The sequence below is a fragment of the Dermacentor albipictus genome, chromosome 9 (genome assembly GCF_038994185.2).
Source record: "Dermacentor albipictus isolate Rhodes 1998 colony chromosome 9, USDA_Dalb.pri_finalv2, whole genome shotgun sequence".
In the NCBI taxonomy this organism is placed as follows: Eukaryota; Metazoa; Arthropoda; class Arachnida; order Ixodida; family Ixodidae; genus Dermacentor; species Dermacentor albipictus.
In genome coordinates, this window is record NC_091829.1 from 94,946,001 (window position 1) to 95,070,707 (window position 124,707).

Consider the following 124,707-nt stretch of genomic DNA (forward strand, 5'->3'; position numbering starts at 1 on the left):
TTGAGACGTTAGAGGTACTAACTCAAAATTATGCTTTCAAAAGTTGCAACGATCAACTTTCGCAGTCAAATGGACCAAATTTCATTCACACCAGACCGGAGGTCGTCTTAGGAGAGCATTTCTGCACATCACAAGTATTTGAATAGGGAAATCTAAGCTGGCCCCATGCTAAACTTTTCTTTTAAGCAAAACTTCTGATAAGAGAGATTTTTCACGGTTCTGAAGAGCTTGGCTTAACAGAAGTTCACGGTACTTTGTTATAATCAATTTTCAGCACGCACTCGCTCTTCCAAATGCAGCAATGCATTGGTACATTCTGCACATGCACAAATTCCATTTATGCACAGGGGCATAATACAATTCATTTGTACATATCGTCTACATTTAAGAAGGCAGTGAAAAGTAACTTCTGTGGTTCTGTGGTACGGTATAATAGGGGGGGAGGGAGTCTCTGGATTAATTCTGACCGTCAGGGGGTGGCCTGCTGCTGTTTCCGGTGCTCTTTCTCTCCCCCTACTTTCATTCCCTACCCCCTGTGCAGCGCGGTTGAGGTGTCCTGTGCTGAGAGACAGTTACTGCGCTGCACTTTACCCCAACCTTTCCTTCCCATCAAGAATCTCCTTCTCTCTCAGGGGGTCTTAAAGGGGTATACACAAAAGCAAAATGACTTAGCCTGTGTTGGTTAACCAATTAGTAAACCAAAAAGATCACTCTCACCACGAGAAGAGGCCTCGTAAGCTAGAAAAAGTGCACGACAAAAGTGGAAGCACCATCGTGATGTTCCCGCAACAGCTTGCCATGATGTCATGGATTTTGATGGCGTCTGCTGGGCGTAGTTCATTCTTTATCGGTAAAAATTAGCCACATTGTTCGCCAAAGGGCGAGGACTGAACATGGCAAGTTTCGCGAACACTTTTTGAGCCGACGCCAGCCCAAATGAGAAAAAAAAATATTTTAGCCCAACAGGGTCCACTGACATGTACCAGTGCTGGGGAATTTTTGAAGAATTTTAAAAAAATTGGAGGATGCTTAAGCTTCGCCTTCAAGAGTGGAACGCGATAGCGTTATCGCACCCCGTTCGCACCACCTACTCAAACGCGCTATGCCAGCCAAACGTCGCGATCGGCGCAGATAGCCGAGCCCCGACGCGCCATGAAGGCGGACGTGATCATGGGGCGTGTGGCGCGCCAGGTGTCGGGGCAGCGCCGTACATAGTAAAACCCCTGTAACTTCGTAAAGTAGTGCCACTCTCCTCCTCCGCCTTCACTCCTCCTCGTTTTTCCTTTCTTTCACACTCCCTCCTCGACCATGGCGCCGCCTACGATGCTCGAGCGCAGCAGACGACCTTTCGCAGAGTGAATGCACGCATAGCAAGGCAGTGCTCTTTAGGCGTTCACGTTGGCTTTCCAGCTCCGCGTAACTTCGTGTACAGCATAAAATTTCTAGTCGGATGCTTATACAAATTCGGTAATGGCAGCCTTTGTTTCATTTTTTGATAACTATTTATTAAAAAAGTATCTGAAGGAGTGTTAACGCTGTGCGTTGACGACTGCGAATGTATCGCGCGCCCTACAATTAGGTACGCAACATGTGTCAAGGGCGTGTCGCAAGATCTTGTTGCGAATGGTTGTAAATAACATGTTTACCATCGAATGACAACCTCTTGGCTTCCAGCAAGCCCTCAGCCTAAAGAATCCGCGCCGCCCTTACCATGTGAATTCGCGGCGCGTATCAGCTATGACGTACAAAGGCTGACGGAGATCACTGCTCTGGAGGTTCGAAAGTGTATTACAAGCTACAGTGCCGCCAACGTGCGTGCTTGCCAATCTAAGCGCGCGCAAAGCCTCAGAGGTGGGTGCTGGTGCTATTATGTTTCTCGTGTCTCAACGCCGACAGAAATACCGCAGCCGATCATCGAGTCGGGACTGTGCGTATACAAGAAAATAAAGTGAGTTTGTAGCATTCGTGCGCGAAGCGGGAGCGCGATAACAATGCTTGACTCAATCTCAAACAAGACCACTGTGGCCTTCAGTAATTTTTTCAGGTTAATGACTTATCACGAATAACACTTCATCGTGCGTTGGTTCGTCCGTTTACTAAGTGACGTACTTGTCGCGAACCGAGTTGCACTGAGGTGCATGCATTGACGATGGTTGCACTCCCTTCGAAGTAACATTTGCGAGACATGACTTTATTAGTGAAGTCATGATCGCGCAAAGAATCCCCCCGCCATGACGCGGCCGAAATTGCGGCAAGTGAAATGATGTTTTATCTATAGGTTCGGCATTCGAGTTGCAAGTTAACAGTTTATTTTCACATAGATGCTTTACAGATTTGCCTTTGCAGTCACAAGTCAGTGTGCACCATTTATTGTCTCATTGCGTAAATAAACCCACCAGCCTAAGAGTCCTGCAGCAAGCGCGTCTAAATTAGGCATAGTGACTGTACAAACTAACAGTGGCATAGACGAGCAAGCGAAAGACTATATGAGCGCGCGAACTAAACGAGCGAGCAAACGACTAAGCACGAACGACGACTAAACCAGCCAGGGAGCGGGCGGGCGACCGCACGTTTTCTTTACGAGTGCTCCACCGCCGCATTTTAAGATGCGCACACTTTAAAGCTCACGCGAATTAGCACATACGTCTCAATTACCTATGATGCTGTCGCTCGACGACGAACGCACCGCGTAACACGGTTTCGGGAGAGCACGCACGCTTTTCATCGGTGCCTCTGTATCGCAAATCCATCGGGCGACCGCCAACGAGGAACACGAACAAATGTGGCAAACAAAGCTAGTCTATCTAAAGAAGGCTAGTGAGCAACCACAAAAGGTAGAGAGCTGCTCTCCTGAGGCGCTTTTATGATCGAGACAGAAATTTTATCAAAAGGACTGCGCTGAATCTTAAAATTTTCGTAATCACGTTATCGCACGCAAAATCGTGTGCCCGTGAACTCAAGCCGGTTGGCGTTCAAAACGAATAAGCGCACCAAATATGACTAACACGATCACGTAGTGCGCATATAAGCACAGCAGACGTTGCGTCAAAATCATGTCAAAGCGTGCGTACAAATGACAACATGCACAGTGAACTGTGCAATATACTACTACGTTATTGCCCGCAGCACAATACGCAAGCCTGGCAGTTGATGCTCGCCTCGATGTCAGTGAGGGAAACTTGAAGATATTATGGATGTCGCGAAGTCACGTTACAGTAGGCAAGCCAGTGAAGCTGATTACAATGGGGTTAACTGTTTATTAAGATAGAATATGCAAGCGATAGAAAGGAAAGTATTTACACGGACATCACTACGAGTAACCTGTTAGAATTTTGGTCTTCTTTTTCAGCCGAATCTATACCGAATCCCCACCAACGGCCCCGCACGCACCTAAAAGCATTCCTAGCAACCCCCTCGCCCCATCGTTCGTCCAATCACACTGCGGTGCGCGCAGTGTGCACACAACGGGGCTCCAAGGTGACACTATCGGGAGTTCCAATACGTCCAGGTCGTTGCCACAAATCCCTTGCAGTGCAACGAGTCCCCTTTTGTCTCACAACCTCGCAAAAAAAAAAAACACACTTCCCGAAGAAAGCACTTCCGCGTTCTGTTCGGGCATCTGGACAGCTTGCGAATGTCTCGGCACAGTGCGGTTAAGCGACGAGGGGCTGACTTCAAGGCCAGGGCATTGCTTCCGCGAACCGGGTAGCGGAAGCCCGACACACAGTCACCCCTCCTACGCGCTCTTCGTAGCCCGAGGGTCCCCCACCCACGATGCTATAAGTCGCCGCCGTCTTGGTGTCGAACCACTCTTCTCCTTTGACCACCCCGCGCGACAATTGCATGCAGCTGTCCGCACAAACGACGCCGACTTCACTCCTCCCCACCAAGAATGTTACGGGGATACTTGGTGTCAGCGTGACATTTTTCACACACACACCCGCACACACCACGCAGCACATCACGAACGGTCCTTGCAATTCACAAAGGAAGGGCACAAATCTGCTGTCAGGTCCACCATGCATCCGCGGTAGAAACAACAAAAATAGCCTCTGTCGCCGTGAGGTCTGTCGACAGCAGCACCCGCGAACACTAGAATCGGGCACGTGCGTCCTAACCCGCATGCACTCACACACAAGCCTATACACACAAGCAATTAGCAAAGCCACCGTAGCTGCGCACTTCCCGTATCAGGCTTTTACTCCCCCTCCCCGTCATCTAATCGCGACAGCGCATCTGCACATCGATTTGCCGTTCCGTTTATGTGAACTATCTCTAATTCATACTTCTGAAGCGCCAGTGACCAGCGCATCAGCCTTGGGCTGGTGGATGCGGAGCCGGCCAGAAACGTTAGCGGATTATGGTCGGTGGCCACCTTTATTTTTGCTCCAAATAGCCAGGTGTCCAGCCTCCCCAGCGCCCACACGACCGCAAACGCCTCTCTCTCTATGGCTGACCACTTTGCCTGTGATGCTGCCAGCTTTTTACTCAAGAATGCGACTGGCTTTTGTTCTCCCTCCACAAGCTGCGATAGGCAAGCCCCTACCGCTATCTCGGAGGCATCGGTTGTCCACAGAAACTCATTATCATGATCAGGCGCCACTAACTGCGGCAGTGATGCTAATACGTTCTTTACAGCGCAAAATGCATTTTCTGCCTCCTCATTCCACGGGATCACCTTAGGTATCCTACGGCCTGTCAAGTCAGTTAGCGGCCGTACCACCTTAGAATATTCGGGAATATATTCACGGTAATAGTTAAAAAGACCCAGGACACTCCTAAGATCCCTCTTGGTTTTCGGGGCCTGCAGTTTGAAGATGGCACTCACCCTATCTGGATCGGGGGAATGCGTCCCGGATCCGACGACATGACCAAGATATTTCACCTTTGTCTGTGCGAACTTGCACTTAGCAGGATTCGCCGTCAGACCCACCTGCTTGAGAGTGGCCAACACCTTTCCCAGGTGCTGCATGTGGTCTGCCCAGGTTGTAGAAAATACAGCCACGTCATCAATATATGCCATGGCATATTCTGAATGCTCACGTAAGACATCATTCATAATTCTCTGAAAAGTTGCGGCCGAGTTTCTCAGCCCGTACGGCATGACTCTCCAAGCATACAACCCTTTAGGTGTAGCGAAAGCGGTGAGTCGCTGTGACTCCTCTTCTAGAGCTATCTGCCAATACCCCCTAGTCATATCTAGCACCGATATGTAGCTGGCACGCGCTACCTCGTACAACAACTCAGTCATATTCGACATAGGAAAGCTGTCAGGCTCTGTCACTGCATTTAATTTTCTGTAGTCAACACACATCCTTAATGAGCCGTCTTTCTTGGCTACACACACTACTGGATGTACAAAGGAGCTGTCTACCGGATACACGAAGCCCCAGTCTTGCAGTTCCGCAACCTGTCGCTCAATCTCCTTGCGGAATGCCACTGGCACCCTGTACAGGTGTGCTTTCTCCCGTGTTGCATTTGGAAGCAGTGCAATTTTATGTGAACCTACCAAGCATTTACCGGGTCGTTGAGAGAATACCTCCTGAGCTTCTCCTAAAACTCTACGTAGCTCGTCACACTGTCGCGCCGTTAACGTCTCGTTCGCCACTTGGAACTGTACGTTTTCTTCCTTCACTCTAGGACAGGGGGCATGCATCACTGCACCGAACTCTTCGTCCGATTCAAACACTACGCCTACATTATAGGATCTCGCCATGTATGGCCGCAGGCGATTCGCATGCACCCACTTCGTTCCCTCCTCAAACTGCACAACATTACTGTTGTCCCGCTTCTTCTCCTTTATTACCGCTGGCCCTTTCCATTTTGGCTGCAGCTTGCCTATCTGACTACCATCCAGCACTAGAACCTTATCACCTATGACAAATTGCTTTTCCCTCGCCCTCAAATTGTACTTCTCCGCGTACCGTCTTTGAATCGGCTCAGAATGTTCATTAACCTTAGCCGATGCTTCTGCCATCTTAGTCCTGAGATCCCTCAAGTACTGCGCTGCTGGCTTGTTCAACCCCGTAGGTAGTGTCCACTCCCCAGTCCATGTTTGCCGAAGGATGTCAAGCGGCCCACGCGGTGCTCGGCCAAACATCAATTCGAATGGCGAAATTCCTGTTATATCATGAGGCACGCCCATAACACGCACGGAACGTAGCGGTCCCAGTCCCCTTTGTGATCATGGACGACGTGCCGGAGCATTGCCTTAAAGGTGCCATTCCACCTTTCAACAATTCCGTTGCTTTGCGGGTGCTCTGGAGTGGAAAACCGCATCTTAACCCCTAACCGCTCCATGAGTTCCTGTGTTAACCTTGACACAAAGTTGGTGCCTTGATCACAGCAAATCAGTTCAGGCGTCCCGTATCGCGAGAACACTTCTATCAACGCCTGACACGTCGCTTTCGCAGTGAGGCTCCTTAAGGGAATCACTTCCGCCCACCTTGTGCATAAGTCCACCACACTCAAGGCATAGCGGTGCCCGCGTATCGACGCCGGGTCAAGTGGCCCTATACAGTCAATGTATACAACCTCAAAGGGTCGCTCAGGCCTCGTCAATGGGGTGATGGGCACGTTGTCTTTAAATGACGGTCGTGCAAATGTCTGGCAAGTATGACAAGTTCGACAGTGGCGCTTTACATCCGCAACTATAGTAGGCCAAAAGAATGCGCTCCTAAGCCTTTGCTTCGTCTTTTTCTCAGAGAAGTGGCCGCCACTGGGTCTATCATGCGCAAGCTCTAAAACTTCTTTCCTTTTTGACTCGGGCAACACTAATTGCCTGTGCAGTTGGCCGTTAATCCTCTCGTCATGAAAAAGCATACCATCCTGTACTTTCATTCCATGCGTACCGTCAATTCTGCTTGCTTCCATGCTTCACCCAGCGTGTTGTCCTTTTTCTGCTCAACCCTGAAGCGGGCAGCAGGAGATGCATCATCCGAACCCATAGCTTCGTTTCCAGCCAGGCCGACGGACGCAACCATAACATCCTCCTCCGCCTCTTCGTCGTCATCGAGCTCTGGACCCCATTCCGGCCAGTCTGCGACTGCATTTTCTGTGGTGATAAACGCTTGCTCGAGAGTGGCTCTATCCTGTGCTTCTTCCTCCAGCTCCATTTTCGCACTTTCCAGAAGTTCGTGTGCTTCTGGCGTTAACAATGGACCTATGCCTTTTGACAACACATCAGTGACTGCACACAGAATGAGCACCTGTTGGTGTCTGCATCCATCCTCTCCGGCTAGGGATAGTGGTAGATAAAGCAGGTCCGCGTCAACAACCTGACCAAATGCGCCCTTTAACTTAATTTTACCTGAACTCTTGCCCTTACAAGCCTCGGGTACCGTCTCTGTCCTCAACACAGTTATCTCTGCACCTGAATCGAGACAAGCCCTGAGGGAATTTCCCCCAACTTCCAAATCGACCCAGTTCAACACCTCCGACGCGGCTTGCTGGTTTACCTTATCACACTGCTCCACCTGCGGCCGAAAACTGTCAGATAGAATTATCTCCGCCCTCGCTACGATTTTGCTGTTCTCTTCCTCGGGCTGCACCTTCTCGAAACCGTGCCGCGGGTCTGGACAATTGCTGGCATAGTGTCCAAATTTCTTACATTGGAAGCATCGGATAGCTTCCGTTCGAGTTTTCTTGCCTGCATTCCCTGTTTGGCCACTCGTCTTCCCCACGCGTCTGTCTCCTTCACAGAGTGGCTTATCCGAATGCTCTCGGGTCCAGCCCACGCGTCTGCTTTCCTCATATGTCTCGGCTAGCTCGGCAATTTCGCTAGCAGCAAGCCAGTGCGTGACTTCATTCTGCATCACATATGTCCTTACTTCCCTGATAATATTTGTTTAAACCTATCGGCGATAACCAAATCTTTTAAATCCTTCAAGGTTGTGACATCCCTACTCTTTAGGTAGTATGAGAACAAAGTTTCTAACCTGGTCGCCACCTGATGCCATGAATCATCCTGTTCTTTCTTTACAGAAAGGAATAAGCGCCGATACTCATTAGGAGTCATTTTAAGTTCCTTTAGAATTTTTTCTTTGAGTTCAGGGTATGGCATTACGCTACCGTCCGACTCGCTTGCTACAAATGCTCTCATCTTCTCATTCAGGAACGGCAGCAATATCACTCCACGAATATCCTCGGGGATTTGCCATGTTTCGGAGAGAGTGTCCACGCTTTTAAACCATGCGGGCACTGTGGGATCCGCCTCTGGCATTGGAGCAAGAACTGCCTTCAATTCTTTTGCATACTCCCCCAGCTTGATACTCGACAACTGCCTCTGCCCGCGCTGTGCATCCACCAGCTGCTGTAGCTGCATTTGAGCGAGTTTAATTTTTTCCATCTCTAGCATTAGTCTGAGCTTCTCAAGCTCAAACACTTCTTTTGTGAGCAATTGCTCACCTGCTCGAATGGGTACATTTTCCCCTTCTTGACCAGACCCTGCATCAGCCATGTCGCTCTCCGCCATCGTGAGATGTCCTAGAATCTTCCCTTTAACTCGAGAATATCACTAAAGCGCAAGCCCGAAATGGTGGACCAAGAGGCGACAGACAAGTGCCCTACCTTGACCACTCCTGTCTCCGCCACCTGGACTGCCTCTCCGGAGTGTTGTTGGCCGTTCTGGGTGCTCCTGACAGCTCTCTGTCGCAGCAACCGCTGATAGTTGTCCGATGCGAAACAATTCAGCAAACTTCCCGTTCCTTTTCCAGGCTGCTCACTGCTCTCGAACTCCACGTCGCCACCGTCGCTATGCCGCCCTCGACATCACCTGCGCTCCTGCGGTCCTCCCCGTCAGCCTTGCCGACTCGAACTCCGCGGCGCTGAGTCGCTGTGCCACCTATGACGTCACCGGTGCTCCTGCGGTTCACCCCGTCAGTTGCTGACTCGAACTCCGCGGCGCTGCGTCGCTGCGTCGCTGTGGAACTCTTGACGTCTTCTGCGCTCCTGCGGTTCACCCTGTCAGTCTTTCTGACTCGAACTCCGCTGCGCTACGTCGCTAGTCCACCTGTGGCATCTCCGGCATTACTGTGGTGAGCGTCTCCGAGATTCCTGCAGCTCCGCTCAGCAACAATGAGCCTGCTGCAGACTGTCCAGCTTGCGGCTTTGCTCATAGCTTCCTGCGCCGTCCTTCCGACGCTGATGTCGTGTCCTTTCTTGGGGCTTCCAAATACTCCCCCGCCTGCTTGCTCTCCGCCCAAGCAACCAACACGTCACTTGCCTTCAGTAGAAAGACGTCGCGATCCTGTCGGCTGCGCCAGTTGATGTTCGCCTCGATGTCAGTGAGGGAAACTTGAAGATATTATGGATGTCGCGAAGTCACGTTACAGTAGGCAAGCCAGTGAAGCTGATTGCAATGGGGTTAACTGTTTATTAAGATAGGATATGCAAGCGATAGAAAGGAAAGTATTTACACGGACATCACTACGAGTAACATGTTAGAATTTTGGTCTTCTTTTTCAGCCGAATCTCCACCGAATCCCCACCAACGGCCCCGCACGCACCTAAAAGCATTCCCAGCAACCCCCTCGCCCCATCGTTCGTCCAATCACACTGCGGTGCGCGCAGTGTGCACACAACGGGGCTCCAAGGTGACACTATCGGGAGTTCCAATACGTCCAGGTCGTTGCCACAAATCCCTTGCAGTGCAACGAGTCCCCTTTTGTCTCACAACCTCGAAAAAAAAACACACTTCCCGAAGAAAGCACTTCCGCGTTCTGTTCGGGCATCTGGACAGCTTGCGAATGTCTCGGCACAGTGCGGTTAAGCGACGAGGGGCTGACTTCAAGGCCAGGGCATTGCTTCCGCGAACCGGGTAGCGGAAGCCCGACACACAGTCACCCCTCCTACGCGCTCTTCGTAGCCCGAGGGTCCCCCACCCACGATGCTATAAGTCGCCGCCGTCTTGGTGTCGAACCACTCTTCTCCTTTGACCACCCCGCGCGACAATTGCATGCAGCTGTCCGCACAAACGACGCCGACTTCGCCCGCAGCACAATACGCAAGCCTGGCACATACAATACTCTGAGAGAGCCACAACGTACATCACGTAGTCGCGCGGAGGAAGTTGGTCGGAAGTTCTCTCTCCCGATTCGGTGAAGCCATGTCTTTCTTCTTAACCCGTTACGCTTACCGGACGGTATCGCGAACATATTCTTGCCTTTGCTAAAACTATATTGGCATCCAAACGCGCAGCAGGTCATGGTAACAGAAAATGACGTGAAGTGACGACGCACTTGCCACAAAACATCCGTCAAGGCGTTCACAAGATCAAAACAACGCAGAATAGGTACGGAAGGAATGGCGCCAACAAGCGCCGCTTCTCGAGCAAAGATGGCACTGAAGCGCGACTGTAAACAAACGAAGCCGGCGCAAGGGGCCACGTGATGCCATTAGGCCAATAGCGACGCGGCGTCGGCTTCGGGCAGAGCGCTCGAGGAGGGGGTGGCATTCTTCAAAGCGTGGCAGTACTTTACGAAGTTTAAGGGGCTTTAGTACATAGCGAGGAGGGGGCCTTCTGTGTTTGCTGCAAGATGGCTCTGCGTATGCGCATATCGAAGAAGAAATGTAGCGGAAACGAAGATCGCTACTCGTGAAACTGCGACTTCTGTAATTTACATGGTCATAATTACCGATATACACCGCAGTATAACTTCCGACGGCACGTTTCGAAGGCAAGACCGCGTTCACTACAGGCGATTTTGTCCCGTTGACTCGTGGCTGAGGGGCAGCGTCTCCGTCTCGCACTCCGGAGACCCAGCCCGTTTTGCAAGACGTTTTTCATTTATGAAGTGCCTTCTGGGATTTATCGCTCACGGCCAACACGGCTGACGCCGACGACACTGGCTTTTCTGCGACACGATCTCCTTAACGCTGTCGCGTAAAAAAATTGCGGGGCTTTCCTTTTACTTGTACTGATCTACTTATTATCGCAAAAGTAAGAGAAATTGAGTTTTCGACGAATACCTTATCTTATCTTAGGTTTGGGTGGATGCGTCATTTTCCCTTTATGAATACTTTATCAGTATAAACAAACTTGGCATTTTTATTTGGCGTCCCGTTAATATGCCCCAAATGCATAGTACACGAGCATTTTGGCATTTTGCATGCGTCCGAAAGTGTATTGCACAGCGAGGATCGAACTCACGACCTCTAGTTGAGCGTTGAAATGCCGCAGCCACTGCACTACCGTGGTGGATTAAATGTGCAATGATGCAGCTGCTAGCGCAAGCATGAAGTCATATTTACTATGTCAAAAAAAGGGGTGACATGTGCCAACTCCTCCCTCCCACCCACCGAGAGTAGTGGATAAGCCCTCAGACAGTACCACTTCTGCGGGCGCGCCCAATTGTCGCACAACTGAAGTGGTTTCTGCAGATGTGCCTGGTCGTTGCAGAAAAGGTCACCTTGCTTCCACACACACGTGCAGAAGACGGACAGCAGACGGGCGATTGAAGTGCAGCATTTTGTCCTCGCGCACCAAGCTTTCATTGAAGTCAAACAGCGCAGTAACCACTTGGGCAAAGAACAATGGGCATCAAACGGTGTGTCTTTGTCGCTCCTACTACTACTACTGCTGAGGGAACGGGTCGACCAGTTGTGTTACTCTCGGGTAACGCAACCCTGGCGCCCCCGGCGGCAGCTCCTCCAGCTGGTCCTGTGCCCAGAGCAATAGGCGCAGCACTACGGACAGCTGTGGCCGCGTTGCGTTCTGGTCCTCCAGCAGGCCAGCGTTCACTTCACTGGCCACCTTCTGCCGCTGCGACGGGTGTAGCAGTTCCCAAAGGGGCTCGACTGTGGCTCCTCAAACGCCAGCAGTGCCAGAGTCCGCTCCAGTTCAGACAGCACCTGTGCAAAGAGCTAACGGTATGGTCATGCTACAATGAAATGCGAACACGAGAAAGTGAACTGCATCGCAAAATTTCCTTTCTTTATATCTGCGGTTGTGTTCGACAGAAGGAGTGATTAATTCACAGATTATTAACTTTAGGTCCAGGTTGCATTTACAACACAACTACACCCCCATCACATCTCGCTTTAAAGTAGTTGGGTGTAAGTGGTGACCTTTATTGGTGTAATTAAATCAATGGTTGAAACAGATTGCCAAATTCATGTCTTAGCCCATTCTCAACATACACCACACAGTTTGCAGGCTGTGTGGTGTATGTGTGGTGTTAAGAATGGCGAGCTGCGAAACAAGATTGCCACACAGTTACGACAGGGCGACACGACGCGCACCTCTCCCTCTCCGTCGCTGCAGCTGGGAGGCGTTCGAAGAAGCGGCCTTTGCGCTGGAATCCGCCGCCTTCCTCCAGCCCCTTCGACATTGTGACGGAACTAGTTTGGTGCGTGAACAATGATTCCGGAGTTCCCCAACGCGGAGCTGATTTGACACGCATGGAAAAGCTGCCGCGGGAACGACGTATTTTTCTGCTTCTCACGCTTCGGGGTGGCACGGAACAACGAGCGACCCTCGATCGGCACCGATAGTTCCCGGAACGGCACCCCGCCAACGCCGTCGTCGGGCATCAGAGCGCGGTTGCCTTTGTGTACGTAAACTGATCTGCAGAGCAGCGGCGAGTTGGTGATGAGTAAACGAACAGTCGCCGCGTCGTATGACCGGCGGGTCGAGTGTATAAAAACTGTGGTTGTGCGAATGCTGAGGACACTTCTCTTGAGCAGTCATGTTACTGATACACTTCTCTTGAGCAGTCATGTTAGACTGGGTCACTTCTCTCATGCAGTCATGTTGGACTGATACTCTTTTTCTCAAGCAGTCATGTTAGACTGAGTTAATTTCTGTAAATAAACCCCTTTTCCTCCTTCTCGATGAGAAGCAGTTCTTCACTTCATCAACGATCTCCGCGTAAATAAGTTGGACGACGGCATGGGCCAGCTACCTCCGAATTCATGCCGTACTCCAATCTTGGCAAAGGACCACGGACGATGGGATTGAGCCCCCAATCCTGACAACTGGCTGACAGCGGTGAGATGGACTTTGCGACATGGTGCTGTATCTGCGGTGAGTGCTTGGTTTTTGCTTGGACTCTCTGGGCTTCATTTTGTGGTTGTTCTGTTTAGAACAGTAGGGAAGCTAGATTGTTGTGTGTTAGCTAGGTTGTGTTTTCCTAGCTAGATTTAGAGAGCAGAATCAAGGCAGTAAAGCAGCAGTCATGGAGTTAAGGACACTGCTGAGAGACGAGTTGTTGATTTTTGGTGAGGAACTGGGCCTAGATGTACGCAAGGAAATGCTCAAATTGGAATTATTGGAGCTAATTTCTAATCAGGCCAGTGAGCAAGATATTGAAATGGGATTGGAACTTCTCAAAAAGAGAAAGAAACGGGAAAGAGAAAGAGAAGAACGGGACAGAGAAAAACGAGAGAGAGAGGAACGCGATAAAGATCGCGAGTTAAGAAAAATGCAACTTGAACTTGAAAACAGATGTTTGGAGTTGTCTCAAGGAAGTGAAGGCGCTCTGGGTCGATCAAGTGAGGCAGAATCGTACCGCATGGACAGGCTATTAAAGCCATTTGAGGTCGGGACCGACATAGGCTTGTTCCTAAGCAATTTTGAAAGGACTTGCGAGAAGATGAACTTCGGCCCGAGTACATGGCCACAGCGGTTGCTGTCTATGTTGCCGTGTGAGGCGGCGGAAGTAATCGCCAGACTGAGTATGCAGGATGCATATGATTGTGCAAAAGTTAAGGCTAGTCTCCTGAATAAATACCGCCTTTCAGCCGAAGCTTTTCGGCAAAGGTTTAGGAGCACAGGCAAGAAAGATAGCGAGGGCTATCCGGAGTTTGCATATAGCTTAAAGGCCAACCAGGTCGAGTGGCTTAAAAGCGCGGAAGCGTACGACAGCAGAGACATGATCATTGAATGCATGTGTCTAGAGCAGTTTTACAAAACCATCCCCCAAGCTGTGAAACTGTGGGTGCAAGACAGAGGTAATGTAAACACTGTGGAAAGGGCGGCTGAATTAGCCGAAGAGTACGCAACCCGTAGAAAGTTGAACGCTGAGGAGGGAAACTGGGACGGTCGAAATGGACCGCGGAAACCATTTCCGTTCAAAAAGGGTGCGCAAACTAGACGATCCGAGCCTGTAGACATGGCGGAAAAGCCCGCAGAAAAGAGCGAGGAGAAACTTAACGGAGAAACCGCACAAAAAGAACAGAAAAGAAAATTCGAATCTGTTAGACCAATTCGCTGTTACAAATGCCACAAACTGGGACATATAGCTGTAAACTGCGAGAAGTCTAGCGTAGTTTTTTCCTACGTGGAAGAAAAAGATGAGAATATGGAACTTTTAAGTCCATATCTCCACGACCTGCAAGTTAATGGAAAGCCATGCCGAGTGCTAAGAGACAGTGCCGCCACGCTGGACATTGTCCATCCGTCTTACGTGATGGTACATGACTTCACCGGAGAAGTAGCATGGATAAAACAGGTTGTAGAAGAACACAGCGTGTGTCTGCCCATGGCCAAAGTCAAAATCAGTGGACCATTCGGGGAGCTAGAGACTGAGGCTGCAGTTTCCAAATTTTTGTCACTGCGGTATCCCTACATATTTTCGAATCGTTCGAATCAGTTACTGCGTGACAGAGGGCTCAAACTGGGAGAGGGCATAGTACAGGCATTGACCAGAGGCCAAGCTCGTAAGATCGCGGCGCTTTCGGCTGAAAATGCTCAAGCTCCTCCAGCTGAAGCAGAAAAGGGGATAGCTTCAATACCCGAATCCGAGCTAGGCCCGAGGGACAAAAGAACAGTTGAGGAGAGCCTGCCAGTTGACCAGCTCAATGAGAGCGTAGCACTAGAGTGTCAGAGTTCTAGCCTGAAGGAAGAGCAAGCAGACGCGCTCACAAGCGAGACAGGGTCGTTATTATCACCGGCCTCAAAGAACTTTGATCAACTCTTACGCGTGGATAGAGAGTCACTGGCAGCTGAGCAAAAGAATGAGAGCTTAGCTAAATTACGTGACACAGCTAAAGAAGGCATTGCTAGGCGCAACGTAACGATACATGAGAGAGGAGGATTGTTGTATCGGCATTACAGAGATCGAAAGGGTAGGATTTTAGATCAGTTAGTCATACCTACTAAGTATAGGGAGGACCTTTTGAGTCTTTGTCATGGAAATGGGTGGTCCGGCCACCTAGGCATAAACAAATCAAAGGAAAGATTGCTTATGGAATACTACTGGCCTAGCTGTTTCAAAGATGTAGAAAACTTTGTAAGATCATGCGACGCCTGCCAGCGTTCTGGTAAACCAGGAGAGACTTGGAAAGCTCCACTGAAGGTAGTGCCCTTAATAACAGAGCCTTTCAGACGACTTGTAATAGACACGGTAGGGCCTCTTCCAAAAACAAAATCAGGCTACAGGTACTTGTTTACCATGCTGTGTCCGGCCACCAAGTTTCTAGAAGCAATCCCTTTGAAAGAGCTCAGCTCCACCGAAGTAGTAGACGCGCTTTTGACAGTGTTTCCACGAGTTGGGTTTCCAGCCGAAATTCAGGCAGATCAAGGGTCAGTATTCACGAGCGCACTGACTTCCACATTCTTGCAAAAGTGCGGGGTAAAGTTAATACACAGTTCTGTCTATCACCCTCAGTCAAACAGTGTAGAGAGGTGGCATTCGGTGCTTAAGCGAGTTTTGCGTGCGCTCTGTTACGAGCACAAGGAGGACTGGGAGAACTGTCTGCCGGCAACTTTGTTTGCTTTGCGAACGGTTCCACATGAGGCGACAGGGTTCTCACCAGCAGAACTAGTGTATGGGAGGACACTCCGGTCTCCACTGAGAATGTTAAGAGAGATGTGGGAGGAAAGAGGGGAGAGTCCAACCGTGGTTGAATACGTGCTAAATTTACTGGAGCGGCTAAACGCAACCCAAGAACTAGTCGGAAAGAACGTGGCACTAGCTCAAAAGAACGCCAAATTCTATTACGACAAGAATGCGAGGCTTCGTACGTTTAACGCCGGCGACCAGGTAATGATCCTCAAACCTTCAAGAAAGAACAAGCTTGAAGTTCAATGGGACGGGCCCGTTAAAGTGTTGCACAAACTTTCAGATACTAACTATGCTTTGAGAATGCCTGGTCGCAGGAAGGAAGTGAAGATATATCACTGTAATTTGATGAAGCCGTATGTAGAGCGGAGCGGAGTCGTTAACTATACCGTCAAAGAGCGGGATGGCACTAGTACCAAGTTTGACGAATATAGGGCGACCTCCAACTCTGAAATCGGCCTAGAAGAAGTAGTAGAGCACTCGGTAAGCTCGCACGCTCTAAAACCCGAGCAGCTAGATGAGCTAAAAGGGGTGTTAGGGGAATATCTCGACAGATTCAGCGATCGGCCGGGTAGAACCGAACTGATAACGCATGAAATTGAGCTGACCTCTACCGAACCAGTAAGATCAAAACCTTACAGGGTGTCTCCAAGACAGAGAGAGATTATGGAGGCAGAGATACAGCGCATGCTAGAGTTGGGAGTTATTGAGCCCGCTGAGAGTGACTACACGTCACCGCTAATACTCGTAGAAACCCCTAACAAGGACCCTCGTCCGTGTGTTGACTACAGGAAGTTAAATGCGATCACTAGGGATCAGCTGTACCCGATACCCAACATTGAGGAACGAATTGAAAGAGTTAGCGCTGCTAAATACATTTCAACTATAGATCTCGTGCGGGGGTACTGGCAAGTTCCCCTTTCAGAAAGTGCCAGCCGCTATGCCGCATTCATCTCGCCTGTAGGCACTTTTCGCCCTCTCGCACTCAGCTTCGGGCTGAAGAACGCGCCGTTTAGCTTCTCTAAGTTAATGGATATTGTCCTAAAAGAATTGCAGGAGTTCGCCTTACCTTATCTTGATGATGTGGCCATTTTTTCGGACAGCTGGGAACAACACGTATCGCACCTCAAACAGGTGTTCTCACGGTTGAGGGAAGCCGGCTTAACGATGAAAGCGGAAAAGTGTAGGTTTGGTTGTTCGCAGGTTACTTATCTGGGCCATGTTGTCGGTCAGGGCATGAGACGGCCGGCTGAGCTGAAAATAGCGACGATTGGAGATTTTTCTCAGCCGCGCACGAAAACGGACCTTCGTTCAATTTTGGGACTTGTGGGGTACTATCAACGGTACATTCCGAATTACTCGCAGTTGGCAAGTCCATTAACAGACGCCCTCCGAAAGGGAGCACCGAGTAACGTACATTGGGATAAGGACAAGGAGAACGCTTTCCAAAGTTTGAAAACGCTATTGGTTTCTCGCCCTGTGCTTCGCGCGCCAGACTACACAAAGGAATTCATAGTTCAATGCGACGCAAGCGACAGAGGTATGGGCGTGGTACTTAGTCAGGTCGGCGACGATAACGAGGAGCATCCTATCCTCTACGCCAGCCGTAAACTAAATGTAAGAGAGGAAGCCTACAGCGCTTCAGAGAAGGAATGCGCTTGTTTGGTTTGGGCCGCCCAGAAGTTGTCGTGTTACTTGTACGGAGCGAAGTTCATCTTCGAGACCGACCACTGTCCTCTGGCGTGGCTCAATCAAATGTCACACAAAAACGGCCGCTTGCTCCGATGGAGCCTCACTCTCCAAGAGTACAACTTCTCCGTTAGATATAAGAAGGGAAAGTTGCATAGCAATGCGGATGGTTTGAGCAGGCTAATTTGAATTCTGCGTTTGAGGGTCCCGCCTAAATTTTAAGGTTACTAGTGTTAGCTTTTCTTTAGGCGAAGAAAATCCCCTCTCATTTGGCAGAATTCCCTCCAATAATTGCTGAATTTGTCAGCAGGAATTTGCTTCAGAAATTGGCATAGTGAAATGTAGCATTTTTTTTTTGTTTCTGCACTTATGTTGTTGTTTTTTTTAAGCCTAGCGAGTCTAAAGTGAGAGCCAATGCACGTCATCTCGGCGCAGAGCCGTGTTGTGGGGTTCATTTTGCAGTTGCCTGTCCTTGTTGGATGTTTTGGGGCGGTGACATCAATGCACAAGTGGTCGCTGCGAGCCAAGACATCAATCCCCCCCTGACCAGCAGCCGTTCTCTTCCTGCCTAGCGGTTGTCAGCGCTAGACAGTCGAGACTTTCCGGGCCATGGAGGCGCTGTTAAGAATGGCGAGCTGCGAAACAAGATTGCCACACAGTTACGACAGGGCGACACGACGCGCACCTCTCCCTTTCCGTCGCTGCAGCTGGGAGGCGTTCGAAGAAGCGGCCTTTGCGCTGGAATCCGCCGCCTTCCTCCAGCCCCTTCGACATTGTGACGGAACTAGTTCGGTGCGTGAACAATGATTCCGGAGTTCCCCAACGCGGAGCTGATTTGACACGCATGGACAAGCTGCCGCGGGAACGACGTATTTTTCTGCTTCTCACGCTTCGGCGTGGCACGGAACAACGAGCGACCCTCGATCGGCACCGATAGTTCCCGGAACGGCACCCCGCCAACGCCGTCGTCGGGCATCAGCGCGCGGTTGCCTTTGTGTACGTAAACTGATCTGCAGAGCAGCGGCGAGTTGGTGATGAGTAAACGAACAGTCGCCGCGTCGTATGACCGGTGGGTCGAGTGTATAAAAACTGTGGTTGTGCGAATGCTAAGGACACTTCTCTTGAGCAGTCACGTTACTGATACACTTCTCTTGAGCAGTCATGTTAGACTGAGTCACTTCTCTCATGCAGTCATGTTGGACTGATACTCTTTTTCTCAAGCAGTCATGTTAGACTGAGTTAATTTCTGTAAATAAACTCCTTTTCCTCGTTCTCGATGAGAAGCAGTTCTTCACTTCATCAACGATCTCAGCGTAAATAAGTTGGACGACGGCATGGGCGAGCTACCTCCGAATTCATGCCGTACTCCAATCTTGGCAAAGGACCACGGATGATGGGATTGAGCCCCCAATCCTGACAGTGGTAAACAGCCACAGAGCAAGTTAAGGAACGCAACAATAGTGATCAAAGAATATTACGGGTAAGGTTAAGGTTAAGAGACAGGACAAGAGGGGTGTGAATCAGAGAGCAAACAGCATAGCCGATATTCCAGTCGAGATTAGCCTTAAGAAATGGAGATGAACAGGCCATGTAATCCGTGGAGTATATAACCGGTGGACTATTCGAGTTACAGAATGGATGCCAAGGGAATAGAAGCCCAGTCGCAGGCTGCAGAAAACTAGTTGGAGTCATTGGGTCATGAAGTGCTGGGAGCCCAAGTCAAACGAACATGTCTGCCTCGCCTGCTGGGGATGTTTGATTGTTGCGGGATATGCTCCAACAGACGCTCAAAAAAAGACCTGCCGTTGCATTCTCATGGCATTCACTTCTTAGCAATCGAACCTGATGACTTAATATATGACCTTCACTTCTTCCTTGGACTCCACAGCGCATTGCGTTTAGAAACTCCGATATTGATGCGCGACCAGTCCATATTTTACGGAGACTGTGACTGAGTTGCGCGCAGTTTACAAGAACTTCCAGAGTGATGAAGACATTTTAGCTCTTATGGACCGATTCGTTGGACTAAAAAAAATTCCAAATTGCATTTCATAGACAAACCTCACGAATAATTAAGTTGCCTTCACCACATTACATTTGCACCACTACTTGATTTCCAATCGCATTTTCATAGATATCATCCCCAAAAGAAGCGTTCCCAAAGGAAGCGTTCGAACTGGTATCTTATTGCGTTCGCATCCTTAGGGTACTTCAAACACTTTCTGGGGGCTATCTATAAATTGTCAATAAGACAGTTCCATGAAAAATTTCCAATCCATCTTTCTGTTGCTAACATGTGGTACACCAGCATTCTTCAAAGCTTCAAAGAAGCTTGTTAAAACATGCGGAAAGTGTCCTGTGACTAGTTGCATGGCACTTTTCTTTTTTTTTTCAGTCTTCAACGCTTGGAAAATCTTTTATGTAGTACGTATTTAGCACAAAAAGATGCATCGTAAATTTTTCGCGATGAACCATTTTGCTCTGATTATAAAATTTGATTAGTACATAAATAACTAATGGAGTAATTAGGCAAAATTTGAAAAATTGTGACTTTCTCCAAGCAACAGTAAGCAACATAGCCTTGGTTCTCTCCAGCTACATGACACTTCCATATCTTTACATTATTGCACAAGTTACATGGGACACCCTGTGCATGTACTTTTCAATGGCCGAAGCAGTACACTTACGAATGAGGAAATAGGCAGCATTAGCATGCGATTGCAATACCATGATCTTCGAGCGCTGAAGAAATGGCAGCCATCTGTATTGTAGAACACGAAGACTGGATCAACGTGGCTGAAAGATTTTGACATCTGTGTAGTAAAACAAAAAGCGCGAAATTACCACGCATATCAAACGCTGGCACTGCAGTTGCCTATGCAGTAGAAGAACAACTGTAGCCCTGCCGAGGTCATCGAAATCCCTTTGAAAACCAGATTATTGTCATTAGTGAGTTCAGCTCGGCCGAAGCCGAAATTAACCAGGATTGCATTGATGAGCTGATCTCATCTGAAACACCTAATATGTTAAGAATAAGCTTTGGCTTGGGAGCTCCAATCTAAGTACATGGTAATGGAGAAATATTTTTTTCTCAACAGCCACTGCAATGATTTTGATTATGTTTGCTCCAATAAAAAGAAGAACCTAAAATCTAGTGGAAAGTGGGATTTTCTACTTATGCCATTCTATTTTTCCTCAAAAAGTCCAAAACTTGAAGAAAGACAAATACGAAGTTTTAAACTCTACCTCAGCAATAAAAAAGAATATTACATTTCTGTGAAGTGTGCCCACAAATACATTCAAGGGAACAACATTGATTTATGATACACCGGTCTGACATATGCCAGTAATTTATGAAAAAGACCTCTGCAACACTCTTGAACACATCATAAGAATTGCACACAAGCTTTGAACTATGCATCGTATTTGTTCGCGTGATGTGCTGTAACAGATCCAGTTTACAAAACTGCGACCTGCGTTTTGTTGCCGAAGTATAGATTTGTAAACATTGTGCACCCGCATCTTTATTTTTTAACCTTTTTGGCAGTTTTTGTGCAGCGTTAGAGGCACTAAGCCAAAATTATGTTTCAAAAGTTGCAACAATTTACATTCTCTCTCAAATGCAACAAATTTCATTCACACCAGACCAGAGGTCGTCTTAGGAGTTAAAGAAAGTTAAATTATGGGGCTTTACGTGCCAAAACCACTTTCTGATTATGAGGCACGCCGTAGTGGAGGGCTCCAGAAATTTCGACCACCTGGGGTTTTTTAACGTGCACCTAAATCTAAGTACACGGGTGTTTTCGCATTTCACCGCCATCGAAATGCGGCCGCCGTGGCCGGGATTCCATCCCACGACCTCGTGCTCAGCAGCCCGACACCATAGCCACTGAGCAACCACGGCGGGTTCGTCTTAGGAGAACATTTCTGCGCATAAGAAGTATTTGAACACGGAAATAGGAGCTGGCCTAGTGCTAAACTTTTCTTTAAGCAAAACATCTGATAAGACTTGATAAGGCTTGGCTTATCTTGACAGAATTTCACGGTATGTTGTTATAACCAATGTTCAGCACGCACTCACCCTTCCTAATGCAGCAATGCAATGGTACATTCTACACATGCACAAATTCCATTTATGCCCAAGGGCACAATACAATTCATTTGTACATATTGCTACGGAATAGTATTACCGATGACGAAGAGGCGAGCAGTAAGAAGACGACGACGACGATTAGAGGCTTGCGCGGGCTGTTGCCTCTTGGCCAAGTGCGGCGTATTACGTTGTGAATATACTTGAATATAGCTTTTCATCTGCTTCTTACGTAACAATATTGTCTACATTTAAGAAGGCAGTTAAACGTAACCTGTGTGGTTCTGTGGTGTGGTGTAATAGGGGGTGTCTGGAATCATTCTGACCGCAAGGGGGTCTTTAAAGCGTACACTAAACCGAAAAATTATTTTGCTGTGTTGGTAAACCAATTAGTAAACCAAAAAGATCACTCTCACCGCGAGAAGAGGCCTGGTAAGCTAGAAAAAGTGCAAGACAAAAGTGGAGGCACCGCCGTGATGTTCCCGCACCAGCTCGCCATGATGTCAAGGATTTTGATGGCGTCTGCTAGGGCGTAGTTCATTCTTTATCGCTAAATATCAACCACATTGTTCTCCAAAGGGGCCGAGGACTGAACGTGACAAGTTTCGCGAACACTTACTGAGCCGACGCCAGCCCAATGGGAACAAGATATTTTGAAACCATGGTCTCACACTGACATGTACCATTGCTGCGAGAATTTCCGAAGAAATAAAAGAAAAAGTGGGAGGCGTTCTTTTTACTTGTACTAATTTACTTATTATCACACAATTAACAGAAATTGAGTTTTAGTTGACTAGTTTATCTTAGCTTACGTTTGGGTGGACGTCTCATTTCCCTTTATGAATACTTTAAACAAACTAGGCATTTTTATTTGGCGTCCTGTTAATATGCCCCGAATGCATAGTACACAAGCATTTTGGCATTTCGCATGCGTCCGAATGTGGATTGCGCAGCGAGGATCGAACTCGCGACGCGTCAAGCTGAGCAGTGCAATGCCACAGCCACTGCACTACCATGGTGGATTAAAGGTGCGATGATGCAGCTGCTAGTGATAGCATGAAATCATATTTATTATGTCAAAAAAAGGGGTGACATCTGCCAACTCCTCCCTCCCACCCACCGGGAATAGTGGATAAGCCCTCAAACAGTACCACTTCTGCGGGCTTGCCCGATTGTCGCACAACTGAAGTGCTTTCTGCAGATGTGCTTTGTCGTTGCAGAAAAGGTCACCTTGATTCCCCACACACGTGCAGAAGATGGGCAGCAGACGGGCGATTGAAGTGCAGCGTTTTGTCCTCGCGCACCAAGCTTTCATTGAAGTCAAGAGTGCAGTAACCCCTTGGGCATAGAACAATGGGCATCAAATGTTGTGCCTTTGTGGCTCCTACAACTACTACTACAGAGGGAAAGGGTCGGCCAGTTGCGTGACTCTCGGGTAGCGCAACCGTGGTGCCCCTGGCGGCAGCTGCTCCAGCTGGTCCTGTGCCCAGAGCAATAGGCGCAGCATTACGGACAGCTGTGGCCGCGTTGCGTTCGGGTCCTCCAGCAGGGCAGCGTTCACTTCACTGGCCACTTTTTGCCGCTGCGATGGGTGTAGCAGGTCCCTAAATGGCCTCGACTGTGGCTCCTCAAACGCCAGAATTGCCACAGTCCGCTCCAGTTAAGACAGTACCGTGCAAAGAGCTAACGGTACAGTCATGCTACAAAAAAGGCGAATACGAGAAATTGAACTGGATCGCAAAATTTCCCTTTTTAAATCTGCTCTTCTATTCGACACAAGAGGTGATTAATTCACAGATTCTTAACTTTAGGGCCAGGGTGCATTTACAGCACAACTACGCCTCGATCACACATCTCGCTTTAATGCAGGTGTAAGTGGTGATTATTGTGATAAAATCAATGGTTTAAACAGTTTTGCCAAATTCATGTCTTAGCCCGTTCTCTACATACACCATGCACTTTACAGGCTCCACAAGATGTCATTACCAGCACTGATGCTCTCAGGTGTGTCTCCCCTATACTGAATGGGCTTGTCAAGGGCATTGTGGTGGAAGTAAGGCGGTTAAGGCAGAAAGCGGAGCTAGTTGGTTTGTATAGTTTGACATATCTGCAGCGCTAGCCCACACAAACAACATGAGAACATGATGGCTTGTTCAGTCTTGATGTTCAGTTTTTCCATAAACTACAGAATAAAGCTGTTTTGCGTTCACAGAAGCTATTCCGTCAATGTAAATAGGCTAACGAGTGCAGTGAAGTGAATGACGCCCCGCTGGGCTTTAAGATCTGCATAAGTTGGAATTTTCAAAAAGCTAAAAAAGCTACACAATGATGTTTCCCCAATAAGCTACTTGGCTCATACTTTACCGGAAATCAGCAGACACTTATTTTGACAGCATGGAAGGAAGACGGCACATTGCCGAAGTACCAAATGAATCTTTACGCTGAAAGAGTATGCAGCCAATGAGCAATTTTCCAGACGGCCGAACATTCAGACACCTCCGCAGCCCCACCACGTATTTTATAGAGCAAATGTACAAGAACGTCTGAAATTTCGGACGCTCAAAGTCCTTGCCGTCGGATCTTCTAGACTTTTTCACGACACCACGACTAAAACGACATGAACGGAAGTCCCCATCACCCATCTTTTGATTATCTCGCAGCCTAAAACCAGCATTCTCGCATGCCGATCTGCTAAGGCCGTAGACAATTGTGTTTTTTTGGTGAGCTTGGAGCGAGGTCGAGTGATCATATTGTGCTGTTGTTGATCATATTGTGTATCGGTGGACCCAGCTGATTGGCTGTTCACTACCAAACGTCCTGCTGTTTGGTGTCGTGCTTCTCGTCGAGAAAATTCACTGTTGTTATATTTGCCAATGGTTTCGAAGCGCACAAAGCCCTACAGTGGTTTGACGATGGAAAAAAAATAAGCGGCCTTGGTACAAGCAGGCATCAGCAAGGAGTTCGGCATTTCGAAGCAGATGATCTTCCACAAAAATAAGGCGAAGATCTTAGAAGAGACTGGAAAATCAACCGGGGTCAAAAAAAGAATGCGGATTAAGGTGTCTACCTGAAGCTCGAGAAGGCTCTGCTTGTGTGGTTAAATGCCATGATTCCCAAGTGGATTGCATCTTGATTGCATCTTGGATTGCATCTTGAAACAAAAGTCGGAGGCTCTCGCGCTTCAAATGAACAGTGACTTCAAGTTCGGTGACTGGTGGCTGAGAATTTTCAAGAATTCCAATGACTAAGTTCAAGAAGATATGCAGCGAAGGCGGCGTTGTCGAGGTTCTAACACCAAAACCGAAAAGTTTTGATATTTGTGAACTGCACTGTGCATGCAGGGACACATTAAGGACATAAATGCAGTACGGATAGAATTAAGCCACCTGAAGTTTCTTTACATGTTACGCATGCTCAGCCGTATGCTCCTGTATGCAGCTGTTGTGCTCCGATAATGCAATACTTACAACGTTGACATTAGGTCTGCTGTCAGCAAGCATGTATACGCGTTGAAGACGGCAATTAAATACGCGCTTCACAAGTGTTTTCGGCACGCGGCACTTTGCATTGAGATGGCGATCAATAACAGCGTGCCCGATCTTTCCTCCACCATGACGAATTGTAGCCTCTGCACTGCTTTTGTGCAAATAGAAACAGGATTTGTCGATTCAGTGAATAAAATCATGCGGACATAGTAAGCATTTGTTTATCATTTTCTTGATAGCCTTTGATAATTCGACATTCGCTTAACTTGAACATTTATATTCGGTGTCACGAAATCATAATTAACGAGGTTTTACTTTATATGAGGACTGATGACGAAGACACACACAAGAAAACGGTGCTACATGTATCTAAATTCGCTGTTATTCAAATTTGATGCGGAGAAGAGCGAATGTAGATACATGTAGCAGCATTTTCTTGCGTGCGTCTTCGTCATCAGTCCTCATATATACCCTCTGAACATAAGCAAAGATTCAGCTGGCAGTACAGCAATGTTCCGTCTTCCTTCCGTTCTGTCAAAATAAGTGTCTGCATATTTCCAGAAGAGCTACACAAGAGCCACGGAACAAACCATACGGCTTAGATAAGTGCTTCAAATGAAATAATCTAGTTTGAATGTTTAAACATAAGGAATAGGACAGTGGGTATGTCCTCAATTTCCCTTGTTTAACCTTGTGTCCGAATGTACTTAAAATTACACGAGGTCTCGCTTGTCATCTATGGGTTCTGCTCCCCGGACTCGCTGAGGTGGTCCTTGGCGTAGCAGAACGCCTCCTCGGTGCTTCCTTTGCGGATGAGTTCGATGAGGTGCTGCTGCCACAGATGGAACAGCAGGCAACTGTCATTATCAAGCAGCTCAGGGCGCAGAACATTCAGCGCTTCCAACACTCGGCCCTGGAGTGGGTATCAATGGCAGGCAATCAAATCTTAAATCTTTATTTCAACATCACATATACATGCAATGCTCATGAATTCAAGTGTAAACAAATACAGAACTACTGCAGTACATCAGTTCATTTCGAAATTCGCCTGCACTTGTAACAGTGGCTTATTTCAGACTCCAATACTCCATGGGCATCCGGCAGATGGAGGCAGTACAATAACGGCAGAGATTAACAGCACGGCTGGCAAAAAGAGCAGCATACTGTCGTTCGGAGCCAGTAGCCTGAAGCGTTATTTTTCCTCGCTCTTGCCTCGACGATCGGGCTCTTCTTTGGAGGCCATCAAGTTCATCTGATATTAACACCGCTACAACTCCACGCTCAGAAACCAGCGACTGAGTGATTACAGGTCCCATTTCCATGCAGGCATAAAATGCATTCACTGCTGTCCGAGTTTCATTTTATGAGCACTGCACATGATGTTTGGGACACAGCCAAAGAATCCAGTCATTGGCCATACAAGGATTGTGCCCGCTTACACTGCAGCACGAATTCTGCCACCTGTTTATACAGAAGGACAGGCATATACACTTAAAAAATTTAAGTCAAATCGGATTTATTGGCACAGCAGCGACATAGGCTACGCTGCGCCAGCCAGAAGGTGTTGTGAACTCATAAATAAAGCCAGCAAAATCTGCATAACAAATGGCGATGTAAGCATAATAAACCTACCACTTCGTACTTTATTAAGCTTACTTGCTACAATTTAAACCTCCTATGTCTGTTGAGTTGCCACACCCTCTGGGAAGGTTTCTGTTGCCGATGACACGCAATCGCTTTTTTTATTTAAGGCTAAACACTCCTTGTGCTACCATGGCACGTACATTCTGGAGCATTGGCCAAGGCATGTACCCAGTGGCCCCTATTGTCCGCTCAGTAAGAGAGCGGCCAGCACAAACCTAGTGGCAGAAGTTAGCAGACAACTTGGGTCACGGTGTGTGTGAAAGAGATTAGATACATAATACATAGTAGGTGACATTCCCAAAGAATGCTAAATGCATTTAAAAAGAAAGAGGACAGTGATGGAACCAAGGCTGCCACCGAAATGGCGCAATCCATCAAGTACGTTGCATACTCAACGCAGATGGAGGTTCTGACCCAACCTGTGCGCCCTTTCCTGAGCACACCGGTACAGTAAGGGGTCCCGCCACCCTCCGGTAGCAGGCTTACACCCGCTACCTCCCTGAACCATTCCAGCCAAGTGTTTTATGCACAAGGCCATGGCTCAGGTGATATTCCCTGGGTTATTAGGGGTATATGTGTTTAGTGAGTACAGCCATACGTGAGATGTCGCCATATCGATAACTGTGGGCAGTTGAGCAAGAGAAAATATTCTGGGACACAGCGAGAATCATCAAAAGAAAAGAAGAAAAAAGAGCCCGACGATGGAACCAAGGCTGCCATCGAAATGGCACAATCCAACAAGTCTGCTTTGAGTGTTCTCAACAGAGATGGAGTTTCTGACCCGACCAATCCACCCTTTCCTAATCACACTAGCACACTAAGGGTACCCGCTAACGTGCAGTAACCAATCACATGCACCGTAACTAAATGGTACCGTAAAATCTATGTGTTCGTAAACATAGCATACTTTCGAAGATGTATTTTTTTCCGCACAACATACAGGACTAAAATAGCTAATGTTATCATGCCTATGTACTCATTTTCTACTGGCCTGCAGAACTTCATGATAGATGGTCTTTCGAATGTGTCTGTAGCGTGTGATCGATGGACATTTTCTAGATCTCTTGTGATTTTCTTGTTTTGCTGAGTTTTCACTTGTATACCTGAAAAGTTGTGAAGTGTTTGTTACATTGCTTTGAGTGTCTATAAAATATGTTACCTGGTTGCTTTCCCACTTCAATAGTACCCTAAGGGTACTGTAAGTTTCGGTATGAACGTTAAAATAGAATAAAATGTCAAGAAAATTTACCTTTTCTTCCGATTACGACATGTTCGTGGATGTGGCAATTATTAAACCAAGGTATTCTATGGCTGTTCTTCCCACTTCGCGGGTCCAAGCTGACGGCTGCGTTGAATGACTGCCGCTTCGCATTTAGCGCATACGATCATTGGCACAAATCGTATGTACCATTAGCCGTGCGATAACACGTCGCAGCAGACCATGAAGCGAGGACTGAATAAGTTGTCAGGCGAAGCAGCCCACTGTGAAGGAAAACGTTGGATGAAGCAAATGCACCCAAGCGTGCGTTGAGCTTGGAGTACTAGTGACGAGCAATGCTGGTGTTTCTCGTCTGGGAAACCACCCGCAGACTTCTCGGTAAGGCCACTCGATGGCGCAGATTGTAAAGAAAGAAACGCGAGAAATCAGCCCCGTTGTCGCATGACACGTTTCTTAGGGTTGGCACGCACCACACGCAATTCATTTCGGATGCCACCCCAAGCTCAGCAGCGGCGACGCGAGATAGTACCGAACGAAAGAGGGGCCCCGCTGCATCGAAAGAAGAATGTTAGCGGTAAGGTTAAGAGCCAGGGAAAGAGAACCTTAGACCAGAGAGCACACGCGATATCCGATATTCTAGTTGAGATGAGAAGAAAACAACGGACCTGGGCAGGCCTGTAATGTGTTGCGTAGATAACCAGTGGAACATTAGAGCGAATGAAAAGTTGCCAAGGGAAGGGCAGACAAGTCGAGGGCGTCAGAATTGTAGGCGGGGTGATCGATAGAATATTTAAAATTTGCAGGTGCAAGTTAGTAATTAGCTAGCGCAAAGCCGCAGTAATTGGAGATCGCAAAGGGCCTTCATCTTGCAGTGGATTTCTATTTAGGCTTATTATGCCCATCCACCCATCCATAGATCCCCTCCGTGCATCCACCTTTCCATACATCCATCCGTCCGCCAATTCTTCCTCACGCAGACGCAGAGGTATAGCTGTAGGCGAGAATGCGTGTAAGAATTGGCAACTTGAGTCTGGTTATCTGAGACTCCATCGGGCTTCGCAATGAGTCACCACCATTCCATTTTCTAGACCCTGCATCGCCATCATTTCTTCTCATGCAGGCGTGTTGCCTTCGTAATCAGGCAGTCGTCGGCTTGTCGTCCATATATTATGCAACTGCGGTCACTTCGTGCTCTTCACGCTGTTCTTTCCATGAAGTGGTAGCTCCATTGTAATCATTACGTCATCAGCAAAGCGCTGCTATCACACTGCCTTTAATACCTATATTAACATTAACAAAGGCAACAAAGCAAACAAGAAGTACGCAACGCTGATATATGGAAGTTGGCAATATCGGAAGTTGGCGGACGTGCTAACATTTAATGTGGGTTTATACCGTTTTTTGAAAAGGTGCTTTATCGAAGAAATGAGAAGTGAAGAAGTCAGGTGAAGCAGGCCACTGTGAAAAAAGAAACGCTGGATGAAGCAAACGCAAAAAATCGTCCATTGAGTTTGCAGGACTGGTGACGAGCCGTGCAGATGTTTCTCGTCTGGGAAACCATGCGCAGACTTCTCGGTAACGCCACTGGACGGCGCAGTGTCAAGAAATAAGCGCGAGAAATCAGCCCCGTAATCGCATGATGCTGAGAAACGCGTGTGACACGTTTCTCAGCGTTCACACGCAGCGGCACATAAGTCATTTCGGATGCAATCCCAAGCTCCAATATCAGCGTGACAAGTGTGGTCAACAGGAATGAAATACAACCACAACACAAAGAAAAACTGCCAACATTCGTTTCAGTTACAGCTTTGTAAACGACGCGACCACTGTGGACGCGACTAACGCACAGAACACCTTCGTATGCATGCTCACGTGATTACACATAGACAGATGATGATGATGAGCCTTTGATGGCGCCCCTTTAAAACAAAACCGCGAGTAACTTAGCCCACTGAACACGACGTTTTGAAGATGCCGTTGACCCCCAGAAATGAAACAAAACATCAAATCTTTAAGACGGCTACAAGACGTCTTTTTGTTCACGTCTGGAAGACGTTTTGCAAAAGGCGGCTAGGAGACGTCCTGTAAAGACAATTTCTGCTTACATCTTGCTAAGACGTCTTTGAAACGTCATGAGAAGACGGCTTGAGAACGTTTTGCACAAATTGGTGGAATATGTCTGTGGTAATGTTTTTGGGGTATATGTGTAAGACAAGACATTTCGGTGCTTTTCTCGGTTTACACGGCTGTTGCATACCTAGCATCCCTAAATGACTATACCTAGTGTAAGTACATGTACATGTACGCGCCAAATAGAGACCGAGCACGATGCGGGCACAGTTCGGTGCCCCTTTCTTATCGCTGCGTGTTACGGTAACACGCACAGCGAAGAAATATACGTGCACGCACTAAGTACCCCGGCCTTTCGAAAGAACGAAAGAAGCATGTCGTCAAAAGAAGTTCGTAGAACTCGAATGTGGCCAATGAAAGCTCAGAGTTTGGCGTTGCACAACGCTTAATAAGGAATATCGGCTCAGTTCCCGCAGTAACAATGGAATACGCGCACTGCCTCTGACCGTATCACTCTTCCCGACAATGCGGCTAGCGCGCGCCGCCGTAGCAGACGACGCAGATCACGACTCCGCCCCTAGAGCGTCTGCGCCTGCGCGAGCTGCTTCCGCCGCGCGACTTCAGCGCTCGCCGCCTCGCCGATGCCACGCGCTCCGAGTTTTCCCTTAAGTGTGAAACAGACTGTACTTCTCGGTGCCGTCATAGCTTCTATATGTACATCAGGAAAGAAAAAAAGCGTGGATCAAGTGTAAAATGAATAGTGCTAAACTCGAGGGACAACGTGTACCTGCATAGGCCGATATCAATCAAAACTTTAGTGAATATATGCTATTTGGTTCAAAATAAATACAAGGACAGGTGTAAATGCCATGTGAAACACACTGGCCCAAATAACACGCTGTACAGTGTTCTACGCGTGGCGTTCACAGTTCGAATGTTCTTTTTTTAAAGAGATACATAAAAGTGCCTGGCTTTATTGTATGTACTTTTTGATAAAAACGTGCAATAACTCTATATCGATGCTATACAGCCATTTATTGACACTACAGCTCTTGCTGCACAAAGCGCAAGAATACACATGGACCCGGATATATACCGCGGCATGTTTTTACTATTGCCCAAAGTGACGACTACACGAGCATGGCGCCAACTCATAGTGGCGAGATATGCGCACTTTCTCTCGCGACAATACGCGGGCTTTGCCTTTGCGCATAGCTTTCTCAAAAAGGCAATACGGAGGTTGGCCGGAGTGGAAAAGTCGATCGTCGAAACGCGCAGCATAATCGCCCTAGATGCCACCAAACAACAAAATGCCGTAACTATTGGTTTATGTAGAAAAAGTAATCAAGTTAATGTGGTGCTGATACTGGGATATTGAATACGGTATTTATTCACGAACATAAAAATATATGCGAATTTATAAATCAACCCGCTTCAACATCCAAAGAAAAATGTCACCTTTGGGTGGAGCAGGGCAGTACTGTTTGATTGCAAGTCGCGACATCAAAAACTACAACCGATCGCGTAAGAAATCGAGAGTAAAATATTCAATAAATTTAGAAATGATCTGCTCAGATATTTTACAAACACAGCACATTAGGTGCATCCTAACTGCGAAGAAACAATTTGAATACATTTGTCCAAAAACAGAATATGGTCCAAAGAAGCAACATGGCAACAATACGCCCCCCCCCCCCCAAAAAAAAAAAATTCCGCCTGGCTTCTCTTTTATCCCCCACCAAGAGGGGCAAAAATATGACCCAAGCTAGGCGGTATGAAACAAAATGTGAATTTTTATGTCGTATAATTTGTAGGTAGACGTATAAGAGTAGCGCCGCTTACAAAGGACGGCCTTGTTTAAGCATAACAATTTATTATAGAAAATCTCTGACCAAAAGCAATTACCTTCGGGCTTGTAATAGAATAGACACATTAAATACAGCGCGAAGTGCCACAATAAGATAAACATGATTCCAACGGTTCTAAATATATTTCAAAATGGGCTACACTTCGTTTTTCGGTATGCAAGCGGGTACCGACAAGTTTGTGCCTCAGATGTAATAGCCTCGGCCACGAAACCGCAAGTGGGGTCAAACGAGTTGAGAGGCCATGACCCTTCTAAGACACAGCTTTTCTCACAAAAAAATCGTCGGGACAACACTGCCTTTAACACCGCAATTTAATCTGGGGCACATGCATCAAAACTTAATCAGCCAGATTATTTTCATTAGAAGGGCTTTGCGCGCTTGTTCTCCAAATTCTCCTTTGGGTGACCGCATATTTCAGGCTTTTCATGTTTTTTATCCATTCCCACAGTGCCATAATTAAGCAGGACATCACATCTTTTCGAAACGCATAACTGAACAGGAATATTATAGTCTATGAGTTACCTCTCTGGGCCAACCGGCCAAATCTTCAAGTTGGATTTCATTTGTGATCGCGAACATCCAGAGTCGAACCCAAAACCTTTGGTGGGAATCGAAGACACTTGGAGATACGGGTGAGCCGGTCATATCCCCAAGTTGGATTCCAATTGATATTGTGAAGGTCGAGAGTCGAACCCACAACCTTTAGTGTTTGTTAATTGAGGTAAAGTTCATTAAAAGGACCCCGAAACGGTTCGGACTAATTTTGTAGACGCGTAGGGTACAGCTTAAGTACAACATTCGCACCACAATTTAAGTGAAGCGTTACGTATTAATGGAGCTACAAGCGATTAGAAGTTACCCTCCTTCCCATCCACGCTTTTCCTCAACTCGTTCGCCGAGCGAGCGGGGCTACGCTCCGCCTTCACTGGTCCTGCGACACGATGCGACGTCACATGGTCCACTTCCGGTTGTTTTGGAGCCCGCCCCTGCACGCGCGAAACCTCTCCGCTAGCCGCTTGGCTGTCGACCCCCAGCGAGAGCTATCGAAGCAGCGTGCGTTGCGAGCGTTCTGTCGTAGCGCCGAACGTGTCTGGTATTCCGTTAACCACAGGCAAGCTGGTCATTTCGGCAAGTCACTGGAGACATAAACTCAAGCTGATGAAGGAACTTTGGCGTAGACGTACGTGAGCGGCCTGATCGGTCTGCACGGTCCAGACACTTGTTGGCGCAGCGCTTAGCCAGCCAAACAAAGCGCTAATATTGCTCTAACCAAGTGTAAAACATTTGAAACATTTACAAAAACAACGTGTTGATCATTACACTCCTGCGAAAAATACGCACCAGCAGCAAAGAAGAATACGCTTCGTTGCTGCTACTGTGTATGGTTGAGCTCTATGCCACCAGGTGGCTGCACCGTGCAGACCATTCACATTTGCCCTTCTGCTCATCTCGGCTCATCCCGTTACGGCACAGTCAAGCGGCCAAACCCTGTCCCCTTGCGCTTATGTTTGCCCTAATACGGGACTCGCGAAACGCTATTGCGTTAGTAATCTTCCGGTGTAAAGTGACGGCCACAAACGCGCAAATCCCGGCGCCGATCGGATAGCGGTAGTCCGATGCGCAGCAGCCAGTTCGCTCGTACGCTGCCTTGCAGAGGAACACGATGTCGCAGCTTGAAATATTGCCAGTCGCTACGTTTGCAGTCCACAAGGCAACAAAGTCGAATCATAGTGCTCGCGAAAGGACTGAGACCAACTCTGACCGCGGAGCTCTCGTCAAAATGGAATACGTTGTAACACAAGCAGACGACACTTGCTGTGTGCCGGAAGTGCTTAAGTGTACTGAAAAATTTTTCTTGTGCATTCTCTTTATGCTACTTTCTTTTCATAAAAACAAATTAACATTCCAACTATTACGAAGATCATTTGTTTACCATAAAGTTGGAAAACTTATCGATCACGCGCCCAGGTCAGCCAATCGGATAGCTCGCCCCACTGACGTCATATGGGTGATTTTGGTCATATGGGTAGGGGTGGCTTAAAATTCCGCCGAGCAGTGCGCTGCGATCGGCAGCGATGTGCATTTTTAAAACCTTATAATTACATGCTTTACGCAGAGCACTTAGATGTGTCAATTAATGATCAGAAGGACCTACTAACGACTCAGTACGTTTGTAGAAAATCGTCAAAAGCGTTTCAGGGTCCCTTTAAGGCTCTCCACCCAGTCGAACCCCTGGCTATTGGTTAGGGTTCGACCCATTCGAACCCACGACCTGTCGGTTTATTAAGCCACAGTTAAAATAGTTTAATTAATGCACTTGTACCCACGACGTTTGGTGAGAGTCGAACCCCCTTGGACATGGGCAAACCGACGACATCTCCAGGTTGGATTCCAATTGACATCTTGACGGTCGAGAGTCAAGCCCACAACCTTTCGCGGGAGGCGAACCTTCCACCTCTAGTGCGTTCGACGGCCTTTGATGTTAAGGCGAAGTTGATTAAGGCACTCGAATCAATCGCCCAATATGGAGTTATAGGCAAACCGGCCATATCTCCAAGTTGGATTCCAATTGACATCGCAAAGGATGAGAGTCAAACCCAATACCATTGGTGCCAATTCAGGCATAGTTAAGTTATAGTTAAACCAGTCATACTGACGACATTTGTTGCGAGTTGAACTCATTTCCTTTGGTGTTAATTAGGGTGAGTTAATTAAGGCAGTTAAGGTATTGTTAAGGCACTCTTACCCGCCACCTTTGGTGGGAGAAAACAATAGGATGTAACAATGCATTACAATGAAAATGTCAAGTAATGTCATTTTTCCTTTTTCTTTAGCATATGCTACAGTGACTGAACTTTTACCTTTATTTGGGTACTTCATGCATTTTCTAGGTTCTAACTGTCTGGCTGCCTGGCTGTCAGTCTGTGTCTTTGACATTTTTCCGCCAACATGATCACTGGGTAGTCTAGTGGTTGAAAACACCACGCTGTTGTGATCAGGGAAACGGGTTAAAAAGCAATCATTGGGCAAACTTGGGTCACGGTTCAATTCAATATGTGTAATGGAACTTTCCAGCCAACATTTTCTAAGTGGCAAATACATAAAGTTACCCAAGCTGTTGTCAAAGAGCTTCATTGAAGACCAGCACAGCCCAGTGACATTGAGCATTCCAAGCGGCATGCTGCAGCCATCCATGTTGGTTCGGCAGTTTAGAACCCTGTTGCCTCATCAGAAGAGCCCGATGTGCTAGCCTTTCAACAATGAAATATCCATTGAACCAGGTATTTGGAAGAACAGTTAGATACAAACATATGTAGACTGTGTTTATATAGGTCCATTACACAGAGGGGGCCCAGATAATGAGATGGAAATGAAAAGAAAATGGTGTGGAATGCATAAGACAGACATTACCAAATCCTGACAGGGAGCTTACCACTATCGTTAAAAAGAAAAGTGTACATTTATTGCTCAATACAGGAGTTGGCCTGTGGAGCACAAACTTTGAGATTAACAAAGAAGTCAGAGAACAAGTTAAGGAACCCGAAAATAGTGATCAAACGAAGAATGTTAAGGGTAAGGTTAAGAGACAGGACAAGAGAGGTGTGAATCAGAGCAAACAGCATAGCCGATATTCCAGTCAATATTAGCATTAAGAAATGGAGATGGACAGTCCATGTAATGCCTAGTGTAGATAACTAGTGGACTATTCGAGTTCATAATGGATGCCAAGGAAAGAAGCCCAGTCGTAGGCTGCAGAAAACTAGGTGGAGTCATTGGGTCATGGAGTCCTGGAAGCCCAAGTCAATCGAACATGTCTTCCTAGAGTGCTGGGGATGCTTTTCTGTTGTGGCGCATGCACCAGCAGACACTCAAAAAAGATCTACCGTTGCATTCTCATGGCATCCACTTCTTAGCAATCGAACCTGATGACTTAATATATGACCTTTACTTCCTCCTTGGAATCCACAGCACATGGCTTTTAGGAACTCCGATATTGATGCGCGACGAGTATATATTTTATGGAGACTGTGACCGAGTTGCATGCAGTTTACAAGAACTTCCAGTGTGATGAAGACATTTTAGCTCTTATGGACCGACTGGTTGGAATAAAAAAAAATTCCAAATTACATTTCATAGACAAACCTTACGAATAATTTATTTACCTTCTCCGCATTACATTTACATCACTACTTGATTTCCAATCCCATTAACCTAGATATCATCCCCAAAGGAAGCGTTCGAACTGCTATCTTATTGCGTTCACATTCTTAGGCTATTTCCCACACTTTCTGGGGGCTATCTATATATAAATTGTCGATCAGAAAATTTCAGGCCCACGAAAAATTTCCAATCCACCTTGCTGTTGCTAGCATGTGGTACACAACCATTTTCAAAGCTTGAAAGAAGCCCGTAAGAGCATGCGCAAAATGCCATGTGACTAGTTACACGGCACTTTTCTTTTCAGTCTTTAACGCTTGGAAAATCTTTTATACAGTACGTATTTAGGACAGAAAGATGCATCGGAAAATTTCTATGATGGCCTACAATTTCCTAATGAACAATTTTGCTCTGATTATAATATCTGATTAGTAAATAAATAACTAATCATGTAATCAGGCAAAATTTGAAAAATTGTGACTTGCTCCAAGCAACAGCAAGCCTTGGTTCTCCCCAGCTACAGGACACTTGCATATTTTTACATTTTCGCACAAGTTACGTGGGATGCCCTGCCCTGTGCATGTACTTTTCATTGGCAGAAGCAGTAAATTTACGAACAAGGAAAAGGACAGCATAAACGTGCAATTCCAATAACATGATCTTCGAGCGCTGAAGAAATGGCAGCCATCTGTGTTGTAGAACACGAAGACTGAATCAACGCGGCTGAAAAAGTTTTGACATCTGTGTAGCAAAACAAAAATGAGCGAAATAACTACGGATCTTAAACACTGGCACTGCAGTCGCCTATGCAGTAGAAGAACAACTGTAGCCCTGCCGAGTTCATCGAAATTGCTTTGAAAACCGGATTATTGCCATTAACCAGCTCAGCTCGGCCGAAGCAAAATTAACCAGGATCACACTGATCGACTAATCTCATCTAAATCACCTAATGTGTTAAGAGTAAGCTTTGGCTTGGGAGCTCCAGTCTAAGTACATAGGAACAGAGAAATACTTTTCTCTCAACAGCCACTGCAATGATATTGATGATTTTTGTAAATTATCAGGTTTTACGTGCCGAAACCACCTGCTGATTATGAGGCACGCCGAAGTGGAGGACTCCAGAAATTTTGACCATCTGGGGTTATTTAACGTGCACCTAAATCTAAGTACACAGGTGTTTTCACCCCCATTGAAATGTGGCTGCCATGGCCAGCATTCGATCTCGCGCCCTCGTGCTCAACAGCCCAACACCATAGCCACTGGGCAACCATGGCGGGTATAATGATGATGTTTGTTATCTTCAAAAGAACCTAAAGTTTAGCAGGAAGTGGGATTTCGATTTATTCCATCATATCTTTTTTTAGTTCCAAAACTTCAAGAAAGACAAGTAAGAAGTTTTTATCTCTACCTCAGCAATAAAAACAATATTACATCTTTGCAAAGTGTGCCCACTAATACATCTAAGGGGACAAAATTGATTTATTTATACACTGACATATACCAGTAATTTGCGAGCAGGGCTTTTTCAAAACCCTCGTAAACATTGTAAGAATGTCAGGCAAGCTTTGAACTATGCATCATATTTGTTCGCGTGATGTACCGTTTACAAAAGTTTACAAAACTGTGATCTCCGTGTTGGTGTTGAATTGCAGATTTGTTAACTTTGTGCTCCGAATCTTTTTGCCTTTTTGGCAGTTTTTGTGAAATGTTAGAGGTACTAAGTCAACATTATCCTCTCAAAAGTTGCAACAATTTACTTTCTCTCTCAAATGGGCCAAATGTCGTTCACACCAGACAAGAGGTCGTCTTAAGTGGGCATTTCTGCGTGTCACAAGGATTTGAATAGGGAAATCGGAGCTGGCCCTGTGGTAAACATTTTTTTAAAACAAACTTCTGATAAGACAGATTTCTCACGGTCCTGTAGAGCTTGGCTTATCTTGACAGAATTTCACAGTATGTTGTTATAATCAATGTTCAGCACGCGCTCACCTTTCCCAATGCAGCACTGCATTGGTACATTAGGCACAAGCACAAATTCCATTTATGTACAACTCATTCATACATATTTGTACTATTTATACAACTCATTTGTACAAATTGTCTACATTTAGGAAGGCAGTGAAAAGTAACTTGTGCGGTTCTGTGGTAGGGTGTAATAGGGGGGTCTCTGGAATAATTCTGACTGCAAGGGTGTCTTAAAGGGGTACATTAAACAGAAATGATTTTGCTGTGTTGGTAAACCAATTAGTAAACCAAAAAGATCACTCTCACCACGAGAAGAGGCCTGGTAAGCTAGAAAAAGTGCAAGACAAAAGTGGAGGCACCGCTGTGATGTTCTCGCACCAGCTCGCCGTGATGTCATGGATTTTGATAGCGTCTCCTAGGGCCTAGTTCATTGTTTATCGGTAAAAATCAACTACATAGTTCTTCAAAGGGGCCGAGAACTGAACATGACAAGTTTCGCAAACACTTACTGAGCCGACGCCAGCCCAAATCGGAACAAAATCAAAATATTTTGAACCCATGGTGTCACACTGACATGTACCGGTGCTGCGAGAATTTCCGAACTAAAAGAAAAATTAGGGGGCTTTCTTTTTACTTGTACTAATCTACTTATTATCACACAAGAGTAATGGAGCTTTAGATGATTAGCTTATCTTAGCTTACGTTTGGGTGGACATCTCATTTTTCCTTTATGAATACTTTAAACAAACTAGGCATTTTCATTTGGCGTCCCGTTAATATGCCCCAAATGCATAGTACACGAGCATTTTGGCATTTTGCATGCGTCCGAAAGTGGATTGTGCAGCGAGGATTGAACTCACGACCTCAAGCTGAGCATTGAAATGCCACAGCCACTGCACTACCATGGTGGATTAAAAGTGCAATGGTGCAGCTGCTAGTGCAAGCATGAAATCATATTTATTATGTCAAAAAAAGGGGTGACATCTGCCAACTCCTCCCTCCCACCCACCGGGAATAGTGGATAAGCCCTCAAACAGTACCACTTCTGCGGGCTTGCCCGATTGTCGCACAACTGAAGTGCTTTCTGCAGATGTGCTTCGTCGTTGCAGAAAAGGTCACCTTGATTCCCCACACACGTGCAGAAGATGGGCAGCAGACGGGCGATTGAAGTGCAGCGTTTTGTCCTCGCGCACCAAGCTTTCATTGAAGTCAAACAGTGCAGTAACCACTTGGGCAAAGAACAATGGGCATCAAACGGTGTGTCTTTGTCGCTCCTACTACTACTACTGCTGAGGGAACGGGTCGGCCAGTTGTGTTACTCTCGGGTAGCGCAACCGTGGCGCCCCCGGCGGCAGCTGCTCCAGCTGGTCCTGTGCCCAGAGCAATAGGCGCAGCATTACGGACAGCTGTGGCCGCGTTGCGTTCTGGTCCTCCAGCAGGGCAGCGTTCACTTCACTGGCCACCTTCTGCCGCTGAGACGGGTGTAGCAGGTCCCCAAACGGGCTCGACTGTGGCTCCTCAAACGCCAGCAGTGCCAGAGTCCGTTCCAGTTCAGACAGCACCTGTGCAAAGAGCTAACGGTACAGTCATGCTACAATAAAATGCAAACACAAGAAATTGAACTGGATCGCAAAATTTACCTTTTTAAATCTGCTGTTGTGTTCGACACAAGGAGTGATTAATTCACAGATTCTTAACTTTAGGTCCAGGGTGCACTTACAGCACAACTACACAATGATCAGACATCTCGCTTTAAAATAGTTAGGTGTAAGTGGTGACCTTTATTAGTGTGGTAAAATTATTAGTTTGAACAGTTTTGCCAAATTCATATCTTAGCCCATTCTCAACATACACCACGCACTTTACAGGCTCCACAAGGTGTCATTACCAACACTCATGCTCTCAGGTATGTCTCCACTATACTAAATACATTACTCAAGGCCATTGTGTGGTGGAAGTAAGATGGTTAAGGCAGAAAGCTGAGCTAGTTGGTTTGTGTAGTTTGACATGCAGCACTAGCATACACAAACAACATGGCAACACGATGGCTCATCCAGTCTTCATGTTCAGTTTTTCCGTAAACTACAGAAGAAAGCTGTTTCCGTTTACAGAAACTATTCCGTCAATGTAAATAGGCTAACGATAGTAGTGAAGTGAATGAGGCCCCAGCCTGGCTTTGAAATCTGCATACGATGGAATTTTCAAAAAGCTAAACGAGCTACACAATGATGGTTCCCAAATAAGCTACTTGGCTCATACTTCATGGAAAATCAGCAGACACTTATTTTTATAGCATGGAATGAAGACGGCACACAGCTCAAGTACCAACTGAATGATTACGCTCAAAGGGTATACAGTCAGCGAGCGATTTTTCAGATGGCCGATTATTCAAACACCTCCGAGGCCCCGCCACGCATTCCATAGAACCAATGTATAAGGACGTCTGAAATTTCAGATACTCAAATTCTTTGTCGTCGAATTTTAGGGACTTTTGCCCGACACCAAGACTAATACAGCATGAATCGAAGGCCCCATCACCGCCATTTTGATTATCTTGCAGCCTCAAACCAGCACTCTCAGATGCCAAGCTGCTGAGGCTGTAGACAACTGTGTTTTGCCACATGTTGATGGGTCCATTCGGCAAGCTTGGAGCGAGGTCGAGTGATCATATTGTGCTGTTGTACGCTCTGCATTGCCAGACCTAGCTGCTTCGATGATCACGACCGAGCGTCCTGCTATGTGGTGTCGTGCTTCTCATCGAGACCATTTACTGTGGTCATCTTTGCGAATGATTTCGAAGCACGCAAAGCCCTACAGCAGGTCGACAACAGAAAAGAAGTCGGCCTTGCCACAAGCTGGCGTCAGCAAGGAGCTCAGCATTTCGAAGCATATGATCTTGGATTTCCTCAGAAATAAGATCTTGTAAGAGACTGGAGAATCAACCGTGGTCAAAAAGAATAATGCGAGTTAAGGTGTCTACGTGAAGCTCGAGAAGGCTCTGCTGGTGTGGTTAAAGGCCATGATTGCTAAGTGGGTGCCGGTCTTGGGTTGCATCTTGAAACAAAAGGCGGAGGATCCTGCGCTTAAAATGTGTTATATCTGTTATATCTTGATTACTGTGGATTACGACTGATAAGAGAAAGGACAACGGACGCAATGGTGAGCAGTTCAATCAGCACCGGCCTATCCCCAGTAGGGAGTGATGTTTATTGCGTAACTAGCAGAGAGAAACATAGGAGGGCGCTAGCGATTACAAAACAAAATGAACGGCAAGGACTTTAAGTTCAGTGATGAGTGGCTGAGAAATTTCTCAAGAATTGAAATGACCGAGTTCAAGAAGATATGCAGCGAAGGCGGCATATCTAGTCAAAGCAGCAAATTTTAGTCAAATCGGGTTTATTGGCCAAGGATGGTTAGTGCCGATTCAGCCGTCGTGCAGTATCGCTACGGAAAGCTGCAGTCTTTGTTAGAGCAGGTTACACCTGAGAAAATTTTCAACTGTGATGAAACTAGGTTGTTTTACATATGTTCCTGGAGAAAACACTTGCGTTTTCTGGGCCGCTACTTTGTAACGATGCCTTATGCATTATCCTATGCTATTCTTATCATCCACCACACACGGCCGCCTGATCCCGTTGATAATGTGGGCAGACCGTCGCTCTGACCACTGGCCAAGCGCGAAAAGCCTGAAAAAGCATAGAATCGGAAAAAGCATCGCTACAAAATACTGGCCCTGATGACCCTTGCCATGGTTGCAAACACTGCAAGGAATGGCTCACCGTCCTTGTCGGCAACAAGGTGTTGATCAGTAAGGAGTCTTCAATGCTTGTCATAGGGAAGTAAAAAAATCCAAGGTGTTTGAAGGGGGGCAACCCTACCTGTTCTGTGCTAAGCAAACAAGAAAGTCTGCATAACACAGCAGTTATTCCAAGAATATCTCCGCAAGATGGAAAGAAGGTTCTAACACCAAAACCGAAAAGTTTTGATATTTGTGAACTGTGCTCATTATGGGCACGTTTAAGGACCTAAATGCTGGAATTCCTAAACGGAATTCTGCCACCTGAAGTTTCTTTACATGTCACGCGTGCTCAGCGGCATGATGCTGTGCTCAGACAATGCAAAACTTGCAGTGTTGACATAAGGTCTGCTGTAAGCAAGCTTGTAGACCCGTGGAAGATGGTAATTCAAGACGTGTTTCACAACTGTTTTTGGCATGCTGGCTTCAAATAACAGCGTGCCCGATCAGTCCCCTACCATGACGCAGTGCAGTTTCCGCACTGCTTTTGTGCAAAATAGAAATAGGATTTACCAATCCATTCAGTAAATGAAAGTGCGATGACATAGTAAGCATTTGTTTATCATTTTCTTGATACCCTTTAATGAAACATTCGCTTAATTTGAACATCTTTTTTCAATTTCGTGAAATCTAAATTAACGAACTTTTCCCGCATATGAGGACTGATGATGAAGACACACAAGAAAATGGTGCTACATGTATCTAAATTTGCTGTTGTCCAATTTTGGTGCGAAGAACAGCGAATGTACATACACGTAGCCGCATTTTATTGTGTGCGTCTTTGTCATCAGTCCTCATATATACCCTCTGAGCATGAACAAAGATTCAGTTCGTAGTTCAGCAATGTGTCGTCTTCCTTCCGTCCCGTCAAAATAAGTGTCTGCTTATTTCCAGAGGAGCTATACAAGAGCCACGGAACAAAACATACAGCTTAGATAGGTGCCTCAACTGAATTAATCCTGTTTGAATGCTTAAGCACAAGGAATAGGACAGTTGCCATGTCCTCAATTTTCCTTATTTAACCTTCTGTCCTAATGTAACTAAAGTTTCACGAGATCTAGCTTGTCACCTGTGGGTTCTCCTCCCCGCACTCGCTGAGGTGGTCCTGGGCGTAGGCAAGCGCCTCCTCGGTGCGCCCCTCGCGGATGAGTTCGATGAGGTGCTGCTGCCGCAGATGGAACAGCAGGCACCGGTCATTGTCAAGCAGCTCAGGGCGCAGACCATTCAGCAGGGCCACCGCTTCCAACACTCGGCCCTGGAGTGGGAATCAATGGCACACAATCAAATGTTAAATCTTTATTTCAACATCACATATACATACAATGCTCATGAATTCAAATGCAAACGATTCCTAAACTACTCCAGTGCATTATTTCCAGTTCCAGATTCACCTGCACTTGTAACAGTGGGTTATTTCAGATTCCAATACTCCATGGCCAGCTGGCAGATTCAGGCAGTATAATAATGGCAGAGAGTAACAGCAGTGGCTGTCCAGAAGAGCAGTATACTATCATTCTTTATCTGTATACTGTCATATTTATCAGCTTTCTTTATCCTTGCTCTTGCATGGATGATTCGGCTCATCTTTGGCGGCCATCACAAGTGCTCTATACTAACGCCGCTACAACTCCATGTTTAGAAACCAGCGACTGAGTGATTACATATCACATTTCCATGCATGCATAAAATGCTTTCACTGCTGTTCGAGTTTCAATTTATGAGCACCGGACACGATGTTGGGGGCACAGCCAAAGAAGCCATTCATTGGCTAGACAAGGATTGTGCCCGCTTACAGTGCAGCAGTTCTGCAGCCTGTTTATACAGAAGGACATGTACACTTACAAAATTTTAGTCACATCAGGTTTACTGGCACAGAAGAAACATAGACTACGCTGCGCCAGCCACAAGGTGTTGTAAAATCATAAGTAAAGCCAGCAAAAGCTGCATAACACCCTGCGATGTAAGCATAATAAATCTACCACTTGGTACTTTAGCTTACTTGCTACAGTTTAAACCACCTATGTCTGTCAAGTTTCCGCTTAAACAGTTCCACTAATGTGTTAACTGTAACATACTGAAACGTGCAAGCGGAGTTTGGATGAAGAGGAGAAGGAAGCTGGGCTGGGTCACATGTGGTGCTGTGAACTGCTTTCACTGAGCGATACCTCTGCGTTCTTCATCTCGTAAATAAATGTCATCCATTGTCACAATATCGTCACATTCGCTTATAATTCTTCCCGGCACGACACCGCCGGATTTTCTCCCTTTTATCTGCTCTACGGTCGCAAACCGACTTTGCCCCTTGACACGGCGCTTCCTCCTGCATCGATCTCAACAAGCGAGTATGCGCGCGACGCCATCGCTCTCGCCGACCATGCACGCCAGCTTGCCCGTGCTCGACTGACGGACTCGCAAACCACTCAGCAACGTCAGTACAATGCCCGCCACCGTGACGTACAGTTTTCGCCTGGTGCGCTCGTGCTCTTGTGGTCGCCCTCTCGTCACGTCAGACTTTCACAAAAGCTCCTTTCGCGATACACAGGGCCCTACCGCGTGCTGCGCCAGGTGACGCCTGTGACGTACGAAATTGCCCCTGTGAGCTCAACCTCGTCATCTACTGTGGCACCTAGTGATGTCGTGCACGTCAGTAGGCTTAAGGCCTACTACACTGTTTCCAAGTCCGGCCTTTAGTCGCTCCGGGACGGCGCTTTTGCCGCCGGGGGTAGTGCTACGGAATAGTATTACCGATGACGAAGAGGCGAACAGTAAGAAGACGACGACAACGATTGGAGGCTAGCGCGGGCTGTTGCCTCTTGGCCAAGTGCGGCGTATTACGTTGTAAATATACTTGTATATAGCTTTTCATTTGCGTCTTCTTACGTAACAATATGTAGGTTTTGCCATCAACTTTGAAGATATATATTTCTCAAAACTGAAGCTAAGTACAGGATATCTGCTAAATGAAAACTACTTCATCATTCCTGGGCTTCAGTTTCCCTATCGGAACGTGTGCTCTATACTGATTAATTAGAAAGCTGATGAATAAAAATGTGTTATTACAATTGGCTGACGTCACTGCAATTAGTTTTGCAAGTTGAGTCTGCCTCTTTGAGCAGTTCAAGTGATATGACTGAATTGCGATATTTACTACAGGATAGCTTTAATAAGCCTGTTTTCAGTAATATAAATAGCCTGGTATATATGATTATCTATGGACAGCCGCAGAAGCAGAGAGGTAAAGCAATACCCTAACTCAATGAGCACAGTATCGAATGCAATGTGTGGAGGTGGTAACTTCAGTTTTCACTGTTTGTGTGCTGTTCTTTCTCTATTCACTTCAGCCCCATTCTAAACAGAAGCACGAGGTTGGCGCATCTCCACACACATAAAACTTAAATGCCGCACGAATGTCCTTGGTTTCAATTACAGTAGGCCTCCTTAATAGCTTAATTCACTTAACGAGCATCTCATTTCCCCTTATTCTCTTAGCCTATTGGAGGCGGCAGTAAATGCAACAGGCTGCTTTTCAAGACGATGCATCTAGTTCAAATGAGGAGCTGGGATGAAAAAAGTAAGACAACTTTTCAATGCCACAATGACAGATGGCACGGCTGGTTCCTTTAGTCAGAGTGGCCTGTATGTTTGAGATCTAGGAAATAAAGTGGGTTTGTCCAATTAGGATGTCGAAAATATTAAGCTGTACCCATAATATAATGACTGTCGACGGTAATCTAAGTGCGAACTACAATGCCAAATGATAACAGGATGCAGTATATCCTGTTGTAATCACTGCACCCCCCTTAAATCTCTGAAGCAACCCCCACTATCCCTAGAATCCTGGCTGTGTTGCAATGACTACCCATCTAGTGGCCCCACCCATTGCGAGGGTATCTGTTGCGGATGGCACAGAATCGCTTTAATAGAGAGTTTTAGTATAGCGTAAAGCAGCAAACGCAAAGAGTTAGCGGTGCTGAGAATGCTGCAGACGGGCTCCTTTCCGTCTCGCTCGAGGCTGAGCCACTACTCTCCAGGTGTGGATCCCCGCTGCCCAGACTGCGGCGAGGAACGGTCGACCTTGAACCACATGCTGTGGCAATGTTCTGCTTTGCGCCACTCGCCTTTAAACCGGCAAGAAGACTGGGATGAAGCCGTCAAGAGCACCGACCTTCAAGTCCAGCTTCGGGCTGTCCAAAGGGCCTGCGACAGGGCTGAAGATCACGGTCTTCCGCCCCCGGCGCAGGTGCGGCCCGCGACTACGACACGGTAGTTCCTTAGGACCAATTAAAGTTTCTTGTCTGTCTGTCTGTCTGTTAGCGTTGCGTGCACCACACTGCGCATGCGCTATACGTAAACGCTGCTGGAGCTCTTACGTACGTACGCTATTTTCAGGATTTAGCGTTGAACGCTAACGCACGCAAGGGGAGCCTTACGTACGGCAAGATGGCGGCGCCAGTCGAAGTGAGAGCAGCCCGCTTCGGATCTATCGAGTCGTCTGCCTGCACTGCTAGGCTCTATCCTACCCCACTAATGCTCGTGTTCGCCTTAGATTTGTGTGATGATGCTTCGGCAGCGGCGCACAGGTGACAAATGGGCGTTGTTTGCGATATACGTTCTCGATTAGCCGGGCAGTAGGCTTAACTAGAGGGTTTGCTCATGGAGTTAGTAGAACAACTCTATGGGTTTTCTAATGTTTGCTGTAGCCGCCTCGAGATGGCGCCCAAGTGTATTTCGCTCGTTCGCTTGGTGGAAAGCCGCATGTGGAGCCGATGCACGTCATGTTTTCCGCGGCAAAACACAGTAGTGTGGTCGGTGCTGTGGTCACAATGCGTGTGCGTTTTACCAATGACGACGATATGAACCTCGTGAAGGAGGTTTTCGCCTTGAACCCATTCGGATGGACGTCAAGGTGGGCGTCCGTTGGAAAAAATTGGAAAGACGTGGGAAATCCGCTTTCTGGAAGCGAAATCACCGGCGAAACGTATCCTCCGGTATAGCTTCGACGCTGAGTGGATCTTGAGGACACGTAGAACCTGCGCGGTCGCTCTCATTCCCGAAGCATGAGGGCGTCTATGTCACCCCAACTTAAAAAGGACACGTAATATGGGTACCACAGAACACTCGATCGCGGCATGCCAAGATTAATCGGTGTGTTTCGCGACTCTCGACAAAACAACGCTCGAACCAAACACCTACATGCGTGATTAACGCAGCGACTGTGGCTTTCGATAAGCTTGACTTAGGGACACACTTGCAGATTCGGCATTGGTAAGCTCGACATTTCGTGTGGATTTGGCTTTCCAGTACTTTGTGTCTTTACATCTAGATGGCGCTGTATTTGTTTGCGTTAACGTTATCGCTTTTCTCCGTTCCGCTATTCTAAAACACTACCTTGTGCCGCGCAGTGCAGTCTTTCTTTGCATTAGCGTTGCGTCGCACGCTAACGCTAACGCAAGGATTTTACGCTATACTAAAACTCTCTAATTTATTTAAGGTTACATCCCGTGTGTTACCATGGCACATCCATTTTGGGGCGTCGACCAAGAATAGGCATATCACATTTGCAGCTAGTGGCAAAGTTCTCTGCTCAGTCTCGTACCTAGTGGCCCCTATTGTCAGCTCAGTAAGATAGCAGCCAGCACAAACCTAGTGGCAGAAGCTAGTAGACAACTTGGGTCACGGGGTGTGTGAAAGAGATTAGATACATATTACAATGTAGATGACATTCCCAAAGAATGCTAATTGCATTGAAAAAGAAAGAGGGCAGTGATGGAACCAAGGCTGCCACCGAAATGGCGCAATCCATCAAGTATGTTGAATACTCAACGCAGATGGAAGTTCTGACCCAACCTGTGCGCCCTTTCCTAAGCACACTGGTACAGTAAGGGGTCCCCCCACCCTCCGGCAGCAGGCTTACACCCGCTACCTCCCTGAACCATTCCAGCCAAGTGTTTTATGCACAAGGCCATGGCTCAGGTGATGTTCACTAGGTTAATAGGGGTATATGTGTTTAGTGAGTACAGCCATGCGTGACATGTCGCCATAGCGATAAATGTAGGCAGTTGGTAAATAAAAAAATGTTCTGGGCCACAGAAAGAACCATCAAAAAGAAAAGAAAAAAGGAGGCTGACAACAAAACAAAGGCTGCCATCGAAATGGCACAATCCATCAGGTCTGCTTTGCAACACAGATGTAGTTTGTGACCCGACCTATGCACACTTTCATACTGGCACACTAGATGGTCTCGCTACCCACTGGTGTGCAGTAACTGATCTTATGTACAGTAATTAAATAGGACCACAAAATCTATGTGTTCATAAAAATAGCATACTTTCAAGCATGCATTTTTTTCCCACACAACATACACGACTAGAACAGCCTGCTGCCCAAAGTTTTCATGCCTTTCTCTTTTTTTTTTCTAATGGTTCGCAGAACTTCTTACATTAGAGAACGCCTTTAGAAGGTGTCTGTAGGGTATGGTTGTGAGACGTTATGCTTATTTTTCATGATTTCCTTGTTTTTCTGAGTTGTTGACAACTAGAAAAGTTGTTAAGTGTTCGTTACATTGCTTTGTATCTCTATAAAATGTGTTACATTAGTGCTTTCTCACTACAATAGTGCCCTAAAGGTGCTGTAGTTATACGCGTAGTGCACGCCAATGGACTGGTGGCGGCCTTGCAAGGTGTGCTTGGGAAAGAAGCCAGCCGTGCACCGTAGTTTTCTGCATCGTTGATTGTGCTCCTCCGTCTTATTCACATTTTCAGAGCAACATAAGCAACACTCTTCGCATGTGTGGGGTGGCCAAAGCTTCAAGGAATGTCGAAGGAGGATTGTTGCACGGTGGGGTGATCAAATATCGGCAAAAACCTCTCGGCTATATGGTTCTAATCATTCCCCGCAAAACCTCATCAGCGGGAGCAACGGTAGCAATGGATCATTGCCGTTCGCCGGAAAGCTTCCGGTTGTGATCTCAACACTCGGGCTTGGTCAACGTCTCCATGACTACATTCGTGACTTCCTGAGGGGAAGGCAGGCCTCGCTACGAGTTGGTTCCCTGCAGTCAGAGCCAGTCGAACTGGGCGACAGGGGTACCCCGCAGGGCTTGGTGTTATCCCCTACTCTCTTCAACCTGGCCATGATAGGACTGTCCAGGCAACTGGCTCGAATCGAGAACTTCCAACATACCATCTATGCAGATGACATGACCACGTGGGTGGCAAAGGGAGCGAAAGACAAATCGAGCACACTTTACAAAATGCGATCCAAACCACTGAGGAGTACCTCAAACCAACAGGCCTGTGGTGCTCGCCGAGCAAGTCTGAGCTGCTGCTATATAGACCCACGAGACGAGGGCCCAAACCCAAGGGATGGGACACAGGCACCGACCCATGTGTCCGCCTGTACACCGCTGAAGGCAACACAATTCCGGTGGTCGGTCACATCAAGGTGTTGGGCATGACAATAGAGGCGAATGGCTTGAACACTAGGCTGTTTTAGCAGAGCGTTTTTGACGGTCCGCTCCGCTCAGCGGGCTAGCGGAAGCGCAAGTGCGCATGCGCGACACGTTCAGCAGTGAGCGGGCGAGCGGACGGGAGCCCCCTCTCCGCTAGAAAGCTTTCTCAGCGGAGCGCGGCGAGCGCGTCAAGCGGGTCTAGCGAAGCAAAATGGCTGCCCCCAGTGCTGCTGGCCCGTCCATGAGGTCGTTTGAATCGGGATTTGTAAAGCGCTAACCTAGAGTACACTTTAGGAGACACGAAGATCTTCTACTTCGGGAGGTTGTAGCCATGAACCCGTTTCAGAACCATGCCATGTGTTTACGTTTGTTTATGCGGACCACGTTTTAGGTGTACCGAAAGAGCAAAAAACCTTGTCTTGGCTACAACACAGCGTAACGGCTTCGTTAATGTAAGATTTATATATATATATATATATATATATATATATATATATATATATATATAAGAAATGAAAATGCAATGTACTGCGTGAAATGCCTTCAGACATTTGACCAATTCCATATATATTATTTTATTGCGGCAATTCTTACAGCTTGAATATTATGTTCATAGCGGTTTTACCTTCTGCGGCAAGGTGGCGCGTCAGGCAAGCACATGCCTTTCGGACGCAGCCGGGCGCTCCGCTAAAACTGATTCTTCGTCCGCCGCTCCGCTAACTGTGAGCGGGTACGCGAGAGCGGAGCGGACCGTCAAAAACGTTCTGCTAAAACACTCTACTATCGCAGTCGCTAAGCTCACCACGAAGGCCGAGAACACCACCCACCTACTGAGAAGTGTGGCCAACCGGCATCACGGGCTCAAAGAGAACAACCTGCTTAGACTGGCACAGGCCTTCGTTATCAGTCACTTCGTGTACATTGCGGCCATGCACAATTGGTCCAAAGTGGAGAAAGACAAGTTTGAAATGCTCCTGCGTAAGGTAGCCAAGAGAGCCATGGGTCTACCCACGCACACGAGCACAGAGGCAATGGACACATTAGGCATGTACAACACACTGAGCGGGATTGTGGAGGCACAGGAACAGGCACAGATCACCAGGCTATCCGGTGCACGTGCGGGCAGATGGATACTACGAGAAATCGGCGTCGTGCCTCGGGAGATCGAGTGTAAGTAACAGCCACGGGCTAACACCCGGCCAGAGGAAAAAGATCAAGGGAGCCCCTCTGCCCAGGACTATAAACCCAGAGCACAACATTGACAGAAGACTTGCTCGAGCCAAAGCACTCCTCCGTCAGGCAGCCGCCTCCAGGAAAGCATGCTGCTTTACGGACGCAGCCAAATATCCTGGCAGAGGAGCCTATGTAGCAGCGGTGGTCAACAAAGATGGCAGGGTCATCAACGCGTGCACGGTCCACACTGATAGTCCTGAGGTGGACAAGCAGGTGGCCATCAGCCTTGCACTCTTAGAAGACGATAAAAGCTTGGTATACTGTGACTCCAAGAGGGCAATTCTGTCTTTCAGAACAGGGAGCATATCCCCGACCATCGGCAGAATACTTGGTACTCAATACCTCCCCCCACACTACATCAATTTGTTCCCGGCACGCATGGGACCATTAGAGGGGCCACTCCCTAACCTCAATGACACGCGGCCGCACGAGACCTGACTCACCGTGCGAGCCCAGACTCCCTCTTAGCAGGATGGGAGAGCGAGTGTGACCCCCTCGTCACTTCCAACGACCTAGCTCTAGGTTAGTCAAGAGAACCATGCCCCTACCGCACAAAGCACTCAATAAAGTGCAAGAAGTCACGTAGAGGCAGCTTCAGACAGGCACCTACCTATGCCAGGCCTTCCTGCACAATATCTTTCCGGATGCGCACCCTCACAATGCATGTCGCTTTTGTAAAGATATAGCTAGCCTTGCTAACATGCTCTCGGGTTGCCCCCTGGCGCCGGGGGCCAGGACTACCAAGGAAGGGTGGGACCGAGCTCCACGCAGCTCGGACCTTGAAGCACAGCTTTGGGCTGTCAATCGGGCCCGCGACGGGGCGGAGGGGCATGGCCTCTCTGCCCGACGTGGGAGCAGCCCACTGCATGCTAATCACGCGCACCGAGGGACCTCAAGAAAGTTGTTAATTCATCCATGCATCCTTCCTTCTGTTGTGTTGGTGTTTCTTCCACTCGACCATATTCAGACAGGTAAGCAACGAAGTTTGTCTGCATTGCAGCATGCGATTTAAAGGTATTTCGCTAAAGTTCTGAATGCCGTTTGCTGCTTCTACCATTTGCTGCTTCTTTACCGCGATGTGCTAGCTAGGCAGCATGACTGCACGAATGCATCGCGTGTTATTTTAAAGCTACTGAAGCTTGCAAAAACTGAAATCACAGGTTTTATGCAGCAGGGTAAATCTTCGCACCAGCTTTCATGCACTTAATGTTTTTACATCTATTTTATGCGTGGCTTCGTGCATGTTGAACCGTTGCTAGTTGCTTCATGCATAACTGTTGTTGATTTTTTTTTTTCTTTTTTTGAGGTGCTAGGTTTTCAGCCTGCCTTGTTTGTAAAGGGTCTAAATCCTGTTGTGTCTTATTGGAATGATAAAGCAAGTGCTTCTTTAACAGCTTTATTCTTTTCACCTGAGGTCATCTTAGATATTGCAGTATCTTGGAAAATGCGTTAAGAAAATAGATAGTCCAGGGTGAGAATTGCTAATAGTTGCTGCATATGGTATTTCTGTTCCATTTTCGCTGAAAAGCTTGCGTCACGTTTGGGAAGTCATCACACCTCTATGCTGTCTGAGTAGACTTATTGTGCAAAGTGATTTGTTTGTTTCACAACATAGTCCCTTTTTGCATGTGAATTTTCTACTCAATTGAATTCTTTCTTATTATGCTTACACTGCAAAGGACTAAACCCAGCCTTGCCTTTAAATAGATCATGTGGTATCCCTCTCTATTAACATTCGAGAAAGAAAATAAATACTACTGAAAAGTTGGTCAAACTAGCTTTGTACGTTTCCAAGTAGTTCCCTCAGGGAATTTAAGATTGCGAAAACAGCAGCGGGAACAGCCGTTCATCGACGTATGCAGCAGAATCGCATCGGCGGTACATCGCCAGCTCGCGCTCTTATTAGTCCGTGCATTTGGTGGCTTTGCTGACTATTGTACGAATTTCCATCAATAAATTCGCAATTACTCTTCTTGAGGCGACTTTGACAGCACTTATTTGGCAATGTCACGTGTATTCATCAGCAGGAAGATCACTACGACATCTGCAGACATCGCACTGTGCGGATTTGTTTGAGAAATAAGTCTGCACTAACGACGTGTGCCTATTATTGAGGTACAGAAGCAGCATTACGGCAAAGGTCGAACTTATAAAAAAAAATGATCAAGACATTGCATTACTCAACAGATCCTAGTGGCTAGTTAACATGAGCTCCACTTTGTGTAAATGGGGTTCATTGCGTTTGTCTATGGGATGCACCTGGAACGTATGTGGACCAAGCTCTTGTCCCAAACACTGGTAACATCGTGTTCATGCCTGCGCCCATAGAGGCCAGCGCCTTCCCTACAGCTCTCACTGAAGAAGCAGCAGTCTGGCACCCGAACAAAGGAGAAATCTCATCCGCAAACTTCAGCCATCCTTGGTGCAAAGAGCAGTCGTCTGCTACTGCTCCCTAACGTACTGTTGGAAGCGCCTGCCAGGTGGCGTCAGTGGCGCCTCTATAGGCGGTGCACTATGCACATACTTAAACAAACAGCTTTACAGAGCCAAAAATCTACATTGGCATTGCTCAAGGGTGCTCTAGGTTCAAATATGCATGTCACACATGTCTTCCTTTCTATTCCATTTATCAATGCACAAATTAAATGTCCACTTTACTTAAAGGGCCCCTCACCAGGTCTGCCCATTTTAAGCTGACAAGTGCAGTTCATGCAATGCGCATTAACGATCGTGTCTGCTAAGTATGACATTTCTATGCGCTGAAAAAGAGCTTAAATTTCAAGCCAAATGCCGTTTTCCCTTCCCCTCGTGGGCACCGCGCTCCCAGCTGGAAAGTCGACGTCTATCACGCAAGTGCGCCTAGGTACATAGCAGTGCTGTGATGTTGCTCATAGTGACATGTGACTTTGAGAATCGTACAAGGCAACAGCAATTATTTGTTTAATCTGTTGCTTCAATAGATGAATTAACATTCAGAGAAATAACAAAACATACAAACCAAACGTCAGCATGTTTTTGTTCTACTTCATACTGTAGCAAGGGAAATACACATCAGTTTCGTCTGCTTGTTCACTCGTCGTGTACGCAGAGAATGAAACTGTCATTTCTTGTGTTTCAGTGCTGCGATCATGCTCTTTCGTGCTCTCACGCCCGCCTCAGTGCTGCGATTCTGGCAATGACTTATACCGCTAATCAGGTGTCCTCGTGCACTGCACGCAAAATCGTCTGCTGCGCAAATTGAAACAATCGCGACAGCTCGCGTGTGAGACCATCACCGGAAGTGCGCCATTCAGCAAAAACACAGTGAGAGAGAGAGGAGAAAAAAAAAGGCAGGGCCTGTGACATATGCATCACGTGATCCTTCAGCTCTGGTATGGGAAAACACAAGGAATTTTGCTTGTGGAGGCTAGATGGGGCAAGTGGGGGGGAGAGAGAGAGAGAGAGAGAGAGAGAGAGAGAGAGAGAGAGAGAGAGAGAGGGAGAGAGAGTTTATGTAGGCAGTGCTCCTTCAAAATGCTAGCCACCTGCAGCTGCATGGCGAGAACCCTCCCAAGTGTTTTCTGTGAGTGAGCTCCCCTCCTGAAATCACAAATTCGCAGCACTTCAAATATTTCTATCTCTGCTATTAATGAATTAACTTTAACATTAAACATTAACGAGCTCCGTTAACTCTTTGGGTGCCAAGTGTCTTTCCAAAGTCAATTTCTTTCAATGTAACAAACACATCAGCAGGCTTTAAGTTCAAATGCTAGTTATTAGTGATACATAGGTGAATATTTTACAAACTTTTTATATCTGAAAACTCAACCAATCATTAAGACATGCAGATTAGTGTTCCTCTGGCAACGTGACTTCGTCGCTGTCATTGTGCCTTGAAGACACCCCATAATCAATATCGAAGTCCCCTAACTTGGAGTTCGAAATAAGTTTTTGAATTTCTGCACCATTCATAAAATGTGCAGGCTTTTTGTGCTCGTCCACTAAGTCGTAAAATTAGGGACACGAGCAAGACTGACAGACTACAAACTTTGTGGTCCCGTCTTACGTACAAAAACAAAACGTACCATAAAATTTTGGTTTAACCAACTTGTAAGTAGACAGTGCAACTAGTCTATGGATGTTTCATGTTTGCAAATTGTCTCGGGTGCAGTCGAGTATGGTCAAGCATGGCATTAAAAAGGTTAAATACATCTGTACTTTCAGAAACAGTTCATCCAATACTGCAGCTTGCCGATGTTTTCATGAGTGAAGAACGGCAGCAGCCACATTGTACCGTTCACTTTACACAGTACACACCTTGTGCAAAAAGAATTGTCAGTATTGCCAGCATTTGGGAGGGAGATAGTTCAGGCTTTGCACAAGAGATGCCAAGCCTCACTTCACACAAGCTGAGCTGGCATGAACATTTGTAAAGTGCATGCAGGATGAACTGAAACGAACTGTAGAAGAGGCAACCACTGAATAGCTATACCTGGAGACATATCCTTGGGCAATCACTCACGGCGATGGTACCACTTCCACAAGAGTTAACATAAGTCTGCCAACGAGAGCTCCTTTCTTGTGTATGGCCGATCCTTATGCGCATGCACCCAGAGCCCATCCTTGGGAAAGTGAAATTACCTCCAAAAGTGATCACCCGAGAATGTGTCCTGTGTTCTACATGCCACATGTACTGCCCAAGGCCACCTCCACCAACCCGCCGTGGTTGCTCAGTGGCTATGGTGTTCAGCTGCTGAGGAAGAGGTCGCGGGATTGAATCCCGGCCACAGCGGCCGCATTTCGATGGGGGCGAAATGCGAAAACACCCGTGTGCTTAGATTTAAGTGCACGTTAAAGAACCCCAGGTGGTCGAAATTCTCGGAGTCCTCCACTACGATGTGCCTCATAATCAGAAAGTGGTTTTGGCACGTAAAACCCCATAATTTAATTTCATTTAACCACCTCCATCAGCTCAAATACGGGTTGATGGAGGTTCAAACCTCCATCAAATAGGTTCAAATACTCAAACGGGTTTAACACTTCAAAACAACACATATTATGAGACAGAGAGAGCAAGGACAGGAAAGGCAGGGAGGTCGACCATACCATACTATTACTATGAGAGACATCATAGTGGACGTCTAAGGACTAATTTTTACCGGTAGGGTTGTCTAACATGCAGCATACATAAGCATTTTTGCATTATGCTTCCACAGCCAGGAGTTGAACTGACAACTTAGTGCCCAGCAGCACACGGACACTAAGCCGTGTAGGGAAGGAAGAGGGTTTCTGAAGGGTGATGAGAAGAGAAAAAAAAGGAATGTACACATCCTCTGTGAGAATTTTTGCAATACAGAAACACACAAAGGGATAAAGACAAGGCTTGCCTCCTGCAGACAGTCACGTATCCGGATGCGTTCGTCAAGCGAGTCAAGTGACACAGGCGGGACCACGCCAGCTTCGAGCCGGAACTTGTCGGCAGCCTCCTTGAAGCCCTCGGTGACCAGGTAGTCCATGACTAGGCGGTTCAAATCACTGCGGTGCAGGTGGACACCATCTAACCTCTCTAGCCACTCCACCCGACTTGGCTCCTCTGTGCTGGGAGCTGCCTTGTCGCTGGACCCTGCACAGTGTCCAACACCACCCTCTGATGAGTTAGTTTCCAATACAGTTAGAGCTGAACGGTGTTCGCAGAAGTTTACAAGTCTGCACAACTATGAAGATTGTGGTAACAGAACCAATGGATATTAACAGAGCATTTGCTTAGAACTTAATTTCTCTGCCCTCAAACCACCTCAATGCTGAAAGTGGTTTGCCACCTGTCTTGTATAATAATAATAATATATGGGGCTTTACGTGCCAAAACCACTTTCTGATTATGAGGCACGCCGTAGTGGGGGACTCCGGAAATTTTGACCACCTGGGGTTCTTTAACGTGCACCTAAATCTAAGTACACGGGTGTTTTCGCATTTCGCCCCCATCGAAATGCGGCCGCCGTGGCACCTGTCTCGTATGATCATGGGACGTATTCTGAAACGTTCGCCGCGGCGAACTTTTCGCACTGGCCACGCCTCCGCCGTAGCGGCGCGCGCTGAATGGCTGCTTTGACAAAACCGGAAATTCACTTGCGCCACCTGAATTTCCGGTTTTGTCAAAGCAGCCATTCAGCGCGCGCCGCTACGGCGGAGGCGTGGCCAGTGCGAAAAGTTCGCCGCGGCGAACGTTTCAGAATACGTCCCCATCTCCTGTCCCTAGATCAGGCAGCTCTCAAACACTTAGGCTGCCTTATCAACCAAAGGCTGTCTGAATTTCTCCCACAATAATCGTTCACATCTAGCCGCATAATCAAAGGAGTAGCTGGTCTTCGTAAAAATATAGAATAGATGTACATGACACTACTGCATTTCGAAACCACGCCCACATTTTTGTTATAAGCATTTAATTATGGGTACTTCCAGGTTCACTTGAATTGCAACAAAATCTATGTGTGACAGGTCTGCAATCTGCTTTCACTTCCACAAAGCACGAAGAACCGCAATTGAATATGCCTACATATCACTGCTAATTCACGATGCAGTTGCTTTACCAAGTGCACACATGTATTAGAAAAGAAACATGTATTACAAAGAAAGCCTTTATTAATCGGTTCCCTGGTTCTTTTAGGCCTCTCTCACGCGCTTAATCTGCACAATATCTGAAGTTCAAGCTGCTTTCACCGCCTGACATAAGTAGCACAGCCGAAAATTGTTTTGAAATACAAGATCATCTTCCACCTCACATATAACTTTACTACGTGCAGCAAGTTTAATAAAAGGTACAATGAGACTGTTGTGGGTTGTTCTTAGGTACCACAATCAAGAACGACGAAAGAAGTTTCAAGGCAGGTTCCTTTTCACTGTTTGACGGCATCCTCTGCTTTCTTCGGTCGTGCGCCGAGCTATTCTATCGCCTCAACGCAACGCGAAAGGTTTTCGGGCGTGCAAACGAAAAGAAGCTCAGCTAGTAATTGAAGGGAAGTGCTATCAATGTGAGTCGCACTACCGTTCAAGTATCAGAGGCGAAGGCCTTGCGTGCGCCACATACAATTACACAGTGAGCGCGGGTGTTGGCCCTTTCACTGCACCTTCTAGCGACAGCTCATATTACCAAACACCCATAACTTATGGCCTCGAGAGAGAGATAACACTCGAAAGGCACCCGAAGCATGCGAGAGCCTTTTGTATATACGATTTATCTCCCCTTAGACTTGTAAATCCAGCCTTACTACAATGCGCCCAACTGCGTCGGACACAAATACATTAAGCACCCAGGCGTAATGAAACCTGGGAGTTTTTGGGCATAAATTGGCACCACTACTACTTCCTCCGTGTTGGCACAACCTAGGACTGCTTGCTCATCGCACAACTGAAAAGTCGCGGTTGTGAAATGTGACTAACTACCGTCTTTTTCTAACTCACATATATTTAACTACTCACTCGATTTGCTCAGAGATGTCGAGCTTTGACTCATGGCTGCGGTACAGCTAACCCAGCTGCTCAGTGCGTTGTAAACTAGCGCTTCCACAAGACTGCTGCCGCTGGCTGCTCTCGGACCTCTCAGCGAGTTGTGGGGGACAGGCAGCTAGTCGCGACGATGTCGGCAACTCACGGCACACTCGGTGACACACACAGAAACATCATAATTCGTTTACAAGGCTCCAAACTACCGCACAGGCAGAGTTACGCGCACAAAAATACAGACGACGGTGTGTCTCGTGCGACTAGCAGCAGATAGCCTAGCCCACAGCACACATACACAAGCAAACACGACAAACACACGCACATACAGCAGCTGTCCCACAATTCCGCACTCCGTTAGCGAGTGCAAGATGGCGGGTTCGGTGTGGTGCCTCGACATGGCTGGAGACGATTTTGCCAAAGCTTAATGCTGGTCGGGCTCCCTTGGTCCTGGTTCGACCATGGCCAACGAAAAGTAAGCCGGTGCTTTCGTTTCCGTTTGCTTAATCTCCGTTCACGCCTCGCTTCTGAGCTCCCCGCGGCGTTTGATCGGGTCACCGTCTCACGACTTCGAGAGAAGAAAAAGATGCAGATCCGTGATCATCCGTTTGATCTCGGCCGAGGGAAGAAGAAGAAAAATTAGCTGCACGCTAGTGCGAAGCGAAACTTGACACGTTCCTTGTCGCGTTCACGTCGCCTCGCTGGCCTTGGGCGGTGGCGACTGCCGTGGTCCCGTTTCGAAGGGCCCGACAGGGTCTCCTGTGAGCAGCTGGGCGCGGTGCCGCCGAAAGCAACCGGTGCAGGCGTGAGAATACCGTCCCCAGGACAGGAACGGGCTGTGCATATTAAAAGCCCCGATCGCAGCAGCCAACGAAAGCAGAGACCTCGTCCTTCCAACGTGTGGCTCGCCTACGGGAGGTTGTTCAGCCTCGCGGCTTATTGCCCCGTTGTTTTTGTTGTTTTACTTTATGTTTGCGACGTGCCTCGTTTATTGCACTTGTAAGGAGTTGAGTGCCGACGACGAGCTTGTCGTTCGAGCTGTCGCCACGCGGATATGGAACGGCGTCGTGTCACGATCAAGCACCTCTATTGCTGCGCGTTCCTCCTTTGGCGTGCGTGCTTTGCGCGATGCGGGTCGGAGCCGTCAACTGAGCGGCACCTCTGTGTGTGGGCCACATGGGTACCTCCTTGGGACGTATTCTGAAACGTTCGCCGCGGCGAACTTTTCGCACTGGCCACGCCTCCGCCGTAGCGGCGCGCGCTGAATGGCTGCTTTGACAAAACCGGAAATTCAGGTGGCGCAAGTGAATTTCCGGTTTTGTCAAAGCAGCCATTCAGCGCGCGCCGCAACGGCGGAGGCGTGGCCAGTGCGAAAAGTTCGCCGCGGCGAACGTTTCAGAATACGTCCCCTTTTGTGTGCCGTTAAGCAGGTGAATGAAATTTTATTGCGGTTGAATTTTTGCCCCCGTAAAAAGGAAGGAAAGCCCGTCTTGCTTCTCTTTACGTGATGTGAAAATTGCTCGGCGCAGCCAACTTGTTTCGCTTTGAGGGTTCCCTGTCGCTTGTAGTGAAAAAAATGGAACGGCTTCATGTGCAGCTGGACAGTTCAGAGGCAACTTTGTAGTCGCATCGTTATGATGACACTTTGGTCAATATTGTGTAAAGGCTTCGAATTCCGTAAGATTACGCAGACAGTTGAGAAAGGAGAGCTGCAGTTTGGTAGTTACACACACAAATGACGGTACTGCACTCCACAATAAAAGGACTTCGAAAGAACTAATGTTCATCTGTTGCAGCACATCAAAGGGGCTGCTGTTTTCGTATTGAATTCAAAGACATAGACCATTATGCTTGTGTGCAGTTATCACCCTCCTTCCTATATGATGGAAGTGACCTGGACATCCCCCTACAGTTTCGCTAGCCCATTGGCTGACACCCCCCCCCCCCCCCAATGTAGTGCGTTTCAGAAGTGACTTGTCTTCACTTCTTAAAATTTTAAATGGTGACAAAGTGATATTTTTTGCAAGCCGGAGTTCACATAAGTGGCAGGCAAAAAGAAAGCATGCTTTAGTTGGCAATAAACTCCTTCGTTAAGTATATCTTCTAATCAGCTCCTTAATTAATGAATTTAATGCATGTAGCAGTTGTGAATTCATAGCCAGTCAGTACTCATTGCACGACCACTCAGAATTTGAAACTGACACCATTTTTCCAAGTATCCCTCCACAAACTTGTGGCAAAGTGAATCGGTGCCAGGTTTTATTGTCTTTTTCTTTTCCTTCTGTTTTAAAGCCTTCTTTAAACCTGCAAGGCAAAGGTACACAAAGCACCAACGTGTTTCGTTACTCGGTTTGGGGGGCTAGTACCCTGAAATTGGTGCCAATCGCAGAATTTCTGCTGAGTGGACACGCCTTTAGCACTGAATAGATTACCTATGCGCTGCTCAGCTTCAGATTATGGGTTCTGTTACCAGCCACGACAGCTGCATTTCAATGAGGGAGGGAGTTGGAAGGCAGAAATGCTCATGTACTGGGCTAGTCGCACATTAAAGAATCCTGGGGGCATGTGTAACACAGCACAAACGAATGGTGACAGAAGGCAGAAAAAACATCGACACGGTGCTGACCCCCAACTGATTTCAAGAAAACGTCATACACATACAGGATGTCCCAGCTATCACGCTCTGAGTTTTAAGCAAACAAGGATCATTCTATGTGAATAAAACCAAATGCATGAGAAACCGGCAGTAATATTTTAATTCCTGACATATAATTAGTTAATTAAAATTAATTATCTAACTTTTTACTTGTTCATTTTTGCTCATATTTGTTTTCTTTCTGACAAACAAGTATGGGTTTTCTTTGTAGCTTCGTGCTACAATTCGGGTGGATGTCAATTTTCTGTTCCCTTTCAGGATTTTTTAATTGTCAAGATGTCAATTAGGCGGTTGTAGAAAATTGTAAGTTGCATCAAAATGAGGTTTTTTCTGCAAGATACACATCGCTTGTTTACTTTTTCCATCAAATAGTAAAAGTCCGCCAAATATGAAAAACACCCATGCGCAAAGAATGGCAGCACCATCAAACAGTGTCAATGGGTAAACAAGGTTCTAAACAACATGCACTTGGTCTTATTCACATAGAACAATCCGTGTGTCTTTGCTTGGCCCATGGATGGATGGGACACCCCGTATGAATGAACGAAAGGTCCAAAGACTTTTTGTTTTCGGCATTTGTTGGGAACCCTTTGGTTCCTTTGTAAATGTGGGATGTTTTCTTAACAGAACCATTTGGGAGTCAGTGCAATGTAGTCTTTTTCTTCCATTTGTCCCCGTTTGTTTATGCTGTGTTACACTTTCAAAGTGAATGCTTACCAACTTAAACACCTCTCTGTCTAGAAACCCAGCTGGTCAAGATTAATCTGTAGTCCTCCCCCTATGTTGTCCTTTATAGACCTTCAGTTGCTTTGGGACATTCTTCCCTATCAACCAACCAGTCAAATAAAGAAGTTCATTTGTGAAAATAAGAAATTGAAGAGCTTATTTGGCAACTATTACTGATTTCGATAATTTGTGTGGCGTTTTCTAACATGCAAAATATTATGCCTACCATCCCCTATAATTAATGCTAATTGGATACAGCCATGGGTGAAATACCCAGTGTGTGGCAATAAGTGAGTCCTCTGTGCACATCTGGATGAATTTCATGTGGCTGCATCTTTTACAGGTTAAATTGTTTGCCCCTTTCTACGTTGTCGCTCTCCTGCCAGTGTGAGCCTAGTGCATTTAGAATAATTTTCTTCCAGTTCTAATAAACAGGTTAGAAGTACATTATACAGCGAAACTTCACTTTAATGAACTTTATAGAAAAAGAAACTAGTTGAAAGGCCAACTGCAGTGAAAGTTCAGGCCACCTATGGAGCTTAGTTTCAGATAGTGTAGATAAAAGGCAGCCTCTGTGAAAATTTTTGTGTTTTAATTAATGGTGTATGCACGATGAAAGCCTTGCAAGAGTAGATGTGATCGCGAAACTAAAAAAAAATGAAGAAGAAAAAAAAACAATGCTGTTATTACCGCTCGCCAGAAGTGACGTATGACTAAGAAAGTGTGGTTCGTTGGCATCACCTGCTAGATAAGGTGCTGCCTATGGCACGCTGAAAAAATCTTGAAGGCCACATGCTGGGAACCATGTCACATCCGCTAACGGCAGGTGCATGCATCTTCTGGTTATGTGCTATTTAAAGGACTGCTAGTAAAGAATATTAGGCAATTACCAGCCCTGCAGCTTTGCCAAAGTTTCGTTTCAGTTGGCCTCTAGCTGAAAGTTCACCTAATCTGAAGCATTATGTATGACAGCCCTGTATCAAGAGCCAAACAACATTCAGGTAAAACCTGAAGTATTTTAGACCATTCTATTTTGATTTCAACGATTTTAAGGAACATATTTGGTGACCTATGCAGACATGTGAACAAAAAAGAAGGAGGCAAGTGCTTTTGTGCTTGTGCTCTACTGAAAAAAAATAGGTTTCAGCTAAAAAAGCTTAGAGCGATTTATATTATACTTCCCATATTTTGTCATGATGCAGTGGTGCCTCTGTGGGGTCGCCCAGATTTATGAAAGTGCACACGGTAACACTGCTCAGCGAGGTATGTTAAATTGACACCGAAGATAACAACATTACGAGTTGTGTTAGTGAATCACCCTGCGAAATGCAAGACAGCCACTCTTACAGCGATAGCAGGCCTGAAAAGGCAAGAAAGAGACGCAAAAAGCAAAAGATGGGTGGCACTGCCACATGTAAGTTCTTGCACCAGTTCACTGTAATGTCAAGCACCTTGATGACATCTGCTCGTGCCTAATTTATGTATTGGTAAAGGTGAATACAGTCCATTCTAAAGAAACCCAAGACTGACCTTGTCAAGTGTCCAGAACTGTCACTTTGCCACAGTGGTCCAAATATGAGAAGACACTTTGAAATATGTGACGTCACACCGATGCAGTGGCACTGAAGTTATGATGCAAAACTAAAGCTACTCAAAAAGAAATGCTTGTTCTTTTTCTTCTAATAATAAAGCTCTTACAGCAAATACCTACAGCTATAGTTTTGACAGAATGCATTATCAATCTAAACTTACTAAGTGTTTATTTTTGGTGTCCCTTTAACACTTTCTAATGGTATGAAATAAGTGGTCAATTTGTAAATAATGTGATGAAAATCCAATGCAACACCCATAGAAAATTTAGAGAGAGTGAGGAATGTATATTTAAAAATGTGTGTGGCACTGGCTTAGTAAGAGTGTTCATCGTAAGAGATCTACAGGCTGTGACCTAGCACCACTTTTTTTTTTTAACTGAAGAGCAGCACAAAAAGCGGGAGTGGGTGAAGGACTGACGCAAGCAGTGTCACTCTTTCTTTTGTTTGTTGTGTTGTTCTTGCGCTACATTTCACAAGTATGATATCCCGACCCGCCCAACATTACTATTCCTTTAAAGAATTATTTTCTTTCTGTTATATTTCCTATCATTTGTACTAAATGGTCTTGCATTGGGTGTAGTGGCCTGTGCGCCAATCACCAAAGGCAAATTAGAAAAGAAAAAACAAAAAAGTTACAAAGTTGTGACTCCAGACCAAGTGAAAGTACCGAATGTGTAAGGTTTAAATGAGAATTGTCTACTTTTTGAAGTAACGTGACATTTATTCCTTTACTTTTTTGACCCTGAGCAGGAAGTGGAATGCAAAATAGTGCAGCTGCAACAATGCTGCAATTATTTGCAAAGGCGTAAGGGTTGTGTCATATATTTCCAAATTCATTGGTCATGTCTGCCTCCTAGACTTTCTGTTGACAGTCTCTTACGTGATATCTGGCCTGTGACATCATCCTGTATCAGTGATGGTAATTGGCATTGAGGTTTGCATCCTGTTGGTCATGATGGTGGCGACTATAATGCCTCAAGTGGTCTCAGCCTTGCAGGATCGCTGCCAACATTATACAAACTTCTTGTACCTGCAAATTTGGGCACTGAGAATAGTTTAGCTAATGGCAAACTAGTCTGGAAGTTTATAAAAAATCACTAGGCTTCTTTAAAGGCAGCACTCCTGCTGCCAAGCCTGCTGCTAGTTGCTTCTGTGTTAAGCCACATTGAAGTAGATTGCATTCTCTCAAGCAGAATTGTCTGTTATGTAATGTCCCCCACAGCTTCACAAGCTATTGACTTCAACAAATGAAATAGGGCATAACGGCAACACAGCAGAGACATGTATGTGCGAGAGCACTGCTGATCTATGAAATGCCTTCCAATCTTGTGTAGTCATTGACGCAAATGTCCGGAGATATTTTGTGTGCGGTGAAGTAAAGCTGCTTTTTGCCAGTTCAGCCACTTTGCAATGCTAGGCATGTGCAAACATTTGTGGCAATAGCTTGCAATTGAAATCATCTGCAATTTGTGTGTGTGTGTGGTGTGTGTGTGTGTGTGTGTGTCTCCTGCTTTTTGCAGCAGACGATAAATATAGGAGAATAAAATTGACCAGAAGTAGTCCAAAGCTTCCTAGGGCTAACATCAGGTCTGGTGCTTGCAACTAGCAAGCACTTATGCCATCTGTTTCTGTCCTAGGCAAAGACAATATTGTGACTAGCAGATACTCATGGTGACTACATTTGCCTTTGATCAAGAACATGTTTCTGCACGCTGAGCAGATGTGCTTGCATATATTATGGTTGGGATGCATTCACCATTTCCTTGTGGGAAGTGTTTGTAGGTGGCAGTAAGACACATTGTCAATTGCAGGAACTCATTGCCGTTGGAATAGGGCTTTTGATGTGCGACTAAAGAAAAAAAAATATTGAAAATGGGGGTTGGGGGAGTGGGTCAGTGTACAGAACTCGATAAGACGAAGAAAGTGAACAAAACAGAAACTGCAACTCGCAACTAAATTTTGTTTTCTAGAAAAGAAATACCTTTGAAAGTTTTTATTTTTCTCTCTTTTTCAATTTCATATACAGCATCCAAACATACATTGCCACATCAAGAGGGAGGCTAAAGGCTGTATATGCCTGACGAGCCCTATCCTCCTCATCTAACCTTCATGTATGTATTCTAGTGTACCATATTGCAACAGAAAAGTACACTTCATAACAAATAAGAAAAAAAAAGAATGCTAAATTTTTATTTGTTTATCCAAGCCTTGTCTCCTTTTATACTGGTCTTCCAAAAATGAAAATTTGTGCTGTTACAGCATGACTGATGGCTGACTGAGAAAAGTATTGTTGTGTTTAGTGATATAAAATGCATCAATGGTTTGCTTTGTCAGCTGGTCCCTGTAGTTTGAAAGTATTGTGCATTGCCCAAAATAGTGGCAGTTGTCCACACTTGGAACAGTGACCTCTTGTAGGCGAATGAATGTTTCTTCGTATTATCGAGCTAGGCCATGTATTGCAAAGAACATATAACAGTGTACACTCTGCTATGCTTCGTACCTCTAGAACATTGAAACTCGGTGATCACTTCAACTATTCCAACAATTCTTGCTGAAGGATGTTCACAAAACAGGACCCCATAAATGCCAATATAGAACCCTGGAAGTGTTTTCTGGGTTAGGAGGTTCTGGAAACGTAGTGGGGTTGTTGCAATTGGAGAGTTAGCATCAGCTCTCCCCCTCCCTTCTCTTCAACCACGTGGCCTCAGTAATTTCCAGTGAGCTTGTTGAAAACCCCCATTAACTTTGTTGCATGTATAAATAAGTACAGCTAATGTGTATTCGTGTGGCATGTGTAGTTAGTTCGACTGGAAGCATTAGTTACATAATCTACTTCATTATATGGCGGCCTCCAATTACTACAGTGTCATGCTGCTAGTTATGGGTTCAATTCCCAGTTGTGGCTGCCGCATTCAGTGGAGGTGGTATGCAAGCTTGTTTCATTTATTAATATTTCACTGTTTGGTAAAGAACATAAGGCAGTCAAGCTTAACTGATATCCCTCCAGTACAGTGCTGCTTGGAATGTGAGTGCTGTTTTGTAATGTTAAACCTGATTATAATTGGAAGAGCTGCTGCATGTGTGCGGACACACTAATGTATTAAATCTACGCTGTGGCAACCAGGCCTTTCCAGCAAAAATCTATTTTGTTTGCCGAACACTCTCGAGTGAGGCTAGCTTAGCAGGACTCTTTGAGGAATTATCAGGTATTGTTTGGGATATCATCGGCCTTAGTGAGATTAGAAGAACTGGTGAGGCTTATACAATGCTGAATAATGGACATGCCCTCTGCTATAGAGGTCACGTAGATAAGAAGCAATACGGGGTAGCATTCCTAATCCATAAGGACATAGCGGGCAACATTGACTAATTCTACAGCATTAATGAGAGAGTAGCTGCAGTCGTAATCAAACTTAATAAAAGGTATAGATTAAAGGTAGTACAAGCCTACGCTCCAACATCCAGTCATGATGATGAGGAAGTAGATTAGTTTTATGAAGATGTTGAATTAGCAATGAGAAAAGTGCAAACTCAGTATACTGTAGTAATGGGCGACTTCAGTGCAAAAGTGGGGAAAAGGGAATTGGTGAACAAGCAATTGGCAACTACGGGATCGATTCTAGGAGCGCTAGAGGAGAGATGCTGGTAGAATTCGCATAAAGGAATAAGCTTCAAATAATGAACACTTTTTACAGGAAGCATAGCAACAGAAAGTGGACCTGGAAAAGCCCTAATGGTGAAACAAGAAATGAAATTGACTTCATACTCTCTGCTGATCCCAGCTTAGTGGAAGATGTAGAAGTGATAGGTTGGGTAAAGTGCAGTGATCATAGATTAGTGAGGGCTAGGATTCACCTCAATTTGAAGAGACAAAGAGCTAAATTGGTCAAGAAGAAACAGGTCAACCCAGAGGCAGTAAAGGTAAAAGCAGACCAATTCAGGCTGGTACTTGCAAACAAATATGCAGCCTTAGAACAGAGAGAAGATGATGATAACATAGAGGTAATGAATGAAACCGTAATGAGGCTGGCTTCAGAGGCAGCGATTGAAGTGGGAGGCAAGGCACCAAAGCAACCAGTAGGCAAGCTCTCCCAAGTAATGAAGGACCTAATAAATAAATGACAAAAAATGAAATTATCCAACAGAAGAGATAGGATAGAATTTGCGGAACTGCCAAACTGGTCAACAAGGCGAAAGCAAGTGACATTCGAAACTATAACGTGAGAAAGACTGAAGACGCCGTAAAAAATGGTCACAGCCTGAAATCAGTACGAAAGAAACTTGGCATAGGACAAACTAAGATGTATGCACTAAAAGATAAGCAGGGTAATATCATCAGCAATCTCGAAGATTTAATAAAAGCAGTGGAAAAATTGGAAGTGGAAAGAGACGTCAGGATACCTCAATTACAAACAGTAATGAACAGGATACAGAAACCCCTCCTATAACTAATAAGGAGGTCACAAGGACCCTGCAAGACATGAAATGAGGAAGAGCGGCAGGGGAAGATGAAATAACAGTCAATTTAATCAAAGATGAAGGAGACATAATGCTTGGAAAACTGGCAGCTCTTTATACAAAGTGTCTATCGACTGCAAGGGTCCCAGAAAACTGGAAGAATGCCAACAATATACTAATCCACAAAAAGGGAGACGCTAAAGGATTGAAAAATTATGGGCCCATTAGCTTACTCCCAGTATTATATAAAATATTTACCAGAATAAACTCCACTATAATAAGGGCAACACTGGACTTTAGTCACCAAGGGAACAGGCTGGCTTCAAGAAGGGATACTCTACAATGGATCACATTCATGTCACTAATCAGGTAATCGAGAAATCCACTGAGTATAATAAGCCTCTCTACATGGCTTTCATAGATTATGAAAAGGCATTTGATTCAGCAGAAATACAAACAGTCATAGTGGCATTATGTGATCAAGGAGTACAGAATGCTTATGTAAGTACCTTGGAAAATATCTACAGAGGTTCTACAGCTACCTTAATTCTACACAAGAAAAGCAGGAAGATACCTATAAAGAAAGGGGTCAGACAGGGAGACACAATCTCTCCATTGCTATTCACTGCGTGCTTAGAAGAAGTATTCAAGCTATTTAACTGGGAAGGCTTAGGAGTAAAGATCGACGTTGAATATCTCAACAACCTTCGGTTTGCCGATGACGTTGTTCTATTCAGCAACAATGCAGACGAGTTACAACAAATGATGGAGGACCTTAACAGAGAGAGTGTAAGAGTTGGGCTGAAGATTAATGTGCAGAAGACAATGATAATGATAAATAGCCAGGCAAAGGAACAAGAGTTCAGGATCGTCAGTTGGCCTCTAGAGTCTGTGAAGGAGTACATTTACCTAGGTCAATTAATCACAGGGAACCCTGATTATGAGAAGGAAATTCACAGAAGAATAAAAATGAGGATCGCATACGGCAGACATTGCCAGCTGCTGACTGCAAGCTTACCATTATCATTGAAAAGGAAGATGTACAATCAGTGCATTGTAGCAGTGCTGAAATATGGGGCAGAGACTTTGAGACTGACAAAGAAGCTTGAGAACAAGTTAAATACCGCACAAAGAGCGATGGAACGAAGATTGCTAGACACAACATTAAGAGACAGAAAAAGAGTGGTTTGGATCAGAGAGCAAATGGGTATAGACGATATTCTAATTGAGATCAAGAGAAAGAAATGGAGCTGGGCAGGTCATGTAATGCGCCAGTTAGATAACGGTTGGACCGTAATGGTTACAGAATGGGTACCATGAGAAGGAAAACACAATCAAGGACGACAGAAGACTAGGTGGAGCGATGAAATTAAGAAATTCGCATGTGCTAGTTGGAATCGGTTGGGCACACCACTGTGGTAATTAGAGATCGCAGGAAGAGGCCTTCGTCCTGCAGTGGACATAAAACACGATGATGATGGTGATCGTTATGATGATGATGATGATGATGATTGCAAATGCATCATACTTGTAATCTTTTGCTGTGTTATCAGGCTTGCGTTTCTACTTCTCCTTGAGATGTGCTCATTGCATCATAATATTTTAGCGTCGGTTGCAGCAGCTTTCAGAACCGCTTCTTTGACGTAATGCATGGCTGTTGTATTATTCAATGCCTTAGGTTCTGGAAGTGTTGCATTAGCCGCCATGTTATCTGGAGTGTGCGATGAAGGCCGTGTAAATAGAGGGCCACTCTTGAGCCCTATTCTTCAAGTAGACGACTGCTGACCGTGCCAGCTGCTATCATTGCAACCCAGTTGCTTTTTTTTCTTTCTTTGTGTGTGTGTCTTGAACATAAGATTGGGGAGTAAACATGTCATCCTTCAACTCTGCTGTTCGTTGCCTGTTTGTGTTCCATCGCTACCATGTGACCGTCATGTAGGGCTTGTATGAGAGGTGTTGTCATCTTGGCTCTTCAGTAATAATAATAGTGATGATGATAATTACACAATGATCATAGTCGTTGGAACTAAGGGACAACACATGCAGCAGAAGGAGTCAACAAGGCAGTTATTCTTGTAAAAAGTGCTCTAGAAACTTTCAAGGGACACTAAAGGCACATACTAAGTCGAGCTAAAGTGATAGATTAGTGCTCAAGAATCTCTAAGGCGTCAATATTATCGTGAACAGAGCCTTACTAATCGAGAAATTGAAGTAAATGGAGGGTATGATTAGAGACTCCACCGGGACATTCAAGCACTTGCACAATGGCGAAAGCATTCCTCAGTTAAATTCTGTCACTAGTACTCGACTACTCGTTGCAAAAAGCATCCTTGTATTGTATTATAAGATGAAATAAAATTCTACTTGTCCAGTTCTATTTAATTTTTTAGAAAAAAGAACTCATTGAAATTACCGTTGACAACGACGCGGGCAGTCGAAACGTTTCGTTTTCGCTCGACCCTGCGCCGCTCACGCTTTCATGTTTCAGTAGTTTTGTTATCGCACAGTGCTGCACTGGTTTTGCAGGCTCGCAAAACTCACACAAACTGTAAGTAGCAGAGAATTCTACTTCCATGTGATGTCGCGGGATGCGCGAACGGTCCGCGCCACTTGACCAAAAAGCAGCTGCAGCAGTGAATCCACCGCTCTCTTTTATCTCTCTTGGCTCGATACCGTCATCTGTCGGGTGCTGTTTTACTCACCGACGGCAGCAAAGGGTGGTGACGGCGTATGCAACATCGCCACACTCCCGGTTGGATGGCGCGAGATTTGAGTTTCGAAAAAGGTATTTGCTGCCATCCTGCTGCCATCAGCTGCCATTTTCTCGCCAACTAACTTTTTTCTTTGCACGAAACAAGCATTGTGATGGTTCTGGAATGGTATGTGAACAGTACACGCCGACTTGGTATTTGCCTTTAGTGTCCCTTTAAGACATTCACATTGTCCGGTAGAGATATGAGAGAGTGCTAAAATGATGGCCTCGAACACTGAAGTTATGTGAGATGAAATGAATTAAACGCTGCGAGAGCAGTAGGTCAGTATGCATGAACTCCACACAGCCAAAGACCGTCGCTCACAGTTGGGTGCTGGCACGCAAGTGCTAGCGTGCTCTAGCTGTTGCGGCCTTAACTACGAACAACCAGTGGAGTTTTCATGGCCGTGGCCATGTTTACTGTTCTTTGCCATTGCTGGGTCTGTACGGCAAAGGTCTGCTTGCCAAGAGCTCCACATTGGGCTAGTTAGTGCATGTTCAGTAGCTGGAAACTCTTCATAGTGACACATAACGCAGTGACACGTAACAAGGCGAGTATTAAGAAGGCTGGAGACACCATTTAGTGCTGTATTCACCTCGCTTGCATGTCTTGGTTTCTTGTTGTGCCTATCACCTGTGCAGTGGTTCCTGCTACTGTGAAGTTTGCAACACAAAAATAGAGAGAGAGAGAGAGAGAGAGAGGAAAGGCTGTATAGCGTTGCTTCAGAGACTCTCATGGCCACTTTTTTTCTGGTTGTGAAATGTGGAGGAGAGCAAGAGAGAGAGAGAGAGATGCTTGGTGCTGATGTGCTGTTTTGGTCGCTCTGTCGCAGGGCGGAATGGGTGGAGATAATCGAGCCTCGCACCAAGGAGCACATGTACGCCAACCTGACGACGGGCGAGTGCGTCTGGGACCCACCCGTAGGCGTCAAGATGTGAGTGAGCCGTGCCTGCGCTTTCGTAGAGGCAACAGAGGTGGCGTCAAAAGCAGGACCATTGCCTGCATCAGGGACACTGCATCGTGTGCAGGCACAGGAGCTTGGCACAGGGCTCGTTTGCCAAGCATACGGAGATCATTCTTGAGCAGCCGAGCTTCGAACAAGCATGCACAAAGGCGCACATGAAATGAGCTGACTCATCGTAGGTTTGGAAGGAAGTGCAATGTTGCAAAAGCAACCTCTGAAACAGTGAATCGTCACCCCGTGACCCCTCATAAATGTCTCATTGTTCACATTTTGCAATGCAACTTTTTTTTTTTATCCGCAGTGCTTTCTACAAAATAAGTACGTCACACGTTACAAGTAAAGCTTGGGGTCGTAAGGTTACGTAAAATTACTCATTATTTGTGCTCCTTTGTGCTTCCAGCAAGCGACATAGTTTGTTCAGGTCACAAGCGCAATCACTGTGGCTGTTGATTGCACAAACGTGTCTCTCTGCTCGCTTAGTGGTAAATAAATTCAGGGTCACAATATCTTAAAACTATTCCACTTTGGATTTATTCTAGATCTACCATTGGCCTTCCATGATTAATCAAAATTCTTTCGACCGCACAACAGGCAGGCAAAAATAAATGCGGCCCGAAATATTTTGGCTAATCAAAGTGAGCTAATGGCAGATTTGGAATAAGCTCAAGAGTGGAATAGTATTACGTTATCGCAACCCGGATCTGCAACACCTTCCAAGAAATAATTATGCCATATTTGGAACGTAAGAGTATTAGACTTAATTTTACGTAGAATTACCTGGCACATTACACCTCTCATTCATATGCGTTGCGCTATTTCTTGCAATTGCCAGCAGTGAGAGAGGTCTATCTAGCCATTGTAACATTGTCTGCTATGTGGGAAATGGATTGACTACAGCGTGGTGTGTGCCAAGAAAACCAGATCGTGCTGCTGGAAATAAAAGCAACCAACAATGTAATCCTGTACAAAATTCCAGCCGGGAAAAGGGCAACTTGCTTTTTTTTGGGGGGGGGGGCGCCTATACTGGAAAACAGAAGGCATCTGGTTCGCCAGTACCGCACTCTTGGTCCTAATAGAATACTGCTTTGTGTTTAACGAGGAAACTCTAGCTTAGGGCCAACTCTGATTTTCCTGTTCAAATACATGTGAGGTGCAGAAATGCTTTTATGAGACAACCACTTGACTGATCTGAATGAAATTTACTTCATTTGAGAGAGAAAGCTAAATTTAGCAACACAAGAAAGCATAATTCTGATTAAAGACCTCGTTTGCCTATTTACGAAAATTATCGAAACCTAGTAAGTTTAAAGATATATTGAAGCGCAAAGCTTACAGATTTTTAACTCTACACTAAAAACAGGTATTTCAGTTCTCTAAATACCATATGTTGGAGTATCTGAAGCAGACCAAATGTGATGCATAATTTTACAGATTAAGTAAAATAGTCATAATGCTTACAAGCAAGCCAAGTCGACATATTCACGCACATTCACGTAGACTTAAATAGTTAAACAATGTGTTTTGGCTGGATCCCGCATAAAACTTTGTTTGAGAGTGGTAATGGTAATGCGTCGCAGTGTGGCGATTTACTTGGTGATAACATTTTACAGTCTTCCATTCAAAGCATTGAGTAAGGGAATTACAAGACAATACAAAAATAAATGTGACCAAGTAAGGAGAAAAAGGGCAGCCAAGGCATGCCTGCAAACGCCTAAAGATCACGTTGCAATTTGTTAATTAGTTAGTTTAATGGGGTTTAATGGCGCAAAAGCAGCTAAGGCTATGCTGCGCCAAACACGAGGTGTTCTAAAATACAGTTTATAAAGTGAAAGACTGTGTTAATAATCTATATTTTATGTAAAAATCTAGTGTCGTTTAAAAATTTACGGACGTCACAAAATGGGACTAGTGGATCATCGCCTAAAATTAGAGCAGGGTGTTGCAATTTGTGATGGAGACAGTGTTTCAAGAAGATCATTTTAAAGTAAAATGGCAGAGGGTAACGTTGGCAAGTTGAGACTAAAACTGTGCATTATTGACTTCGTTTTACTTTATTGTTTACTTTTGCCTGCGTTACATTGATTACTCTCTACATGCAGCAAGCTGACCGATGACAACCAGTGGTGGGAGCTGTTTGACCAGAACACGTCGCGCTTCTACTACTACAATGCCAGCAGCCAGCTGACCGTCTGGCACCGGCCGAAGAACTGCGACATCATCCCGCTCGCCAAGCTTCAGGTCAGTGCTCTTGCCTCGTCTCATTCGTCCATGCTGAAGCAGCCGACCAATTTGCATTAGAGAAGCAGCAGTTAAGTGACAACCTACATGGAACTGGCCCCTTTTCCTTTCTCCTCTTTGCTGTACTATTAAAATGGTCAATTAGTCATGCAACGGCAAAAAAATCATCCACACCTCGGTCAAGGCAAACTTGCTGCTCCGTTAAACAAACTGACGATGCCTTCATATGGATACTACTTGGAGTCATATGTGGCTGATACATTAAGCTTTCGAAAGCTCTTCTCAACACCACAAAGAACAAAGACCACTTATGTACCATTCCACAAGTGTCAAAATTAGAACTTGATCGCTTTAATTTCTGGTCATATAGAGCATAATTATAGAAAAGGCAATGAAATGGTATATGAGTTCTAACTTAATTAGTATAGAATTAACTAACTTTGCTCCAGCGTGTTAGAAAAGCTGCTATGTGCACTGTGTTAAGTTTTTCATGCTTCTAAAGCAATTTTCCGAGGTATCAAATTCAGACCAATCACCAATTCGGTGTAGCAAAGATGATGCCTTCAGCATTCAGCTTTGTGGTATATTTTCATCTTTCTTTCCTTTATTGGTTTTACCTGGCAAGGAACTCGCTCACTAGCAGATTAAATTAAGTCCTTCTTTAATGTTACACCATACCACAAGGTGCTCATTCTGTGCCTAAAAACTGACATCAATAATATAGTAGTTTGACATCACAAATTTCACTCCATTCTCGTTAATTCAGACTGTTCTTTTTTACTGGAGTAGTTTGTGAAACTTTTCCAGGTGGAGTTTTCACTTATACTTTAACGTAATGTAGCAGTCACTTTTTATTCTAGCAGTGGCTTCCAACGTCAGGCGCATGCATTTGCAGTCTTCAACATCACAGGAAGCTAATCTGCAAACTTTGAGCTTGTGTTGCCAGCTGCATTTTAGTTTTACGTTGACTGGTGTAACTGGTGACTGGTGTATATTTGGTGCTTTAAAAGTGTAATCTGTGACTCTGTCTTAGCTTATTACTTATTTTTTGTATTGCGTTAAGCTTGGAACATCTGCCCAGTTGATTTTATAAGGCAAATGATGAATGCACTTGAGTCTTCAGGCATTACTTTCCTATAGTATAACACTCTCGTGTGATTCAACATCTTATACAAGTGCCTGGCTGAAGTGAGAAGCGGGTATGGATATTGCAGAGTTCTTGGCTGCCGATCCTCTCAAAGGACAGTGGGAACTCGTCCACTTTGCATCTAAAGCCATCAGTTGCTTTTGCTTTTGCATTGAAAAGGCTAAAGTATGTTGTGGTAGGCTCCTCAACAGAAGAGCTGCTTAGCATGAATTAAGGAGTAAGGCTTAAGACCACGCTTCTGCAATAACCTCTGCGCATAGAATACTCAAATGTTGACAAAGTTTGTGCCCGCACAAGTTTTCTTTGTTGTAGTACCTGCTTTCTGTGGGTTTGTCCAGTTGCAAGACAATGTGGATATCTCTGAAAAAGACCATGGTGACTGTTCTTACTCTTTTTCCTTTGGTATAGAAGACAAGGTAGCGTTGTATTTCAGCTGGTCCGGGCCATGTGAAACTTTCAGAACTGTAGTGTCGTTATATTATTAATTACATTTAAAGATTGGTGACCCCCTTGCTTGTCTTCAAGGCAGCTTTCTTTTTGTCAACTAAGCTGCTTGTATGGATGATGGAAATTTCACTCTTGTTAGCAGCAATAAAGACTCTTTGAAGGAAAGCTAAAGAGAGAAATAATTTGGGTTGTGTCAGTAAAGCACTGTTTTACAATACCGAAAAAGGCACTGTTATCGTGGTAAGAGGCTCCAGAGGGGACACAAGAATGGAAGAGGGGTGGCGATGTCACCGTGAAGTTCCCGCAACAGCTCGCTGGTGTGACGTCATAGAATTGGATGCTGTCTGCTCGGGCCTAGTTAATACTTTATCGGTAAAGATGAACTACATTGCAGTATTCCAAAAAAGCCAAAGAGTGAATGTAGCAAGTTTTGAGAGCTTTTACTCAAAGTGGCCCAAATATTACAAGTTATTTCGAAATCTGCGACGTCATCTGTGAACTCTTTGAAATCTGTGACATCACACTGATGTACCTGCGGCATTGTTTCCGCACAAACTTAAGAAATGGAACTTTCATGTTCATTTCCTGTTCTAATAATCACCGTATTACCATGAAGTAAAAATGGCATGGGCATAATGGCCTTACTTTCATTTCATTTTTGTTTTTTATTTAAAAGACGTAGCATAGACATATTGCACAGAGCCCCACCTGTAGTGTCCTATGTAGCCTGTAGCTTACTTACGAAATGATTGCCATTTTAGATGTGTGGTATTTAGATAAAATTTATTTCAGTTATATTTTTGTTCTGAATGTTCTCAGTTTATAGTAGGTTCAGATTGAAATTGCATATGTGCAGATCAAGCTTGAAGTCACATTGTGCACATCCCAAATGCATGTGCATATGTAGCAGTTTTTTCTCTCCTTTCTTTATACTTTAGAATAGAAAGATGAATTTAGTTGAAGTCTTTGTCATATTAGTAGATGTTGGGGCTTTAGGGAGTTTTATTATTTTGTAGTTCAAATTTCAGTAAGAAGGATGACAAGAAAAGTCAAACAGAAACATAGCATGTTGCCACTTGGCCTTAGGCCTTGCAGTTATTGGAGCTTACGCCTGTTTCAGTTGTGGAACAGTATTGTAACTTCACTGTTCATTGTAACTTCACTGTTCATTGTAACTTCACTGCTTGACGATTGTTCTTGTTGAATAGCACTTCTTTATGTGCATGTCTGCCTCAAAGGGAACCATAATTTTTTCTCTTTTCAATGGAGGCGTGTATTGACTGTCATTTGAACAGCTGGGTACAGTTGGCGTCAACAAGCTTACAGTCTCTAAAAAAAAAGTTGAGTTTTTGAGCAACTTGCACCCTCAGCCAGTGAAAAAGTGCAACACCATTGCTCTTCACATATGGTAATAGTACAGGCTGAAAATCCAGAGACGATGTTGTGTTCTCAGGCTGCATAGATATTCAGCTTTTTCTCAGGTCTCGCAGTCTCTAAACTTGTGATGCCGACTGTACTTTTCGCATTCATTTAGCTTTCCCCCAAGAAACGCAGTTGTTTAGTATCTGGTCAGTGAAATTTGTTAACCCTTTCTGGACGAATGTGGCCTACAGGCAACACACAGAATTTTCTTTTTTCTTGCCGAGTTTTGCTGTTGAGTGCAGAGTTTCTGGCTAAATGACTTCAACCAACACTGAATCGCAGGCAGCAAGCATCATTTGTTGAATTAGAGCAGGAACACAGGACAGAAGAAGTCAGAGGAGACAGATCAACGCAATGTCCCAGCGCTATCGCACAGGTAGTGTGGCGAAAATGCAGTGTATACCTCCAGTCTGTACATGACAAGAGCTGTCTGTACAAGTTCCAAATGACACCATAGGAGGCTTGGGGTGGAGCTCACTTCCCGTTTTCTGCCTGGCATTGCACCCCTATTGCTGAAAAAGTTTCCGCTAAATATCTTTTCCTTTCGTGGATTATGCTTGTTCTTGGTGTTATGTGCACATTTAGGGGAGAAGTACACTTATTTTCTGGGATTTATAAGTCTCCTTAAAGAGTTATCAAACTTTTATTTGCTTAATTGGTGACCCGCTACCATTGCACAAAGTCCTTGCGCAACGGCAGAATGGTGTCACCAGGTGCAGCGCAGTGATGTTGGGGACACTAACAGTCTGTTGACTCTTTCCTAGCCCTTGCAAACCATTGAAATAAAATATTAAAATTTTTATGAACCCTGTCAAATAATATGCGCATTCTGTGTAGCGGCAGCGTGTTCACTAAATCCACATTGAATACAGTCGGTGGGGTTTGGTCCAACTGGCACTGTCAGCGTGACATGTGCTTTTGTCTTTCATGAAAAAAATCTATTTGCTTGGATGAGAACTCCTCTGGCCCTTGCATGTGAGCTGTGGAGGCATCAGTTGCCATTGTGCAGTTATTGATTTACTCAACTACAAATAGAAATATGTAAACCAAAAATTTGTAAACATTTTTTTGGTTGCACAGGTATATTGGTATCAAATACAGTATGAAGACTACACAAAAATTAGAAACTGGGAGAGAAGGGCAACGTCTTGTGCACATGTTTTCTTTACTACATAAAATTTACTACATAAAGAGCGCCTTTTGACACTTTTTAAGCGCCGAATGCACATTACCTGTTGGTACGAGCTTACCAGAGCAGTGATATGCAACATTGGGCGCCAGAAATGATCAGTGATGAAACATCTGGCGTGTTTCGGAAAACACTTATTGCAGAGCCAGTTCTTTTCATGGTGAGTTGCACTGATTTCAAATTTACACACCCTTCACAATTTTGTCATGGAGCAGTCGTCATCAATCTCACATACATTGCATTTTTCGTTGCACATCTGGTATTCTTGCATCATGAGCACTGCAAGATACCCAGACTCACTAGGCACCCTTGGTCGAAAAGTGCCAGTCGTGCAATGCTAAAGAAAAAAAAAAGGCGTTGACTATTATTGTGTTAAAAAAAGAAAGTGTTCCCGAAATGGTATATATAACAAGAGCTTAGGAAACAATGTGATATAGACCGATGTGGTTTGGTTTGCAAATAGTGTGATGATGCAGAATGTCATTCTCTGTGTGGTCGCTTGGTCGGGCTGCAGGCAGCGCTCCCTGCTGTAGTCTACACACCCTCTCCAATGACGGGACGGCGGCGTCATGCCCTGTCACGATGGCCTCCGGTTGGCAACATTGTGCCCGCAGTTTCTTTTCTGCCTGGTTCCTTTTTTGCCATTCTTGTGTTCCCGTATGTTTTCTGTGGTTTTTACACCTTTGGTGTGCATTTGTGTTGTACTCATGTGTGTTCCGCATGCTCTTTGGCACCCGTGCAATGTGCTGTGCACAGACCTTTGTGGGGGGGTCTCACACCCTTTTTCATTTTGACGGATGACAACTTGTGGTTACCAAAGAGGCCAGTGTGTCATCCGACTGCAGATTTGTGTGGAACCAAAGTTTAACCTCATATCAAAGAAAGCTTGGACACCCATTTATTGAATAAGGCCACCTAACCTTGCATTCGCTGATCCATGGCTTTCAAGCTAGCACAGGCACCCTGACTGTAGGCGCTTGTGTTATATAGGGACTAAGTTAACTTCCATCTGGCCACATTGGGGCCTTGCATGGATTCTTTACTCAGTCAGGTGCCAGGATAAACCTGGGGCAGTATACTCGATCAGTCACTTTTGTGGATACAATCACTTTCACAGGATTCTATGTGACTCGGCACCAGACGCGTCGGGGTCTATGAGCAGCATCACTCTTGACATTGTGCCAGGAATGTTGCCCATAGACGTCAACACATCTGCTACTAGTTGCACGAAATCTCGCAAAAGTTATTGAGTGGTCACTGAGAATACTGCACCTGGCTTAGCCCAGCTGGGTTCTCGTCACCACTGTTTTACTAGCAGGCACTGTTCTACCAGCAGTATCTTGCACATGGTCCCTCTCTGGTCAACACAGGTGAATCCGCTGCCTGAAGACATTGACCTTGTTTCTGCATGGCACTTTAATAGTAGGACAACGAGGTGGGGTCCTGGGCTGCCGCGGCTTGCTTCTTCCCGTTTTTTTCAACGCTGTGCATTGGGGCGTGGTGGGTGTTGCAGACGTTGAAAGAGAGCACAGAGCTTGAAGAGCAGGTCTTGAGGTCGCCCGTTAGGAAAGAGTCCGTGGGAACGCAGACCAGAGTAAGTGCCCCTTTTGTTATTTTGCATTTTTTACTCCGCAGCATGCTCTTATTAAATTGCTATTTTGTGCCAGCTGCCAGGGTGCCTCAATGGAAGCAATATCGTGGCTTATGTTCTGCCTCAAATTCTTTCTTAGCAAGAAAGGAGCTGTCATCCATGTTTTGTGAGTGGTAAATGCAGCCAACCAGTGTTAGTTTAAAAACGCTTATTTTCATGATTTTTATGTAAGTGAAATTTGTTCTCAGAGGCTGTACAAGTGTAACCAAAGGGCCAGATTTTTGTAACTTACAACAATATAAAGCCAACAGACAATGAAGCCTATGAAAGTATGGGGGTGGGATTATCTGGAGTTCTTGATTGCAATGTAGCAAATGGAGATAAAAGTGGGTGAAAAGATAACTTGTTGCTGGTGAGAGCTGGACTGACATCTTGCGGATTACGCATGCAATGTTCTACCAATTGAGCTGTGGCGGTGGCTGTTCCCAAATCCAGTTTTACTGGGCATATGCTTATGGGAACTAGACCTGCATAGCAACGGTCTCGACTTTGGAAACTTGGATGCCTTCAGGTAGTGCACGAGGGTTTATAGGCCAGCCACGTGCTCCTAAAGGTAGCATGCCATGACATCTGGTCGCATACCTTGTGACATCCGCCACCATGATTATGAGTGGTGCTGGCTAACACTACCAGGGCCAGAACCTGTACGCATACACAAGTAACCTAGAAAGTGGGCGAGACAAGAGCCGCCACTGTCAATGTACAAAGCATTGCCCACGTCATGCAGAAAATGTTGGTTCGACTCCCACTTGTAGCATGTTATCTTTTCATCCGCTTTAATCTTGATTTTCTTAAAGCTAGTATTTACCCTGTGCTTTTCTTGGCTTCCCTTGTCTGTGAGCTTCGTATGGTCGTTCAGAGGCTAGAGTATTTTAGCCTGCTCATACGCATGTTAACATGTTAGACTGCTTATGCCTTCCACATTGATGATGTGGTTATTGCAGACTGCAGTTATCACATTTATTTTGTGGCTACAGTGCCAGTGACGTGGACTTCATCAACCTTAGTGTGCGTTCCGAAGCTTCAATGGCTGAATTGAACGCAGAGTCTTTCTTGGATAATGTTGGTCCGGGATACGAGAATCCAGTTACCATTGCGACCTAAGCCATGAAGTTGGCATCCATTGTGGCACAACCCAGACTGCATGTGGGTGCCTGCTTTGAACAGGCTGCCAGTTTCCTCACCATTTTGTTTCCATTTTTTTATTTATTATTAGTTTTGCATGCAAAGTCATGGTTTCAATCATTTTATTAATTTCTATTTCTGCCTGTCATGCTTCCAGTCTGCATGTCATGAGGTCTAGCGGCAGGCACGATTGCTTTTTGTGTGGTTGTTGTATCAAACATTTCAGATGTCACGAAGACCAGATGTGGCCGAGACTGATGATTGGCTGATTCACCGCCGGCCTACAATGCCAGTAGAAGCTTGTTTAATGAGACTGGTTCAGTGGGCTTTCCGAGTCACTTGGTTTGTTGTGTATTCAGTATCACTGAAGTTTGGGCAAGTTGCTATTAATTTATTGTAGTAAGAGCACCACAGCAGCATCCCTGGAAGACAGTCTCAGGCACAGACGATTGTCCCTTCTGGGAAGGTGTTTGTCGTTCTGCACCACTCCTGTCGTGTTGCAATCATTGTGCTTTATTGGGCTGGCTTTATGCTTAATTATTTCATTCTGGCTGGTTGTACTCTTAGCTTGAGACATTCAACGCAGAACAAAGCGTAAATACATATTGATGTGCGTGAGTGCTACTTCCAGCTGAGCTTAATTGAGATGCAGCGAAAATACGCAGAAAGCAGGCTCATGTGGTTGGAATTTAACGTACCAGGCTGTCCACTTTTTTGAGGGGATTGAGGGAAACTGCTCATTATCATTCAGCCCATTATGACTTCAAGATTTCCTGCATATTTATCTGAACAACCGAAAAACATTTTCTTATTGTAGCAACAGCTCACCTTTAAATCCCTGTATGAACACTAAAGGAGACTAACGCGCCTCTCTTATCTAAAGCGTTCATATCTTTTTCTAAAGCTTCACTGCCACTACAGCTATGGTCGACCAACTAGCCCACTGATATCTCCTCAAAGTAAAAAAGCTTTTCTCTCATTAACGGCTGCTTTGTTGGCACTTGAACATTGCACCGTGACAAAAAATATTTAATCCACATCATAAAGTCATTTAGCTTCTCTCTCTGCCCAGTTCATCTAGTGGAAATAAAAAGAAAACTTGCATACCTGCTAAATTTTACGCTTTTATCGTAAACTGCCCAACTTTTTTAGCTTGTTTGCAAGTGTCATATCGATAGTAATAAATTTACGATTTTCTAGCCCACTATCCACTTGCTCATATAACGGGAACCAAAATATTGGCTGCCGTTAGGTGAATGATTCGTGAATAAGCATGAACATTTTCGTTTGTCTGTAACATAGATCATTCTTGCTGCTACTATAGGGTAGAATGCCTGTTCATGGCGTCTCTACAGAACACACTTTCCGAATTTCTTTAACAGACAGTCGACATCTTGGGTAATAAAACAATTTTTAGTATTTTTCAGGAAATATTAGCAGTTTCTGGCTTGTAGCGCAGTATTTTTTAACTGCTAAGGTTGGCAGGTCTGAACATGTTTCTGTTTCCAATCATTTGCAGAGTGAGCTCCAATGGGTAAGTAGCATACTGGTGCTGTCAGCAGCAACCACAGTCAGCTGGTAGTATCGTTACACCCCACCCCCCAATATTGCAGGTAGCAACAACACTCCATGTCTTGCAAAGGTCATAAAAACCAATGGCCTGGTGTGTACGTGACCACTGTCTCTTATCGTAGCATTAGAAGAAGAAAAATATACACATAGGTATTAATGGCTTTGAGCATAAGGCGCATTCCATACAAAGACCCAAAATCGTTACAGGCCCAGCTCATAAATGCCCAGCTCCAGCTCCACGCCATACCATACCCAAGTAGATAAGGATCCATGTGATGCAAGCTGATTGACAGTTCCGAGGTTGACATCAGCTACATTCTTTTTTGGCTGGCTCAGTGTGATGCTGGACTGCCGTTACAGGTACGGGAGGAGCCAACAACATGCACCGTCTCCACGCAGACGAGCCCAGCCCCGTCTCCAAGGCAACACCGCAAGGTCTGTCCTCTTCTCATTCGCGGAAGCTCGCGTGACTCAGAGCTCATTCACTGGAGCCATTGCAAAACGCATGCAAGATGTGATAAGACAGCGTAAAAGCCTCGTCAAAGCAGTTTGGCTTGCCCAGCTGCCACACACTTGTTTTTCAGTGATGTTGGTTCACTGAGCTTCATGCTCTACCACTCCATCATAGTTTGCACCGCGTGTTAAAGGATCTTGTATAAAAGAACAGCAGCATTCGGCAGGTTGGTGTAGGTTCATTATTACGGACTGTTTGGAATTAACATGTGCTGGGAAGAATTCAAAGTGTACAAGCACTGGGATCCAAAGATTCAGCACTTGCCTAGTCTGAATTCTCAGTCCATGTTTTTTTGCACTGCCCATAATCATGGGGGTCCTGAATGTTAGCCATTGAGGTGTGCATCTAGTGGAATGCTATGTCAAATTAAGTTGATAGAAAGTTTTAGGATTTGCACACGTAGAGTTTGGGGACGTAAACCGCTGTAGCAAAAAATGCAAAAAAAAGTATACAAAAGAAAGCAGGCAGGGCATGGGACTTTGGCTACTCAAGGATGCTTGCGCGTGATTTCTATAACTTCCTAGTAAGGAAGGCACTTATGAGGAGGTACAAGATAGAGCTCAAGCTGAAGGTATGATTAATATCTGAAGGAATCACGTGGCATAGCATGAATTTAGGTGCAATGCAAAAGCTTAGCCTTGTGACATAGGCCATATAACTCCACCTGTAGCTACTGTGGAAAACAAATAGGAGATTGTCTACGCCTCTGAGACTGTTGTCAATAAACCCAGATTAAGTGAGGCACATATAGTATCGGTGAATTGCAATGTTGAGAGGGGTTTATGGGGCAGCACTCGAGTATAGAATTGTAAGCAGTGTGCACTGTGCTCTGTGGCATGTTCTGAAAGCCTTGAGAAGTAGCGCATTGGATCAATCCAGCAGTGTTGATTGTATGCTGCTGTAGCCTAGTCACATAATGTTGGCGACTAAGGTGGGGCAAACAGCAGTTTGAACAGTTCGCGAGATTAGCGCTCTTTGGGCATCCCTGGCTCTTGCTCCAGAAAACGCCCTTTAGTGATCATCAAAAGATTGCTAGACAGCTAGCTTTTGGCCATCTGCAACATGCACTTTGTTGTGAACTGATTTGAGTGGTAAAGAAATTAACAACACATCGCTCATAAGCAGTAATTTGCTCATAAAGAGTTTTCAATGACATGATGTCATTATATGGGTTTTTCAGGACATGCAATGATGGAACGTAGTAGCGGCACACCAAAGTAAAGATCTCTGGACATGCACCAGTGGCACTTAATGATGCGGCACATTTCCTGCACCGCCACTTCTATTCCTAAACATAACCATGTGAAGCTAAGAGACAGCGACACTAAGGAAAGCATAAGAGAAATAAATTGTGGCTTTAATTGAAATGTAGAAATGATAGAAAGAAAGGGAAATGCAAGTAAAAGAAAGGACAACTTTCCTCTGGTGGGAGCTGAACCCACATCTTTCGCATTATGCGTGCTGTACTCTGCCGACTGAGCTACGGTGGTGGCTGTCCTACCATCAGCTTTCCTAGGTATTTTACTAGTCCGGCCTTGGATATATTAGCCAGCACCACCCATGGCTATGACAACAGTCCCTACACATAACTTTCTATATTTGTGTAATGTCTGCTTGGACATGCCAAAATGCATAGCTTGCCAGTAGCGTTGTCGCATTTCTAGGTATATTATGCTTGGTCTTGGTAGAGCGTGGACAGCTTTCGTTGTGGAGGGCTCCCATTCTCTGCTTTTGCATGCAACCCTACAACCAGCAGTGATGAGCTTTGTGTTCTGGGTAGTAGGCACCTAACTGTGCCCACTAAACACACGTGGGAAACAGGTGTTTCAAAATGCAGGATATTGTGCCTTTAAGGGGCCAGGACACCAAATTTTCAAGCTTGAGTGAACCATACGCATTCCACAGCAAGCCGACAAAATTTAGGTGGTGTAGTAGAATATCTATATTTGATTTTTTTTATATTGCAGTTGAACCATAGAGCAGTCTGGAAATACTGATGGGAGTCAAAATGAAAGGTGTTCTGCGCGGTCGATGCGCTCAGTATACGCACGGTTTCATTTGCACCTGTGTGTCTCTGCGGTCAGCTCGAGATGCCACTCGCACGGTGGTGGGCATGCACCTTCTCAAAATGGCGTGCAGGCATAGTTTTGGAATGTTTCAGAGGAGGCAGCAGTGGCCCAGCACTTCTTGGTTTCACACAGTCCATGCCAAAATGACGGTTGCTGAAGGCGGGAGGGGCCTAGAAGCGGCGATTTCAAATTGCAATTTCAGTCTACAATGTGTAGTGAGCGCAATTTGTGTGTGTGTGTGTGTGTGTGTGTGTGTGTGTGTGTGTGTGTGTGTGTGTGTGTGTGTGTGTGTGTGTGTGTGTGTGTGTGATACATTGTTATTAGTGGTGGACGACGTCAGTGTGTTTGCATGTGTAGCCATACTCTCAGTAACAGTGATAAACTGTGAAGACTTGAAAGAACACGGTCGTGGTCCCTCTAACATTACTGTGCAAACATGTGCACGTGAACACGCAGCGGGAAGCGCTGCGATGTGGGGCGCAGCTGCCGCTGCACCACTACATCCTGGAGCAGGCCAAGCTGCTGGGCTACCGGCTGGACCTGTTCGAGGACGGTTCCTCGTCCTCAGCCTCCTCAGCGGCCGGCGACTGGGGCCACGACAACGACGACGAGGAAGACTTTGCCGACGACGAGGCCATGAGCGCCCCATCGTCGCCATCGTCCTCCCAGGACGAGGGAGATGGCCACGACACGGCTGCCGGTCGTTTCTCTGGTAAGAACCAAAGAGACATACATTGGCTGCACTAGCTTTGCTGAAAACATGTGAGGCCATTGCAGACCAAGTATAAGGCATTGCACATTGTTCTTTAATAGTATCAGTGATTGTTATTATTTAATAAAGTTGTTATTAGTATTGTTGTTCTCTGTTTATCTTTTGCAAGAGGTGTTATCACAATATATCAATTGTCACATTTTGTTGTTGTGGTCCTTCCTGCAAATAGACTGCAAACTTAGTACAGTGTCGTCATCATTGTGTAAGCACGAGCGCAACTGGGAACCAAAACTTATCTGTCACGCTTTGGTGTGCAGCTGAGAGTGATAACGGCAGCTGGACGTCAGGCTCCCCGGTCGGCCATCCTGCGGCCACGCAGCATGCTTCCCTGCGGCGAGTTGGTCACTCAAGGCCTGATGGTGGAAGCCTGCTGGAGAAGTCACAGGTGTGCAGTGTTCATCTACTTGGAAAAAAAAAATTTTGAAACGGGTACAATGTGACCTTGATCGTGATTCTAGGATATTAGACTGCAGACTGCAAAGTGAGCACAACAGTGTTCGTAAAATATGCGAGGTATACTTGTTTTTTTAGTGATGCACCTTAATTTACATAGTTTGATCACGAGGCGGCACCTGACCATCACAGAGTCGGCAGATACATATTAGTTGGTCATCACGGCACTGTTTAAGCTGACCAATGTGCACTACAGTGTACCGCTAATGGGAACGCCCATTTAGTATTTGCTGACTTGCTTGATGACATGACTTGATGACATGCAGACTACTTTTTTAATGCACAGATGTCAGCGTAGTGCGCCCTACCAGCTGTTTTTTTTTTTTTCTCTCAATAAAGTCAGGGTGTCTACCAACCGGGAAAACCGGGAAAACCGGGAATTCTCAGGGATTTTGAGTAGTCTGGAAAAACTCAGGGAAAACTCAGGGAATTTGTGCTTCTATCAGGGAAAATTAGCTGTAATTTTTTTAGAGGGTCAAAAGTCGCGGTAATGCTGGCTCAAGTAACAGACAGGACTCGTAACGAATCGTCGTCGGCCGGAGGAGTTGCCAGTGTACAGTCAACGACCGACTTTCCGGATTCCCGTGAGAACTCGGACGGCTTCGCGGCACCACCACGTACCCCAAAGAGTCAATGTATCATAACGTCTGAAATTTCAGACGCAAGAACTCTTCGCCGTCCGATTTTCTAAACGTTTTGCGTGATCGCAGGTCCGAGACGCCATTAATGAAAACCACCACCGCTGCTGTTTGGATTATCTCGCCGCCTTGAACCGGTGCTCTCGCATGCAGATCCGCTGGCAGCCGTAGCCATCACTGCGGCAACGCTAGGCCTAGCTGCTTCGATGTTCGCTGTTAAGCTTCGTGTCATTCGGTGCCGTGTTTCTTCATTTCTCCGCTGACAGCAATACTTTTGTCTTCGAAGCTCGGAAAGCACGGCGCATTGCATAATGCTCTTTCCCGAAAGTCTGCTTTGCCACAATACAGTCGTGTAACGCGGTGAAGCGTAACAAGCGTAGGAAGGGGCAATTGTCGCGGGGCACTGTATGTATTCCTTAATTTTACACGTGTGCACCCGCCCTCACCTGTCACAGTAGGAGCACCGATATGCCTAATAAGTGCACTGACAGGCATTCAGAGCTTTTTCAGACGTACAGGTGTCGATTTTAGCCCTTAAGGGCAGTAAAAGACATGAATTTATTTTTTCGGACTGCCTGATTTTTCGGAAGTTTTCGCGGCCCCTAGGCGGTCCAAAAAGTTGGACGTTGACTGTAAATTGACCAAGAGTATTCTTCAAATGGTCCGTGGGGCGAACACGCGGCGAAAGGAGGACGAGAACAGAAAGGATCGACACACAGAGGAATGAACGGGGAATTATAAGTATGCGACCGCTTCTTTGAAGGAGCCTGCGCTCAAAAAACAAATTGTTGGCTGATGCTGAGATGCAGGTGTCCCTCATCCAAACCAACATAAACTCTTTAAAGCAGTGAAACACAACACTGACGCGTCTTGCGCGAGCGGAGAGTATGTCAGGACAGTTGCATGACACTGAGCATGCTATCAGTTGATAGAAATAGCTCATATTCGAAAATATTTGCTTCTGTATGCATCTCCTTTCTATTTGTACTAGAGAATGTACAACTCGATTTGAAAATTTTTCCGAAGACATTTTATTTCCTGTGCATTTTAATAACCCCTCCCTTATATTCTTTTTTTTGAATAACATAAACCCTACTCCTTAGTATTCAAATTGGATTAGGTCGGTTTTCTTTAAAATTTGTTTCATATGCTTACTAGAGAGTGACAGCATAGGGCGATATGGTTTCAGCGCGACTTGACATAAAACATAGTTCTGCATCACTCAGGGAATTTTGCAAAAGCACTCAGGGAAAACCTGGAAAACTCAGGAAATTTGGAAATGTCAACTTGGTAGACACCCTGAAAGTATAAAAAGAGCACTGGAACCGTTCTCTACACCTTGCTGATCGACAATAGAATTCAGTTAAGCAACTCCTGCAGAACACTTGACAAAAGAATCCTCATGTTTTGTTGGGCAGTTTCAGCTGCTTGCCAGTGCATTTACGAAGGCTGAATAGAACAATTTTATGACAAGGTTCAACACACCACTGCTGCGCAGCGTGGTTGTAGTATTCTTGAGCAGGCTGAAAGTTTGAACCCCAGTATTCGGGCATAACAAGGTAAATCTGTAACGTTTCTCACCAGTGTTAGGACGTAGTGTACTTTTAATGTGTACACAAGGGCGAATCAGGAAGTCGATGCCCCTATTTCTTACTAGCCAAAATAATGTACTTACTGGTAATTACAAGTACACATACTATTCTATGTACCCTACACTATTTTTCCACACAGTCCTCACACCGGTTCAGACAGTTGTTCCATCGCAGCACTAAATTTCAGGTGCCCCTGTGATCATAAATGAAGGTACTTTGCCGTCCAATATGGCTTCATTGTAACGAGGGTCAACCGTGTGGCAAGATGCATAAGTAGTATTTGTACCATGGCAGATCCACCTGGCCCATGAGATAAGAAGGCAGGGAGGTCAGAACGAAAAAGGTTCTACGGTAGGAGTACAGTTGATAGGATGCAGTTCCCGAATTTCCCCTTAAGTTCACAGGAAAACTCTGTGCTGGGGCATTCTTTTTGGCATTCCTCTCAATGTTGTTTTGAACCCAAGTACAATGGGAAAACGACGAGAGCCACTCTCATCATGACACTGGCAGGACCACGACGCAGCTGCTCTGAATGTGGTGAAGTCACTTTATTGCAAGTCTTTCTAGGCCTAGAAAGATTAGCAATTGGAAGTGATTTGGGCTACCTAATTGTGTTTTTCTAGACTTCATGCTATGCTCGCTTATTTCAGGGAGGTACTATTGCTCGTTCTCATCTCTCCTGTTGGGGGGGGGCGGTGCACAGTCATTCCAGGTGGCGGGGGGCTCTCGGGAGGCATCGCCCGCCCTGCGGCCACTGTCCGCCGAGCGCAAGCCGCCGTCAGAGAGTGACATTGTCCAGTACGCCCAGGACAACCTGAACCGGCACAAGCGGGGCCTGTTTCGGCGAAAGTTCTCCCTGCGAGACATGCTGTCCTGGTCCAAGGATCCCATCCGCCAGCCCATGATCATGACTACCGACAAGTCCCTCAAGCACGACGCCTGCCACCTCTTCAAGCTCATACAGGTCTGTCGCACGTGCATGTAGTCGTGCTCGGTTGCCACGCGTGCAGGCAGAGCCTTCTATGTGCTTACAGCACCTGTCTAGTCCTTCCGAAATGTGAGGGAGCCTGTGGCCCACTGCTGAGGTGTATATTACAGAAACATTTGTTCCTATTGCTACGGTATTGCTTGTTGCTAGAGTACAAACAACTTTTCCCGTGCATTGCAGCCACTCCTCCACTTCTGCATGCCACTCAAGAGTAGCATGCGCAGAAAGGAAGTTGGCATTACTCGAAGCACACCCCATAAACTGTCGCCAACATCTGAGATAATGGTGCCCTCTGACATCGAAGTATCGCCATCATTGGGCAGGTGTTCAAAAAAGTGCAGAAGGTTATGGTGCAGACCCCAAACTAGTGAACGACCTTTTATTGGGTTAGAACCTTCCAAACACTATAGCTTGGCACATCGTCCAAACACAGAGTAACTTTCAGCAAAAATTCAGCGCGGTATTCTTGAGTGATCACTTTTGGGGAGTTTTAAAAGATTTCGGAGGACTCGGCAAAGGACACGGCAGCATGTTGTACAGCTGACAGCACTCCTGGCACACTGTGCCAGATGCACTCAATAGCAGAATGTGAGTGCAAACAATGGCACGAAAGCACAAGCATGGCACTCACACAGTGCAAATTAAAGTTGTAATTTCGGGCTGTGTCTGTCAAGTCTCGACTTCGTCACATTGTTCACACTGTTTTATTTTCCGACCCATATTTCTTGCTGATCATGCACAATCTATGACATAGAAGGCACTGAATACTACAGCCAAAGCTCGTGATTGATGAAGTCACACATGAAGATACCCTGGTTATGTCCTCTATTTGTTACAGTTGATCCAGTGGAATCTCGATGATACGAATCTCACGGGGTCACGAAAAATATTCGTATTAGCCGAAATTCGTATCATCAAAACAATTAAAGCTAGCTAAATTTAAGAGTCAGAGGTGAATTCACTCAGGCACACGTACGTAAAAAGCATTTATTTCTTGAAAACGTCTTTAATGTCATTCTACCTCTTTTTCTTTGTCAGGTCACTTAGCAGACTTTGTCCAAATCCATAAAAACGCGTGCATGTGTCGTAGCTGATTTCATCCGCGGCCATAGCACGCCTCAGAACTTCGAGCGTGTGCAGCGTTTCAGCCGCCGGTGGTGGTCCTTTGCCGTCGGCCACGTATAACACAAACAACGCAGCCCGAAGCACAGCAGCCACTCCGTCCGATGGCTCGCGGAAAAGGAGGAAAAGCAACAGAAGCGCCACCACTTCAAACTCATTGTGCCCAGTCGCGGCCTCCGCACCAAAAGAGAAAGGGTGAAATCGCATGACTGCACACTGTTCTCTTTCGCGGTCGTCGGTGGGGCGGCGTTTATGAAGGCGAAAGCCTTTAATGATTCATGCTCGCGGTCGCGTACCTCCGTGCGCTGGAATCGTGCCAACTGTAAACTCTTCTCTGAGGAGGTTGCGCCGCTGCGTGGCACAACCTCCTCTTTTCCTTAGCAACCGGTGGGGGGCGCAGCTGTGCATAGCAACCGTGACGTCACACAGTAGCGCTAGAACGAGCGCGCGCCGGCGGTGGCAGTTGCACTGCCGCTCCTTCGCCAGATGTCTCGTTGCTGTCATGTAAGTCAGGCGCATGGCTCCAAAGCGGCCCAGTTATTCCGCACCAAGTGGTTCGGGGAAGTAGCAGTGGACGCCGGATTCCCCCAACACCAAACGCCAGAAGAACAAAGAGCGAATGCGCATGTGACAACTGGACATGTCACCAGATGCGAAAGCAAGGGAGGCAGAACGGAAACGCCAACAGCAACTGATAGATCGCCGGGTACTAAAGGCAGGGAAGCAGAATGAAAGCGACAGCAGTGACAGGCAATATCGCCGAACACCAAAGCGAATGAATTGGAGCGCAAACGGCAGCAGCATCTGGCTTTCGCCAAGCACACTTTACAATTTCCAATGTTTTCAGTATATTCTTATCAACTGACGCGCGAGTCGAAAATTGGTTCGTAACAACTGTTCTTTAGCATGTTGCAAAGTAACGGGGCTCGGCCGGGACCGCAGAAAAATTCGTATCATCCGGAAATTCGTATTAGCCATGATCGTATCATCGAAATTCCACTGTATATCAAACTTGGATATGCCGAATGATGGTCTTTACCAAACAGTTGTAAACTCCCCTTGAAAATCTAGTATAGAAATATAGCAATGTACTATGTGTACATTGAACTGCCTTTTACTGCCACATTCAATACACAAGGTGTCTGCCAACCGGAAAAACCGGGAATTCTCAGGGATCTTGAGTAGTCTGGAAAAACTTGAGGAATTTGTACCTCTATCAGGGAAACTTAGCGGTAATTTTGTTGAAAGGGTCGAAAGTCGTGGTAATGCTGGCTCTAATAACAGACAGGCGTCGTATGAATCGTCTTTGCCACCCTGTCGAAGGCTGGAGGAGTTTCCAGTGTACTGTCAACGATCGACTTTCCGGATGCCCGATAATTTGGACGGCTTTGCGGCACCACCACGTACCCCATAGAGTCAGTGTATCAGAACGTTTTAAATTTTGGACGCGAGAACTCTTCGCTGTCCGTTTTTCCGGACAATTTGCTGTGACCGCAGGTCCGAAGCGGCAATAATCAAAGCCACCACCGCTGCCGTTTTGATTACCTCGCTGCCTCGAACTGGCGCTCTCGCACACAGATCCGCTGGCAGCCGTAGCCACCACCGCGGCAACGCGAGGTTTAGCTGCTTCGACGTTCGCTATTAAAGCTTCTTGCCGTTGGGTTCCATGTTTCTCATTGAAAGAATTCGCTGCTGTCAGCAATGGCACGGACTGTTTATGTGGTCCTCACGATTGGCTTAGAAGCTTAGAAAGCATGGTGCGCTGTATAATGCCGGTTCCCGAAAGTCAGCTTCGCCTCTGTACAGAAATTTTACTTGGTGAAGCATACGCAAAAGTATTGCAGTGAACCATAAGCTGGGGACTGGGCTATTGCCATGGGACACAGTATGTATTCCTTAATTATACTTGCCTGCACCCGGTATTTCCTGTCACAGTACGAGCACCGATATGCCTAATACATGTTCCGGCAGGCCTTCAGAGCGTTTTCAAATGTGTCTGTGGCAGTTTGAGCCCTTAAGGGCAGTAAATGACAAGCATTTATTTTTTCCAACTGACTGATTTTCCTGACATTCTCGCGGCCCCTAGAGAGTTCGAAAAATCGGACTTGGACTGTGCCACTGACCAAGAAGACGCTTCAAACGGTCCATGGGGTGAACGACTGGCAGAAGGAGGACAAGAACATAAAGAACCTACGTATTGAGGAATGAACAGGAAAGGAAGCATTGTGCTGCCGTTTTGAAGGAGCTTGAGCTCAAAAAAAAAACTGTTGGCTGATGCTGAGATGCAGGTGTGCCTCACCCAAACCAAAATAAGCTTTTTAAAGCATTGAAACATAACACTGAGGCGTCATGTGCATGCTGAGAGTATGTCAGGACAGTTGAGGTTGGGTTACGAGCTGTTAAGAGAGAATCTTAATTGTGACAAAGTTCGAGCCTCATACCACTAAGCTTGCTATCAGTTGATACAAATACAGTCAACGATCGATTTTATGGACCCTCTAGGAATGTAAAAACGTCCGAAAATTCAGACAGTCCGAAAAATGAATGCATGCAAAAAACGCACTTTTGTTTTCTTTTTTTTCTCGGATCTAGAGGTAAAAGGCGAAGTACCAGGTTTCCAAAACCCTGCCAAAGCATCAGTGAAGTGGCTATAAAAAAACGCATTCAAAAACTCTGTATGCAGCCGCCTGCCGGTTTATTATGTAAATGTACATCGTCGGGCAGCTGGTTTTATTGCTGCAGTGGCTTGAAGAACTTGTTGATTGTTGTTTGGACGGCGTTCCGGTTGCATGCGATCATATTCACCTCGATCTGAGCAAGGGTCATGTCAGCACTGTACACCGATGAAAGAGTCAACAGTGCTCGCGTCAACTCGGTGCTTGTAGGCGGCGCAGGCATTGGCTCCTCATTTTCAACATCGGAGTCTTCTGAATCCCCCACAACCTGACTACTTGCTCCATGCCGAACTCCTCGCTCACATCAGCCTGTGATGGGCTGCTCACAACTTGCTTAATAATGGCGGCTTTCTTCTCCATCGTTAACCGATGGTACTGCTTTTCGCGCTTCGATGCCATCGGCGAGGATGACGAAGACGGAGCAGGGGCCATTGAAGGCAAGCGAAATCCTCTAGTTGCGAACAGTGGAGTTCGCAGACGAGCGTCGAAGCACCTAGGCCTAGCGTCACAGAGCACACTTGACACAACAGCACAACCACACACCACGCTAGCCAAAACGTGGCCTACGAAAACAAATGAAATGGCGCAGCTCCGGAAACTCCGCCGGAGGCGGAAGTGCGACAATGAACAGAGCCAGCTTGGCCAGACCAAATCGGTTTGTGACAGCTAGATTTGGCTAGTTGTGGTTCAAAGCGATGATAAGCTTCGGCTGCAAGTAGATTTCCTGCACGAGGAGCCAAAGGACCTTCCGTCGTGTCAAAAAGTAAGGAAAATTGGATGGCGGGGCGTTCAAGCGTCCGAAACTTCAGATGCCCTTATACATTGATTCTATGGGGCTCGTGGCGGTGCCACGAAGACATCCGAAATATCAGGCATGTTTGAAAATTTGGGCGTCCGAAAATTCAGTCGTTGACTGTAGCCCATATTAAAAAATATTTGCTTCTGTATGCATCTCCTTTTTATTCGTATTTGAGGATGTCAGACTCGATTTGCAATTTTTTTTCATATACATTTTATTTGCTTTGCATATACTAACCCATCCTTTCTATTCTCTTTTTGAATTACATAACACTACTCCTTAGTATTCAAGCTGAATTAAGTCCTGTTTTTTTAAATATTTTTTGCATATGCTTACTCGAGAGTGACAGCACTGGCGACATGGTTTCGCCCGTCTTGACATAAAACATAGTTCTGCGTCACTCACGGAATTTTGCAAAGGCACTCGGGGAAAACCTGGAAAACTCAGGGAATTTGGAAATGTCAACTTGGTAGACACCCTGAATACAGTTAAAGCTCGGTATAACGAAATTTTCGATATAACAAAGTTTTTCACTTCCCATAACCTCTTGACCATAGAACACCATGTATTTAGACCCTCAATATAACAAAGTGTGTCTGTATGCGATTTCAATATAAAGAAATTTCACTGCCACCGCAAAGAAATGCCGAGGCAATACGCGAACGCAGATGGTCAAATGATTGAATTACAAGCCGCTGCTTGCAAACACACCTCTCAAATTGCTTCCCCCTTGCGATAAGAGTGACCGCTGAAATGGAGCTGCGTCATGTTCTAAGTGCGATAAGATTCTTTCACGCCCCATGCATTGTGTGCTTTAGGTATGAGTGAAACTGCGAGGGTGAGACAAGATGGTGGTTTAAGACTGCCGCTTTCCTGCGCAAGCAAAGGGAAAGAGGGGGAGGGTAGCGAGCTTGTGGTATGTGATCAAGTGGTTGTGAGGGGGTGGGGGGTCTAAGTTGGCATGTGTCTCAATAATGGCTGTAAGTGCGGGTAAGCGCATACAAAGCCGTGCACCCTGCTTTAGAGGTAATCTGCCTCATGTGCAAAGAGTGGGGTTGCCGAGACGGGGTGGCATCATGTAAGCTGTCTTCCTGCGCATGTAGTATTGGAGGTTGTGTAATCTCGAGTTTCGGTGACCCATTGGAGCGCAAGGCAGCCTAAGCATTCACTCCCCGCTACCGGTGCTTTTCGTGATAACGTTGTCCGAGTGCGGGCGACGCTATCAGCCGCGGGGACAGAGTGCATCAAAAGCGTGACTGGCTTTGCTTAATTCGTACTGCCGAGAAGATATCATCAACATACGTGGCATGAAACCGTATCATTCGTCACCAACTTCCAAATTTATCAAAATGAATAGTTTTCTCATTCAGATTTGCTTTTTTCGATCGTGCAATAATTCGAAAAATTCTGCGGCCACTTTCCATGTAAGAAAAATCGATCGGCGAGGGTATTTATTTGCATGACGGGTCGAATTTCAATGCAGCAATATTTAGATATAAAGAAGCAAATTGCCCATTTTACCGACTTCATTATATGGAGGTTTAACATAGCAAACGCTGTGGCATGGCGTGCCTCTGCAAGTGTACTTCTCCTAAAGCAGACGAGACTTCTCATATCGTCGGAAATATTTCAGGCCAACAAACTTGAAATTACACTGTTTTGGTAGATGCTGTCAAACAAGAGATTGAATCTGAATGGCAGTATATGCCACCGAGGAAAAATGAGCAGGATGAGTGTCTCAGCTTTGCTCACTGTGAATGTGGATGGCCCGTGCAAACTGCAGCCCACTCAATATTGGCAAAAGCAGATTGCCACTCCGTTTCAGGGACATGAACAGCCTTCCGATCTGATAAGTGTTCCATAAGAAAGCATGGATGACCCGCTATCTTTTCACTGACTGGCATCATGCATTGGATGCCGAACTGGAGATGCTATGCCACCGGGTTTGACCTCTTGTAGACAAAGGCTTTCCGCAAGCAGCATTTTAGGATTTCACAAGCAGCCAAAACGAATCCGACCCGAACCTACGCTTGGACTGATCTTTACATTAGAATTTGAATTTAACAAAACCATCGCTCGCCACATCCACACTTTGCGGAAAGGCAATTTTGGCAGCGGCACGCATCAGTGTGCAATTCATGGGTTCAAGGTTAATGTGTTTCATTCATGCTCGCATGGATACACTTCAGTAGGAATTAACTCGGGAATTATGTGGGAATTAACTGTAAGCTAAAAACCACTTTTAACATCAATGGCATGTGCATAGTGACAGTGAGTGACGCAGGGGCGGAGTGGAAGGGCCAAGAACGAATGGATATACCGGCCCCAAAGCGTTGGAGTGCTGAGCGGCATGCAAGAGGCGCATGGATATTTTAGGGTGGTCAAGAAGCGAGCACAACTGCTTCCAACAGAAAGGAAGTTCCGAAACCTGACATGACAGTCCACCTGTCTTATTGCCTAAGTATGATGATTGGCCATTTAAACGCTGTATTGTATCGGACACGCGGCCGGGCACATTCACGTGCAATTTGATGTACAAGTGTGTTAGTGACGGTACGGCACATATCAGTATAGGTCATGCTTAGCTACCATGGTGCACCCATTTCTGCCTTATCTTGAATAAAAATGCACGACAAGCACTTTGACGCATATGAGCCACACCACGACCTTACGTTTGGGTGATGCGGGCTTTTAGGGTAAGCATTGTGAAGATTATTCCACAGTGCAAGCAACTTGCAATATTCGTGAGCGAAAAATAAGTTAACTTTCGTGCGTTTGGCACAGCCTTGAAGAAGCAAATTGGTAAGTTCCCGCTTTTCACAATCTCTAGAAACAGTCCAAGATGTACGGAGATCTCAGATAAGCTTCAGATAGGCATATTTTGTATTCCAAATTATCGATATATCGAACTATTTCATGACCCCCTTCAAGCTCGATAAATCAGGGATAACAAGCATACTGGCAGCCATTCAAAGCTGTTTCTGACGTTGCTGTGGTGATTTGAGCCCTTGTTTCACCCGCCATGCCTGTTCTGTATATGAGACATTTAACGGGGCCTAGTACGCATTCCTTAATTACATGTGCACACACGTGTCGTGTGCACCGGGAAGAGTACAAAAACCATCTGCGTTTTGGGAAAGCTAACGAAAAAGAAGGCAGTAGGATGAAGAAACTACGAAAGTTGAGGGGACGTTTAAAGCCAAGAAAAGAGCGGGGATCTGTGTAAAACTCTGAAGGCCTGCCAGTGAACTTATTAGGCATCTTGGTTCTCGTCATGCGATCAGAGACCATGCTTATGCGTGCGTAAATCAAGAAACGCATGCTACATCCCAGAACAGTGTCACTGTTTTCTGTTTGGTATGCTTCACCGCATAACACGTTTATATTGCGACGAAGCTAACTTGAAAGACAAATACTGCCAAGTACAGGGGTCGTGCAACTCAATCCGGGACTTTTTTTCTTTTCCGGTTTAAATGGACACCTAGGCAGAAGTTGTTGTATGCAGCAGAAACTGGCACTTGTGTCCTGTTACTGGTAGACGGCGCTCATTTCCTGCGCGTCTGGATAGACTGTTATTCAAGATGGCAGACAACGGTGTGAACGTCTACGTGAAACAGCGTGTTGTGATGAAGTTTTTAGTGAACGAGGGCATAAAACCTGCTGAAATTTCCAGAATACTTCAGGCTCAGTACAGTGATGTGACACTCAGTCGCAGTAAGACATTTGAATGGTGTAAGCGGCTCAAAGGTGGCCGTATCTCTATTACTGACGATCCCGATCGTGGTGGATCACCGCCCACAATAGTCATTCCTGAGAACATTCAGCGCGCCGAGCAGGTGATCGTGGAAAATCGTTGCATAACCTGTTGGAAATTGCAAGGGTGGGTAATTTGTCAATAGGAACAGTGAACAAAATAATTCATGATCATTTGTTATTCCGAAAAATTAGTGCACGCTGGATCCCAAAGCAGCTCTCTGCTTTTGACAGACAGAGAAGAATTGAAGTGTGTAGAGAACTGAAGGAACGCTATAAAAGGGAAGGCCAGGATTTTCTGAATCACATCATGACATGTGGCAAAAGATGGGTTCATTTCACCCAAGAATCCTAAAGAGCATCGATGCAGTGGAAGCATACGGAATCACCACTTCCCTAGAAATTTCGAACAGCTGCGTCTGCTGGTAAAGTGATGGGAAGTGTATTCTGGGATAAACGGGGAATCATTCACATTGATTTTTTAACCCCATGGTGTCACTATCAACAGTGAGTATTACTGCCTTGTTCTGCGTGATGTGCACAAGAGTTTACGGAAGAAACGTCTGGGTTTGATCACAAAGGGTGCACATTCCAACAATCCACGCACATTTCAAACAATCCAGCAACTCGGCTGGCAGATATTACACCCCCCCCCCCCCCTAGTCCTGACCTAGCACCAAGTGATTTCCACCTGTTTGGGCCCCTGAAGGAATTCTTTGGAGGAAAACATTTCAACACTGATGGTGAAGTGAAGAATGGTGTCCTACAATGGTTCCATCGTAATAATAAATCTTTCTATGCCGAAGCATTTCAGGCATTTGTTAAACGCTGGAATAAGTGTATAACTGTACCTGAAGGTTATATGGAGAAATAAATCCACTTTCCACACTTTGAAATTTGTTCCTCTGTTTGTTTTTAAAAAAAGTCCCGGATTGACTTGCATGACCCTCGTAAATCAACAGCTTGTCTCGGCGAATTTTTCTGACATTTTCTTTAATTCAGCTAGTTTCATCAGTCACGTCAGGATCGACTTAACGGAAGTTGACTGTATGTGGCTGTGATCACTAGTGATCAGCATGTTGGCATGCCGACTGTGGGTTAGCCAAGCCAATCCATTGGCCAAGATATGTACAGACATCCAGAATCTGCCGCTTCAAGTTGTTTTATTTATTTTATTTATGTATAAACACACTGCGTTTTTTTTTTTTTGATATTGCGCTTTTGGTATCATTGTAGCAGTAGAATAATCAGGAAATCAACCATAACCAACTTAATCTTAGATTTACTTCATTATATCAGATCATTCATTACATTTGAAACTTAGAACGACAGAAAGCTGACCTAGTTGGTAAGCATTAATTATGCAAAAAAGAGGTGAAGCGTGCAGACAGGACACAAGAGTAGAGAAGGCGTTCATGTTGTCCACTTCTGTACTCTTGTGTCCTGTCTGCACGCCTCACCTCTTTTTTTGCATAATGTATTCGTTATACAGTTGTCTCCCGTTAGTTCCACCTCAGTTAATTCGACCTTGCGCTTAATTTGAATTCATTGAAAGGTCCCAGTAAAACCGTACATTGCTGGTTAAGGAAAACTCATTTGTTTTGAATGAGAAAGCATGCTGCTTCGATTAATTCGAACCCCACTGGCCTTAACCAGCGTCCCGTCATGTGCGCAGCTGTTACTAAAAACCTTGAAAACACAAGGAATTCTTTAGCTGGCACTACTTCTTTTGTCCCATTAGAGCATTTGGTGAACGCCACTGACAGTATTGAAGTTTGTGGGCCACTCACAAACAATGACACTGTCATCAACATGACAGTCCAACACTGAGAAAGTATTTAAATTGGGGGTGTGTGAAGACCGAATAGTATAGTTCCATTTGAATATTGAATGAACTGAATCAAGAAAAAAAAATTGGAGGACTCTTAAGCTTTGCCTTCAAGAGTGGAATGCGATAGCGTTATCGCACCCCGTTCGCACCGTCCACTTATTCGCTTGGCATGCTCTTGAGTCACACAAACTTATTAAACGCAAGGGTATTGGGGCATCCTCACACCGGTCCTTGCACGGCCCCAATGCTCTCAAACGAGACAAAGGGGAGAAGCGGGCGAGTGGCGTGCCACCTGTCGGGGCAGCGTTGTACATTGCTAGGAGAGGGTCTTCTGTGTTTGCCGCAAGATGGCTCTGCATGTGCGCCAAGCGCAGAAGAAATGTAGCGGAAACGTACTTCGCTACTCCTCTAACTGCGACTTCTGTAATTTGCATGCTCATAATTACCGATATACACCGCAGTATAACTTTCTACGGCACGATTCTAAGGCAACACCACTTTCACTAGAGGCGCTTTTGTCCCGTTTTGAACCATCGAACTCATGGCTGAGTGGTAGCGTCTCCGTCTCACACTCCGGAGACCCTGGTTCGATTCCCACCCAGCCCATCTTGCAAGTTGTTTTTTATTTATGAATTGCCTTCCGGGATTTTTCACTCAAAGCCAACACCACCGACACTGGCTTTTCTGCGACACGAGCTCCTTAACGCTGTCGTGTTAAAAATTGAATATTGAATTGAGTATCGAATATCAGAAAAAGTTTCACAAAATTTAATGCTTGCAAACATTGGGCAACAAAATACGATGCTACACATACTTGGGAGTCTCCTAGCATTGCATTACAAGAATGCAGCAAGCTATCAGTAACCTAGGTACATAGAAATCAAGATATGCAGTACATTCTACTCTTATTAAAGGGAACGCCAAGTTAGTACACAGTCGAGGGTCTGGCAAAATCCCGTCTGCTCAGGAAGAATCATGGCGAGAACAGGAAACAGAACATCTATTAAGAAAAAGTTAAGCACATCACTTCAGATAAAAATTCACCTTGGTTGGTGTCTGTTTCCTGTTCTCACCAAATTAGTATGCCAGCACCAATTACAGTTTGGCGCTAGTACATAAATGTCCGTAAAATATATTCTTTTTATGAATAGAATTTCTGTGGAGTAGAATGAAAGGCTTTTTTTTGTTTACTATGAAACTAACAAATTAGTGACATTCTTTTGTACTGAACACCAATTAGTTTGTCAGTGTAATAGTGGGGCTGTATTTTGCCGTACAATCTTTTTTTATTGCATCGCAAGTTTTGCTTTCCACTTTTTCTCCAAAAATACAGCCGGGCTATCTAATCTTTACAGCAGGTGGGTTATCTATTGTAAAGCCAATCTGTGTGACAGACTGAAGGACTGCTCCTCTGGTGACTCTGTCACTGCTCGGCTCAAGTCCAGTGCAAAGAGCTGCCATCCGCACCACTTAATTATCAGGTTTGGCATGATTTACCACCTGTCAAAGGTTCTGAAATCTGGAGGGTCATATCAAGTCACGTGACGCTGTTCGACGTGGTAATGGGCCACAAGCCAACGCGGAATGCTTGCTGCTATTAGGTTTGTACGGGTGGCTCATCGGTGATCAGTCCCAAGATCACAAGTGTGGGTTTGGTTGATGGCTGTTGATGCGACTTGAAGTTTGTCGCTGTGTATCCAACATGATCTGCTTGCCTATCGGCAGCTAATCGACTCTATCTTCACACATGCTTTCGCACTTTATGACATACGGGCTGCTTTTCTTGCTATTCCCTCTGTCCACATTGCATTGTCATTTTCATTTCCATTGGTCCTGCGGACCTGGATGAACTTTGTACTGACAGAGATTGTACCGACAGAGGGGCGCCCAACCGACTCGGCACTGTTCTGCAAATTGCAGCATATGTGTGCTCTGTGTGCTATTCCCGCATTGGGTGAACATCAGGAGCGCTCGCAGTGACTAAGTCCGCGATCACGTCAGCCGGGGCAGCCCATCTGCAGCACGCTCGGCAGTTCTTTTGCTCTGAAAATGAAGTGAAACGCTCGCTTAGGCAGCATCGAGCACGAGGGGCCCTGCGGCACATGCAACACATGGCACTGTGCGGGTTTGTACACCGAATACATATATTAAATATTTGAAAAATCAAATAGTAGATATTTGATTAGTGAATCAGGGTATTATAACGTTCACTACTTGATTTCATTTCGTGATATTCAAGTATTCGCGCACCCCTATTTTATATATCTCAATACTCTTCACCGTGTGCCGGTTTATTTGCGCTTCAAGAGGAAGAAGCAAAAAGGCATACAGACTATTTCAAGCAATAAAAGTGACTTGAATTTGTTATTTTGTCACCATTCTTTAATTTGACCTTTCGGATAATTCAACTGAATCACAGGGTTCCACAAGGGTCGAACAAACGAGAGTTGGGTGTATCAAAGTATGATTGTATGTAGTCCAGCCAGGTGCTGTTCTTAGTCGTAATGACCCCAGCTTTGTGTCTCTCTTGCCACGCATTCTTATGACTTAATTAAGGTGGCCCTGGATGAGATGTGGAGAGATCAAAGGGCCCGCGATCGCCGAAAGTGCCGGGAACTACTGGCTTAACTAATCCACGCCTCCTTCCTGTCCACTTGTGCAGGCATACATGGGCGATCGCAAATGGAAGGCTGCACCCGAGCAGGTGTCGGTGGAGATTGCCACCCGAGGCTGGAGCCAGGCGGCGCTGCGGGACGAGCTGTACATGCAGATCTGCCGGCAGACGACGGACAACCCACGTGCTGAGAGCCTACTGCGTGGCTGGGAGCTCATGGCCGTCTGTCTGGGTATCTTTCCCCCTTCGGCCACCTTTCGGCCCTACCTGGAGAGCTACGTCCAGCGGCACCGGTGGGTGTCGTCAATTGTGCATTCTTTAGTAGACTGCACATAAACGAGATATCAACAGTAATTCGTTGTTTACTGAAGTAAATAAAATAAATAAATGAGAAAGGACGGGAAGGGCAAAGCTTCCTCTGACCCCACGCGGTAGCCCTGTGGAAATGGAGTTGTGCTGCTGAGTCTGAGGTCACAGGTTCATTTTCGGCCACATGCCGATAGGGCCAGCACGGAAAAAACGCTCATGCACTGTGCATTGGTTGTGGGCGCTAAAGAATCCAGGGTGGTCAAAATAAATCTGGAATCTCCCGCTGCAGCGTGCCTCGTAGTCAAATCGTGGTTTTGGCACATAAAGCTGCGCAATTTAGTTTTTTGAAGCTTTCTGTGAACTCTCCAAAGTTGTGCTGCACTTGTGCAGCTATGCCTAAGAAATCTTTCACAAATTGCATTAAAAAAATTGCATATGTTAGACCCTTGTGGTGAGCACATTGGCTGCTACGGTATTGTATTTATAATGGAAATAGGTGGTTTGATGTACCTGTTTTAACCCAATAAAATTCAAACATTCCACATGAAGAAAAATTTAAAGAACTTCTTCACCTTTATTTCTGACCAGAGAGAGTATAGTCACAAAAAAAAGCAGGTAAATGTTTTTTGAGTAACATCTAATTAGTATACATAACAAATAATTCGTAATTAGTGTCCTGAACAACCTACAAACGAAAACTTGATCTGGCATATCAAGAAACGTTACTATGGGCTTTGTCTTAACTTTACCATGCTTAAAGTCGGAGCTTGGGGGTGTCAAATTGAGCGAAATGATATGTTGGGCTATGTGGGGTTGATGGTCATGCCTTGCGCAGGGACGACATGGCAGTGGGCGCCTATGCCGGTGCCTGCGCGCAAAGGCTCGAGCGCGGCGCCCAGTGCGGGCCTAAGCGAGGCTTGCGGCGGCCCACGGCCGAGGAGGTGGCTCAGTCGCGGGCGCACCTCTTCCGGCCCTCCATGTTTGGCAGCCGTCTGGAGGAAGTGATGGCGCTGCAGTGCGAGCGCTTCCCCGACCGCTGCCTCCCCTGGGTGCAGACGACCCTGTCGGAGGCTGTGCTGCGGTTGCACGGTGCCCAGACGGAGGGCATCTTTCGTGTGCCGGGAGACATCGACGAGGTGCGTTTCGCTGCCCTTGCCTCCGAATAACCTGACATTGATGCTGTGAAAGGGAATACAAGGGCTTATTGGCCAGCTGTGTGTTCCTAAGTTCACATACTGCATTATGCATGTGGTTGAAAGCATGTTACAGGTTCGACGCCATAGCCGCAGGTGGTGCTAGCTAGCAATCTAATGATTAGCTCTAGTACAAGTCTTGACCTAGTCTTGTAGCGCAAGCCACTTTAAAGCCATTTATCCCTAGAGCACTTGTACTTCTGCACATCTCCGCTCCTTCTTCGTACAAACAGCAAAGGACTGGAACGAACTGCCTCCCCGCGTCGGGCTGCACTGCCATATTCAAGGATTGTATCGAAATTATTCGTATGTAAATTTGACTCGCACCTCATGTCATACCCCTTAACTACTGGCCTTTACGGTAACAAGTAAATATTATACGTACACAATTCCTCAAGAAATTCAAAGAGAGGACAGCGTCCACATTAGGTTAACTGCGCTTGCAAAGCAGAAGATGTGGGCTTGGCTCCTATCTGCAACGTGTTGTCCTTTTGTCCACGTTCAGTTCTGTCCTCCTTATTATACAGTCAATGTCCGATTTTTGGACTTCCTAGGGGCTGCAAGAACGCCCGAAAAATCGGGCAGTCCAAGAAAATAAATGTGTGCCCCCCTCTACTACCCCCAAGGGCTCAAATAGTCACAGGCTTGTATGAAATAGCTCTGACAGGAGACGGCGGGTGCATGCGTGTTTAATTAAAGAATACCGTAAAAACCGGACTATAGGTCGGACCGGAATGTAGGTCGATCCCCCAACTAACGAATTCTAAAAATGAAAAAAATCTTCTTCAGTGGCAAAAGTACCGAAAGACATGACACCCTTACCTATAAACAAATGCGACTCAGTGGGTTGCACAATGGTGACAGTATTTATTTAAATGCTGCTCGCATGTGCACCTGGCCATGTTTTTAGCGGTATCTCGCGACTATCGACCCGCGTGCTTGCCAACACCGTATTAACGGCGCTGAGCAGCGAAACAAATGAGTTACGCGCATGTGTACACACGCCCTTACTTTCGCTATTTCGCCGCTCCGTGCCGTGATGATAAAATGTGCTGACAAACATGCAGGTCGACGGTCGCGCGATACTGTTAAAAATTCGTCGGGTGTACAGTACACAGAAGGGCACGAAGTCCGCAAGCGCTACTCCGAATCAAAGCAACACGTTTGAACAGAGTCAGATGACGAGTGATTCTCGCTGTCCAGTCCATAGGCGCGTGCGATCTCTACCGCTTTCAAACGAATGCATTCGACAACAGGCAGTGATCTTACACGCAGCTCTCGGACGGACTCCGCAACCTTGCCTTCCAGTTCTGCAGTCCGCTGCGATCCGGCCACGAAATGACGTTTTCTTTTGGTTGCTGCAAGTTGTAATACGTTGCTTTTCCCTCTGCCACTACTGAATGCTATTTTCGGATACTCCAAGTTCGCGCTGTGCCGCCAGGTTGCCGTGGGCTTCCGCGTACTCATTCGCCTTTTTCTTGAAGGCGACGGTGAATTGACGTCGGCTTCCGCTCATTTTGAAACAAAATGAAAATGCAGCCTTTAATTAATAGAACTTTGCGACAGTGGAAACACAAAATTCCGGTGCCACAATGTCGCCACGCCATAAAATAAAGAACCAACGCCGCGCTGCTGATAATGGCGATGGCAGCTGTTTACTTCATCCGCCCATTGTTGCAAGACTTCCGTAGTTTTTCCGCCAATGTCCGGTATATAAGTCGAGGGTCTTCGCGATGTTTTTTTTTTTTAAAGTTCGTCCTATATTCCGGTTTTTACGGTACATACAGTACAACTTTGTTGATACGATCCATGTTACACACGATTTCCCTGACGCCAACGTTAGCGTTCGAGAACACAAAAAGTGATCCAATAAAGTTGCGCTTATAATTTGCTGGTTCATATGTTCCCGGAAAACACAATCTTTTGGCGCCAACAATCAATACCTCACCAGACTGCAATCGTATTATATGTTTTCCGGCCGGTAGGTCCCATGGAAACAAGAAAATGCGAGAAGCACGTGTGATCAAGAACAGTAGCCACCTACCACGGCAGCTTCACCGCAATGTTCACCCGCCTGTCTCCTCTGAAAAAATCAGTGCACACTCAGTTTCTCATTACAGTACACACGTATTCACAGCTATTGCCACCAACCCTTATTGCGATAAGCATCTGCACGCTTTTAGTAGGCGATAAGCCAAATGCGGTGCCATTTCCTGCTGCAAGCGTCGCGATGTGAGCATTATATTTTGCTTCAGCAGCATCCAGCCGTGCCCACCAGCTCGATTTCGTTTCGGCTTCCTTTCGCCGCCGTAAAACACTACACAATAGGAAAAAACAACAAAATGCATCTCAGGATGCCGAAGCCCCACCAGCTTGACGATGAAGTCGGCACTTCGTGCCTCATGCATGATTCGCGCACTGCTTTGTCTTACGTAGATATAAAATACAGTTAAGTCTGTCAAATTTTTTAGTTACTTCTAATCATACGTCTTCTCAATTAGTATGTTTTTTCTCGCATTATTTTCCAAAACTTATGACCGAGGTTCTACTGTACTGTGTTCTGTGTCAGTGGCCTCTTTTCACTCATTATGCTTCACTGCAATACATTGCATGTGCTAGACCGCATAACACCACTGTACTGCGGCGAAGCTGACTTTTAAAAACCGGCATTATGCAACGTCGTGCTTTCCGCACTTTGAAGCCGTTGGCAAGAATTGCAAAGGTGGACTTGGTGCCGTTGCTGACAGTGGCGAATTCTTTCAATGAGAAATGGCACTGAACAACAGGAAGCTTGGTAGCGAATGTTGAAGCAACTAGGCCTAACATTGCCGCTGTGGTTACAGCTGGCAGCAGATCAGCATGCAAGAGCACTGGCCTGACACTGCAAGATAATCAAAATGGTAGCAGTGGTGGCTTCGATTAACGCCCTTTTAAACCTGCGGTCACAGCAAGAAGTCAGAAAAATTGGATGGCAAAGGGTTTCAGTGTCCAAAATTTCAAATGTCGTTATACATTAGCGCTATGTAATTTGTGGTGGGTGCCGCAAGGGAGTCCGAATTATTGGGCATGTCCGAAAAATTGGTCGTTGCCTGTATCTGTATTTTAATGAAACGTAACAGTTTATTTTCTGTTAGCTTTCTCTCATCATTGTTTGTTGACTTCCTATGTTTGTAACTACTAAAAAGACATTGATCCCCTTAGTTTACCTTATTCTACTGTTGTGCTCAGTATGAGTTACTAGATCCGAGTGCGTGGCAAAGCCCTCTCCCAGGTTAGTTAATGGTGGTGATCAGCACGGTGTTCCCGATTTAAAGGGAGAAGGTTCTGCTGGTCTTCATTTGAACCTTGCTCCTTCATGCCTGGTTTTGCCTTTTCCCCCAGTTTTATGTGCAAAATTTTGGTCTCACGAAAATGATAAGGACCAATGGTGACCACCTTCTGTGTGAGTTATGCATCTCTATTATTGTGTCATTGTTTTATACCACTTCAATCACTGAAATTTTGCAGAAAAGAGACGGTGAGCTTGCGGCGACATCTATGTGTGGTATATCGAAATTGCATACTCAAAAAGAGAAATGGGCAATGCAGGCATTGAGTGCTAATGCAGAAATCTGTGCGATGATGCAGCGAGAGGCGACAAATCAAGCACAAAATTCTGAATTAATGATAACCAGCTTGCGCGAAATGTGGCCACTGGTCTGCTGAGGTTCTTTAGAGAGACAAAGATTTCGCCCTTAAAGGGACTGTGAACCGACTTTTAAGGACTTTTTTTTTTTTATGGCGCAACGCAAAGCTCACTTTAGGTAGTGTTTACACCTGCAGCATTGCTTCCAAAAGCGTGTGGATATTTTGTAAGCAGAATTTTTCTATCTGAGCAGCCTCTGAAAAAGGAAGAGCAATGCTCAGAAGTGAGAGTCAATGCCAATGATAGCCCGCCATGCGAATTGTGAAAGCCACCAATTATTCTGCATTCACAGGGGGAGTGAAACTGTGGTTAGCCACCTATATATGACCTTTTCAACTACTTTTGAAAATAAAAAGCTGGTACAATAAGTTTGTGCTGTTGTACAGACCTTTGTTATACTTGTACAGCGTTTTCCCCCAAGTACACGCCTACGTCATGGCTGGCTGGCCCCTGTCGTCATTATTCTGTCGATAAACAAGCCAAGCCAACTTGTCAAAGGCGAAGGCTTCGTCTTTGGTGTGTTTTATCGCACTTTTCTACTCACTACAAACAAAGGCCTATCTGCTCATTGTAAGTTAGAAAAAAATTTATAAGTGTGCTGCATTTCAAGCTAATAAAAGGACCAGGAACCGCACACACTCATGGAAGATCACGTGATAGGCCGCTTATGCACATTCATGTTTTTGCCGCGTAGGGTGCCAAAGGTAATTTTTCGCGACTTTCATTTGAAGCTTAAGAATGAAACACGCCCTGATGTCGGACTTCATGCTGTACCTCCATCACTTATAAGGAACTGCTTTATTCCAGCTGAACTCGTGCTGCCACCACGAAGATCAAGCTGTGCTACTGATGATGTATACAGATGAGGGAGGTGTACAATAGATGATGATATGTAGAGATGATGAAGATGAAAGTCAGGCACGTGTTGTGCTCACAAGAATATATATGCACGTTTTATGAGAAAAACGTGGCTCGTTTTAAAGAATACAATAGGCAATCTGTGCGAAAGCAGGCACGTAGGGGTGATGTTCGAAACAACAACAGCAAAACCTTCTCCCTTTAAGTTGGGAACATGGCATCCAACCTTGGGGAGCGCTTAGCCATGCGCTCACACATTGCTACTCATACTGAGCACGAGAGTAGCTGCTCATTGAGAGTGAGGTGTGAATTGTATACTCTTATACGTAGATGGTCCTCCTCTTAGCGCTTCACATCGCCTCCAGAAAGTGAAAAGCAACCCCATTCCCCCCAGGAATTCCCAAGCCTGAATTCCAGAACCAAGCATTATCGGCACTCGTTTAAAGGCACTGAAGTCATACTACTCATCAAGCAATGCCTTATCACACGAGTCCCCAAACAATGTTACTGAATGTTATGGCAGTGGCAAAGAATGTTATGGCAGTGATGTCCTGCACTCGGTGGTGTTGAGCAATAGCTTCTAGACAAGGTCCTCGCTTCTGAATGCGGGTAAGAGGCTGCTGTCAGTATCAGCAGCTTTGTGCCGTAGGCTGTTCTTATTGCGTTGCAGTAGTGAGGTCAAGGCAAAAATATAAAGATGCATGCAGCAATAGTAGCAACTTTATGAAGTAAATTTGACGCACTGTGCTTTAAGCACAGTGCATCGTGTGGAGTAAATTATGAAACATCAAAGCACTTCTCGCAAGTCTGGTGCAGTCAGCCTTCTTTGTTTCCTTACTTTCTTTACCTTGACCTCAATACATGAGGGACTTTCCAAACTTCTTTGTCCCTAATATGCACCATTGTTTTTTATTGTTGTGCAAGTTTGGAAGGCAGAAAATGTGTACACTGACAACTCACTTCTTTAACGTGATAGCGTTAAGGGCCCCGTGTCACAGAAAATTCGGCGTCGGCATCCGGCATCCAGTATTGGACATCGCTTCGGCAAAAAGAATTTCGAACCACGCATACCAAAGCACGCAGGTCCTCCATGTGGCACAAGAAAATGACTCATATAAATGAATTTCTCAAGGTAAAATACATAGAAAAATAGTGAAGTATGACTTGCACATAACCTACAGACATGGTAGCATCGAATTGTAACTTGAATATACGAGAAAACACAATTCTGTTACACAGAAACTCAAACACAAACCCCTTTTAATGCGATAGCGTTTTCCAACTGCCGGGGCGGTGCGGCCCCCTTGGTTCCTTGCACACGATCAAAAAAAGAACCACAAAGCTCACCTTCGTGCATAGCGTTGGTGGCCAGCGTTTCCAGGTGAACATTAAGGTTACATAAGGTGCAGTTTCCGGGAAGCGTGAGAAGCACTCAGGGATATTTGAATGCTATCACTTTCCACTCTTAAAGGTGAAGCTTAGGCCTCCTCCAAATTTTGTTGTTGTATTCTACAGTTTAGACCTCGTAATACAAAAGTAACTGGAATCACTAATGCTATTCACACTATAACCAGTACCCCGCTATAACCAAAACAGTTTTCAGTCTGCACACATGCAAAACATGTTGACTAAGCAACTTCATGTATCCGACAATCGAAGCATGCGACTGGGACATTTGCACACTTTTACATTCATAAATGTTGAAAGGTTAACAGTCCAGGACAGGCCTCTCCGACGGTCTTCGCATTTGACAAAAAAAGAAATGAAGAAATGTCAAAGAGAAAAGTTTCCGTACACAAACTAAAAGCCAAAGAGTGACAATGCGCATGCACTCCATGCTGAGTGCCCGCCGCGAACAAGCAGCTGGAGCACAGACTTCTCCATTGCCTAGGCAACTCCTGCACATCCAAAGAGCACTCATACCATGTGACATACATTACATTGGCACCATGGCTGGTGCAGTGTGCTTACTTTTTCTTCTTCTTTTTGCGCTTTGCTCTGTGTCTTCTTCCCGCTCGCTGCTGTCATCGCTTTTCCCTCTACCATTGGCACACCTCGTTGATAAGTGTGCCCATTGCCTCACTTGCCTGCAGGATTTTCCGGCAGTTGCATACTAACTAATCGTCCTGTGCATTTCCACTGTAAGCTATGTGTGTATTCACTGAGTTCTAGAGAGGATAAATGTGACTCATAACAACAGACTATGTTATAATGGACATTGTATTAAGTGTTGTTCGTTGCTTTTATTCTACTTATATTACACTGCATTGTAATTGTATACTTAACAAACCCTCAGCTAACATTGTATACAGTAGAGCCTCATTCATACAATTTAGAGAAAGAAACGCAAGAGGGAATGTACTAACTGGAAAAAACATATGAGCCAAGGTCACTAAAAAAATTTGGCAGACTCCTCTGTAGTTGACATCTGCAAATTGTTGCAGCGTGAGACGCCGACACACACCAAGCTGGTGGGGCCCAAGTGGCCCAAGACGTGTGTTACAGTTTTTGAGGCTTCGGCAAGCTTACGTTTGCGCTGCTCGAATTCAGCCTGGGTCAGCAGCTTCTTCGGGCGGGGGATTTTGGTGGGAAGTTTTCATGTGCCCAGTCGGTGAGAATCGTTGCAGCACGAGACGCCGACACACGCCAAGCTGGTGGGGCCGAGTGGCCCAAGACACGCTTTTGTTTTTCCGTTGCGTGGCGTATTAGCACATTGATGGGAAACCGAAGTGAAATTGAGCTGGTGGGCGACGACAGAATAGGATGCCACCAGAGAGAAACACGACGCTCACTTCTCGCCATCTGCAGGAGGGAACGGCACTGCATTTTGGTTACTGCCTATTAAAGGTGTGCATTACGCTTCCAATGGCACCACGCCGCATGAACTGCTGTGTACACAGGTAGGTGAAAATGCTTATCACAGTAGGGTTGGCGGCAATAGCTCTGAATGTGGCTTGCGACGACCCGTGAGGAGATTTGCTGGTACCGGAAGAGGAAATGGCATCTTTATGTGACATGGGCGGGCAAGTACTGCAGGGAAGCTGCTGTGGTGGGTGCCTGCAGCTCTCGGTCACCATGCCTCGTGCCGTTTCTTGTTTATCTTGCAGCTGGAAAACTTATCAGGCGATTGCAGTTTGGTGATGTACTTAACGTTGGTGCCAAAAAATTGTGTTTTCTGGTAACCTATTAACTGGTAAAAATAAAGTAACTTTGTTGGGTAATTGTTTTGTGTGTTCTTGATAATGCCGATAACATTGGCACCGTGAAATTGCATGAAACGGGATCATATCAATGAGGTTCTACTGTAATTAGAAAATAATGTGTATAGTCTTGCATTTTATTTTCCCTCTGCTGTTCTTTCTATAACCTACTACCCTCTCTCATGTTTTCTGACATTAGAGTGAGGAGTGGGTTGCAGAAATGAAATTCTTTAATATATCCGACCCTGCACTGCTATACGGGGTTAGGTTATATAGCAGTGATGCTGCTGATCAAAGCACTCAGCTCTCGGACGTTATCACCCTGCATGCAGGTCAATGCCTTGAAGGTGCGGCTGGATGAGTGGCAAACGGTGGACTGTACCAGCGGCAGCGACCCGCACGTGCCGGCGTCGCTGCTCAAGCTGTGGTACCGAGAGCTACACGACCCGCTCATACCGGCTGCCCTGTACCAGGAGTGTGTTGACTGCTGTGGCGAGCCCCAGGTGGTGCTGGCACTGGTTCGGCGCATGCCCGAGCTAAATCAGCGTGTCCTCGCCTATCTCATCCGGTTCCTGCAGGTATTGTGCACGCTTGTTAACACCGAAAACGCCTTACTGTTTCTGAGCCCTGTGGGCTGAGACCACTTGAACCCTTACCCTTATCACCTATGTCAAAGCATGGCTTTCTTTTTTTTATTTTACTTCAGTTGAATTGCAGTAAATCGACCCTGACAGGACCACTGAAAGTAAACGAACTATCCAGCGCGTTGAATTAAGCAAGATGCAGAAAAAACAATGAAACTCCGCTTATTCGTTTGCCAGTATTAACCCGATTCTAATATGCCCCCCCCCCCCTTCCTCCCAAACAAATGTGCACCCACTTTCTATGTGTCCGAAGTAGAAAACTAATGTAAAAAAGACATTAAAGCTCCTAAACAAAGTAGAAATCTAATGCGCACCCAATTTTTTAGCAAGGAAAATGAATGACGGTTTTCCAAAGTCAGATTCGCCGCACAATATTTTAAATTGGCTTTTAATTGGTAAAACCTGCAAATTCCGCAAAGGCAGTTTTGGTTTCTTATGCCATTGCACCATGCAGGCAGTTTCCAGCCCAATTTTCTTGGAAAAGGGAAGGCGCGCTTTAGAATCTGGCACATACTGTAATCAGACATTGTCAGGTACCTTTATTCCTTGAAGATGCTTCTAGGGTAGGGTTTTCGACAAGAGATGATGTGTGTTAAATGCATTCACTGGCCCCTAAGCTCTGCCGAGAGAGACACTGCTCCTAAAAGGGGTCGTTGTTGGGGGTCAGCATAGTAGTGACCAACAAGAAACCTTCCACAAAACAGTCCCACGAAGTGCACCAGTGCACATGATTGCTACGAGCACACCAACGTCCTAAAGCCCCAGAGGGAAAAGTCAGTTCCTGTTCCGCACACGCTATCCACATCAACAGATGGTGCTAGCATAGGAGCGCTTTCGCCATCTCTTGTACTGGCATAACTGTCACACCCGACTCCTGCTTTCATGTGTCATGTGGGGACCCCAAACATCAGGAGACACCTGAGTCGTGCGAGGAAGACTAACACCGGGGGGCACGACAGCCGTGCATCCCATAGCATGAACTCTGTATTTGCGCATTGATGGCTCTGTAGTGGCAAGCTCATTCAACCATCAGCTCAACCTAGGCACCATAGCCCAGGTTTGAATCTTAACTGCAGCAGTAAACAAAATGCAGATTTTCCATCCTGTGCGGCAAAGCCATTCTTCTTTTACTTTCGTTGACCTTCTGTGGATTCACTTTGGCTTCTGTCAGACCTCACTGGCTTGTGAATTTCGGAAGAAGACACATGTCATTGTTAAAACTGTTAAAGCACTACTAGTGTTCAGGGAAAAAGTGCTTTTGAATGGTGGCACTGAATCGTCAGACCTGGAACATGGAGCCATAGAAGTACAGCCGCCTGCTAGTAACATTCAACTTGTGTATCATTTACTGCACAAATATTTTTTGGGGAAACAAAGTCTAATGCAAAGGCAGCATGAAAATTATACTAGCACAAACATTATTGGAAAGGAATGTAATGCACAACTGTTGCCAGGTGCCGCACAGTTTTGCAAAAGGAAGTGTCTGTGTGGCAACAGCTGTTGCTCAGTTATGGTGCTTGGGCCAATCATCTTGATAATGCTCCTTCTGCTTGGGATAACAAGGTGTCAGTTGTATTGCGAGCTAGTGTCCAGTACTAATGGCGCGTTTCATTTAACGTCATGTACTGTATCATTTAAGTTTATTTATTTGTCTTATTTAGCACTACAGTCGACTTTTGTTAATTCGACCCTGACGGGACCAACGAAATTGATAAAAATAAACAAGCTGCAAAAAAAAAAGACACATCAGAACACACCGCTGATTCATTTAGCAGTATTTTTCACTTTATAACAGGCGCTCGAATCAAACGCGCACCCATTTTCTGTGTGTTTAGAGTAGAGAACTAACCTAGAAATGACGTTAAAGGTCCTAAACAAAGTAGAAATCTGATGCGCACCTGACTTTTTTAGCAAGAAAAATAGGCAAGAGTCTAATACTATACATTGCACAGTGGTGGCCAGTTTCCTAAAGTCGCATGATATTTTAATGTCAGCTTTGCCAAAATGCATTCGTGTTGTGCGGTAATGCATTGAAAGCCATGAAGACAGGTTTGGTATTGTGTCCAATTTGCTGTGCCAGCAATTTTCAAGCCAATTTTCTTGAAAAAAAAAAATAGCTTCGTGTTAGAATCGGGTAAAATACTGTAATAGGACATCGCGAGCTACGGTTATTGCTTAAAAGTCTTCCTAGGGCAGGTCGAAAATAGGTGTTTTAGACGGGACATAATGTGTGTTCAACACATTCAGTGTCCCCTAAGCTCTACCATGACAGATGTTACCACTAAAGGGTTTACTGTTGGGGTCACCGTAAGGGTCAGGCGCATGCATGGTGACTGATCTAGTTCGAATTATCCAGCGAAGGCCAATTTCAGGATCGAAATAACAGAAGTTTGGACACCTAGAAATGCATGGGCACCAGTATTGGGCTTGGAAGATGTTGATACCACAACCAACACTGACTCGGGTTGTGAGTGGATAAGGCAGTACAAGTCCCGAATGCTTTCCTTGCAGGTTTTTGCTGCCCCTGAAAATGCTGCACTGACCAAGATGGACGCCAGCAATCTGGCCATGGTGATGGCACCCAACTGCCTACGCTGCACGTCGGACGACCCGAGGGTCATCTTTGACAACACTCGCAAGGAGATGGCGTTTGTGCGAACCCTCATTCAGACGTTGGACACTAGTTTCATGGAGGGCGTCCTATGACCCCCGCTAATCCACGCTGACCTTAGCTGCTCCAAGCAGCGCTGTATCAGCAGACGGACGGGCTAGTTCATTGTTCGCATTCTTCATTGTGACGAGAGTCTGTGTGACAAAAGACAGGCGGCATTGAAAGCCTGAGGCAGCTCGAAGCAAGCACGGAGGCTATGGATGTGATAGCAATGGCAGTAGAAGGAAGAGCCGAACAGTGTTGTTGGGAACATTTGCAGCTCGGCCTTGCTTGACTGCCAACAATGGCCAGCAGAGTAGGCAGTGGCTTTTTGATGCCGATTGATTTAAACATTGCCTCAGTACGCTATCTTGGGGAGGTCAAGTGTCGAACAGACGATGGAAGAAATGTCTCACGGAAGCTTCTCAGCCCCTGCTACTCTCGAGGAAACTAGCATTGTTTTGAGCAAGTTAGAACTCCCAGTATATATTTATGTAACATCTATGTTTGGGCGAGTTTGAGTGTGCAAAAGCATGCAGCAAGGAAGCTGTGTAACTTGGTGTTAGATGTTCCCGGTGGCTCGAAAGCGATCTGGTGCCCCTTGACTTGGGCTCGTTGCAGCCTGCATGTTACTTTGTTATGCGAGATACATTTATTACTGTTAATATCATTATCATTATTATTCTCGTCACTTCAGCAATGCAGCTGAAGTCAGCTATTGTTGCCATCAGTTGTTGGCTCATTGTCCATTTGGCGATGCTGTGGAACAAGTGCTGGTGGCTGCCTCAGACATTTTGTGCCGCTTGCCTTTGCTGGTCTTTCTCGTGCGACGCGGCCGATGTGCTCTTGAAGTGCGCGGGTTTTACCAACCGCCGGTTGCCGGGGGTGTCTAGACCACCAGGTGTCGCAAACGCTCAATCTGCGGCGCTCGCTTCTGCTGTTGTTGACAAGTGGATTCACAAGAACGTAGTTAGGAGTCGGGTCAGACATGTTAGTTATGTATCTGGTGGTGCGCCTGGCAATTGACAGCTGCCACTTGTGAATCGGATGGCTTGTGATCTGTCAGGTGTGACTTCCGCATGACACCTCACAATTCGCAATATACAGCTTGCCAACATGCCGTTTTTCTTTTCTCAGTGCACGTTGGCAGGCGCTCGAACCTTGTTGATAACATGGATTCATGTTGTGTTGCTGCATCGTGGGCCGCGTTCCAAGTTATTCCTCCCCTGTCCTGGATTGGCTTGGAACTGCCTCGCAGACACCATTTAGCAAATCACGAGGCAGCCAAAGACAGAACTGAGCTTGTAGACAAACAAGGAGTTACTCAGCATAACCGCTTTTCGTGTTGCCATTATCAAGCTAAATAACCAGCATTAGGTTAAAGGGCTCTTGAAACATTACTCACTAGCTTGCTACTCTGACCTAAATTAGCTCCACTTTTAACATTGTAATAACAGCATTTGTTAAGCTGGTAAAGTTGTTTTTTTTTTTTTTAAACTCAATACTGCCTCAGATCATCTGTCCAAAAATTTCAGTATTCGATCTGATTTGTAGTCATCAAACGTGACTCATGAATGACTTTGAGGCTCTGGGCAACTCATAGTGTTTTACATATTTACAGTACCGGCGCACTGGATAAAAAGTGGGTGCAAGTCTGAGCATATGTGGTGGTAATATTGACAGATTATCACCACACCTACATTATCGTTGTTTTACACCAAAGTGCAGCAAGCATTGGATTGTGCCTGCTCCGTGCGTCCTCTTGATGGGCCACACTGGGACTGTTGTTTAGTCCGGTGCATTCACTCGCAGATGGATCTTAGAGACGACTGCGTTTGCTTTGTCATAGCAGAGCTCTTGTTCGTTCGACCCTTGTAATGCTTAACCTTCGTCACATGACCAGGGCTTGTGCAATCCTTGAGTGCAGTTCAGAGAAGCCAGAGGGCAGCACACTCGTTCGCAGCAGTGTCTCATCTGTGTGGATGCTTGTGTGTGCTTCACCTCAGTTAGCTGGACTTACTTTACTCGGCAGTTACCGGCAGATGCTTAGCAGTGCTGGATGGACTCTCTTTTCAAAGCCAACTGTCGTGGAAAAGCTGTGCATTACCCATACAGTTGTGCAATGTTGTTTAAGCGAGAAACGTAGTGCTGCATGCTGTCTTCCAGGTTCCCTATCCAGCATGGGCTGCCATTGTTTCGTGCTGGACAGTTTGATGCACTTTTGTTTCTTTGAGTGAGCCTATGCACTGGGAACTTCAGTTTCGCACTCTTTTATTTGTGACCTGACAGATTTACACACTGTTGTTTGGATTCGCTATCTTGAAAAGGTAGCAGGCGGTTCCAGCACAATAGCCACGAATAGCAACAGGGCAAGGGTACAACTTGCATATTCAAGTTTTACAGACTATAGAGCCTATAGTGGGGGTGCGAAATGAAAGAAATGGCTCAGGATGACTAGAAAGATGAGAAATCAAAGCAAAAGCATGTGACATGTCATGTGACAAAAGCACATGACATGCTGTTTCACATTTGGCAAAGACATCGAGCTGCAGACTGAGCACTCATAGCCTTAGTTGCATGCAGCACTCTTCTGCCCGAGGGTCCCAAACTTCCCAGCAAACCACCTGTGCCATTCTGTCGCTTTTATTTTTTTTTTAAGCCTTCACGGATCAGAGTTCACATCAGGACACAAGAAAGCATCAAATTGTGGACATAATTTTGTATATACCCACCTTCCTTCAGCTGCTTTAAAGGAGATGTCACCATGAGCGAGCCTAATATAAACTCTGGAAAAATGTATAAGCGAGAACAATTTGACTTTCAACTCCGTGCCGTTCAGTTTTTTCACTTACCCATCCCTTTTGCCGTTGAATTGAGCATAGCCTTAGCATGATTTGAGCTGATATTGACCTTTTTGACATGGCAAGAACGAGTGCGATACATTCGGATGAAATGAACGAGACAGCGTCATTGCACTGGACACGGTGTTCCAATGTTGAGAGCAGCCATCCTTTTTCCGCATGTAATTAACAGTACGGGTACAGTGGGCCAAACAGCTTAACAGCTATATTTCATTCGTTTATATATTTTTGTCAGTTTAACAAAATGCGCTGATGCATTTAAAAACCACATTCATCATCTTCACCTTGCTCTGACACCTCCCGTCTGTCGAGGCAGTTTGACGCACATAGGCAGAAACCACCAATGCTCATGGTGGTCTGGCCATTGTCACCTGTCATCCTTCTCTTACTTTCCATGTCATTACCCATCTCTTCCCATCTTTTAAAGAGGCACTGGTGAGATGTAGTTAACTAACCTAGATTGGAAGGGCACACTTTTCGAGGAAGGTTTGGGTATGGGCTAGTTGGTATTCCATGGTATCAATCGTCACTTACAGCGCATACATAGACGAGGGACAAAAGGGTCGTCCTTTTTTGTCCCTTGTCTATGTATGCGCTGTAAGTGACGATTGACAGTTTTGGAGTTCTATATCCCCATTAGGCACTGCACGTGCAGTTGTATGCGCCGAGATAGCGCATCAAAGGCAAGAGCACTAGCAAAATATTTAGCGTAAAATGTGTCGTATACATCTTGGGACACTTCTGACTGGATCTCTACTGCAAATTTGAATAATATGCGCAAGCCGTTTTTCTGAAAGAACTTGGAAGGCAGACATACTTATGGTGGCTGCTCAGTGCCTGTGTGATCACGTAGTCGGTTGACTTTCTTTCTGACAATGTTTTACATCAGGCATGTTTTTAATGGCTGGCTGAGTGCTTTCCAAGTATGCTAAACATGAAAGGGTTGACTTTGAGATATCACGTTACTGTAGAGGATTCATGTATGGAGTGCTACAGATTTTGTAAACTTGGCAAGCTCACTGAAGAACTGAAAAGTCCCCATCTTTTCTGCTGCAGTACTCTTTTAATTATTCTGAAGGTGCAAGAGGCCTTGTGAAACTAAATTTGCATTGGCCAGAATTAATTTAAGCCTGAATAGGATACGGGTTAGCTTCATTGTGAACCGAGGATTGGCAAGTCAGGAAGCACGCACACACAAGAATGTGGATTATGATAATGCTTGTGTGCTTGGATTTAGGTGCACATTGAAGAACCTCAAATAGTTCGAAACTAATCCAGAGCCCTCCACTACATGCCTCTCACAGCCCCCATGTTGCTTCAGCAATATGGCCGAAACATGCGAAAGTAGTCAAATTTGCGATATCACACTGACACCACTGACAAAAATAGAGGAAAAAAAGGTTGTTCTCCACTGGTGATCAATATGCAGATAAGCTTTTGGGAGAGTGGGTTACCACTGAAAACTGATTTAGCGTTTCCCTTCAGCATCCCTTTAACTCCAACACGGAGTGCCAGACCAGCATGTTCCAGCAGAATCTAGTGCTCTTGCTTCTGGCCTCTCCACACATCCGATCGTTGAAGGCATTCCTTTTTTGTCACCTTCACTCGTTCCTCAGAAATGTTTTCAGTGACTGATGACTTCGAACTGCGCCTCGGGCATTGCGTTCATCACTACAAAGCACAAGACGTGTGACACAATTTCGCATGCAGTCTGACGCGTGGCCATCATACCCACAACCACATCCAACAAATTTCCGGCAAACATCATCAGGTTCTGTCGGGACCAACCAGCTCGTCTTAGAAGGCTTTAGCGGTTGGAGCGGCCCCATTTCAGACAGACTGCGAGTTATGTCAGATTGTCGTGTCATTACTTACTTTTCTTTACGCTGCCGAAGATGCTAGCACAGCACTTTCTTCATCCATTTTATAAGTTTTGCGTTTTGCTTTTACGGTTTACCAGTTTTTGCGTTCGTATCATTGCACAGTTTGCGCACAGTTTCACTTTCGCACATTTTTTATATTACACCACCTGGCTCATTCTCCTTGTTCTTAGCTTACAAAGCCTTCTACAGTGCCTTTTGCTGTTTCATGATTGCCTCCTTTCATTACATGGCACGGATGTTTTTGATTGACCTGTGCTTGCTTTTAGAATGGAGAGTCCGTTTCTTTTTGTAGTTAAACCTCGATATAACGAAGTCGGTATAATCGGCAGTTTGTTTCGTTATATCGAAATTTCGTTGTATTGAACTTCGACCTTTTATGCAAATAAGTACAGTCACCGATCGGTTTTTCTTACACAGAAAGGGGCCGCAGAATTTTCCGAATTAGCGGGCAATCGAATAAGCGAACTTGAATGAAAAATTTCGTTTTGATAAGACTTGGGAGTCGGCGACGAATGATACGGTTTCACGCCACGTACGTCGACGATATCTTCACATGGGCGGTAGGAATTAAGCGAAGCCAGCCATGCTTTCGCGTGCACTCCGCCCCCAGCGGCTGATAGCGTCGCCCGCACTGGGACGACGCTATCGGTAAAAGCGCTGGCGGCAGGGAGCGAATCCTTAGGGTGCCTCTCGCTCCAGCGGGTCACCGAAACTCGAGATTACGCAACCTCCAATACTAAACCCGCGGCAAGACAGCTTACATGGTGCCACGCCGGCTCTTTGCACGCGAGGCAGATTACCTCTAAAGCAGGGTGCGCGTCTACGTATGCGATCAGCCGCGCTTACAGCCATGGCCGAGACAGATGCCCGCCAGAAATCGAGGCAGGCGCCAGCTTACCCCCCTCCCCCCCCCCCTACTCCGCCCCCTCGCGCGCGCTTGATCGCGTTACCGCGAGCTCGCTCCCCTCCCCCTCTTTCCCTTTGCTCGCGCGAGAACGCGGCACCTCTTGAGCCACCATCTTCCTTGCCTCACCCTCGCACACTTTCACTCGCGCCTTAAGCACACAGTGCGCGAGGCGCGATAGGATCTTATCGCACTTGGACTTTATACACAACATGATGCGGCTCCACTTCGGCGGTCGCTCTTGTCGTGCGACACGCGATACGAGAGGTGCGTTTGCAAGCAGCCGCTTGTAGTTCAATCACGTGACCATATGCTTCCGCGGAAGTTTCCATTTATTGTGTCGGCATTCTTTTGCGCACACACACTTCGTTATGTTTAGGCTATAAATACATGGCGTTGTATGGACAAGAGGTTATGAAAAGTTAAATACTTCGTTATATCGAGAATTTCGTTATATTGAAGTTCGTTATATCGAGGTTTATCTGTACAGCGAAGCATTTTATCCTGTGCTCCTTTCCTTTATGGTTTTGGTCCACGTTTCATGATGTGTTGTTTATGAGGCTGCCTCATTTTGTTCCTGTCTGTGTTAAGGTTTGATGCTTGTGGAGCCTGTTGAATACCTAAGTCACTTTCACTGCCTTTAGGAGACAGAAATCTGTTTGCAATGCTTGCTGTGGTATGCGTCTGCCATTTTGTTTGTTTGTTTACATGTGCATGTGCATTTCTCTTTGTGCCCACGTGTGTGTGGTGTACTGACAAGGGTGTAGCATTCATCTAAACCTTCCATTGTGGCACCAAGTTCACTTCTGACACTGTCTACTTTGGTCATTTGGGCCCAGGTTAAATTGATACAGTCAACTTGCGATAATTCAAACCCTTGATAGTTCATAATTCTGGTGATTTCGAACGTCATGTCAAAATTTTGGTGTGCCCTCTTGTTTTCAATGCAGATTAAGCTATTCAAACAAAGGCTTTCAGTTCAAAGCTTTTGGGTTTCCCAGGGCACAGTGATGCAACAAAATGTGGCTAGTGAGAGTACGCTCATGAAGCGTGGCCAGCAGTGCAATTGGCAGTATAGTTGGGGCATCGGCAGAGCCCAGGTTGTGCATTCATTCGTATACTTGCTCCAGTCCACAGACCTGAATATCTGTTAGATAATAATTCAGAATTATCTTGCTTGGACCATGCATTATTTAACTTCTGATGACTCAAACAAAGGATGTGTTATTTAAGAGTTTTAATTAACGCAGGTCGACTGTACACGAATACCATTGTTCGGGCACGAACACCATGTACGCTATTTTGTGCCCCAAAGAGAATGCTGCGCAGTTATGCCCTTTCGCTTAAGTGCTACGTTATAATTTTCTTTACTATTGTTATTTAGCATGCAATGTTCTTTGATGTTACTTAAATTTTCAGTGTTCTGTTTGAAGCATTTCGAAACACAAGTTAGACGGCCTTCTGCATCAATAGCTTGAAGAACTGCCCAGCATTACTTGATCCCAAATTTCTTGCATGTGTTTCGGATGTGGAACTTGTTACTTAACAGTGTTGCAAACACACCTGTAGAACACACATTATACAACTATTTGTGGCACCACCTTTTAGGATAAGTTGGAACAAGGTGTGCTTACAACTGGGACTGTATTCTCGGTTGATGTCTTTTGGGGATGCTATGGCCTTTGTGAGGCTCCATGCGAGGCTGCACGTGGTGCCAGGACCAGTATTGCTTGTTTCCGGCACCAAGTCGGGCAAAATCATTCATATCCTTGAAAGTGGTTGACCGAGAATGCCGTTCCTGGCTGCAGATCCCCACTCACTTGTTAATGCTTTTTTTTTTATCACCATCTGTGTTCAACACACTGCCATTATTGGATGAGCCAAGCTTATGCAACACAGGGAAGGCTCAGAAAAATAACAGTAGACAAGCCTTGCCTCTGCAATATAAAGTATGGCTTCTGGCAAGCAGCAAGATTTTTTTTATTGTCCGGTGTACGGCTTCTGTTATCCACACAGCCCAGGAGGGAAAATGGGTTCAGTCAAGAACAGCCAAAGTTTTATTATCCAGATATTCACGTCTTACTCGAAACACTACACACCTCTTTTTCCCGAAAAGACCTGTGCATTTGGGCTTACATCTTTATTGTTGATTGCATGAAACCTAATCTTAAGTGAATGACGGCTTTGTGGTGCCTCGTAACAATGGGTTCACATGCTGAACTAAGTCATAGTGGGCAGTGCATCACTGAGGCACGATGTCACTTGTTCGTGGCAGTAGCTTTATGTCAGCAATTGGTGCTTAGCGATAAAGAAGGGTGCCTTCATGCTTTGGAATCCTAATACCACATAATCGTGTTTAAAACACTTAAGTCTCGAAACCAAGATGCTATCCTTCCATTTTTCTTTTTGTTTTTTCGTGGTGTAACATATTAGAAGTGATTACCTTGAGCATTGACGCCATTTGCATTCTTTTTGAGATCAGTTTCGCGGAGCAGTCCCCGATACAGCTGCCACAGCTGGCATTTATCGCAGACCTGTTGCATACAGTTATATCTCTATTCTTAAGGCTTCTTCATCATCACATGCTTCCTTGGCTTCTGGGAGCAGAATGCAGTAGCACAGCCCCTTTAGTAGCACTCCCAAATGAGGTAATGGTACTTGCAGTAAGGAGTTGCTTGAAGAGCACTCCTATATTGCAGTGCTTTGAAAGTAAATGTTGAGAGTGCACGATGACAGTATTACTAGACCGGATCCGCTCAGGGGGTGAACTCACTGAAGCGTACTCACTGGAAAGGCAGTAAACTGCACTTAATAATACTCCTCAGCGACACCTGCAGTGAGGAGTTGCTTGAGAAACATCCATCTACTCCCACACCTCAACATAATCTGGGGGTGCACAGTAACAAAATAATACAGACCTAGAGCTGACGAGTCACCTTACTGAAGTGTGTCAACCACTTCAGCTAGCTGGTGCTGCCCTTCACTTTTGAAAGGCAGTGCACCAAGTGGAGAAATTTTCAGAGGTACAGGGGTTACCTCATGTGCTGTGTCTGCACTGTTGTCTGCTCTTCCCGTCATTCGCGAGAACGCTTCCCATAAGCAGACATCCTGCCGACTTTTCATGATGCTACAAAAGTTCATTATGCGAGGTTCAGTCTAATCTTTGCAAACATTGCAAATTCCTAATGCCGGACAGATGTTCTGGGCACTCAGGCACCACGATTATGTTGCTGCTGGCACTGTTACTTGCAGTGTGCACATGAGTGTTGAAACGTGGCGTTCGTCAGAGTTCTAGGTTGATCGAGCTATCGCACGTGTGGCTTTTGGGCCACAAGGCAATGCTGTGAACTGACGTGATGCTCCCTTATGCTTTTCTCTGTCACACTCACCCATGTCTATTCTAATGTAGTTGTACAATTATGCATCATATGAAAAAAAGAAAAGAAAGAAATGAGTGTCCAAAGCTGTTACAAAAGGGGATGTGCAAGCAGGAGGAATCTGGTGACATTACGATGTCACCAATGATGAGAGGAGAAAGCTTTTATTTTAAAACTCCTTTGAACCGCTCCTGTTGTGGTGTGATGTTTTTAAGCGAACTTGGTTTGCTGAACTTACAGTTGTCGCAACGCTAGCTCAATGTTGCTGCCTGGGTGAAGAATGACAGTCTGTACACAGCGGTGCAGAACGACTCTCGAGATTCCCGTTATGCGCAGTGGCGTGTCAGAGGTTAAATGCTGTATTGGAATGGTCAGCACCATCTGAGAGACTGGCAAATGTGGCTGTGGTGTTTGAAGACAACGCATCCAAAGTGCCCCGTGCCTTCTAACAGACATTGCACCGGGCAGTAATGTACGTGTATGGTGCCAAGGCCTGTATCTCCACTGATGTGACTTCAGAAATGTGTGCAACTGCGCTATTCTCTGTCCTGCCAACTCCTTGCAGTGTAGGCAAGGCTGGAGTTTGTGTCGGCCAATCAGCAATGAGAGCTGGCCACTTCGTTTACAGTACAGCCGGGGGAGGGGGGGGGGGCAGCTTGTTCATTCTGCGGTACTAATCCTTCCGTGAAACTACCATTCAGTTAACATCACACGATCAGGTGTGGACAGCGCAGGAGCCCTTCTGGTTGTCTTTTCCGGTTGGCTGACACAACTCATTGCTCTTGCTACAGTGCATTGTGTTGGTGGAATTGAGTGCGACATGCAACAAGACCTAGGCCAAAGTAGTTAGTACATTGATCCTATTCTATTCTCTACCCATACCAATTGTCAACAGGTTACTATCATTGCTGTATTTTTATGACAGTGGGTTCATTGAGCATTCTGTGCATGCTGCTTTTGAATATGAAAACGTGACATATTTTTCTTGTTTACGCTGGCCCACTATCTGACTTTTACAGCATCAGTGAGAGGATGGAACTGTCATAGGATAAGTTTGATGGACTCTTCTGTACACCTGCATATCTACGTCTTGATCAAGATGTGCTGTTTTCATGTTGCCAGCAAAGAGAGACTGTTGTGAAAGGCAGGGGCTTTCGCCCTCGTTTGAGCTGCTACCCGCACAGCTCCCATCGAACTGGGAACGCTTCCGATCAGTGTATGCCACGTCGAACAACTAGTGCGACACCAGATGTGTTCCTCCACATTTTGGCTGTCATCTACATTGAAACTTTTTTTTCTTTACACGTTTGGTCTTTGTTGTCATCTACGATGAGTGTCTGCAAACAAGAAAGATGTATATTAGTGTGAAAGACTGTTGGGGGAGGAGCGCATCTTATTTGTTGAAAGTGGAGTATTGCAACTGTGTTAGCGCATCTGCTTATTTGCAGAGCCGGATGC

General features: G+C 45.8%; 2 protein-coding genes across 4 annotated transcripts; one reads left to right on the forward strand and one right to left on the reverse strand.

The window, feature by feature from the left end:
- Nucleotides 1-38,905: 38,905 nt before the first annotated feature.
- LOC139049512 (glucose-induced degradation protein 8 homolog) lies at nucleotides 38,906-58,195 on the reverse strand. 2 transcript variants are annotated; one of them, XM_070525047.1, is made up of 4 exons: nucleotides 57,905-58,195; nucleotides 55,816-56,051; nucleotides 42,836-43,021; nucleotides 38,906-39,544 (listed from the first exon to the last, which is right to left on the reverse strand). In XM_070525047.1, exons 1-4 carry the CDS (start codon nucleotides 57,936-57,938, stop codon nucleotides 39,254-39,256), a joined length of 747 nt encoding a protein of 248 aa, XP_070381148.1. In that variant the 5' UTR covers nucleotides 57,939-58,195; the 3' UTR covers nucleotides 38,906-39,253. The 2 variants fall into 2 exon arrangements, with proteins under 2 accessions (XP_070381148.1, XP_070381149.1); XM_070525048.1 differs by having other exon boundaries at nucleotides 38,906-39,532; nucleotides 57,905-58,191.
- A 70-nt stretch (nucleotides 58,196-58,265) lies between these two features.
- On the forward strand, nucleotides 58,266-116,370 carry LOC139049511 (rho GTPase-activating protein 39-like). 2 transcript variants are annotated; one of them, XM_070525044.1, is made up of 12 exons: nucleotides 58,266-58,400; nucleotides 70,943-71,044; nucleotides 73,174-73,312; nucleotides 79,031-79,111; nucleotides 82,202-82,300; nucleotides 84,905-85,160; nucleotides 85,478-85,605; nucleotides 88,607-88,867; nucleotides 101,734-101,978; nucleotides 102,830-103,130; nucleotides 111,263-111,508; nucleotides 114,086-116,370. In XM_070525044.1, exons 1-12 carry the CDS (start codon nucleotides 58,387-58,389, stop codon nucleotides 114,278-114,280), a joined length of 2,067 nt encoding a protein of 688 aa, XP_070381145.1. In that variant the 5' UTR covers nucleotides 58,266-58,386; the 3' UTR covers nucleotides 114,281-116,370. The 2 variants fall into 2 exon arrangements, with proteins under 2 accessions (XP_070381145.1, XP_070381146.1); XM_070525045.1 differs by having other exon boundaries at nucleotides 82,226-82,300.
- Nucleotides 116,371-124,707: the final 8,337 nt, after the last annotated feature.

Bases quoted from the DNA above. Each gene is read 5' to 3' on its own strand.
- LOC139049512 (XM_070525047.1), bottom strand. From the start codon at position 57,938: ATGAGTCAAAGCTCGACATCTCTGAGCAAATCGA. The intron at 56,052-57,904 runs GTGAGTAGTTAA...GACACTGTGCAG, and splicing joins GACATCTCTGAGCAAATCGA to GGTCCAGCGACAAGGCAGCT. The intron at 43,022-55,815 runs GCAAGCCTTGTC...TTCCCACTCCAG, and splicing joins TACGTGACTGTCTGCAGGAG to GGCCGAGTGTTGGAAGCGGT.
- LOC139049511 (XM_070525044.1), top strand. The intron at 71,045-73,173 runs GTGAGTGAGCCG...CTCTACATGCAG, and splicing joins CCACCCGTAGGCGTCAAGAT to CAAGCTGACCGATGACAACC. The intron at 85,161-85,477 runs GTAAGAACCAAA...TTTGGTGTGCAG, and splicing joins GGCTGCCGGTCGTTTCTCTG to CTGAGAGTGATAACGGCAGC.